Source organism: Pinus tabuliformis, chromosome Q, assembly GCF_031772625.1.
Source record: "Pinus tabuliformis cultivar Carrire ecotype Pingquan chromosome Q, CPIR1, whole genome shotgun sequence".
NCBI classification, from domain to species: domain Eukaryota; kingdom Viridiplantae; phylum Streptophyta; class Pinopsida; order Pinales; family Pinaceae; genus Pinus; species Pinus tabuliformis.
The window spans coordinates 16,082,863-16,227,041 of NC_142296.1; the positions used below are offsets into that span (position 1 = coordinate 16,082,863).

A 144,179-nucleotide genomic window follows, 5' to 3' on the forward strand; every position below is an offset into this window, starting at 1 on the left:
ACTTTGGCCTCGACCGGACAGCTAACCATGCGATCTGGCCACAAACCTGAGCAGGAGATCTCAAAGTTAGCCTGGTCCTTGTTAAGATCTGGGGAAAACTCGCACCCTCCAAAGCACAGTCTTGGCTTCAGATCTGGCAAAGATCAGCCAGATCCAGTCACCCAGAGGGAAGAACAACCCACGCTCTGGCCAGATCCAGAGTTCTATTCTCTTCCTGGCCAAGATCTTGCAGATTTGTCCCCATGGATGGGAAAGGGCCATGGCAGATCTGATCAAGGGAGCTCAAAGCCCTCACCTGACATCTTCCAGATCCAGATCTCTCAGCCTACAGGCGACACTATCATGCATTGGGTTAGCCCTTCAGATCTGGTGCAAGATCTCAAACTGAATCTAGAGAGCAGAATAGGGATCCCTTCAGGCAGTCAGCGACTCCTCTTTCAAGGTAAACAACTTGAAGACCCTTTTTCCCTATCTGCATATAGCATTTCTAGGAACAGCTCTGTAGTGGTAGCCCTCCGTTTGAGAGGAGGCGCAGCGGGACAGTCTTCCTCCTCTCGGCCCTTCTCATACAAAGATGTTGTTCACTCTGAGATCCCCAAACCCCCGGAAGCCCCTAAATCTAAGGCCTTCTTGGTTGACAAGACTGAAGAAGTTCCCTTTATTGAACTCAGGCATGATGAATTGGCTTCCCATCTTCAAAATTTTGCAGAAAGAGCCATCATATGCAGATTCAATGGTTTGTGGCCGCGATCCCAGGATCTTTATGCATGGATCCATGCAAACTGGACACATCACTGTAAGATCTTCTTTTGCTCCAAAGGTTATTTCATTGTTTTATTTGATAATAGTAAGCACTATGAAAAGGCCTTAGAAGAAGGCCCTTGGTTCATGGGAACTGCAGGACTATTCTTGACTCCTTGGTTCCCAGATTTTGACCCAGCTTCCGCAGTCATTACTAAGATGCCTGTATGGATCCGGCTTCCAAACTTGCCTGCCCATCTATGGAATACTCGAGTCTTCAGAGCCATAGGAGACACCTTGGGCAGCTTCCTTAATGGTGATCTTTGGCGGGAATCCAAAGGTCTCTACTCGTATGCAAGAATATGTGTAGAATTAGATCTGAGCAAAGGACTTCCAGAACAAATCAATCTCAAGATTAACGACTTCGTATGGACCCAGACACTGGACTACGAGAATACTGCTTTTCGGTGCCGACATTGCCACCAATCTGGGCATTTGCAGAATACATGCCCATCTCGCCCAGCAAGAAAGAACATGGCCAACGTCTCCAAGCCCAAGGCTAAATGATGGGCTCCTTGTTCTCCTCCTCCTGTTGAGAATTCTGACTCCTCTAGCTCTGAAGATGAAGATAGTGATGAAGAGCAGCTTCAATCGCCTCATTTCGAGGCCCCTCCCATAGATGGTCTGGCGCCTTCCACTGACTCAGCCATTGCTCAGAAACGTGTCCATCTGTCCTCCTCCTCCAATTCAGAAAAGGAAGGTTCTCCTGGGGAGATACCCAATCTTCAAGTTATTATTGCTCATCCACCCCAAAATGGTTGGGTTGAAGTCAAAAAAAGGAAAGGTAAAAAGATTCGTGTTGATCCCTCTACCCTTTCATGGTAGGAATCACTGCTCCTTTAGATCACCATTGACTCGTTGTAGCTCCATGCCTGCTTATTTCCTTCTCCGAAACCGAGGTTGATAGTCTTATCATTTCCGGTTGCCGGTTTTTTGCTTCTCTGGAATGTAGCCTCTTGTACAATATTTTTCCTTAATAGAATTAGTCTTAATCGAGAAAAAAAAAACACTATAATAAAGTAAATCGACTAAAGAGAGTATCAATTTAGCATGAGACTCTTATGTTAAACATTTTAATGAAATCATTCTTTAACTTAACTATGAGAATGGGTTATGGTGGATGAATTTATATTTCAATAAATGAAATTAGCGACAAAGTTGTTCATACCTGCAAACAACGCATAATTAAAATTAACAAAATACCTCAATTTACCAATCAGTAAAACCTAAATTGACCAGATTATAAACCTTAACACTAACTTGAATTTAGTATTTTTACTTTACTTTAGTTATATTTAAACAAAGGGGTAGGGACTAGCTACTATGTAGCACTTGTATTTTGTAAACAGGTAGAAAACTTTATATTACCAAAAATACTTTACATAGAGTACATTCTCAGAAGAACTATAAAGGCCAGTGTTCAAACGAGGAGAAGTCTGCAAAGTGTTAAGTCTGGACTGAGAAGAACTAGAGAGGGACCATCTGCCCATGAAGGGGAAACCAGATGGTCCTTTAGTATATGTAAAATCTAGTTGGAAAACATGGGCCATACAAAAATGAACACAGGGCATACAAAAATGGACAGAGGCCTTACAAAAGGGTTGCCTTTTGGTATGACTATAGAGATTTAAAAGATTGTGTAATATGGTGAAATATAGAAGCAAATGAAGCTTAATGAAGGACCTAGTCATGTTACTTACTTGACTTTGAAACTATTTGAGGCTTGCTTGGCTTTGTTGTGGCCTTCTTCTCCTGCTCCAACATTGCTAGGTATGCCTTCTTCTCCATCTTCTTCAATGGTGAGGCAACTGTAGAAACTTTCACCTTGATGAGAGGATTCACCTTTAGAAGTTTAGGTTGTGCTGGTGGGAGGCTTCATCTAAATGTTTGACTTTGTTTCAAGCTTATAATTAGGAGATGAGCCTTGGACCACAAGACCTTTTCCCTTCGCTTTTGCCATTGGAGGACCAAGGAGAGAAAGGGAGGCAGGTTGGGGAGAGGAATTCAAATCAGTAGAGATTTCCATAGAGCTAGTGTTGCAAGAGTTAGGGTAACAAGAGGGAATTCAATGCTTATAGCCCTTGAGAGATTGCGCAATGCTAGACTGGTGTTGTTGAATTGAATTCCAACTTGTTCCATTCTTTGTTCTACTCCGCCTCTAGCTTTTTCCAAGGTCCAGAGGTGGCGAGCTAAGAAATTTCGAACTGCCCAATGTTGATCGCCCAAACGCTTATGCCCCTCAGCCTCTATTGAAGCCTCCAATCTATGGATATGGGCAAGTATATCCGCGTCAAACAATTCTATGTCTTCATTATGCCAAAGAGAGAGGGATGGATGCCCTCATCCTTGGCCTCCCCGTCCAACTCTACCACGTTCTCTAACAATATTTTCTTGTCGAGAGTCGTTGAACCTAGAGTATTGGCTTCCAAGAATTGTCCTAAGAAGAACAGTGCTTCTTCTTTCAAATCCTGCCTCCTATAGAAATAACTCGAAATTTGTAGTTGCTAATGAAATCGGACTGAGATCAATAGACACAAGTTCTTCTACTCTTCTATGGAAAGGAAAACATACAATAGAAACACATGTAGTCATTCAATCACAATGAACACGATTTTTTACTGGGGAACCCAACTGGGAAAATCCCCTCCTTTGTTTGTATTATATCATACGAGAATATAGATCTATTACAATGACAACTTAAATCCTTGAAGCTCAATATGCACGGCAATGTTGATCTCCTCCTCAGTTTTCTTTGGAAATTACTTAACCAAACTAGGCCTCCTGCTCCTCCTATTTCCTTGCCCAACTCAGCTCCTAAAGAATACGAAGAGCTCATGTTTCCTTGAGAAAATCCCAAGAGAATGAGCTCACCTTCTACATGCAAAAATTGTACACTCAATAATATACAATAATAAATACAATTATTCCTTTTCCCTCCACTCAATTAGGAAATTCGACTTGCGTGCATGACTAAGGCTATTTTTAGTAAATTGAATAGTTAGCTAAGAGATCAATGAGTTAACAATAGTTACAACTACTCAACTGAAATCATACTAACTATATTCATGACTAGAGATCAAATAATTGAGTTTCACTAACTATAACTCCACTAGATTGCTAGATCTTAGCAATCAACTCATGCACAACTCTACTTCTTGCCCACAAACTTGAATTGACTAACTTAACTAAGTGACTTGGCCATGTCACTCCTGCTAACTGCAACTCAAGTCATCCTGCTGATGTGGAAATTTGAATTTCTCCATTTGACTAAGGCACAAGTCAAATGAAGTATTTTCTTGCTACAATTTAACACTTCCTCTTCATAAGAAAAGGGTTATGCACAACCCCAAACCTACTCCTCTGTTGGAATGTACTGTAACACAACTAACGCTCCCTCTCACTATTGTTGTTGCTACTGCAACAAATCCAACTGAGAAGCATCAAAAATATTGAATCAACTATGTCTCTGAGTTGTAACTATCTCTTGATTCTCTGACTGATACTAGCCTCTACATTTTCGCTTAAGATCGGGCTGCATCAACTGACATTGATCCTTCTGTTACTGAATATTGTGGACCCTTGTAGCAAAGGTAATGATACATGAGAAGAGTATAATGCAATTGTTGCTGCTATCCTATTGACCCTGCCCAAATCCTTGCAACTCTGGTTTTAAGGCTCTACATCGCCCCACCTCACCCCTGGAGGTATGGTTGCATGCATGGCGAAATCTACCTCTAGCTTGTATAAATTTTTACTCAAACACTAATTTGATTTAGTTGTCCAGTAGTAACATGCTTCAGATATGCCTTCCCTCTCCTAAACACCACATCAGATCCTCTATCTTCAAGTACAACTATAGAAACTAGATTTTTCTTCAGGTCAGGCACATACATTACATTCTTTAGGTGAAAATGAGATCTTGACTCCCTGCAAAACGCGACAATGCCAATCCCTTTAGTACTATATCTCCAATCATCTTCAACCTATATGGGTAATTCCAGGTCCTTCTCCTTTATGATGTTGAAGAATTCCTTATTTCATGTCATATGATATGAAGCACCAGAGTCTAGGTACCACTCACTCCCTCTTACTATGCTTGCCATGAAAGCAATGAGGGTGAAATCCAACTTGAATTTTGATGTGAAAGAATCTCCTGTTGTTGTTGGTGTAGGCTCCTTACTGGATTTCTTATGTGGACACTTCGTTTCATAATGTCCATATTCATGGAAGTGAAAGCATTTAATTTTACTGAGGTCTTTCTTCTTGCCATGGTTCTGGTTGTATTTTACCTCACCTTTGGCCTTCTTGCCTTTGGAATACTTTCTTTTTCCAACTAGAGCACAGTCTTATTCCTCATCAGATATGGATGAGATTCCATCTCTATTATTTCTTCTAATCTCCTCTTGCACCAAGTCAGGCCAAATTCTCTCCCAATTTAGGATGTTCTCTCTTCCATTAATTGAATCCCAATAGTTGTGCCAGGACTTTAGAAGACCATGGAGTGTTAAGCCCACAAGCTTAGATAATGGCACATTCTCTCCAACTCCTCCAAGCTCATCTCTCACCTGAGTGAATTTGGATAGGTATTGAACAACAATTTCATTTTTACACATTCAGATGTTCCTGAGCTTATCTCTCAATGTCAATTTCCTAGCATCATTGTTGCTTTCCAATGCTTTGTGAGGGTTTTCCACATTGCATAAGCAGTTTATTTTCCATCAAAACTCAAAACCACATGATCTCTCACTCCCTCCAAAATAATCCTACTGAATTATGATGTGTCTTTCTTCACTAGTTGTTGTGCATCTGATGTTGTTGGTTTCAGAAGATCAATTTGTTTGTACTCCAATACTCCATTGTCATCCAACACAACTTCCACCCTGTCTTCCCAAGCACAAAAATTTGAAGTTCCATCCAATGCATACTTAAGCCTCAATCCATTGAAAAACATTATTCATGCATTCAAGAAAATACTTGCACCACAAATATGCTATTCAAAAATTCTTCGAAAGATGATTAGGAACCTGGTTTCTATGTAGTTTTCAATAACTCTGATACCATGTAGAAATAACTTGAAATTTGTAGCTGCTAATGAAACCAGATTGATATAAATAGACACAACTTTATTCTACTCAATCTGCAGAAAGGAAAACATACAATAGAAACACATGCAATCATTCAATCACAATGAACACAATTTTTTACTAGGGAACCCAACTAGGAAAAACCCCACCTCTATTTGTATTATATCAAATGAGAATATAGATATATTACAATGACTACTTCAATCCTTGAAGCTTAATCTGCACTGCAATATTGATCTCCTCTTGAGTGTGCTTTGGAAATTACTTAGCCAAACTAGGCCTCTTGTTCCTCCTATTTCCTTGCACAATTCAGCTCTTAAAGAATATGAAGAGATCCTATTTCCTTGCACAAATCCCAAGGGAATGAACTCAACTGCTACATGCAAAAATTGTACACTCAATAATATACAATTATACCTTTTCTTTCCCCTCAACTAGGCAATTTGAATTGTGTGCACGACTAGCGATATTTTTAGTAAATTGACTAGTTAACTGAGAGATAAGTGAGTTAACAATAGTTACAACTACTCAATTGAACTCATACTGAATTTATTCATGCCTACAGCTCAAATAACTAAGTTCACTAACTATAACTCCACTAGATTTCTAGATCTTAGCAATCAACTAATGCACAACTCTACTTCTTGCCCACAAACTCGAATTGACTGACATAACTAAGTGACTTGGCCGTGTCACTCTTGCTAATTGCAACTCAAGTCATTCTGCTGATGTGCGAATTTGAATATTTCCATTTGGCTAAGGCAAAAGTCAATTGAAGCCTTTTCTTGCTACAATTTAACACTCCCTCTTAGCAAGAAAGGGTTCCCCACAACCCCAATCTTGCTCCTTTGTAGGAATGTATTGTAACACAACTAACACTCCCTCTCACTATTGTTGTTGCTACTACAACAATTGCATCTGAGAAGTATCCAAAATACTGAATCAACTATGTCATTGAGCTACAATTATCTCCTAAGGCTTTTACTGCTACTAGCTTCTGCATAGTCGCTCAAGATCTAACTGCATCAACTGACAATGATCCTTCTACTACTGAATACTATGGGAATTTGTAGCAAGGGTAATAATCCATGAGAAAAGTATACTACAATTTTTGTTTCTCTCTTATGGACCCTGCCCAAATCTTTGCAACTCTGGGACTAAGGCTCTGCATCACCCCACCTCACTGCTGGAGGTATAACTACATGCATGGCGAAATATACCTCTATGTAACACCCCCTTTCCGAGGTCCACCCAAGCAATAGGTCAGCCAGGGTAAACATGCGATGAGAGAGGCTAATATAAGGGGTTCAACTTCCTTGGAGACCTTAAGGAAATGGAACCGATTGAACATATCAAACAAACCCATCCACATCAGCAATAACACCCTTAGGAGACATGTCAACCACTCAGACATCCTGTCCCTGAATCCCACTGATGATTTAAGCCTTTTAACCCTGGTCGTTCTCATGATATAGGTAAGACAACGATCAAAAGCCAAACTCATTTTCACAGGCCTATGTGCCAGCATCCCTGGACTTTTTTCAACAGACTTGTCCCAACGTCCCCGATATTTGAACCACTTTTCTAGCCCAGAATCCTGGCCTCTTTCCATAACTTGTTATAACCTTCAGAATCCATCAAAGACATGATGACAATATAAACAAATCAAAAATCAACCTCAGGACTAGGCCTGAGAATCCCCAACCGGGATTGATATTTTGTCAAACACTTGGCATCAATGCAACCTATAGGTCTAGGATACAATACATAGCATAAATGGCTGAAAGAACTTATGAAACATAACAAGGAGAATCACCTCCTTCTCCATTGAACTATTATATCATCAATTAAGTCTTGCATCCATCCATTTAACAATTACAAGTAAATACATGAAATAACCATGACATGAACCAGTCATTTAGCCATGATTATAACCAGAATAAAATGATATAAATATCAGAGATATACCAACAATTAAATCCACATAAAAACCAGTGCAAAAGTAAGAGATCTTAGATTTTATTAATCATAGGAAGATCCGATCAAGTTCGGGACTTCCACGTACCACTCAACTATAGACATGGCTAAGCCAAATCTCTGTTTCATCTAGTCACCCCCGTGCCATATTCCAAGCATGAATGTGGAATCTCATAGAACAACTAATACATGAAAAACCAAGGGAATCCAGAGGTTAAACCACCTCCACCCTCATCAAACTGTGATCACACTAAAACTGGTGCTCTAATCATAATCGAATCGAACTTGGAATGCCATCTGGAATCCATCACTATCCTTGAGGAATTTTCCTTCTCCTTATCTCTCAAGCTTTACTGAAATCCAAACCCATGTCATTAGGCCCTAAACCGAGTCTGGTCTCTCAGGCTTTACCGCAATCCAAACCCGGATCACTAGGCCGTAAAGCAAGACTCCTCCCTCAGGCTTTATCGTGTATCCCGCCAAAACCTGTCAAGGGATTCCTAGGCTTTTGGGAATGAAAATTGAGACCACATCCACCCTGGATTCTGAAATCCATCCGACAAACCAAAGCTCAAAAACTGAAATAAACATCCCAACACCATGGCATCTGGAAAAAGGAAAGGCTAGGCTGAAAACCACTGTCATAACCCAGCAAAACCATGCCACTGACAGCAAGAGAACCATACACCAACATGCAAAGCCATGCATGTCCAAACCAACTAGGAAATCACACATGCAAAAGGTTACCTACAAGTATTGCTGCTGAAGCTGCTTGATCTTGCTTTCCTTTCCTTGATCCTTGCTTTCCTTCCTTTCCTTTGCTTGTTTTTCTTTCCTTGCTCCAAAGCTAGAGTGCTCCAAGAAAACTCTAAGTGACCTAGAGTGAGAGAGAGAATAATGAGAGAGCTCCAAATTTTAACTGAAAAAAACGTTACCAACTAATCCTCAGAAGCCTTTTTATTAATGAGGCCTCTATTTTCTTCATTTTCCATTATTTTCCTTGAATTTCCTCCTCACATGCAACCTGTGACCTTTCACCTTACTTTTCTCCTAATTTCCCGTATTTTTCATATATAATGTGCCAAAAATTCCTTTTTTCCTTTTAATGTGTTTGCCTTATCCTTTCCCAATTTTCCTTAGCCAAAAACATAATTTTAGTGATGCCCACTAGGATAACTTTACCCAACATTCAGCTTGGAATAAGTGTCCCTTAACCATGGTCTTATTTTTCCTTTATTAACATTTATTACATGGAATTTTCACAAGGGTTGTTATAGAACCTTCCCCCTTGGGGAGCACTCTCCTCAGTGTTAAACCACACCAATACCTCAGCAAAACCACTGAAAAGAAAACATACTGCCCATGGAGCTTTATAACTTAGCTCGTTGCAATATTTACAATGAAATAACTACTTAAAAGCAAAACATCATGACAACACGACAATATAACAACCATAATAACATGACACCCATATCAATTATTGGATCTTTATAACTTAGCTCATGGCAATATTTACATCCATATACATATACATACATATACCAAAACATCAGCAAAACATATGCCAAACATATACCAACATCAAACCAAAAAGCTTTGCCTCAACCGGAAAATAATGAAGGATACATGCCCCCCATCTATCCGCCATCTCCCATGTAGTTTCTTCAAGCCCAAAGTGCTTCCACTGCACTTTAATTTGTTCTATGGCTTTGTTCCTGAGCATGAGATGTTTCTGATGCAATATGCATTGAGGCTCTGATTGGAACTCTCCTTCTTGCTCCACCTGTAATACAGACCAATCAATAATATGATCAACATCATTTATGTACTTCTTAAGCAATGAAATATGGAAAACATCATGGAATTTCATTGTTGGAGGCAGGGCAAGTCAATATGCCACCAGTCCAATCCTCTCAAGGATCTCGAAAGGCCCGCAATACCATGGTGCCAACTTGGCGCATGAACCATTCCACAAAGAGATTTTGGGCTTGATGCGCAAATACACATGCTCCCCATCCTGAAACTTGTTGAACACCCTGTGATGATCTGCATAACTCTTCTGTCTATCATGTGTTGGCTTTAGATTCTTCTTTATAACTTGCATTTCTTGCTCTATGTCTGCCAACATATCCGGTCCAATAAGTACCTTGTTCAATGGATCACTCCAGCTGATGGGAGTGTTATAACTTCGTCCATACAATGCCTCGAAAGGACTCATCCTCAATGACTCCTGATAACCATTGTTGTATGTGAACTTAACCAATGGAAGATACTCCTCCCTTTTCCTCTGTTGATGCATCACGTACATTCTCAACATGTCCTCCAATATCCTGTCGACCCTCTCTGTCTGTCCATCTATCTATGGATGATAAGTTGTTCTAAAGGCCAACTCTGTACCCAAGCCTGCAAATAGATCCTTTCAAAACTTGGAAATGAACTTTACATCCATGTCTGACACAATCTTCTTCGGAACACCGTGCAATATCACTATCTCTCTAATGAACACTTGTGCTACCTCAATGGTTGAATTTGTAGTATTTACTGGAATGAAGTGAGCTACCTTGCTCAACATGTCAACCACGACCATAATAGAGTCATGTTGCCTCATTGTCCTCGAAAGACCTATAATGAAATCCATGGAAATTCCATTCTGGAATTGCTATAGGCTGTAGTAAACCACCTAGATGCTTACATTCTGCCTTGGCCTGCTGAAAATCTAAGCATCTAGCCACGAACTCTGCCACTTCCTTCTTCAGATTCGGCCAATAGTAGAACTTCTTCATCGTTGTCAATGTTTTTTGATATCTTGGATGATCATAGTATGGCTTGGCGTGAAATTCCCTCAAGAAAAGCGTCTTGAGCTCATTGCAATTTGGCACATAGAAGTTGTCTCTAAACCTCACCAAACCATCTACCATGAGATGATAGTTTGCATCCTGATCATCTGTACCTGTACTCTATTATAACATGTGCATGATCTCCATGTATTTTTCATCCCGCTGTCCTGCCTGCAAGATCCTATCTTGTAACTCGGTCCCATAAGAGCTCATAACTGGTGTATGATTTACTTATACCTTCCTGCTAAGAGCATCTGCAACCCGGTTCTCCTTCCCTTTGTTGTATTTGATCTCGAATTCGAACTCACTAAGGGTAGCCAACCATCTAGGTTGCCTGGCATTTAGATTCGACTAATCAAACAAATATCTCAACCCATTGTGATCGCTCACCAATGTAAACCTCCTTCCCTAAAGATAGTGCCTCCACATCTTCAATGCATGTATAATCACTACTAGCTCAAGATCATATGTCAGGTAGTTCTGCTCCTGCTCATTCAGTTTCCACAATTTGTTGGACACCTAATCCTCTAAGGGTTGGTGTGGACGCCGAATAGACTAAGGAAGTCCAAGAGACCTTTGAATACGAAACCAAAGGTAATATGAATGTACTATAAATGTATATCATTTGTTAATAATAGATGTACTCTCCTGCTTATCTTTAATGTTCTGTTGCTGCCATGTGTGTGTTTAACATGGTATCAGAGCGGGCGATCTCCTGACCTGGTCAACTATGAGCCACTTGTTTTTGTGGCCCTTCCATGCATGCTTGTCCTGTAGCTTTGCCCATTTTCCTGATATAGAAAAACTGACATCTTTCCCTCATACCCAGGTGCGCAGGTCTCAAATTAATTTTCTGTACTGTAACTCCTATCAGATTTGTCCCTTTGTTGTGCATCTTTTGCAGACTGAAACCTCTCTCAACCAAGCATTATTCCCATGATGGTTTTCTCTGCTTGACTACTACCTTATTAGAATGCTGACACTTAATGTTTCGTTGGTACGGACCCCGAATCTCAAAAGCGTTACTGTGGCCTTTACCTGCGTATCAATTCTGCCCTCCGCCCATTGAAATTGCATTTCCACCAAGGCACTCACAGCAAGCGTTCTTTGGATCCAGATAATCCAAGTGTTGTCTTTAGGATTGGTATTGTGACCAATGGTGAAAGGCTGGCAAGATAAATCGTGTGTTTCAACTTCTCTTCAAAATCAACATACTCTTTTTGCTGTGTAGTGGTTGAAGACTGTTCTTTGTTAGTATGTCAGATCTTATCTTGGCGACTTCTGAAACACCTCTTGGTGGCAACTGGCAAATCATTGGTGGGAGATAGATTGTCTACCAAGCCCACAGATGTCTATTGATGATAAGGATAATCCTCATTTGAAGTAACCAGAGTAGTGTTTGACACCAGACATCATCAGTTTCTTCCATAGAAGTTGTTGCTAGTGTAGGACTGAGCTCTCTTGTTGGATTTCAAACTTCAAGGCATTTGTCACTTCATTCGACAGGCACTCTTGGGCTATCGGTATCTCTAAAAGATGGTTTCGTCAATCTGTCAAACACATGAACTATTCTCTGAAGCAAGCATGCTCATACCCATTTTACCACTTGCCATGACTCCTTCTAGATAGCCATTTTCAGGAATTTGTTTTCCATCAGAATTCATCCGAGACAAAACTCCTGTAGGGGAGCTACTGTGACGAACAAGGCTACTCTTGGTCGCTGACAGTGGTAGGCTATTTTCTCTTTCACCCGGCGAATCAATAGCGTTATAGAGAACTGGATTCTGTTTGAACGTGTTGTTAATAAGTTGTTCACCAGACTGCGGGCCTTGTGCCTAGCACATCTTTGACATCTGAGAGCTGCAAAAGTTGTTTTGGGACGTCTCCATTCCATTTTCAAGAACTAAAGCAACATGATTTCGTTGTTCATAGCTCTTCCCATCGAAAGAGAAGCTCAGCTAGCATTATAGAGGAGGATGACGGGATAAGATGTGTATCCAAAAGACGTAGAATGCCATCACAAATATTACTGAGCTCAGACTCAAAGTAATATTCAATCGCAGCAAGCCTTGCCACTTTCAAAAGCCATACCATCGTTGTGGAAGATTATTCGTGGGTCAATGGCGTAAATTCCTTAGCTTCCCACTATTATTGTTGACGAATGGTGATGTATTTCAGCCAGCTTGGAGGGATTATGTATTTCTAAAGGCTTCGATAATGCCAAAGTCAGGGCCGAATTTGGGAGCGTGGATTCTCCTTCAACTGGTTTGGATATAGTCACGTCAGAATCTGGAGGTATAAAAATTTGGTGAGTTTGTTCTTGCTGAGAGACCCATCGTTGAAACCTCAGGCCAACGGTTTGAGTCTCCTCAAGTGAACTGTGTGTGCATCCTTTAGGAGTTTTGATGGGTTTTGAGTTTTGAAAATTATGTGAGCAGTGAATTCCTTTGTTCCATATTTTTTCTCTGTTTCAGTGCCTGTTGCATTCCAGAGGCTCCCAGCGTTAAAAGTGCATATGTGCTAGCGTCGTTGATTGAAATGAAGTCCAAAGTCGAATGATTTAAGTTGATTTTGGTTGTTTTGCATCTGCAATTTTCCGCCATAGTTCTGGTCGCTAAAACTAGTAGCCAACTTTATTGTTTCCTGGAGAAGTAACTACCACAGCTCGCAACTGCTCTTTGCATAGGGAATTTCTAGTTTTCTGAACAAGGACAACCAACCACTGTTTTGTTAATTTCTAGTGCCAACACTAACATTGTAGGAATTTACAGGGTAAGTTCCTCAGAAAGAATACCAAAAGGACACCGCTCACAACCAGATCTCAAATCAATACACCAGTATTTTTGACGTGGTTAAAACCCTCAAAGTGCAAGGAGGGAAACAGTCCACGGCCTGTCCCAACGTGGGTACTACAGGCAATTTATTAATCAAAGAATGAAAATTTACATAAGCTTCTCTCATGCACGGATTACCCGAACAATGACCCTCCATGCGCTTTAAATAGAACTCATGGACCAATCGGGTGTCAAGCCACGGATCAAGTGTCGGTAATACCGAGGTGAGAGTGAACCGTCGGATCACTACATATCGTGACCGTCGGATTGTAAGTTACAAAATGTACAACGGTAAAGAAACACACTTTACCTAACTCTATACTAGACCAAGTTGAACTTAACTATATCCTATGTGTCGGAATATCCTAACATCCCCCCTTAAGAACAACTTGGGATAGGATTGAAGGATTTACAAATATGACACAATAGGAGAAGGAAGGAGGCACTAGAGCCTATCCCCCCTTAGTGACAACTTCCTGAACTCCAAGCATATATCGAAGTTTAGTGAACTTCGCCTCTGTGAGAGCCTTTGTGAAGATGTCTGCAACCTGATCATCTGTTGGACAATATTGCACTTCAAGAACATGGTCATGAATGAGCTTTCTGATGAAGTGCATGTGTAGTTCAATGTGTTTGCTGCGCTGATGCTGGACTGGATCTTTGCATAGCTGAATGGCACTTTGATTATCACACCAAAGTGTGGTTGGATGCTGCTGCTCAAAGCCAAACTCTGATAGGATCTGACGAAGCCACAAGGCTTCCTTACTAGCTTCCACGGCACCACGATACTCTGCTTCTGCTGACGAAAGAGAAATGGCAGCCTGTTTCTTACAAGCCCATGTAATAGGTCCTGAACCAAGAGTGAAGACATAACCGGCAGTAGACTTCCGATCATCATGGTCACCAGCCCAATCAGAATCAGTGAAACCAACTAACAGAGGAGCTGCTTTGGCACTGTAATGAATCCCAAACTGTACTGTACCTCGAACATAACGAAGTATTCTTTTAGCTGCTTTCCAATGACTTTCACGGGGGTTTTGCATAAAACGAGCAACAAGGCCAACAGCAAAGGAAAGATCAGGACGAGTATGGGTTAAATACAAGAGTTTTCCGACAAGTTGACGGTATAAGGTAGCATCAACTTCAGGAGAAGTACAAGAGACTGAAAGTTTGACTCCAGACTGAAAGGGAGAAGGGGCTGGCTTACAGTCTTCCATGTGAAAATGACGAAGAATATCACAAGCATACTTGGACTGGGAAAGGAAAATACCCTCCTGGGATTGCAAGACTTGAAGACCGAGAAAATAGTGTAAGTGTCCTAAGTCTGTCATTTCAAATTTCCTTTTAAGGCTGGACTTCACATGGTTTATAAGGTTGGGATCACTACCAGTAAGAATAATATCATCAACATAAAGAACAAGGATGATAAGAGAGTTGCCCACTTTCTTGGTGTAGACAGTATTGTCAGAATGACACCTAGAAAAGCCAGATTCTAAAAGAAAGCTATCCATTTTGGCATACCAAGCCCGAGGAGCTTGCTTGAGGCCATAAAGGGATTTCTTAAGTCGACAAACAAGGCTGGAGTCTGTTTGTATGAAGCCAATGGGTTGTTCCATATAGATTTCTTCCTGCAAGTCCCCATGCAAGAAGGCAGATTTAACATCCATCTGATGGACTTCCCATTTTAAAGAGGCAGCAAGGGAAAGAACAAGGCGGATAGAGTTCATTTTGGCAACAGGGGAGAAGGTTTCAGTGTAGTCAATGCCTTCAACCTGTGAAAAGCCCTTAGCAACGAGACGAGCTTTATGTTTATCAACTTTCCCATCTGGTCCATACTTGGTTCTGTAAACCCATTTACATCTAACAAGTTTGTGTCCCTTTGGTAGAGGAACAAGATCCCATGTATCATTTGTCATCAATGAATGATATTCTTCATTCATAGCTGCTTCCCAATGTGGATGGCCTGAAGCTTCTGCAAAAGTGTCAGGATCATGATTTACTGGAGCTTGAGCAAGTAAAGAAGAGGCTCTTTCAAACTGAGAACGTGTACGTCGCTGATCTGTAGGATCACCGGCAAGATCACCTGCTGCATCCCGAGTAGCATGGACCCATCTTGGAAGTTGAGGATCCTGAGAAGGTGGGGGAGGATTATCATCCTCGCTTTCATCATCTGAAGAAGAAATGTTTTCAAAGGTGGAAGAGATAGGAAGAGGTGGCACATCCGCCGGACTAGGCTCGCAGGCCGATTTATTTTCATCAAATTTTACATCTCTTCTAATGATAACATTTTTGGACTTAAATGGAATAAGTCTATAACCTTTTACATCTTCAGAATATCCAACAAAAGTACATTTATCACTCTTAGGTTCTAAAGCTTTATGCTTTTCATCTGGAATATGGGCCCATGCTTCACTTCCAAACACACGAAAGTGACTTACATCTGGTTTAATGGAACTCCAAGCTTCTTCTGGAGTGATATTCTCTAGAACCTTAGTAGGAGTGCGATTGATTATATAATTTGCACAATTAATTGCTTCGGCCCAAAAACTAAGACTGAGTCCTTTAGATTGCAGCATACAATTAGCCATTTCCTTTAATGTGCGATTTTTCCTTTCAGCTACACCATTTTGTTGTGGAGTGTATGGAACAGTATGTTGCATTTGAATTCCATTTTCGGTGCAAAAGTTGATGAATGTGTTTTTAACATATTCTCCACCATTATCAATTCTTAGCTTAAGAATTTGATGTCCAGATTGTTTTTCAACAAAGGCTTTGAAGGCCAAAAAAGTGTTAAATACTTCGCTCTTGAGTTTTAAGAAGTATACCCAAGTGCGTCTGGAGAAATCATCAATGAAAGTTAAGAAGTACTTGCAGCCAGAGAATGAAGCAACAGGAAGAGGACCACATAAATCACTGTGCACAAGCTGTAAAGGGGCTGAGGCGTGCCAAGAGGCACGTTTGTCAAAACTGTCCCGATGATGTTTTCCGAGTACACATCCGGAACAAACACCATCTCTGCAAGATACCATAGGAAGACCTGTCACCATATTTTCTTTACATAGATGCTGAAGGGAGCGATAGTTTAAGTGACCAAATCGCTCATGCCAAAGTTTGCTCACTTCATCATTATGAGCAACAAATACTGAGGGAAGATTTGATGACCCAAAGTTGTGAAACTTATACAACCTTTTGGAATCATCAGCAAGACCAGTAGCTAGAATCTGTTTAGGATCTTTTAGATCCTTGATTACAACATCATGAGGTGAAAATTCAACAATTTTACCTTCACCTGAATGAGTTATCTGATAGACAGATAGAAGGTTGCAGGATAAGGTTGGAACACATAATACATCATTAAACTTACCATTGTCTAGATGAACAGTTCCAGTCCCTACAACATTAAGAGATCTATCATCACCAATATATATATTTTTGGTGTTACAATCATTTAAAGAAGAAAACATGGCTTGGTTTTTGGCCATGTGACAAGAGGCTCCAGAATCAATGAGCCACTCATGAGAATGAGAAGAAGAAGAAGATACATTTAATGCATAACCAGACTGAGATGATTCATAATGACATGCAGAAAGTGCCATTCCGGAAGTTGAAGTTGAAGTAGGCTCCACATGGATGTTATGTTTCTTCATTGCGGCTTCCAAGGCTTCCATCTTCTTAAAGCATTTAGATTCTAAGTGGCCATCTCGATTACAAAAGTTACAATGTCTATCAGTCTTCTTCCATTTGTTTTTATTGGTCTTATCATTTTGCTGAAATGATCTTTCATTTTGAGGCTGAGATGGTTTAGGACCATTCTTTTGAGGATATGACTTCTTAGGATTCTTTGAATTTGGTTGCTGCTGGGCGGCTAATGCTTTCGTGGAAGAGTTTCCAAGATTAAGAAGACCAAGGTGTAAGAGTTTTTCTTGTTCTCTTATTAAGGAATCACAAAAGGAGTCAAAGGAAGGGGCCTTGTATTCTTGTCCTTGACAAATGAAAGCTTCCCTTGTAGAATGGAAAGTGGAAACAAATACAGAGTAGGCTGGTCCCAACTTAGTAAGGATGGAATAAATAAGGTTACCATCTTCTTTCTTAACTTTAACACCTTCCAAGAGATATCTAAGGGTCTTGAATTTGGACAAGAAATTTTCAATGCAAGAAAAATTATTAGGATCCAAAGTAAGCAGCTCATTTTCAAGTTGATGGGCTCTAATTTCATTTTTAATCCCAAAAACATTAGCAAGTTTTTCTAATGCTTCATGAGGAGTCTCAAGTTCTGCAATGTGGAATCTAAGATCAGGAGAAATAGACATCCCTATCAAACCACGTGTTTGATCTTGTCTATTTTCCCATTTTTCCGCCTTGTCTTCATCTTTTGGTTTCTTCTCTTGGTCTGTGGCTATTCTGTAGAGACCTTTACTTCTAAGTAAATCTTCCATGTAGGCTACCCATTGGAAGTAGTTAGTGCTGTCAATAATGACTTGGCATGGACTTTCCATTTTTTTTAAAAAACTGAAGTTGAAGATGCTGAAAGTAAGTGTTCCAATGGATAGATCTCAAAAAAATAGGCGGTTTTAAAAAAAAACGGCTCTGAAAAAGGCTTCCGGATGAAGAAGTTATGGCTTTTTGAAAAAAAATTGTTGACGTTGCCGGCAAAGTGCGCGAATGTGCGGGAATGAAAAAATCCGCCCCCACAAAATGGAGACTTGAACCCAAGACCTCTATTATCTTAAAATAGCTTTGAACCAATTGATCTATACAAAAAAATTGAGAGAGAGAGAGAGAGAGGGGGGGGGCCTTGGTTTGCGTGCTTGCCTTGAGAAAGCTCTTTTTCCCTACAAAACACAAAACACAAAACCCAACACGAATATGCAAAGAAAAACGAACCTTGCGGCTCGAAGTTAGCTTTAGCCAAAAAACTAGAAATTTTAAAAAAAAATCTCAAGGTTAGCTTTAGCCGAAAAACTAAATATTTTTCTCAATGTTTCTGATTTTCCGAGATCACACTAAGGTGCAGGGAAAAGAGCATACGCATGAGAAAAATCCTTCCTTTCTGTTTCTGATTTGCCCAGATCGCACAGAGTCGCAGGGCAAAGAGCATACTCAGAAATGAAAGGTATAGATCCGGTTAAAAAAAAGGCTAAATAAACTGAGACCGAAATAAGCAGAGAGAAAATAACAGTAAACTGCAAAAAAAACACCGTATACCTCCCAATCTGAAAAATGACGCAGCTAGGGCTACCGGAAACCTTTTCGCGTGAAACGAAAGGGGTTCCTCACTGGAACAGATGCTCCGAACGCAACAGAGCAGTCCTCTCGACCCGAAAGCAGTCAGAAACAGCAGATCTAGGAAACGACAGCCGCATGCAGTTCTACCGGCTTCAGATTTGGATCACCAACGGACGCGGCCCTCAAATAGCTCTGAAACCATGTAGGAATTTACAGGGTAAGTTCCTCAGAAAGAATACCAAAAGGACACCGCTCACAACCAGATCTCAAATCAATACACCAGTATTTTTGACGTGGTTAAAACCCTCAAAGTGCAAGGAGGGAAACAGTCCACGGCCTGTCCCAACGTGGGTACTACAGGCAATTTATTAATCAAAGAATGAAAATTTACATAAGCTTCTCTCATGCACGGATTACCCGAACAATGACCCTCTATGCGCTTTAAATAGAACTCATGGACCAATCGGGTGTCAAGCCACGGATCAAGTGTCGGTAATACCGAGGTGAGAGTGAACCGTCGGATCACTACATATCGTGACCGTCGGATTGTAAGTTACAAAATGTACAACGGTAAAGAAACACACTTTACCTAACTCTAACCTAACTCTATACTAGACCAAGTTGAACTTAACTATATCCTATGTGTCGGAATATCCTAACAAACATCAATTGAAGACTCTGAACGCCTGAGGAAATTTGTTGAAGATGTTTCATTATGCTAATCAATGTGGTTAATTTTTCAAATGGCGAGGCATGAATGAGAATTCAATCATACAAATATTAGGACATAGAACTGCAACACAACACAAATTTATCTGGCAAAGTTATTTTCGAACTATATGAAGAGGATCTCTTGAAGCGACTAGAATCTGAGCTTTCAAGTCACTTTGAGAAAGTTGTATTCTGTTGGGTATTGGTGCATTAGCATCAACATTTGAATGTTGAGCGTTGAGCATTGAATAAGGCAATCTCTTTGGCATTGTATTGTTCAAAATTGAATGGGGGCGGTTGAAATTCCACGACCTGGAACTACTGTATGCTACTTTAAATACATTGAAGGCTTGCATATTTCATATGTTCAATCATATTCAATTGTGATTTTGAACTGATTATATATCTTTACGACTTGGCTTATTTATATATGGCTTGAGATCAAGAATCTGTATTTGTGAAATTCACCTTATTTTTCAATGAAAATGGCCAGAATCAATGAAGTATTAGAGTTCCTCAAAACTTTGATATTGTCTACTACTCATGATACATTAAAAGTCAGCAAAGTTTCTCTCACAGACATTCAGGTCTATCTACAAAATGCACAAGAGAAAATTGACTTTTTGCAGCTTGAATCTCAGCTACAGCGAGCAGAATTACAACAATGGAGTCATCATTCTGAACCTATTTCTGTTCAGAACAATGAAACAGACTCCCATAAGCAGCAAGTCAATATTGTTGAAATTGATTTAGATCCAATGCCCAATAAAGCAGCAAAGTTACATGCAGATGCAGAAGTTCAGTTTGCACTTCCCAAGCCCATCATCAGACCTTGGGAAGAGCTTGTCCACAACAAGCACAGAACTGGTCTTGGATATGACAAGGATGTGTCCTTTCATATTCCATATTACTCAAAGCCCATCCAATTTTAGAGTGCTGGATTACTTCATGACAGTTCACCTTCAGCTGTTCCAGATTCTGCCCCTCCTCCACAGCAACAGCAACAACAACAAATTGTGAAATGCCAACACTATGACCGAGTTGGCCATATGAAAGATCATTGTTTTGATCTTCATCCATGTAAGCACTGTCATAAAACCAGTCATTCTTCAAACAGATGCTTCAGAAACAAACCTCCTGCAAGAACAGAGATTCATCTTGGATGGATCGCTTCTTGGCAATGGGCATCAACAGCCAAGAAGATATTCCAATCATATGTCAAAACTTGTTCTAGAGTATTGAATAGTCTTGCAGATGAGTTTTCTCCATCATCTCACCTTGTATTTGACAGGGGGGAAATGATGGTCATCTACAAGCTCCAAAGCCACATCAAGCAAGCCTGGGCCACAACCTGCCATACCAGATTCAAAGTTGTAGCCAGAGACAAAGATTCCCTTGAACATGCCTTCAGCCGGTGATACCTCTTCAAAGAATTGGGGACACTTCCTCTAGTAGAAGACTTCAGCTTCTTGCCAATTTTGGAAGAGTTCCAGGAACTGCATTAAGCATTCCAGAGTTGTTGGTCATCCTTAAACCATCATAGGTTGAGAATTCCCTTTTCAGGTTGAGGTTCTCCCTTTTATGCGGGGTGAGACCTACCTTTCATGGTTGAAGGTTCCCCTCTTCATAACAATAGGAGCACTTCCTCTAGTAGAAGACCTTGACTTCATGCCAGAATTGGAAGAGTTCCGGGAACTACACTAAGCGTTCCAGTGTTGGTGGTCATCCTTAAACCATCGTCCTTTATACCAACATTTCATAGAGCACATTTAGCCTACTGCTGCCATGTTTTTTGCACATTTTGTATTACAACTCTCTTCTTGGACTCATACATACCCCTTCGAATTAAGGAGGGTAATGTTGGACACCTAATCCTCTAAGGGTTGGTGTGGAAGCCGAATAGACTAAGGAAGTCCAAGAGACCTTGGAATACGAAACCAAAGGTCATATGAATGTACTATAAATGTATATCATTTGTTAATAATAGATGTACTCTCCTGCTTATCTTTAATATTTTGTTGCTGCCATGTGTGTGTTTAACACAATTCATAGCATACTACATGTCCTTCTTGCATGAGAACTCCACCAAGTCCTCTCTTGCAAGCATATATACACACTACAAACTCCTTGTCCAAATCACAATCTTAAACATTGGTGCATGTGTCAACAACTACTTAAGCTACTCAAAACTAGCCTCACATTCTTCTGTCCATTTGAGCTTCTTACCTTTTCGCTGCAATGATGTGATAGGATATGCAATGCGTGAGAATTTGTTGATGAACCTCCTGTAGTAACCTTCCAATCCCATAAATGATCTCACCTCATCCACATTCTTAGGAGCTGCACACTCCAGGATGGCCCTTATATTTTTTGGATCAACTGTTATGTCATCCTTGGAGACAACATGCCCCAAGTAATGTACCTCATTCTAAAAGAAACTGCACTCGCGAAGTTTAACATACAACTGATGCTCTCTTATAAATCTCAACATTGCTGCTAAATGCTCAGCATGTTCTTCCTCATTCTTAGAATATACCAGTATGTCATCAATTAATACAATAACAAACTTGTCCAGATAAGGACGCAACACACTATTCATCAAACACATGAATGTAGATGGAGCATTAGTCAAACCGAATGTAACAACAACAAACTCATAATTCCCATACATGGTTCTGAATGCAGTCTTGAAGATACCCTCTTTCTTGATGTGTACCTGATGGTATCTCGATCTCAAGTAGATCTTAGAGAACATTGTTGCTCCCTTCAACTGATCAAACAAATGATCAATCATCGGCAATGAGTACTTGTTCTTGATCATTACTTTGTTCAACTGCCTGTAGTCAATGCACAATCTGAGAGTACCATCTTTCTTCTTCACGAACAACATCGATGCACCCCAAGGTGATACACTCGGCCTAATGTACCCCTTGTCCAACATTTCCTCCAGCTGCAATTTTAACTCAACCAACTCAAGTGTTCTCATCATGTAAGGTGATTTTGATGCTCGATTTGTCCTTGGCACCAACTCAATAGAAAAGTCTACCTCCCTGTGAGGTGGCAACTCTGTAATGTCCTCAGGAAATATATCCTGAAACTGTAGCAAAACTAGGTACCTACTTAACACATCAACATCCTCCACCTCCTTACCCTTGTCATTAGAAAGGTCTATTGCAAACATCACACAACCTTTTCTACAACTACGCTTAGACTGTTGTTGGCTTAAGGGGACCTGACCTAGGTTCAGAGTTGTTCACGCCAACCAACAAAACCTAATTGATGGCCCTTCGGCAACAACATGCATAGTGCAGGCTGCAATCTCACCCAAAGCAGTATTGTGGGATGCTAGAACCAGGTTTTTATATCCAGGGACATGTGATAAGTGGTTCTTAAGCTTTGACAGTTCAGATCTGCCTTCGCGCAAATCAGTATCCTTCTAGGGCTTGCTACTATAACTCGAGTAAAATGGCTTCTAGACCTTCGCGAAGGTCTATGATCAATGTTTGCGGACCCTAAACAAGCAAATTATCCACTTTCACGCATTGATCAATAACCCTAGATCTCCCTTCGTGCAGATCTATCTGATTCAATAGAAAACATAGCAGAATTAACCCTTAAATTCGCGAACACAGATAATTACTTCATTCATGCGTAAATAAGATAGATTCAGTAGTTTCTCACAACGTTTATTCATTATTCCATAGAAAACATATTGTAAAGCGATAGATCATAACATAACCAGAATCAACAATAATGCTCACATTGCAAGATAATTCTTCAAAATCAGTCTTTATTCATTCTCAACATTCAGATTCCAGACTCCTTCACCTTGCGCACTAAATTTCAGGGGTCTGCGCACTCAACTGCGGACTTACTAAGGCCTCTTGCGCACTCAGTTGCGGGAGCCTACCCCTTTCGCCTAAGTACAGAAAGCAAAGCCTTCCTGCCTTACCACTCGCCAAAAATAGTTTCTATCTTGACATCACTACTATTCATTACTCTTACTTACCTCTTAAACTCGTTATGACTCAACTATATATAGCTTTCTTCAATACAATACCATGGTTCGTGGACCATGGGTGAGTCTCAAAACCAACCTATTTACTTATCCAAACAAGGGGCTAAACCCCTTTGACTCCTATCTACCTGCACGCTCTGCGTCAACATTTCGCGGAGACTTTACATCTTTTAAAAAAACTTATGCAAAGTTTGGGTTAACTAACCCCAAAACTAACCCTAGGGACCCCATCCCAACAGGCGCCCAACACAAAGATCGTGACTCACCGTCGAGTCACTCAGCTGGCGTCTCGATCTTGCTGCGGAGACCACCTAGCTCAACCTGTAATACTACAACTTCAGCAGCGCTCTGCGCCGCGGCCTGCTATACTTCTTCTACTAACTTCTCTATTGTCGGGCCTTCCACTATTAGGCGCATTGTCCTTTGTGTCTGCTGCAGCATCTTTAGCTTATCCTGGAATGATAGAGTAAGCTGGCAGGCTTCCTCTATCCACGGATGTAATCTGGCCTTTAGAAGGGCCTCTTTCCTCTGTAATTCTTCCATGTGTGCTTGCAGCTGCTTGCCTTCCTGTAACTTCGCAAGGCGCTGTGTTGGTGCCAAAGTGCGCGCAGTCGCTTGGACTTCATCATACTAGCTTTGTGCCTCCCTAACATCTGTGTTCATCTTCTGCAAGTTTAGGTCCTCTTGTAAGTTTGTCCACAACTCCATGGCTTGGTTAAACAACATTTCACAGTCTGTGACTGTGATATCCAATGTGTTCATATTCTTTGTGATCGTTGCTCCGCGTTGTTCCCGAACCTCTGGCAGAGTACTTGGCTGTAACTCCAACTTCCACTTTGATATCTTCAATTGGAAGTCAAAAGTAACCCTGTCGACTTCATCCTTTGATGCGCGTACTGCAGCAACCAATTTCCTTCTTTTGTCAAAGCTTCAGCATCCTCCGGGATGTTCAATTCTGACACTGTCTTGCAGGCCTACTCTATCATTGTCTTTAGGCTCTGAGTTTGTGTCTGCATCTCCTCCTTTGCCTTCAGCGCTTGACTTTTCTCCATGAAAAACTGTTCATTGTTGACCTTAATCTCACATATAAATGTGAGGGCATGTTGCTCTCTGATCCTTAGCTCATCTGAAACCCCCTGATGCAGCGCATGGAAAGTCTAGAGCGGCACCAAATTTAGTCCCATTTCCTTCACTGTACTGATCACATCACGATCCTCATCTGAATCTACATGAATGGACCCTTCTGGCAATGGTATGACTCTGAGGTCTAGAGTCTGTTCCAACTCGGCGACTGTTCCACTTCCTTGTGTCAGGCTCGCTTGCCCCCCACTTGCTTGCTCGACGCTCGCCTCAATCCTACTAATCTGGATCTACAACTCATTCAGATCCTTTTGGATGCTCCCTAACATCTGCATATATTGTTGCTTGAATTGCTGCAACAACTCAGTTTTCGTGTCTCTAACCTTCTCACCAATCTCATCGAGATCACCTTCTATAAGCACCATCAGATCAATGAACGTCTGCTTATCAGACTTATGTTTTTTTTCATTGTCCACTAGTCTGCTCCTTTCCGCACCTCTTCAAGGTGAAGGAAGTGCTCTGCTCCTCTCCACCACCTCCTTCCTGCCCTAAAAGTTGCTGCTCATCTATGTGTTTCAAAGTCGATCTTTCGACTTCCTCTGTGTCCTGGCATTCTTTCTCAGCATGTGCTTTTGCAACGCACTCTTTCTCAGCGTGTTCCTTCTCTGCATGCTCTTTCTCAACATCTACCTTAGCAACAACTTCCTTCTTCTTCTTCTTCTCAGTCAGAGTGTGCACGACCTTCTGAGCTGCCTCCTTATGCTTCTGCGCAATAGAACTTTCCGCACCTTTGCTAGTGCCTACATCGAGCTTCCTGGGTTTGCACCAATCCGTTGGACAACTCCCCACTATCTCTTGCACGTCCGTCTCATATACCAAATATGGCAGCTTGTTCCATAGGTGCTTTGGGTCCTTCCGCACTCTGATTGACACATTGTGGAAATTGGCCTTGAACTAAAACAATAGACAGCAAAAGCCACGCGTAGTGGAACGGATTGCTTTCTTCCTGAGCTTCCCGGTAGTTCGCGAGGAACTCCTTGCATAGATATTTTTCCCAGTTGTATTAAACACCCTTCATGCACTAGGTTGCAAGTGATACTACTGGCGTCGGAACTTTGTTTGCGCGATATTTCCTCATGATTTTTCCCGCAAGAATCTGCGCGTCGAACTACGCTGCCTGGTCCTGAATAGAGTGGATAAAATATCCGCGTGACTTCTTAACAAGCCCATATTCGGCCTTCATCTTATCTTCTAATTCTTTTTCCCCACTTTTCTCTCCGAGCTCCTCGCAAGGTCTGCGCCTTTGTAAGGCAGCTTCCTTATCTGATGGATTACCATGTCTATAATCGGAATGGGCTCCGCAAGCCATAGATACCCATCGTGCACCAGTGCGAAGAGTTGGCGCACACATGCCGTGTTGATAGTCGATCTATGAAAATGTGGTACGTAGAGCATGTGCAACAATCCCACCTGCTCGACACCTCTGACCCATTTCATGGGTTCCAACCGCGTAACCCTAGTCTCTTCATAGTATATCTTTGTCATATACTTGCTCATTGCCAAATGTGGGAACCTCTCATGGTGCGTGAGGTCGCAATCCTCCATTTTCAACACAGGAATGTGTGCTAATGGTGTGCCTTCAAATTCCACTTGTTCAGGCAACGGGGGGTCGAAACTGAGAATTTTCTAGAATCGAGGTCTTTGGTAACCTTGGTTTTTCCCTTCCGCGAGGGGATATATGCTGGGAGTCGTGAGACATGCTCGACTTATTCGGAATCCAATTCCTCTATACCTTGGCATTCCTCCTCCTCCAAATCAACCACTTTCTCTGACTATTTGTCTTTTTTCTCCTTTTGTCACACCTCCGTATTCTTCCTTAGTGATTGTCTCACTGGAATCAAATTCTTCTACTTTTCTTTGGCGACATATTATTTCGACCTAGACGACCTCGACGTGGTAGGCACAGGGGTTGATGCTTCGATACTTGAACTCTCAGGGCCCGATGCATCATAAACAATAGCTTTAGAACTTACGGCTCCATCGAATTTTGTAGAAGTCATACGTTCTATGAGCAACTCTCAGGCTTCTGCGGTGTATTTTGCGAACGACAGGTGCGTCACGAACTCCTCCCAAAATTGATGATTCATAAGCTTCAAATAGAAAAGCACCCAAACAACTCTCAAAATGCAAATTGTTCTTCAGTGAGCCAACACATGTAATTTATAGGAAGTTTTGAATTCAAATCCAACTGTTCCCCCCATATTTTGATAATAAATGCATCTTTGGCTGTAGATCTCCAAAGATGTTTGCCATAAATAGCACCTACCTACTCCTCTTAACTAATTTTTGGCCATCAAATCATGAATAGTAACCCCAACGTCTACTTTTGGACCCATGATCTGTGCGGCACCATCCTCCATAACACAGTTCATCCAGCACAACTTCATGTGTCGTACCCGTGTCATCCGTCACGTAACCTCCCTACCATGTTCTTCACTTAGTCGGGTAGTGTAGTTTATAGTCCTGCAATCCCCTGCAACTACCTAGATTACTAAGACTGTCCAGCTTCCATATAGTCATTGTGCAGGGGTAGGATCCCCTATATACAACTTCAGCCTATTTCTGTTCACTTTTCCAGGGAATGGCTCCCCATTCAGCTTCGCAAGCTGAACTGCACCACCATCTGTGATCTTCTTAATAACGTATGGCCCCAACCAATGCATTTGAAACTTTCCTGGGAATTTCATGAACTTATTGTCATACAATAGCACTAAATCATCCAACTTGAACGTGCGCAACTTAATATGTCGATCATGCCATGCCTTCTCCCGCTCTTTTTGCACTTGCTGGTGAAATCCTGCAAGGAAGCAGTCTTCTTCTAACTCCATGATCTACGTGAGTCGTTCCTCCAAGGTCTCACGATCCATCATCCCCGTCAATGCTGCAATATGTAAGCTTGGCACAATATACTTCATAGGCATGACTGCTTTAATCCCATAGACCAACCTAAACGATGTTTGGCCTGTCAACTTCTTGCAAGTTGTCCGGTAAGCCCATAAAAAAACAGGTACATGCATGTCCCAGTCATTCATCTGCATGTTGTAGACCTTTATCAATGCATGCTCCAAAATCTTGTTAAAAGCTTCCACCATGTCATTCGCCTGTGGTTGGTAGGGCGTGCTCTTTTGATGGTACACTTGAAATTATTTAAGCATCGTGTTGATCATTTCATTCAATAAATGTTTACCTTGATCACTCATCAATATCCTAGGACACCCAAACCTTGTTAAGACATATTCAAATAGAAACTTTGCAACGCACCCATCTTCTTTCCTGGTGGTTGTAGTGGACCAATAAAATCAACGGCCCATTTGTCAAATACCTGCGACGAGACTTGAGGATGTAAAGGCAATTCATCCCTCTGCGAAGGATTCCCCATCCTTTGTCAAGCATCGCACGCCTTGCAATATGCCTCAGAATCCTTGTGTAATGTTGGCCACCATAACCCAGTGCGCAAAATCTTATGTGCAGTCGATTTCCCTGCATAGTGACCTCCTGCCACTCCTCCATGGGCTTTAGCTAGGATACTAGCGCATTCAAACTCCGGAACATACCTGCGCAATATCTCATTCATTCCCATATTATACAAATGACCCACAATTATTGAAAGATCCGCAACGCGAACTACTAACTCCTTCTTCTATTGAGTGGAATAGCCTTCCGGAGCTGTTCCCATTGTTAAAAATTGAATGATATCAACAAAATGATCATCCGCGACGCGCACTACAAAGAGCTGCGTGTTCGGAAGTCCTTCCTTCAAACTACTTGGTTCCTCACTTGTTTCAATCCTCTATAGATGGTCTGGACCTACAATCAGTCTTCCAAGCTTCACAATCACTTCAAAGTCATACTCTTGGAACAATAGTAACCATCGGCATATCTTCACCCCCAACACAGGCTTATTGACCTGGTACTTTAGCGCAGAGTGATCTATATACATTTTAAAGTGTCCACCCAATAAATAATGCCTGAACTTCTGCAGCGCGTAGACCATCGCTAACCCTTCACGCTCTATAGTGGAGTAGTTCTTCTCGGCTTTGGAAACTTTCTGATTGCGAAAGCTATAGCATGATCAATCTCTCCTTCACCTGCTTGTGTCAATACAACTCCTAGGGCAATACAAGATGCATCTAAATGCACATGGAACTCCTTATTCTAGTGGAAACACAAAAATAGGCGTTGTCACCATTTTCTCCTTCAAGACATCCAAGTTGCATTGACAGTCTTCATCCCAGCAAAACATCGCATCTTTCTTTAACAATTTCTCCATCGGCGCGATTATCTGGGCATATGCCTTGATAAACTTCCTGTAATACCCAGTGTGCCCCAATGTCGCGCGCAGTTGTTTTACATTTCTAGGAGCTTCCAAATTCACAATTACGACGATCTTCGCAGGGTCCAGCATCAATCCCTGCTTACATATGACATGGCCAAGAAAAATCCAAAAGGGCACACAAAATATGCGTTTCTTCAAGTTCAGCGCGATCTGATACCTTTGATAGGTATCCAGCGTTAGGCGTAGACTCACAACATGGTGCTTCACCAACCCAAATGCAGCCCAATCATCAAAATATACCTCCAGGAACTTATGAATAAATTCCTTGAACGTCGCGATCACTACTCGGGAAAAGATTGTAGGCGTGTTCTTCAATTCGAATGGAATCACCGTATATTGAAAGCAACCCCACTCAGTCGTGAAGGTTGTTTGATTTGACCTTCCTGCGCGATGTTTATTTGATGATAGCTCGAAAATCCATCAGTAAACGAATATGCCTCCTATCCGCCAACATTCTCTAATACTTCCTCAGTAAATGTTGTTGGAAACGGATCATGTACACATGCATCATTCAACTTCTACAAATCTACACATATGTAGATCTCGCCCTTCTATTTCTTTTCTTGGACCACCATTGGGCTTACCCAATTTGATTCTTCTACTGGCTCAATAATACTAGCTTACATCATTTTATCTCGTTATTGGCGCACCTTCTCCTAATATTTTGGATTCAATTGATAGGGTCGTTGCTTAACAGGCTTCACATCTGGCTTCAACGTAATCTTCATAACGCCTAAATGATCCCTTTCAAATCTAAAAACTTCGTTGAGAACAAATCTTGGTATTCGCGCAGCAGCTTAGCCACCTTATCAACCATATCTTCGTCCCAATAATCTCCTATCTTTGTGAACTTAGGTTCTTCTTTAGATCCAATGTTTACTTGTCAAGTTTTCAGAGACTCTGATATATTTGGGTTCGCCACCTTCGGTCATTCGACCTCGTGTTTTCCTTCTGTATCTGGAATGGTAATATTCCGTAGATCATCCTCTTCTTCTGCAGCAGTCACATTATAACATTCCAGTACATGGCGCAACTGTGTACTCCAATCTGGTTGAGTCCACTCTACCGGTTCCTTTGGCGTTCTGAATATAGCTACTTTTATTTCTTGTAGCGCCTCATCAATGCTCTCAAAACCATCCTCGAAGCTGAAGGTTAATAGAAAACTCTCCCTTAAAATGTCCCATTCAGTAGTCCCATGGAAAAGCTCCGTCTCCAAATACCATTTCATTGGGATTGTATCTAACGTATGACAGAAGATGTGCACCCATTTTGGTTGTGGTTATGTTCCCCATGCCATGGTCCATCGTGCCAAATGATTGTGTGGATCATCCTTCCCACTGTATTTTTCTGTCATTCTAGTATTAACATACCCAAACCTTAACTTCATCATTCTCCTGTATTCTTTCCATCCAACAAAGTTCTCCTTGTGCGTACCCCACCAACGGGCAGGTGTAGCACGAAATACCAATTATAGTGCCTAGAATCGATGTTCTTCCGGTACTTCCCTTTAAAATTCATCCAAAAACAACTCCACGTCACTCAAGCCATCATAATGCAGAAGATTTCTTACCTCAATCGAGACACATCTCAACGATTTGGTCATCATATTGTAGCGGAGCGTAGATACTTCATGCAGCCTATTCTGATAGTCTTCAAGCTCTTCATCTGAATATGAGGCACAAGAGTTATTCATATCCCACGCAATTCGTCCATCGGCTGTGGGATTGACCCAATCTTCATCTCACACTGTTATCTTGTATATTTGATCCAGATCATCGTCACTTTCTACATAATCGTGGACATGTTCGGTATAACGCGCTCCTTCTACAGGATCTAGTGGCACTACAACCCTCAGCGAATTCTTCTCAAATGTCATCTTCTGCTTCTTCAAGTTGATTACCTCATTCATATCAATATCCCAGTCAACTCCTAGCAGCACAGGGTATGGGTTACTATCATCCACTATTTCAATGACCTCAAAATCAACCAGTGCACTCGCACCTTCAATGTCCACAGTTACACCATATACGTGCCCCATTAGAATAATCTTTTGCTGATTTTCCATGCGCAACTGAATAGGGGACCATTGTAGCGCAGGTCTCCCCATCCTTTCCCATGTTTGCTTAGGCAACACATTCGCATTTGACCCAAATCCAAGATGACCTGGCCCATTTCGTATTCTCCTATTTGTGCGGTTAGCCTCATCTCATGCCCCATTCACGTTTTATGCTTACCAATATTTCTTACCATGTGTTGTTCAACAGAAGTCTTTTCTTTATTAGCGCACTTGTCTATTAGCTCTTGCAACCCATCTATTGCTTTCTAGTTGCACAGTAACTTCATACATGTCTTCAAGAAAGTAGCTAGTATTGAAGGATCTACTTCTTGTATCGCACTAGTCTCTGGTGTTTTCTCATAACTTGCTGAGGTGGAGGCCTCAACGAAGTTCTTGTTTGCTTCCATGAAGGTCTCCTTGGCGCGATTAAGATCAAAATCTACTTCCTTCTCAGCGTCCTTGCGCCCATCTGTCTTCCTCAGGATGCTTACCTTTATCTGCACCAATTGTCATACCACTTCTCAACACGTTAATTATGCTTTGATCTTCTTTGCAGGGCTCAGCCCTCATCATCTAGATGTTCTGCATAGGCTGCTGGGGTTGTGCCTTCTTTTCTTGCATATTTTCCATAAGGACTGGACACTCCTCTATGACATGGTCAAACTGTCAACAATACTGACATGAGGGATGCGTGGGGTTTGTACAATCTTGTGTGAAGTGCCCTGCTTCGCCACAGTTATAGCAGATTACCTACCCACACCCCCGTCCTGGTCCAACACCTCTTCCTCGTCCTCGACCTTGGAATCCTTCGCACGCTGTTCCTACGCCTAGATCCTGAGGTCAGTTCTCTGCGTGCATTCGGTAGGTAGGGATTTTATCCATCATCAACTCATAACTCCTATAGTGGCATTCATCGTGTCCTACAGACTTACAAAAATAGCAAAATAACTATTAAGGGGTTTGTACAAACTTCTACAATAGATGGTAGTTATCAGAAGCATGTTGTCCTATAACCTGACAGATAGCGCACCACAATGTAGCTCCCATGCTCGTCCCAACATTATTCTCTGGTTTCAGGGGAACAGGCCCTCCCACTATAATGTAGTTCTTAAAGACCGGGCAATGGTCCTTAACGTGTCCATGGCTATTACACTTCAAACACCAGACCTCAGCGCGCACCTCCAGCTGAGCCTCCTTTCCTTTTTAGGCTCTGCAACTCCAAGTGCAGGCTTTCCAGCTGTGAATGAATATGTTGCACTCCCAGGTTCGTATCCTGGATAGGCGAGGCATCCAACCTCATCGCGATCTCCAAGGCTTACACTTGCGTTGCTATCTTCTGTTGTGACAAAGGTATTCTTAAATGTGGCAAGAGCGATGCTATAAACCAGTCGCAGTGCTGGTAACTTAAGAATATCATATTGGCTTGCCTGATCGGGAACTTCAACCTCTGATCAAAATCCTAAGGTGTCTCATCTATCTTCTATCGAATTTCCTGAAATTCAATTATAGACTGCACCTCTAACTTAGGCTTACTGAACTCCTTGTTCAAAGCTAGTTGGGTATCTGCCAACGTCGCGTTCGGTTTATCAGTGCAATACTTGATATACCATGTTAATGAGCGATCCTGTAAGGCTGTAACCACCTGCGCTTTCCTAATATTATCATCTGTAATTTGTTGCGTTGTCCAAATAGCTCTTGTGACAAACCAAAACTGTTCGGGATCTTCGGTCCCTGTTCCTTTAAAAATCAGCATCTTCATTGCATTCGCCATGTTTAATGGTGGAAATGGAGGTGGAGTGGATGGATGAGGTGTCCTCAGAATACCCTACGTAATTAACTGAACTGCACTTTGCGGTGTAGTCAGCACTGTCCCTTCGTCGTCGCTTGAAGGGGGTTTAAAGAGCGGACTATATTCTGGGATGGATCCTTCGTTTCTTCTAAAGAATCTCCCTATTCGTGTAGCCCCAAACATCAAGGTAACTGCATAACCCTCTTTTCTCATAACAACATTTTAATCCAAGTCTTTAATGATTTAAAATAATTACCTCACGGTCCTTTAAAGATCCTTGGCTCTGCTTCACTATAGTTGATATTCCTATCGACCGCGAAATAAGTCACAAAACTTCCTAAGGTGCAATCAATCTAGTGGTCCACATCCCACGCGATATTTCTTTTTGATGCTTCTAGACGTCGCACCAGTTCAAGATTCCACATTACAGGGCCTTCAAGCCTCCACGTCCCTTGACTATCGGCCAATTTAGACAACCACTCGTATAGTTCTTCAGGGAAGACACATAAGAAAGTGTCTGTCTCGTTTGTGTACAAAAATCTCTACAACAACTGCTCCTTGGATCATTTAGGACTCCTTTTTTCTCGAGCTGCGGATGCGTGCAATTTTCGATCAATCCACTTATCAAGCTCTTTCTTCGTAGGAAACCATTTATCACACATCTCTCAGATAGATCCCAGTCCTGGAAATGGAACCATTTGTTGGCTTAAGGGGGCCTAACCCAGGTTCAGAGTTGTTCACGCCAACCAACAAAACCCTAACTATTGGCCCTTTCGGCAACAACCTGCGTAGCGCAGGCTGCAGTCTCACCTGAAGCAGTATTGGGGGATGCTAGAACCAGGTTTCTGCATCCAGGGACATGTGATAAGTGGTTCTTAGGCTATGATAGTTCAGATCTGCCTTCACGCAGATCGATATCCTTCTAGGGCTCGCTACTATAACTCGGGTAAAATGGCTTCTAGACCTTCGCGAAGGTCTACGATCAATCTTTGCAGACCCTAAACAAGCAAATTATCCACTTTCGCGCATTAATCAATAACCCTAGATCTGCCTTCGCACAAATCTATCCGATTCAGCAGAAAACATAGCAGAATTAACCCTTGACTTTGCGAACACAACTAATTACTCCATTCATGCATAAATAAGATAGATTTAGTAGTTTCGCGCAACATTTATTCATTATTCCATAGAAAACATATTATAAAGCAACAAATCATAACATAACCAGAATCAAGAATAATGCTCAGATTGCAAGATAATTCTTCAAAATCAGTGTTTATTCATTTTCAATGTTTAGCTTACAGACTCTTTCACCCTGCGCACTCAGCTGCAGACTTACCAAGGCCTCCTGCGCACTCAGCTGCAGGAGCCTTCCCCTTTCGCCTAAGTACAGGAAGCAGAGCCTTCCTGCCTTAGCACTCACCAAAAGAAGTTTCTATCTTGACTTCACTACTATTCGTTACTCTTACTTACCTATTAGAATTGTTATGACTCAACTATATATACTTTTCTTCAATAAAATAGCATGGTCCGCGAACCATGGGTGAGTCTCAAAACTGACCTATTTACTTATCCAAACAAGGGTCTAAACCCCTTTGAATCCTATTTACCTACGCACTCTACATCCACATTTCGCGAAGACTTTACATTTTTTACAAAAATTTATACAAAATTTGGGTTAACTAACCCTAGGGACCCCATCCCAACACCTGCATAATGGTAACCATCCTCACTGATGTAGGCTTTTTCTTTCCCTGCAAAGTCTTCTTTTCCCCACTATCATCCCACACTCAATGGCCTTGTCAAAGAAATCCACTTTGGTTTTGTGAACGTATATCCAATCCATACCCAAAAGAATTCTATACAATCCTAATGGAAATACATTCAAATGTCTTGTTGTAGGCATACCATTTAACTCAAATTCACAAGCTCTCACCCAATGGTGAACTCTCTTCTTCGTACTTGTAGCCAACTGTACCAACCAAGATTCTGCATGCACTTCTTTTCTCAAACCACACTTATCCACCACGTCAGGATTAATATAGATATAGTTAGATCCAGGATCAATCAAAATAGAAACAACTTGATCACAAAGCCTACCATCCATCTCAATGATCAATTCCTGATGATCCGTCTGCCTGTTGTCCACAATTGCATAGATCCGAGGAATGTTATGACCAACATCATCAATTTTATGCACCTCCTGAGTACTATAGATATGTGGTCTATCGCCACTTTGATACTGTAGACAATCCCTCTTACGATGATCCTTACAACATATCCAACACTGTAATGGTTCCCTACCGCTGCCTCTAGCCTGTTGCTCTACATGTCCCTTCTCAGCTGTATTGAATCTCTTGTAAGGAACTGAATTTTGTTTCTCACTTGTATCTTGAGGTCTTCCTCTCTTTGGTGGCCATTTTCCTTTAGCTTTCTCATTTATTTTCAAGTCATGCTTAGGCTCAACTTTGCGCTTCGACTGCTCATAACAATGCTTCAACTTTCAAATGGCCTCCTCCAACGATCTAGGCTCATCGAACTCAATCTGATCTTTGTATGCAACTGGCAGTCCACTGATGAATATCTGAACTTTGACCTTCTCCTCCTTGAGGTAAGGCACATATCTCAAAAGCTCCAAAAATATGCTAGTATACTCATCATCTATCATAGAACCCACCCGCAACTCATAAAACTCCTTAGCTCTGTCATCATAGTACCTCTAAGACAAGTAGTTCTTCTTGAAGAGACTTTCAAATGCATGCTAAGTCAAATCCTCCTCATGTATACCTTTGACATTCTTCACGTCTTCCCACCAAATATCCGCTTTACCTTTGAGACTAAATGTGGCTATCTTTGCTTTCATGTTTTCTAAATAATCATGCAATCGGAAGAATTTCTTCATACCAAGCAACCATGCCTCTACATCCTACGATTTCTTCATCTCTCCATCAAAGGTAAGTGGATTTGATTTCTTAAACTCATATGGAAAGTATCCCCTTTCACTCCTCCTGTAAGGATGATAATGATGACGATCGTGATGCCTATCAAATCCAGAACTGGAATAGTATCTGTGTCTATCACCTCTCTTATCCAGAGTGTCCAACAACCTACCATCTCTCACCGTGTCAGATCTATTCGACCCATGTCTACTAGGAGACCTACTTCCATATGCCCCATTAGTTTTGTCCTCGTGTCCATGGTTGATCCGAAGTGGTCCCTATCACTGCAAATCTAACAAACTCTTAAGTAGTATCACATTGACCTTTGCTTGTTTCTCTTGTGCTTGCATGATTTTGTCATTGTCTGCTTTGCAACTCCTTATTCCTTCCTTCATGCTTCTCAATGTGTCTGCCAAGTCATAAGAGTGCCCCATGCCATGCTTCCCATCTGATGCATATGGAGATTCTATTTAGTCTACAACCTTGTTAGCCATCTTATCTATTTCCTGCAAGGCATATTATGTTAGCTAAACCAAATCACAATAAACCAACGTACCTTAGCATAATTCGGGGAGGATACCTTGTCTGCAAGGTCATGAAATCAGCGTGATACATGTATGACATAAACATAACACATATAGACATATATTGAATAAATGTATCAACACATAAACATCATTCTAGCTAGGGTCCAATCATCAATGCAAGGTCATATCAATAATGCATGTTATGACCTCAATCATGACAAAAACCATTTCTCCATTGCACACATTGCCACATGCAACTATCAACATGCATAAGCAATGCCTAATCAACTACACATATGTATGAATGCATGTAGTCGAGCATAAGTGATCAATTTATGTAACCAACCTACAAGACTAGTACATGTAATCAAAACATTCAAGAATGCACCTGATATACAAGGATGTAGTCAAGCGACATATAATCAACATGTAAGCAACATATAACCATATGCAACTAGTCATATACTTCCAAAGATGCATCCCACGAAATCACATCAAGTTCCTCATGACAACCTTACTACCATCATGATTAACATGATGCAATGCAACAAGCACATGGAATGCAAGTGTAAGAGACACACATGCAACTGAATTGCATGCATGACCAAAAATTTCACCCAAGAAGATCGCAACCAAACTCTAATACCAATCTGTAACAACCCCTCCTCCTAGGTCTACCCAGGCAACTGGCCAGCCGGGGTAAACATGCGATGAGAGAGGCTACTATAAGGGATTCAACTTCCTTGGTGACCTTAAGGAAATGGAACCGAAGGAACATTTCAAACAAACCCATCTACATCAACAACAACACCCTCAGAAGGCATGTCAGCCACTCAGACATTTTGTCCCTAGGTCCCACTGATGATTTAAGCCTTTTAACCCCTGGTCGCTCTCATGTTATAAGAAAGATAGCAACCAGAAGCCAAAGTCACTCTCACAGGCCTATGTGTCCGCATCCCTAGACTTTTTTCAGCAGACCTGTGCTAGCGTCCCCGAGATTTGAGCCACTTTTCTAGCTCATAATCCCGACCTCTGCCCAAAACTTGTTATAACCTTCAAAATCCATCAAAGACATGATGATAATATAAACAAATAAAAAATCAACCTCAGGACTAGGCCTGAGCATCCCCAATCGGGACTGACATTATGTCAAACACTTGGCATCAATGCAACCTTCAGGTCTAGGATACAAGACAGAGCATAAATGACTGAAATAACTTATGAAACAAAACTAGAAGGATCACCTCCTTCTCCATTGAACTATTACATCACCAATTAGGTATTGCATCCACCCATTTAACAATTACAAGTAAATACATGAAATAACCATGACATGAACCAGTCATTTAACCATGCTTATAACCAGTATAAAACCATATAAATATAAGAGATATACCAACCATTAATCCACATATAAACCAATGTAAAAGTAAGAGAACTTAGCTTTTATTAATCATAGGCAAATTTGACCAGGTTCGGGACTTCCATGTACCACCCGACTGTAGACATGGCTGAACCAAATCTCTCTTTCAACCAATCACCCATGTGCCATATTCCAAGCATGAATGTGGGATCTCATATAACAACCAATCCATGAGAAACCAATGGAATCCAAAGGTTTAACCACCTCCACCCTCATCAAACCATGATCACACCAAAACGGTGCTCCGATCACAATCAAACTAAACCTAGAATGCCATTCGGAATCCATTAATATCCTTGAGGAATTTTCCGTCTTCTTGTCTCTCAAGCTTTATCACAATCCAAACCCGAATCACTAAGACCTAAACCGAGACCAGTCTCTTAGGCTTTAGCGCAATCCAAACCTGGATCACTAGGCCCTAAACTGAAACTCCTCCCTTGGGCTTTATCGTGTATCCTGCCAAAACTAGTAAAGGGATTCCCAAGGCTTTGGGAATGAAACTTGCTTCCACCTCCGCCCCGGATTCTGAAATCCATCTGGCAAACCAAAGCACAAAAACCGAAATAAACATCCCAACACCATGGCATCTAGAAAAAGGCAAGGCTAGGCCAAGAACCATTGTCATAACCCGGCAAAACCATGCCACCGACATCAATAAAACCATACACCAACATGCAAAGCCATGCATGTCCAAACCAGATATGAAATCACACATGCAAAAGGTTACCTGCAAGTATTCTTGCTGAAGCTGCTTGATCCTGCTTTCCTTTCCTTGATCCTTACTTTCCTTCCTTTCCTTTTCTTACATTTCCTTCCTTGCTCCAAAGCTAGAGTGCTCCAAGAAAACTCTAAGTGACCCAGAGTGAGAGCGAGAGAGAATAATGAGAGAGCTCCAAACTTGAACTGAAAAAAGGTTACCAACTGATCCTCATAAGCCTTTTTATTAATGAGGCCTCTATTTTCTTCATTTTCCATTATTTTCCTTCAATTTCCTCCTCACATGCAACCTGTGACCTTTCACCTTACTTTTCTCCCAATTTCATTTATTTCATAAATAATGTGCCAAAAATTCCTTTTTTCCTCTTAATGCCTTTGCCAATTTTCCTTAGCCAAAAACACGCATCTAGTGATGCCCACTAAGATATTTTTGCCCAACATTCATCTTGGAATAAGTGTCCCTTAACCGTGTTCTTATTTTTCCTTTATTAACTTTTATTACATGGAATTTTCACCAGGGATGTTACACTGTAGCTTATATAATTTTTTAACTCGGACACCAATATGTTTTACTTGTACGATAGCAACATGCTTCATATATGCCTTCCCTTTACTAAACACCACATCATATCCTCTGTCTTCATGTAAAACTACAGAAACTAGATTTTTCTTCGAGCTAGGCACATACATTACATTCTTTAGGTGAAGATGAGAGCCTGAATCTCTCTTAAAAGTGATAGTGCTAATCCCTTTGGTACTATATCTCCCATCATCTCCAAAATCTATGGGTAATTGTAGGTCCTTCTCCTCTAGGCTACTGGAGAACTTCTTATTTACTGTCATATGACATGAAGCACCAGAGTCTATGCACCGCTCACTCCCTCTTTCTGTGCTTTCCATGCACGCAATGAGGGTGAAATCCAACTCGAATTGTGATGTGAGAGCATCTCCTGTTGTTGTTGTTGCAAGCTCCTTACTGTATTTCTTATGTGGACACTTGGTTGCATAGTGTCCATACTCATGGAAGTGAAAGCATTTAATTTTACCAAGGTCTTTCTTCTTGCCATGGTTCTGCCTAGATTCTACCTTGCCTTAGGCCTTCTTGCCTTTGGAATTCGTTCCTTTTCCAAATAGAGCACCATTTTGTTCCTCAACAGATTTGAATGAGACTCCAGCTCTAGTGTTTCTTCTAATATCCGCCTACACGAAGTCAAGCCAAAGTCTCTCCCAGGTTGGGAGCTTGTCTCTTCCATTAACTAAATCCTGATAGCTATGCCAGGACTTCGAAAGACCAACGAGTGCTAAGCTCACAAGCTCAGATGATGGCATTTTTTCTCCAACTCCTCCAAGTTCATTTCTCACCTGAGTGAATCTGGATAGGTATTGAACAATAATTTCATTTTCACCCATTCAAATGTTCCTGAGCTTATCTCTTAATGCCAGTTTCCTGGCATCAATGCTACTTTCAAATAGCTCTGTGAGGGTTTTCCACATTTCATAATCAATCTATTTTCCATGCAAACTCGAAACCACATGATCTCTGACTCCCTCCAGGATAAGCCTCTTGTATTTTGTTGTGTCTTTCTTCCACTAAGTGAGCTACTGTGCATGCTACTAGTTTTGGAATATTAGTTTGTGTGTACTCCAATACTCCATTGTCATCCAACATAGCTTCCATCTTGTCTTTCCAAGCACAGAAATTCGAATTGCCCTCCAATGCATACTTAAGCCACAATCCATTGAAAGGCATTGTTCATGCACCAAAGAAAATACCTGCACCACAAATCTGCTATTCAGAATTTCTTTGAGAGATGATTAGGAACTTGGTTTATATGTAGTTTTCAATAGCTTCGATACGATGTAGAAATAACTTGAAATTTGCAATTACTAATGAAATTAGACTGAGATCAATAGACACAAATTTCTTCTACTCAATCTGTGGAAAGGAAAACACACAATAGAAACACAAACAATCATTCAATCACAATGAACACATTATTTTACTTAGGAACCTAACTAGGAAAAACCCCACCTCTGTTTGAACTTTGTATTATATCAGCTGAAAATATAGAAATATTACAATGACTACTTCAATCTTTTGAGCTCAATCTGCACTGCAATACTGATCTCCTCTTGAGTCTGCTTTGGAAATTACTTGGCCAAACTAGGCCTCCTTTTCCTCCTATTTCTTTGCGCAATTCAACTCCTAAATAACAGGAAGAGCTCCAATTTCCTTACGCAAATCCAAGAGAATAAGCTCACTTGCTACATGCAAAAATTGTACACTCAACAATATACAATAATAAATACAATACTAGGCAATTTGAATTACATGCATGACTAGGGATATTTTTAGTAAATTGACTAGTTAACTGAGATATCAATGAGTTAACAACAGTTACAAGTACTAAACTGAACTCATATTCACTCTATTCATGACTATAGCTCAAATAATTGAGTTTCACTAATTATAACTCCACTAGATTACTAGATCTTATCAATCAACTAATGCACAACTCTACTTCTTGCCTACAAACTCGAATTGTCTGCCTTAACTAAGTGATTTGGCCATGTCACTCCTACTAACTGCAACTCAATTCATTCTGCCGATGTGGAAATTCAAATTTCTCCATTTGACTAAGGCACAAGACAAATGAAGCCTTTTCTTGCTACAATTTAACAATCCCTCTTAGCAAGAAAAGGGTTATGCACAACCCCAATCCTGCTCCTCTGTAGGAATGTATTGTAACACAACTAATGCTCCCTCTCACTATCGTTGTTACTACAACAGCAATTGCCTCTGAGAAGCATCCAAAATACTGAATCAACCGTGTCTCTGAGCTGCAACTGTCTCTTGAGTCTCTTACTGCTACTAGCCTCTACACTGTTGCTCAAGATCTGACTACATCAACTGACACTAATCCTTCTGTTACTGAATTTTGTGGGCCCTTGTAGCAAGGGTAATGATCCATGAGAAGAGTATACTGCAACTATTGCTGCTCTCCTACAAACCCTGCCCAAATCTTTGCAACTTTGGGACTAAGGCTCTACATTGCCCCACCTCACTCCTGGAGGTATAACTGCATGCATGGCGAATTCTACCTCTAGCTTGTAGAGAATTTTAACTCGAACACCAACCTGTTTTACTTGTCCAGTAGCAACATGCTTCAAATATGCCTTCCCTCTACTGAACACCACATCATATCCTATGTCTTCAAGTACAACTACAGAAACTAGATTTTTCTTCAGGCCAGGCATATACATTACATTCTTTAGGTGAAGATGAGAGCTTGACTCCCTCCTAAAAGTGTCAGTTCCAATACCTTTGGTACTCTATCTCCCATCATCTCCAAGCTCTATGGGTAATTGTAGGTCCTTCTCCTCTAGGTTGTTGAAGAACTCCTTATTTCCTGTCATATGATATAAAGCACTAGAGTTTAGGTACCGCTCGCTCCCTCTTATTGTGCTTGCCATGCAAGCAACGAGGGTGAAATCTAACATGAATTGTGATGTGAGAGCATTTCCTCCTGCTGTTGTTGGAGGCTCCTTATTGGATTTCTTATGTGGAGACTTGGTTGCATAATGTCCATACTCATGGAAGTGAAAACATTTAATTTTATTGAGATCTTTCTTCTTGCCATGGTTCTGGCTAGATTTTGTCTCGCCTTAGGCCTTCTTTCCTTTGGAATCCAATTAGAGCACAATCTTCTTCATCAAGATGAGACTCCATCTCTAGTGTTTCTTCTAATCTCCTCCTACCCCAAGTCAGGCCAAAGACTCTCACAATTTGGGAGTTTATCTCTTCCATTAACTGAATCCTTATAGTTGTGTTAGGACTTCAGAAGACCAAGGAGTGCTAAGCTCACAAACTCAGATGATGGCACATTTTCTCCAACTCCTACAAGTTCATCTCTCACTTGAGTGAAACTAGATAGGTATTGAACAAAAATTTCATTTTTACCCATTCGAATGTTCCTGAGCTTATCTCTCAATGCCAATTTCCTTGCAACACTGCGACTTTCAAATAGCTCTGTGAGGGTTTTCCACATTGCATAAGTAGTCTGCTTTCCATGAAAAATCGAAACCACACAATCTTTCACTCCCTTCAGGATAATCCTCTTGGATTTTGCTATGTCTTTCTTCCACTGAGCCAACTGTTGTGCATTTGATGTTGTTGGTTTTGGAATATCAGTTTGTGTGTGCTCTAATACTCCATTATCATCGAGCACACCTTCCATCTTGTCTTTCCAAGCAAAGAAATTCGAAGTTCCTTCCAATGCATACTCAAGCCTCAATCCATTGAAAGACATTGTTCCTACACTGAAGAAAATACCTACACCACAAATCTACTATTTGAAATTTCTTTGAGAGATGATCAGGAACCTGGTTTCTATGTAGTTTTCAATAGCTCTGATACCATGTAGAAATAACTCGAAATTTACAGCTGCTAATGAAATTAGACTGAGATTAATTGACACAATTTATTCTACTCAATTTGTGAAAAAGAAAACATACAATAGAAACACATGCAATTATTCAATCACAATGAACACAAATTTTTCTGGAGAACCCAACTGGGAAAACCCCTCCTTTGTTTGTATTATATCAGATGAGAATATAGATCTATTACAATGAATTCTTCAATCCTTGAAGCTCAATCTGCACCGCAATACTGATCTCCTCCTCAGTCTGCTATAGAAATTACTTAGCTAAACTAGGCCTCCTACTCCTCCTATTTCCTTGGGCAATTCAGCTCCTATTTCCTTCCGCAAATCCCATGATAATGAGCTCACCTGCTACATGTAAAAATTGTACACTCAACAATATACAATAATAAATACAACTATGCCTTTTCCCTCCACTCAACCAGGCAATTCGAATTGCATAAATGACTACGACTATTTTTAGTAAATTGACTAGTTAATTGAGGGATCAGTGAGTTATCAACAGTTACAACTACTCAACTGAACTCATATTGACTCTATTCATGACTAGAGCTTAGATAATTGAGTTTCAATACCTATAACTCCACTAGATTGCTAGATATTAGCAATCAACTTATGCACAACTCTACTTATTGCCCAAAAACTTGAATTGATTGACTTAACTAAGTGACTTGGCCTTGTCACTCCTGCTAACTACAACTCAAGTCAACTGCTGATGTGGAATTTCGAATTTCTTCATTTGACTAAGGCACAAGTCAAATGAAGCCTTTTCTTGCTACAATTTAACACTCCATCTTGTTGGAATGTAGGAGTACGTGAAGGGACTAAGACATACATATGAACTGAAGCATGAGAGCCAATGTAAGGTCGATCATGCAGAGGATTTAGAGGGAATGTTCCAAACATCTTGAATTAACTAAGACAAATCTCACTTGAATGAATTCTGTGATGCATGACCAGCACCCGGACAGGGTGCGTTATTCAGAGGAACACCCAGACCTGGGAGAAAAAACCTCAAAGCATATTAAATCTTTACTCATATTTAATTTTTTATAATTTTTTTAAGAATATTATTTCGAAATTTTTTTTTTTAAGAGGAATTGATAAATGAGATGTTCACGTAATACATGGTCAATTTCAACCGCTACCATTATAACTCCTAGGTGAATTACCCTCCCACATGACTCACTCACTAATTAGGATTTGAACCTTAAACTTCATACTTTACATAATACTCCATATCACAATCATTACTAATTAAACTACTTGTTGAAGACTTCAAAAATAAAAATCTTAAATAATATTTTTGTGTGTGTAAAGGTTCAATTGTTCATTATATCAATAAAGTATTACATCAGATGTTGCTTTGTGTCACTGGTCTACTCGATGGGAAACCAGACCAGTAACACAAATATAGAGTCTTGAGATTGGTGAGGTTTTTTCCGATCATAACATCAGTCATTACAAAAATTTTGCTAACGATTTTCTCTGACTAATATGCATGCAGGCCTTCATTAACCAATTGCCTATACAAAATATGCATTTATACCAATTTTTTTTTGACACAAAAATGAAATATGAGCATTAGACTAGGTGAGGACAGGCCGCCAAAAAGGGCATGGGTTACCTAGCGCCATTGAGTCATTGTCCAGAAACCAACCCTCTGACCTGGAGCCTCCACTGACCCTTTGCAAATTATGCAATGCCCTCCACGTTTCTTGCTCTGCGAACTTGCTCCAGTGAAAAGCTTTGAGCCCCAACCATCTTGCTCCATTGTTATGACCGTAGGATCCGTGGCCCAATCATCACATTGGAGCTTGACACCCAACCACGACATGCTGGAAAGGTTGACCAACTGCATGTTTCCCTTAGACCGAGACTTCCCTTTGTCCACCAACTCCATATAGGCAAAGGACCAAAATGCCTTACCGAAGGACTGCAGATAAGCCACCAAATTTACGCCTTCCCCTTCCATAGAATTTCCACCGTGCTCTCAAGACCCAGGGTGGAGCTGAAAACAGTTCCCTGCATAGAAAGCGGAGGCTGCACTCAGATGTTAATCGAACCCGCTTCGTTTCTTGAGAGTGGAGTGTTAATATCTATTAGATCCTACTTGAGAATTATACTCATGATGCCTGTCAAATCAAAAGTATGAGAGAGAGCCACGGTGTGAGCCAATATACTAGCCATAATCACGCGGGTTGGAGAGAGCTTTAGAATGTCCATGAGCGAGAGAGTGACAAAGCAGAATCTCTGGAGAACCTTAGTGCTACCCCAAAACACCATGTCTGAGTAACCCATTCTATTCTTAGTGCCAACCCAAATTACGCGAAAACTACCACCGAAACCACAACTGACATGGAGAATTACACCTGTCATTCCCAAATTCAAGACCAGGGTGATGGAATTGAATCGAAATTGAGGCATTACTATAAAGGGTCGAGCACTGACGCAAGGTGATGAGCCCTGTCATTCGTGCAAATGGCCATTCCAGAGAATTATACCGGTGCATCATTTGGAGATAAAACCACACATACCGGTGCATCATTTGGAGATAAAACCACACATGCTTCAGTTTGATAGCCTTTGGGGTTCACATCACTTGGGAATTAAATGCCATGTCTTACCGACTTTGGGAGGGAAGATGGGAAGCCAAATGGCATTTCCTTCCAACAGTTGTCATGATAACCCTTGTGTCACACAACATAATCAGCGCGGTAGGGGAAAATCTTAAATTATTTAATTAAACAAAGTCTTTTAGTAGAAATCACATGAGAGAATTTTTGGCCAACGTTTCAACCCAACAAGTGTGGTTCATCATGAGGACCAGAGACCATGGCAAAGGCTTAAATAAAGAGCAATGTAGAGACATAATTACAAGTAGCAACTATATTTGAATAATAATGTTTAAATTATAATATTAATTTATTAATATATTAAAAACAAACATTATTAAGTAACGACTATATTAAACGGTTAGTTTTTGAAAAAAATATTTAAATAATGATATTATTTCATTAATTTATTAACAATATTAATAGGTAACGGCTATATTAAACAACTAGTCTTTGAAAAATAATATTTAAATTAATTTATTAAAACCAAATATTATTGGTTTTTGAAAAATAATATTTAAATACTGATATTTGTTTATTAATTTATTAAAATATAATATGTAACGGCTATATTAAACGACTAGTTTTTGAAAAAAAATATTTAAATTAATTTACTAAAACCAAATATTACTAGTTTTTGAAAAATAATATTTAAATTGTGATATTAGTTTATTAATTTATTAAAAACAAATATTAATAAGTAACCACTATATTAAACAGCTAGTTTTTGAGAAATAATATTTAAAATAAATAAATAAATAATCAAAGTCAAACTTTAAAGGGAAGGAGTCAAAAATTATAAAAATGAGCAAAGACCTTAATGGAGACAAGATCATTTGATAAATAAAATAACTAATGAAAATAAAATAAAAAATAATCAATGGAAAAATAAAACAAAAATATACACAAGTCAAAATAAATATATAAATAAATAAATAAAAACAGGAACAAACATATATATATATATATATATCCAAAGAAAAAAAATCAATAAATAAAACGAGATCTACAATAAAGTAGGGGCTCGGGCCCATTAAACAATTAACAAAAATACTAGAAGGAGTTAAGAACGAATTAGATGATAAAATACGTAAAAAACACGAAGGATCAAGAAAATAAACTCTAATGAATAATAAATCAACAACAAATACTATAAAAATGATACTAATACCTACATAGATAAACAAACAAACAAAATAAATCCCAAAAAGAAACCTTAAAAAATAGGAGGACAAGACATGGACCCAACTTCTACTAATATTCCAACCATCATCTCTTCAAATTATTGGGTCTTTCTTCAATTTCTAGGACCTCCCTCAATTTACGATGATGGAAATGGCTAACCTTAGCAACGACTTGGGCCTCCTCAATGCAGATGTGATGCTTAGATTTATCTGCATGCTCTGCCAAAGCAGAGGAGCGAGTCCTACCATGCCTCTTCGTCTGGTCCTGATGATGAACCACACTTGTTGGTTCGAAACGCGTCAGCCAAAAAATTCTCTCATGTGATTTCTACCGAAAGACTTTGATACGTCGTAAGGCGTTCCCTCTGAAATTAACTCCCCTCTTTGCCCACCTGTCATCTTTATGGGCCATAGGATGATATGTTAGACGATTGCCAAAATTTCAGCCGTTCGATCAAAGTGGTTACAATTCATTGCTAAAACGGTTTGCCGACTTCTTTTTGAATGGTTTTAGATCCCTCTGTCTCATCATGATTCCGGGTCCAACTGCAATAAGCACAAAAGCTTAACTAGTCATCTTGATTCCGGGTCCATCTGCGCATTAATACAAGATGGTATCCTTTTCATTTTTCAGGTTCATTTTAAACGAAGAAGCTGTCGGTTGCCAAAGGTCGAATTAGTGTGAAGTGGATGTGGCAACTTTTACTACTCAGTTTCCTCGGCCTTTGGCCAATAGTGATAGGAGAAACAGTGCTCGTTTAAGTCGTAGCTTACCCACTACTATCTCGCTTATATCTGGTCAAATAATCACCGGCTTTCCGATTATTATTCACCTGATATTATTAGTAACTGCCTATATCCATAGGTCTTGTGCAAGCCTAGAAATCTGTAGGGATATCACTGCATATCTCTGCTGTTATTCGCATTAGTTAGGGTTTTGATGGTAAGAATTTAACATTTACAGAAGATTTCTCTACTTTTACTTTGAAAAGAAATAGAGTTTCCTCCCGACAGTTTAACATAACATTAAACATGTGCAGCTTCTTGTTTCTCATTTTCATTTTCAGGTGGAAAAGGCGATTTGAAGTGCAGTTTCAGTCGTCGACGTTGACACCAAAGGGGTGTGCAATTTTCAATAGCCATTCCCAAACGCAGAGAGAGATGGCATTTTCAATGTGAGGAACTTTCAGACTCTAAAAGGGCCTTGCTAGCTACCACTTGTTGTTCAAGATTTTGCATAAAACATGGGTTACAATGTTGTGAGGATTAAATATAGAATGAAAGGTTGTGTTTAGAGCCACATGCAGCTTCAGTTTTTTATAAAAAATTACTCCTCTGTTCTTTTTCATATTGTTTGGTCCATCAAGCACTTGGAAGAGGTCGCTCTGACAGATGGTAAAGCAGCAATATATATATCTATATCAACAGATAAAGAAACATATATGCATGATTATGCTCTCATTATGACTAAATTTCATATTTTTTTAATCAACGGAGTAAAGATTGAAGTATCAGTCAAGTCTTCATTTTCATTGCTTTCAGAACAGCCTTCATTCTTTCATTCTTCTCGATTGGGTTTTGGATCCCTCTTGTTTTGAAACAAAGTTATAGCATTCCATAGTTAAAAAATAAATGTTTTCTTTACAATTTTAACAAATTCATGTTATTATTAGTCCCTGCCTGGGACTATTAGCGATTGATCGATCGCTGGCCGAGTAGTTTGACCGTTATATTTTTGGTATATTGGCATTTTAACCTAAGTTTATGCAAAGTTTTGGTGCGGAAAATAATTGGGGTCTTATTATCGGCTTCAAGTTGTTTGATGCAAAGGACGGTTGATATGCCGCGCAAGTTGGTTTTTTGTAGGATTCGTCGTACATGCTCTGGTCTGCTCCACAGTCCACCCGCTTAGCAGTCCTGAATATGGCAGTATCCCCCCACTTAGCCCCAAAATCATAAGCTTGTGGATGAAGCTGAAGAATCTCGATGCTCATTACCGAAGGATCACCGTGGGCGGTGCTGTGAAAGCAAACAGTGGCAGCAGTGTCCAAGACAAAAACTGAAGCTTCGACATATGCCTGGTCGTCGTTCATTCTCCAGCCCGGCTTTAAAGAATAAACCTGTGTTCCTTCAATGGAGACGTCAAAGAGCGGCTCGCGGTCGGCCAAAACGTCCTCGTTGAGGCCAAAGAACATTCTAACGGAATAATGGTCGTTCGGTAGACGAGTGACGTTGTAGCAGTTCTCGGGACCGTCCGAGAGCTTAAAGAAACAGAGTTTCTTGAGCTAAGGAGCGATGTAGCTCGTGGTGGTGGCGTTTGCGGACGAGTCTCCTGTGTAACCGTAGTCTTTTACCCAGAGCATATTCGTTTGGGGGGGATGTGTGTTCTCCCATGAACTGCAGCTGATCCGAATGGCCAACGGCTCTGCAAAACCAAAAATGTTGTTATACTCTTCTTTCGACTACTTTAAGAAGTAGAATTTAATCAAAATATGATTTGAATTGTCAAATTTTGAAGCTATCGGCTTCTGAAGTTGAAATTTGAAAACCTTCAAAATATTCTGGAATTTTAACTTAACTGAGATCATGTGGCTTTGAGCTTACCTGCATTCTGTGAAAATGCTGTGTAAATGCTCGTCCACACACAAATACACGCCACTGCGGTCAATCTAAAGACAACCTTGACTGTTTCCTTCGCCATTTTTCAGTAACGGAACTCGATTGCGAAACCTCTTATGCATGATTAGGATATGGTTCCTTAACAGAGAGCCTAAACTTCATCGGAAATGGAGACATAACGTCAATGAGAACCGTAAAACTCCAAGACGATATCCATGATCTCCACAGGCTCGAACCATGAGGCGTCTTCAGGGGCTCCACAGTAGTCCAAGAACTGTAAGATATTGCAATGATGGCGTTTTCCTGCCTTTTTACAGTCATACAACAGTAATGTTTGTTGGTTCCCGTGGATTGTGTTCCCACGCCGATCACGCGTTCGAATCTCATCGCTCGATGTAGTCAACGCCCAAACATTTATGAGAGCTGAAGTGATCGATCTTTAAATGCGAACAATTCGGACGAGAAAATTATTTAGTAGTCCAAAAAGCCCAAAGAAATCTTCAACTCGATCAATTAAGGGCGAAATCATGGCGGGATGTAAGGGAATTAGATTTAATCGTTACGAGCACGTCTCCATTTCTGTCAACGCTTGGGATTTTAATCTTAAAAGAGAGAACTTAAATCTAGTTTTTAGTTCTGAATCCAAAGAAGAGCTCTTTGCCTCTGACTAAATCTTTAGATCCAGTTCAAGTGCAGATCAAGCAAATGTCAGAGACGACATGCAGCAAAGTCAAAAGTAAATGGTCCTCATGTTGAATAGGACATCTAAGCAAGCATCCAAGTCAACGGTAAATGGTCCTTCCCCTTCTCGGCAGGGACTTCCGCCACTGTTGTGGCTCTTGTTTTAATAAAATTTTCAACACTTGTATTTATTGTTTTAGAAACAAAAAGATTACTTTTTAAATATTTTTAATAATTGTTTTTTTTTTTTTTTAAATTCTTTTCATATTAATTAATAATTTATTAAATATCATTATAATAATTAAGAAAAGTTCAAAAAAAGTTTAAATGATGTTTTATATTAGTAATTTTACTGTTTTTAAATTTTTTTATATTTATATAATTAATAATTTTATGATTTTAAATTTTTTCTCTTTTAATTTTGAAGAAGTCAAAGTGTTTAAAGGTTTTATTTTTTCCATTGAAATTTAGTGAGATCATTATGTTTTAGTAATTTTGTTAGTACTTAAAATATAATTTTTATTTAAAAAATTAATAGGAAGTTTTGAAAAACTCGCTAGACGCTTCATTTTAGAGATTCAACAACTCAAATCTTTTGTTCCAATATTTTTAGATTGTATTATTTGGGATAAAATTTATCCAAAAATATGTTTACTAAAAAAGGGAAGTCTAAACATTTTAAACTACATTATTAATCTTTTTTAGTGTTATCTAACTATTATAAGTTTTGGAGTTCCCATCGCAGTCATAAACACAATATGTGCTTCTACCTTTTCGGCTCACTTCTTCTTCTACTTTGATTAACTTTTTCTTTCTTGTATTTTGATTAACTTTTGGTATTTTGATTATTATTAATCCCCTTTGAATTCTCTTCAATTGTTAGGATAAAGATGATTAATGTCCACCATGAATGTGTGTGTTAATTATTTTGATTATGGTGTTTCCATACTTTCTCTACGTTATTAGATTAATTTTGTCTCTTAAATTTTATAGTATATTATAGGTTAGCTACAAATAACATGAAAAGTTATTGTGTCCTATGTTGTTTAGGGTTGGTGGTGAATGTATTAAATATTCAATGAGGGGATTTCCTTTTTCAAGTGCAAAGTGATTTTCGTATAGGAAAATAGGTGGAAAATAGGATGGCCCTTCCTTGAATTCTTCAAGTAGTGTATGAATTTTTTTTTTTTAGAAAATGTTAGATCTATTCCATGTGTGGTGTCATGAGAAACATGGATGATGGAAACCATCTTCTCGACGCTGGTTTGGAAGGTTTATGGAGAATACAAAAGAGAGATCAATACAAATTTCATCACCAATAACCAAATCAGAGGACTTTATTTGACTTTATTTTGCAATAGTTCATTCCTATCCTGTCATATGGTAAGTCTCTATCTTTTCTTCCTATGTTTATATTGTATAGGAGTGATTAAAAGCTTGAGATTGATAGGTTCTTACAAACTTAGATCTATTCTCCAGACTTCAATCTATATTCGAGATGTTGGGTTTTTACAGAAATTGATTGAGTCACAACAGTTGTTGCATTAATTCATGTAATCTTATAGGCATGCAATTCATTATTCTAGTAACAAGTGTTCATTGCTTGGTCATAATGTTTGAGTTTTCACTAATATATTGAACTGTGATTTTAACTTTTAAAGGCTTGCTGGGGTAGATGAGGAGACCCAACTTTCATTTTTGCAGAGTTGGATAAAGAGCCACCTTGAAGATGGAAGCATGATATTGAAAAAACTAGTTTTGTTAGTATGGGAAATCTGACAAAGACCCATGATTTCACACGAGCGAGAGAGACAATTTACTTGATGTGGTTTATGAACATGTATATGCATCTCCTAAATGTGGAGGAGTAGGTGGAGGAGCCATGTTTTGGCAGATGATGGCAGAAGGAACGAGTTCATATGGAGATGCGTATGAGATTGTTTTGTGTGAGAATCCATCCACAACAGCTCTGGTTTCTGCAAAGTCTCATAAGTTGGTCATTTATTTACCAGGATGTATGAGTATAAGAATAAGAGGCAGGTATCACCCATGAAATCTATTAGAGGTTGATATTGATGGCCAAATTGTATAAATATTTGTTTGAATGGCATACTGTTTACTAATTTTTATATTGAGTGATTTTCTATATGTCACGATTCTTCTAGAATTTATGCCTTACGACGTTTCTTTTGCAACATTTGGTGCAAACGCTAGTTTAATTCATTATGGATCACAAAAGCTTGAAGAAAAAAAAATCCTAAATCATATTAAAACTTTATTTATATTTATATCTTTTAATAATTTTTTGTTTAATACATGAACTTTTGCACTAAAGGCTATCTAGTTGAGTGTGGTAAAGATGTTGTAATGTAATGTCATGTCATGTAAAAATATTGACTTAGTCAAAAAAAAATAAAAATAACCGTATATTAAAATAAAAATAACTTTAAATTCCAATAATAAAAATAAAAATTGTATGTTATTATTATGATTTTTATTAAATAAAAGTAACTTTAAACTAAAATAATACAACTAAAAATTGTATTATTATTATTATGTAGTTAACGTAAATTAGTCAATGGTTTTTAGCTTCAGGTTTAAAATTTATGGTATTCATGTAGAATATAGCAATTTGACTTAGTCAATGGTTTTTAGCTTTAGGTTTATGAAAATTCATGGTATTTATGTAGAATTTAGCTTATTTCGAAATGAAAAATTAAATTATTAATATTTTTTTTTACACCTACAAATTATCTAAGCCAATATAGTAGAAATATTGTAATGTAATATAATATACCATTGATCCAATATGGTAGAAATATTGTAATGTAGTATAATATACAGTTGAGTTAGTCAAAATAAAATAAAAAATAATCTTATTTTAAAATAAAAATAATTTTAAACTAAAATAATTAAAAATATTTATATTATTATTATTTTAAATTTTAGGCAATTTAATTGAGACTTTTGACCTGCACCCAGGTACGGGTAGTAAGTTAAACCATTTAAAAGCTTTGTATTTCTATCCCCCTCTCAAAACCCATGGTAAACCGCTTCCCAAAACTAAAAACAGCTTTATGCTGGTCTTATTTTCAACCTTGTATGAAAATAACGCAGGCATGTAAATTTTGAAGGAAACCTCCCACCTAGTACGTCTCTTGTATTCGGCTGCATATTCAGTTAGCTACAGAGCAAGCATATCCACTATCAGTTAGATCAAGGACAGAACCAGTAGCATGAACGCAGGTAGTTTTCTATCCTGAACCTTCTCTAATAATTTAACAAATAGGTTATATGGACTCCTACACATATTACACTATTGAAGCAAGATTCATAAATTGACACTCTTGAAGATTGCAAGTAATCCCTTAATACATTTTTCCCTCCAGTCACGTGCAAAGAAAATCGTGTCTTTTGTTCCCTCCCGACGAGTTAGTATTCACCATTTCTCCTTCCACTGCCCAAAATTTCCACATTTCGTGAATGTTTAGCTCTCAGAATAAATATCCATGAAAGTTAAAATATTAACATTCTCTCCTTGCTCAGTGGATCCAATGTATGGTTGCAAATCATTCTAGACCATCCCATCAAGCATTATGCTAGAATTTCTATAGAGAAAATACTCCTTTCTACATATGCAATGTTTTACTTTTCCTATGAAATTTAATTGAATGACAAAATAGGAACATTACATGGAGATAGCTAACCCTTTTCTCAAGTTTATTTTACTATAGATATCACGGACCATATTTTGAACAGCCCTCGATTTCATCTCAGAGACATTTAAATTGCAGGTTAGAAACCAATGTTGTTCGACTTAGGGTTCCTTAGCACTCCACAATTGTCAAATATGCCGTGTTAGATTTTTTTTCCCAGGTTTGCATTGGTGTCTGTCGAAGCAAATTTGCTAGGTTCATCCTGACTATTTTTTGCTAAAATTTAGGTGCTTCTTTACTTGAAGCAATTGCTAATAGTCCTCGCTTTTATATAAGTTCCAAGGAAGTAACATATCTCTTCTTTCGAAAGAAATCTGCCAGTTATAAGCGGTCCTTACTTTTGTTTCTCGTTCTATTTTGAAAATCTTGTATTGTTGACCTCTACATTCAGACATTTAGTGACTATTTATGTTTCTTAGCATTGTGACAGGGGGTGCTTTTGGTGGGAACCGAGGCTTGAAACCTATTCCACCAGAAAAGGGTGTTTTCCCTTTAGATCATTTTCATGAATGCGACTCTGTAAGATCTCCAGAGGCCAGATCCTGTCTCGTCCAATTCATGGTGTCAAATTTTGAAATTTTAAAATTGGAATTTTTAGTATGGGATTTCTAAAGATGCTTTGTCACATGTAAATGTTTAGTGTTAAATCGTGCCACAACAATGTACAGTCACCAAATTACTCTGTTTTCAACTGACAATCATTTGGCTTTCGTCTATTTTGTCATCAGGAAAAGAAGGCTTACATGGAATGCCTCAAATCCAATAACTACAAATCTGAGAAATGTAGGCCTCTTTCGAAAAAGTATTTGGAGTGTCGTATGGAAAGGTATACACCCAATTGTTTGTTTGTGTGCATTTTTAACACGGTTGAATTATTCCATAGAATTTATTGAAAATTATTTCCCTATGAAGCATTTTTGTTGACACACACAGGTCTTACTTCTTGTAAGAAGCATTCAAATTTCAAATGCAATATAGTAAATAATTGGAAGGTAACATGTTCAAAAGGGAAACGTATTGAGTTTTAGTGGTAACAACGATGTTACTCCATTATTGTAATGACTCTAAATACATATGACCTAAATATAAAATCAACATATTTCAAGGTCCAGTGCACATCCATTTCAGAAGATGTTTTAAAATATTCAACTGGGTATCTGTGCTCACAAAAAAATGGCTGCACTCGTATCATGATTTTGGATAATAACTGATTCAGTGCTTACGATTAGTTCACAAATTTGAATAGTAATTGGTTTAAGCTTTTAAGGTTAAGTCGATGACTCAGTCTGTAAAACGACAAACCTACTACTCCTGCCTTCAGCTGGTATATTCCAATTAATTCGCTTTATAGTGGCAAATTGGTAATTAACATAAAATGTCTGTAAACTACAACCTAAAATTGAATGTCATACACATCTTTGAGTGCTATGATATATAGATCTAGAGGCTCTTGCAGAATAGAACCATTGTTTTACAATTGGTGTGCTTAGCTGGTTGTGTCAATGGCATGTGGTGTATATTAACCAAGGGTAGTGTGCTGGCATGCATTCTGCAGGCACAGAGGTTCAACACTCATTAGTAGGTTTATCATATGGAGGTGAACTTAATGACAGTTTGATGTTTTTGTTTGTTTTAGTGAGTGGAAGGAGAGGCCATTTTTATGGGTCTGCCACAGAAATTGATGGTCCGGCCAATGGTCTGGATGATGTATTAGTGGTACATTGCTGCAATGCTTTAATCCAGAAATTCATTGCTAAAGGATATCTAGATACATGTGGAATGATTATTAGATTTTGTTAGATTGCATTGGTTGTTCTGCTGTGTGGTTTGAGACTTTGCGATGCAAATCAAGTTTTATAATATTCTTAGTTATATAGAAATCGTTCTAACTTACTTCCTTGATATACTTTGGATTATCTGATAATTGCAATGTTGTGAGTGAGATGTAGAAAGTAACATAGATACAGTTATTTTAGAGACAAACATATCTGTGGGTGGGAATGCTCATCATGATGTTGTCAGCTTATCGAACAAAGGACACATCACAACCTATTTGATTAGTATAACCATCCTTCCATACCTCAAGAGGAGGAGCAAGAAGAGAAGCTACACCCCAGATTTATAAGCAGTTGTCAGACCAGGAAGTAACTCCTCAAAATTTAATTGATTTATTCATTTAGGTTGTTCATTATTATATACAAGAGGGAGTGACTGTTCAGTTCATCTCCCGATGACTCTCCATTTCTTCTATTATTTGTTTACACTAATTACAGCTGTTCACCCAATCCCTATGATTAGGTGTCAACATTCCCCCCCTTAATCTGAAGGGATGTTGGTGAGTCCAAGCATCGTTCTGAATCTTTGAAGCTTTTCTTTTCCAAGCGCTTTCGTGAAGATGTCTGCGATCTGTTCATTAGTGGAACAATGACGAAGATGGATTGTTTTGGCCTCAACATGATGTCGAATTAGATGATATTTTGTATTGATGTGCTTTGTTCGATCATGGAACTTTGGGTTCTTGGCCAACTTTATTGCTGAGGTATTGTCAATCATGAGTGGAGTCGATTGTACTTGTTTTACCTGCATCTTCAAGAATTTTCCTGAGCCACACAATTTCTTTTGTTGCCTTTGTTGCTGCCACATATTCTGCCTCTGTTGTGGAGTCTGTTGGAATTGATTGTTTGCATGATCTCCAAGAGACAACTCCTGATCCAAGACTCATAGCATAACCTAAAGTAGATACCCCAGTTTCTTTGTCTCCATCGAAGTCTGAATCAGAATATCCAATCAAGCTGAAGTCGCCCACCTGTGTATACTTGATTCCAAAGTCTTGAGTTCCCTTCAAGTACTTTAGAACTCTTGTTGCAACAGACCAATGTTCCTCACAAGGCTTTTTCATAAACCTGGAGAGGATTCTAATAGCAAACGAAATGTCTGGTTTGGTAGTAGTTAGGTAGTTGAGACTTCCTACAAGTTGTCTATACTTTGTTGCATCCTCAAATTCTTTTCCTTCAATGGATGTGAGCTTTAAGTTTTGTTCCATTGGAGTAGTTAGAGGATTGCATTCAGTCATCATGCCAAACTTGTTCAACAGATCTCCAATGCACTTCTTTTGAGAAAGGAATATGGACTTCGGATGTTGAGTTACTTCAATGCCAAGATAGTAATGAACATAGCCCAAATCAGTCATTTCAAAACCTTTCTTCAATTCCTTCTTTATGGATGCAATGTAGCTCTCATTGTTTCCTGTCATCAAAAGATCAACTACATATACCACAAGATATACAACTGTTTTGCCAACCTTCTTGACAAACAAAGTTGCATCATCAAGATCATAATGTTTCAAATTGAGTTTCAGAAGATGCTTAGTTAGTTTTTCATATCAGGCTCACGGTGCTTGTTTGAGGCCATACAAGGATTTCACAAGTTTGCATACTTTATGTTCATGTCCTTTCACAACAAATCCTTTAGGCTGAGACATAAAAACATTCTCTTTTAGATATCCATTCAAGAAAGCAGTTTTTACATCCATTTGATGGACTTTCCAACTGTTCTGAGCTGCTAGGGCAAAGAGTGTCCAAATGGTAGCCCATTTTGCTGTGGGGGCAAACGTCTCCTCATAATCGACCCCTTCCTTCTGTGCAAAACCTTTTGCCACAAGCCTGGCTTTGTGCTTGTCAAGTGAGCCATCAGCTTTATACTTGTTCTTGTAGACCCACTTGCAGCCAATTGGTTTGGTTCCCAATGGAGGATCAACTAGCTTCCAAGTGCCATTCTTTATCAGGGCATCATACTCCTTTTGCATTGCTTCTTTCCATTCATCATGAGAAGCAACTTCTTTGAAGGAAGTTGGTTCAAAATCTTTAGATAAATTCAATTCACAATCATAAGAAACATCCATATCAACAGGTGAATCAGAGTCATCTACATCACCTCCATTTTATCGGTTTGAATTTCTAGTTCCTGTCTTTCCAACCTCTTCAGGATGAACACTTTCAAGTGTCTTTGTCAGCCACTTTGGGGAACCTTTCTCAGATGGTCCAGGCTGCTCCATTGATTGAGTTGGAACTGAATCAAGATTGAGTCTCCCAATTCTGTCAATCACATCACTCAAAGTATCATCTGTTGTTGGAGTTTCATGCGGGGGAGAGAGTGCTTCGGAAGAAGATTCCACAGATTGGTCTAGTATAGGAATCTCCCCTTCAAGATGTGGAATCTAATTATCAAATTCTTGAAATGATTTTGCATTTGCGAATCTATCCAAGTGATCAAGTTGCCGTTCAACAACATTGTCAGTTTTGGATGATTCAAGAAAGATTACATCTCTAGATACAACAAACTTTTTATTGCTTCATCCTAGAGACAGTATGCTTTGGAGGTGTTTGAATACCCTAGGAAGATACACTTACGACTTCTTGCACCAAGTTTGTTTCCATGTACCTTTGGTATCAAGGCATAACATGTGGAACCAAAGACCCTGAGATGCTTTACTGAAGGAATGTGCCCATACCACATTTCATAAGGAGTCTTGTTTCTAATAGCATTAGATGTACATCTATTATTTACATATACAACACATAGAACTGCATCAGCCCAAAACATCAATTTCATATTTTTAAAAAACATCATGGAGCGTACCATATTTAAGATTGTCCTATTCATTCTTTCAGCTACTTCGTTCTGTTGGGGATTATAAGGCACAGTTGTTTGATGTTTGATCCCATGTTGGCGAAGATAGTTTTCAAATTGATTTGAAGTGTATTCTTTTCCATTATCAGTGCGAATAGAGCCAATATGAGATTGTGCATCATTTTCAATCCATGTATGAAAGTTCTTGAATGTTTGAAAAGCATAAGATTTGTTTTTCAATAAATAAACCCAACACATTTGGTGCAGTCATCAATAAATGTCATCATATATTTATTTCCATTTGCAGAAGGAACAGGCATTGGACCACATAAATCTGAATGAACGAGTTCAAGTTTTCTATGTGCTTTAGAATGTGAATCATGAAAAGACTGTTTGCTATGCTTTCCTAGAATGCAAGCATCACATTGCTTAAGTTTCCTAGGAATTGTAGGCAAACCAGTAACACCATTTTTCTTCAACAAGCGGAGGTTGTCATAGTTCAAGTGTCCAAATCTAGCATGCCATAATAAACTTGATGGAAATGTACCTTCTTCATAATGAGAATTGTATGAGAAATTTTGTGTACGAGCAGAGGTACCCTGTAGCTTGAGAAGCCTTTCTTCTTCTATCCCCGTCATGACAAGTGAGTGGTCTGATGCTTTTCTCACATCAAGCTTGTCATTAAACATATGAATGGAGTGTCCTTGCTAGCGGATGTGGACCAAGGACAACAAGTTTATCCTCAACTGTGGGAGATATAGAACATGATGCAAAAGAAAGTTTGGAAGACCAGACAATTTAAGCCTGATTGTGCCAAGCCTTGATGGCTTGAGTTTTGATTTGTCTGCAAAGTATACTGCTTCGTCAACATTGTCAGTAAATTCTTCAAAAAAATCTCTTCTAAAAGTCATGTGGCAAGTTTCTCCTGAATCAAGCAACCAATCATTTTTCCAAGAAGCAAGTGAAGCATTAAATAAGCCTTCATTTACTCCAATATTACAGTGTGCCACAACATACTGAGCGGATTCAGGTGCTTTACCTTTCTCTCGGTCATTAGTTTTACCTTTGGGTTGGTTTCTTTCCTGCTCAATTCTGTACCAAGGCAGCTTGCATGTGGATGCATCATGTGATCCATCTCTTTGCAGTGTATGCAGTGCAAATCTGACTTTTCTCCTTGAAAGTGTCTGCCCCCCCTGCCTCTGAAATTTCTTCCTCTTCCTCTTCGACCACCTCTTCCTCTGGAAGAATCTCGAGCAAGATTCTTTTCTATATAAGCAAGGCACACAGCCTCTTCAGAAGGCTCGGGAGCTGTCTTCTTACCAAAAGCTTTCTCTCTTTCAGCAAATTTTTTCACAAGGGAGTCAAAGGTAATATCTTTGAGGTTTTCGTTTGCTTGCAATGACTCAAGATAATTTGAGTAAGTGGGATAAAGTGCCTTGAGAAAAGCTATCAGAGGAATATCCAGTTCAACATTAGTGACTTTGATGTCATGCATTATAGATTTTACTTTTGATGCAAGAGCAAGAGAATCATTGTTTTGTAATTCAAGGGTGAAGAGTTTAATCATGAGTTGAACAACTTCAAGTGTAGAGTGTGAGTTATAGAGTTACTTCAGTTTTTGTAAGGCTTCGAAAGCATTTGAAAATGGCGAAATATGGCGACTCACCTCTTCATTTATTGATGCTGCAATTAATGCATAGGCCTTGTTGTTCTTATTTTCCCAAATGACGAATTCCTTGTCTGAGGTAGGCTGTTCTGGCTCTTTGTCTCCGTCTCCAACACACACTCCTTTCCACAGCTCATTAAAAATGAGAGTGTGTTTGATTTTCTGCGACCATTCAGGATAATTCTCCTTCCCATTGAGAACCACTCCCACAATAGATATTATTGAATGCATTGTAAAATCTGTGTACTGTGGAAAAAAATACTTCTGCTGCAAAATTTTACTCCTAAAAAAAAACTGATTCTGATATATGAAGACAGAGGTATTATTGGAGAAGGTGGTAATGAAGGAAGGACAACGTTCAACGTATATAACCGGACAATGTTAATGTATATAACCTGGAGCAACCTTCTTTGCAGCTGGCTTCTTTGCTGGGGCAACTGGTTTAGCAGCCTTGGCTGGCTTGGTAGCAGCGGTCTTGCTTGCAGTAGGAGCCTTTGCAACCTTCTTAGCTGTCTTAGGCTTCGATACAGGTTAGGCCTTTTTGGCCTTCTTTGCCGCGGGAGCCTTCGCTGCGGGCTTTGCTTTTGCGGGAGCCTTAGTAGACTTGATGGACGGAGCAACGATACCATGGAGCAGCGTAGGAGCAGAGCGATATATGTAAGGGAGAGGACCGAGATCTGTGGAAGCGTTATATATTATGACAGAAGAGTATGTGGACCATTCAACACCGACGTGGTATATGGACTGACCTTCAAACAACAGAGATGTGTCGTTCAACCGAGAGTATACCAACAGTCTAATACGAAAAATGAATTAGAATTCGGTGTATCTTACCAAACTGCAGCAACAGTGTTTTGAGTTGGGAGGATGGGATACGATGGGAGTGAAAAACCGAGAGCGATGAGCGCATATGTGCACAGGGGAGTTGACGGTGGTGGAGAGAACAGAGGCAACGTATGGCAAGTCGTGGAGTGACTATTCAAAAATTGACTATGGTAATAACCAGTGTTGATAATATCACCGAGATATCGACGATATTCGGAAATATCGCGATATTTTCGGTGAGCTGATATATCGCTGACAAAATATCGCGATATTTTTCGGCTTTTGAAATTATCGCGCGATTTCCGAAATATTGTCGATATTTCGGAAAATATCGCGCGGCGATCGAAAATATCGCTCGGTGACTGTAAAAAATTTCTGCATGGCCTATAAAAATCTGATTTTGGTTTTTTTTCATATCATTTTCATTTCTGATTGCTGGAGAAGGAAGGGGAGAGCTATGTGGTTGCTGCCAAGGAGGGTTTGAGCGTTCTAGGCCCTAGTATTGATATGCTATTCATGGTAATGTTAAATTCTTCAAGTAAAAGTGACATTCTCCTTAATCTTCATTTTCATCCTTTTACTTAAATTTCTAACATTACCATGAAATGACTCAGGATGTTTGAGAGTGTTTCTGGCCTCATTGGATTTCATATGGAGAAAGTAGAATTTTAGATTTCATTCAAAATGCAGCAGACTTATAAGTTTTTTAGGATTTCAGGATTGGGAGATTGTAATGTTTCCAGGTGACACCACCTGCCCGGGCTGCCCCTGCCACCAGTAGAGGGCGTGGTCTACCTCCTATAGCTCCTACTTCTAGTTCTTCAGCTTCTAGAGCATAGCAAACTCCACTGCCAACTCCACCAGCACCAGCACCGGCATCTACATCTAGAGGGAAAGGGAAAGCTGTGGCATTTTCTCGCAAGAGGGGCAGAGGAAATCAATAGGATTAGACTTTAGTTATTTTCTTATGTGCTTGTAAGTTGTACATGAACAATGAACATTGAATATTCAAGAATCAAGACCAAGCATATCACATTCTAATTTCTAAATAGTAAATTTTGATTCTATTTATTTTTTTAAAGTGAACTATGAACTTTGAGAAGTAATTATATTTTAATTTGATTAGATAAGCTGCAACGTGCAACACTGCGGGAGCATCAGCATCAACACCATCTGCTATAGATATAGGAGAGCATAGCCCCATACCTAGCACTCATTATTTGACATTAGGTGCAGAGGCAGGGTCAGGGCCTCCTACTACTAGGGGCATGCCTGACAAACAACCCATCATGTTTTCTCGTAAAAAGGGGAGAGGGCAGTGATTTCAGATAGATAGCTGCTAGTTTTATTTGTTATGCTCCATATAACTCATGATGATGAGATACTTTTATATATGTGATGTTATTTTGTATTGGTTCTCCACATTTGAGTCCTTGAATGGACAATTATTAGGGATCAGCAGGATTTGGTATCGCCTTTGATGTATCATTTCTATTTGACATCATATATATCAGTGTTTTCTTCATATTTATGTGCCAATGTGTTTATTTCATGTTGTTATTGCTTTATATGTTTAAAAATCTTAAAAAAATGAATATATTATGCATTTTTTATGCTTGCCGATATTTGCCGATATTTTGCCAATATTTTCGCCGATATTGCCGATAAGATATTTTTTGGACCCTCGCCGATATTTTCCCGATACCGATATTATCAACACTGGTAATAGCATAGTGCATTCAGGCCTCAATATTGCTTTGTCATAATACATAGCATTTAATACTAACACAAATCAGAGAATATGAAAAACTGCATAAATGGCATAACGCGGGACAAAGAATATGGAAGAATGCATAAATGGGGAAGACTGTAGAAATGAGAGACTGCAAAAAATGGCAGAAGGGAGTTACAAGGCAGAGACGGAAGCCAAAAATGGCGCTGGCTCTGATACCATGTCAGACCAGGAAGTAACTCCTCAAAATGTAATTGATTTATTCATTCAGGTTGTTCATTATTATATACAAGAGGGAGTGACTGTTCAGTTCATCTTCCGATGACTCTCCATTTCTTCTATTATTTATTTACACTAATTACAGCTGTTCACCTAATCCCTATGATTATGTGTCAACAATAGTGTTGGTGATTGGGAAGATTATAGATGAAGATAAGCAAATGGATTAAATCCTAGATAGAAAGGTTTGCAATTAGAGTCTTATTATTGTCATTGTTAGCTGGTTTTTGTGTTTAGGGTACACCGAGAATAGAGGTCTTGTAGCCATTCAGAGGACATGGGTCTCTGCATAAGACAACCAAACGTTCAAGCCTTAGAGCTAGCCAACATACCATCCTCACATGCCTGCTGAAGAATAGTGAACATAGAGGTTTATAGTGTTGAGAATTCAATAGGGCAATGGATATGTTGATTCTCTTCAACTTGATAACTGTTTGTGTTAGCTTTTTACTTATTAGCTTTGATCTTGATTATTATAATGTGAGAAACATCAAATAGCTACCAGAACAGTAAGAATAGTGACACAGTGTATAGGCTGCAAGCCAGGGCCAAAACCCCTCCTCTTGAGGGGAAAACCTTAAATCTCTTTTCTTCTTATAGATCTTTCAATTGACGAATACGATGACCTAATGACTCAGACCAATACCCTCCAAGATCAAGATCAACTTCTTGAGATAATGTGCAAATTTTGTACTTGCCAAACCAAGGTAAATCTCTTCCAATTGCACCAATTTGGCCTCCTGCTACAAGAACTTCGATCTCCTACTGCAAGAAATTCGATCTCCTACCGCAGATTTGAAATTTTGACTCCCCAGCAACTGCAACTGCCACTCGTGGGAACTTCGATCTTCCTCCTAGAGCCTTCTTCTGTCCTTCACTTTCCTTTCCTTGTGACTTAGGGCTAGAGAGATACCCTTAGTAGCCTTCACTTGCCTTCTTCCCTTCCTTTGTTCCAAGATCGAACTAGATGAGACCCTTGCACAGAAACCCTAGCTTTTTCTAGCCCATGAGAGAGAGAGAACTAGCCCAAAACACTTCGCCCTTCTTCTTCGACCTCTTCTTTGTCCTCTTCTTCGCATAGAATGAGAGATGAGTGAGTGAGTCTTTGGAGGACGAGTTCCTCTCCTTATATAGGCTTCTTCAAGGGGTAGACATGGCTCTTCAATTAGGCCAACTTGACAACTTCTAGGCCGACTTGATCTTGGAGGGTATTCCGACACTTTAAAGACAAAAATATTTTTCTTTACAAGTTACAATGTGCCCATTGGGGTCTTCAATATATGACAATGACTCTTTTGACTTCTAGACCTAGGACAAACCCTAGAAGCACTCAATGGGTGCTTGACCTATAAAATAAAAGAACTTGAGCATGAAACCCATGCTCCAATAATAATAATAATTTCTTTTCATTTTATAATTTACAAAAGATACATTTCATACTTATGAAGACCGAACCTAGTTACACATTTTTCAACACTCCCTCTTAACTAGGGAGGTATTCATAAGAGGTCAATGGTCATTCTCAATCTGAAGAGATCTCACAAAAAGAGTCGAATTGGTAACCCATCTGTCTAGCATCATGTTAACCAACATTGTCACATAGCAAGGCCTTGACTAACAACTCTATCTCTCCACATGATTAGAGCACAATGCTGGCGAGACCAATGATTTATAGACACCATCATCATTGCCTCTCAAGGTACATACTCTACCTGGGTGTTCACCGAGTATGACCTTCTTTGAACTATTCTTATCTTGGATAGCCAGTCCTCAAAGAATATCGGTCCACGACTACTCTTTTCTTGGATGCCCTACCACATCCTCAAAGAGTATCGAATCCTAGATGGTTACCCAATCCTCCATTTTTTCTTCCCAATTGAAGACAAGAATGTAGTGTTTATCTCTCCCTCTCAATTAGGGATGATACATCAACCAAGCCAAGCTTGTCCCTCAAGTACACAAGTGTCTTGTTCGGAAGAGATTTTGTCAATATGTCAGCTACCTGCTCATTAGTGGAGATATACTGTAGTTGCAACACACCATTTTGTACTAGCTCTCGAATATAGTGATACTTGTTGTTTATATGCTTTGTCTTTCCATGAAATACTGGGTCTTTAGACAAACGTATACAACTAGTGTTATCACAAAGTATCACTGTAGGGTTCATCGGTCCTTCAAATAGATCAAATATAGTGATACTTGTTGTTTATATGCTTTGTCTTTCCATGAAACACTGGGTCTTCAGACAAACGTATACAACTGGTGTTATCACAAAGTATGAGTGTAGGGTTCATCGGTCCTTCAAACAGGTTGGATAACAGCTTCCTCAACCAGACTGCTTCTCTGCTTACTTCATAGGCTGCAATACATTCGTCAACATTACTCAACGCAACTATGTCTTGCTTCCTGCTCATCCATGAGATCATGGAGTACCCTAAACTGAAACATCCTCCAGTAGTGCTCCATCCATTTTGTTCACTGCCTGCCTAGTCAGAATTTGTATATCCTATCAAGTGGACATTATTTCTTTTGTCATACTTCAGGTAGTAATGAATGGTTCCTCGTAGATATCTCAGAATATGCTTTGCTGCTATCCAATGATCATGCCTTGGCTCCACTTGGAATTGACTAAGAATATTCATTGCAAAACATATGTCTGGTCGAGTATTCACCAAGTACACCAGAGAGCCAATTAGTTGTCTATACTTGGAAGGATCCACAGGGCTTGATTCAAAATCCTTAGTCTCTAGAAGTTTACGATCATCAAAGTGGTCATAGGTTTGCAGTCCATCATGTCAAACCTCTTCAGCATCTTGATCACGTACTTTCCTTGACCCAAATAAACTTCATCAGGTCCTTGCCAGACTTCTAGTCCCAAATAGTAATGCATCAGCCCAAGATCCTTCATGTCAAATTCTGCTGCTAGTTGCTTCTTATATTTTTCAATTCGACCTTCTACACCTGTCAAGAGAAGATCATCTACATATAGAAGAATGATTATAGGTTCTCTATCTATAACCTTGATATAAAGGTTCAGATCAACAAAACTTTTTGTGAAGCCTATTCTTTGTAGGTATGCATCCATTCTAGCATACCATGCCCTTGGTGCTTGCTTGAGGCCATATAATGCTTTCTTCAATCTGCAAACATATACCTTCCTGTCTTTAACTTCAAATCCCAAGGGTTGCTCTATATAGACTTCTTCATCTATTGTGCCATTCAGAAATGCAGTGTTGACATCCATCTGATGGATGTTCCATCCCATCGATTCTGCCAGAGAGACAAATGAACGAATTGTTGTGTATCTTGCTATTGGAGTAAATGTCTCTTCGTAGTCAATGCCTTCTTGTTGAGAGAAACCCCTAGCCACAAATATTGCCTTATACTTATCTATACTTCCATCTGCCGCATGTTTGATCTTATAGATCCACTTGGAAGTAACCACAAATTTGTCTTCGGGCCTAGGTATGACCTCCCACACTCCATTCTTCATTATAGATTAATACTCTTCATTCATGGCATCTTTCCATTCCTGATGATTGACAACCTCTTCAAAAGTGGATGGTTCTGCTTCTATTAGTTTTGTCATGTATGCAACATACGCAGAGTATCTTTTGGGTTTCTTGCTTTCTCTAAATGAGCCTTTCGCTGCCCCATGACCTTCTGCATCAACTAGTGTAGATTTCAACCAATTAGGTATTTTCCTTGTTTCTGGGATGACCATGGGTTGAATATGTTCACCAGGACCTTCTTCTTCATGGTGAGATTCTTCTTCTTCCCTGTCAACTTCTTCCTCAAATACCAAAAGTTCTTCATCATCAGAGTCTACGGGAAGTTCTTTTGATTTCTTGAATGCTATACTTCCATCAAATATGACTTCTATGTGATGTCCTTCTTTTATGTAGATCCTATAGGCCTTAGATGAGTTGTTGTACCCAACAAATGTTCCCTTCACATCCAACTTCTTTCTTTTTTCCTCTAGTATATGGATATATACAGAACACCCAAAGATCCGAAGATGATCTACAGATGGCTTCTTTCCAGTGAACACATCCTCTAGAGTTTTGTTGTCTAGGGACCTGTGGGGACTTCGATTCTGAATGTAAACAGCTGTCTTCGTGGCTTCTCCACCCAAAAACTTAGGTAGATCTTGATCGTGTAACATTGCTTTTACACTTTCTTCAATGGATCTATTCTTCCGTTCTGCAACTCCATTTTGCTCAGGATTATATGGGGCTATTAGCTCCCTCTTAATCCCAGACTCCTTATAGAATGCTATAATATCCTTGGATGTATATTCTCCTCCATTTTCAGATCTTAATATCTTGATTCTTCTTTTTGTAAGGTTCTCCACTTCAACTTTGTATTCTTGAATTTTTGTAAATACTTCATCCTTGTTTTTCATTAAGTAAACCTAGGTCTTTCATGAATGATAATCTATAAATGTGACATAATTTAGATGACCTCCAAGTGATTTAGGAGTCATAGGGCCACATACATTGGAGTGAATGAGATCCAAGATCTCTTTTGACCATGAAGCATTGCTTCCAAATGGTCTCTTGGTATTCTTACCCAATGCACATCCCTTACATACTCTTTCACGATCTTCTTTTAGTTCATGTATTCCATCTACTATGGAACTTAGAGTTGGAAGGATTTTGAAATGTAGATGACCAAATATTCTATGCCAGAGTTGACATGGGCTAATTTCAATGTGAACTGGGGCTTGGGCTAAAGGAGATATCATTCTGTAAAGTCTTCCTTCTCGAATGCCAATGACTTTAGCTTTTTCTATACTTGAGTCTTTACTCCATACAACAACCTTTCCATCAATGAAAGCTACTCTATCACCCTTATCTTCTAAGCTTGAAATGGAAAGTAAGTTCTTATGCAAACCTGGAACAAATAGAATGTTGTTGAGGTGGATGTTGCTTCCATTCTCCAGCTTTATAGAGGTCGATCCAATACCCCTTACGGGATAGCTCTTGTTATCTCCAAGTTCCATTGAATAAGTGGATTTACCTTTTGATAAGGTCTTCAATTGTTTGGGATGGCCAGTCATGTGTCTTGATGCACCGCTATCAATTACCCAAATGTTTTCATCTTGGAATGTGCTAGAGAGAGTTGAGAAGAGACCTTCATCCTTTTCCTTGATTGATACCTTCTTTGAAGAAAATAAGAGACTCCATGCTTTCTTGATACCTTTCTTGAGATGGCTTGCTATCTTGGAACACTTCTTGATGAACTTCTTCACTATAGAGGAGATCTTCATGATGCCCTTAGCTAACCTTAGCTGTGATACCATGTTGAGAATTCAATAGGGCAATGAATATGTTAATTCTCTTCAACTTGATAACTGTTTGTGTTATCTTTTTACTTATTAGCTTTGATCTTGATTATTATAATGTGAAAAACATCAAACAACTACCAGAAAAATAAGAATAGTGACACAGTGTATAGGCTACAAGCCAGGGCCAAAACCCCTCCTCTTGAGGGGAAAACCCTTAAATCTCTTCTCTTCTTATATATCTTTTAATTGACGAATACCATGACATAATGACTCAGACCAATACCCTCCAAGGTCAAGATCAACTTCCTGAGATAATGTGCAAACTTTGTACTTGCCAAACCAAGGTAAATATCTTCCAATTGCACCAATTCAGCCTCCAGCTGCAAGAACTTTGACCTCCTACTGCAAATCTGAAATTTTGACTCCCCAACAATTGTTGCAACTGCTGCTGCCACACGTGGGAACTTCAATCTTCTTCCTAGAGCCTTCTTCTATCCTTCGCTTGCCTTTCCTTGTGACTTAGGGCTAGAGAGATACCCTTAGTAGCCTTCACTTGCCTTCTTTCCTTCCTTTGTTCCAACATCGAACTAGATGAGACCCTTGCGCAAAAACCCTAGCTTTTTCTAGCACATGAGAGAGAGAGAACTAGGCCCAAAACACTTCGTCCTTCTTCTTCGACATCTTCTTCGCATAGAATGAGATATGAGTGAGTGAGTCTTTGGAGGACGAGTTCCTCTCCTTATACAGGCTTCTTTAAGGGATAGACATGGCTCTTCAATTAGGTCGACTTGATCTTGGAGGGTATTATGACACTTTAAAGACAAAAATAATTCTTCTTTAAAAGCTACAATGTGCCCACTGGGGTCTTCAATATATGACAATGACTTTTTGACTTCTAGACCTAGGACAAACCCTAGAAGCACTCAATGGGTGCTTGACCTATAAAATAATAGAACTTGAGCATGAAACCCATGCTCCAATAATAATAATAATTTCTTTTCATTTTTTAATTTGCAAAAGATACATTTCATACTTATGAAGACCGAACCTAGTTACACATTTTTCAACATATAGTTGGTTGCTTGTGTACATGTTACACCCAAGAACAAGCCATTCTGAAGAGTGAAATCATTGTACAAGACTAGGAACAGAGATTATAAGCTATTTTCACATAATATTCATGTTGGTCTGGCAAATGGGCTATAAATCCCTTGTTTTGAATCAAGTTAGGGTGCTAATCTTTAGGAGGATTCATGCTTGCAGGCTTCAGCTCATCTCTAGGAGAGGCACACTTCACTTAGGCTCATCTATCCATGCAAGGAAGGCACTTTAAGATTAGGGTTTAATAGGATGTTGCATAAGTTTTTGGAACGTGGGAACGTTGGGAACTTGGGTACGGGTGTCTGGAACGGCTAAAGGTTTCTGCAAAATTTATAGGAAACGGCATAATCGGGAGTGGTAATATAATAAAAAAATTAAAAATAAAAAAATAAAAAAAGTTTTTTTTTTAATTATATAGTTTATATAATAATCAAAATTAATAATGAATCAACAGATTTAAATATTAAAATCAATTTAAAATTTTAATTCATTATATGAATATCAAATTCAAAACTGAAAATTTGAAAATGTAAATGATTCAAGGGACACTTTTGAATTTAAGAAACATAGTGAAAATCAAAGAACTCATCATATTAATATTCATATTGCTAGCATGCCCAATGTAGTACATAGTAAAAAATGGGCAAATGCCCAAAGTGGCAAAGAAACACATGGTCCAAAAATGCTCAAAGGCCAAAACATAAAGTGCATCTTCAGCATCAAGAGTCAAGACTATCCATATAACCTTGAGCCTCGCTAGGCATTCCAATTCCTCCATCACCATCATCAATATCAAGATCACCTGCAATGCTACCTAAAGGTATGCCAACTAAACCTGCATTTGGTGAAGGATTATCCTCATCATCATCAATCTGAGAAGCATCCTCAACATCAACATCCCATCTTGCTGCAGGGCCCTCTAAATACTTAGGTAGCTTCCTTGAGCGAAGTCGAAGACTACTATGCATATAAACCAATTTCTCTGCTCTCTTAGAGGTAAGCCTATTCCTCTTAACAGAGTGAATGAAACTATAAGTGGACCAATTCCTTTCAACTGTCGATGAACTAGAAACCTGAGATAGCAAGTGTGAGGCAAGATTTCAAAGCTCTTGGGCTTTCCCCCCATACATTCTCCACCATCCAATGGGATTCTTTTGTGCATAAATGTTGATGTCCACCCTTGCATCTTGAGAGAATGTGGAAGGGTTTAAGGTAGCAAAATCAATAAATTGTTCCTGCATTACATTTGCTTCATTAGGTGTATAGATTTTGCATATGGCATCAAGAAAGCCTTGTTTCACTTCTTCATCATCAATGGGTAGAACTTTGTTTGGTCTCTCCATATATCACTTTGGATTAAGGGCATAAGCAGCCATGTGAAGAGAGGTATTGAGTTTGATCCATCTCTTCCCTCCAAAGAGGGGTTTTTGTCTCGAATGATGTGCCTTATCTTGCCTACCATGCTATCAATACATTCATAAACTTCTCCAATGGTGGGGGAATCAGAATCTGCATACCTAATCAATTCCACAATTGGACTTGTGAAAGAAACAACATATTTACAATCAGACCACCATTCATCATTGAAAAGCTGCTCTCTTATCTTCTTTCCCTGCACTGATTTAGATTCAGACCATGCATTCCACTCTTGGGAAACAACAGTGGCTTGTAAGGATGCATGCACCTCAACCATACGTTGAAGAATAATGAAGTATGTAGCATATCTTGTTTCTGCAGGTTTCAAAAACCTCTTCCTTGAATTCATCCTATAGATTGCTAGAGAGGCATGGTGGTTGCAAATGTACATTTGTGCATCTCTTGCATCTAAAATGATGAGTTTTGCAATTTAAAATATTTTGCCAATGTCTTTGAGGACATTGTTCAAGCCATGTACACAACAAGGAGTCTAAAAGATATCTCTATATCGACTTTGAACCATTGAACCCGCTACTTTGAAAACAGGGGTTACATCTGTGATTGCATGTACTACATTTGAAGGACCAAGCTCATCAATTGCTTCTTTCAATACTTCAAACATGAAGGTAGCATCCTTTAGTTTCCCACTACAATCAATTGCTCTTAAAAAATAGGGCCCAACTAGAGATGTAACAATAATATTCAACAATGGCCTTTGTTGAATGTCTGTCCAACCATCCATAACTATTGAACATCCTGAATAAATCCAAGATTGTTTAAAGGGGTCCATAAGCCCTTGCATTCTTGTCACCCCCTTATCTAACAATGATGTCTTCATTTTGTTGTAATTTGGAGGTGCATATCCTGGACCAACAACTATGATTTTTCGCACCATTTCTTTGTAATGTGGAGAACGGGTAGCATTAAACAAAATTCCATTTGCCATAAAAAAATCAGCAATAGCATCATCAGCCTCATCCCTATGTAATACATCGTATATTTTAGAAATTTGTTCTTGAACAAAACTAGCAGGCCTCTTACTCCTCCCAGAAGTAGACCCCCCCACAGACTCAAATTGGTTTGATGCATTTTGATTAACTGAATCTTCCATATCATGGGAAGAAGATCTAGGTACTTTAAAATTACAATCATTGTCCAAGTTCATTACATTGGATCCTAGGGCAGCCATATGAAGCTTTGTCAACTCCATCCTTTTCTCAATAGTACATGTACAACCATTTACCCCATCACCAGATAGGGATAGAAGATGATGCCACACCCTAGTGTAGCTTCCTTTAAACACATGGTTACACAATGTGCACATCCATTCTTCACAACCATCACTATTCTTTTTCTTGTTTTTAGTAATTTTCTTCACAAACTTTAACAAGGGTTTCTTAGGGTTTGTGCTTTGTTGGACTTGACCACTTGAAATTGGAGGAAGAAAAGAATTTTCATATCCACTTGTTGGTATTGAACTACCACTTGTCCTTGATTTCCCTGATTAATACGAGAGACAAAAAAACACATTATAAACAAAATGTACAATGAAAAATAAAAAAATAACATGTACTTGTATACCCCTGTTAGAGTTTAATTTCCCTAAACGCTGTTTTTGCTTAGATTTTCAATGAGGACAACAGTCTACCGGTAAAGGTAGACTTTCTACCTTAACATTCCTTGTGCAATTATTTCAGAAACACAACATTAATCTAAGCTACTTAATAACACACTTTTCAACAATCTATGTAATTACTAATTACTAATAACATTTTTGCATCAGGCAGCAGGCTACTTTCTGGCAACAACTAAATATACCATTGATGGGACATTAAGATAAAGCCCCTCACCAATTTCGATTCCACTAAAGGCTGTTCTTACTTGGATGTTCAATTTGGACAACAGTCTACCAGCAGCCTGAGAATTGAGAGAGACTTGCTATCTTAACAATCACCCTATGTACAAAAAGATTGTCCTACAACGATGGTTTGCGTAACGGGAGCGACAGGCTTCATAGCCTCCTGGTGGGTCAAGCGTCTACTCGAGAAGGGCTACACTGTCCATGCTACAGTGCGCGATCCGGAGAACAAGACAAAGGTGAAGCATCTCCTGGAAATTTCAGAAGGTGGGGAGAAGCTCAAGCTCTTCAGAGCAGATCTAATCGAAGAAGGCAGTTTCGACGCTGCCATCAATGGCTGTGGTGCCGTTTTTCATGCGGCCAGTCCCGTCCACTTTGCTCCCAAAGATCCCGAGTTGGAGACGAGGGTTTCAATAGCTTTCGGCACTCTGGTACTCTTTGCGTTGGATGATTTCTTTGTGGCAGAGAATCCGGCGTTCCCAGAAGGCATAGATTGGCCTCAGGCATCTTGCATGGAACCTAAATCCTGGCGCATCTTGCATGGAACCCAAATCCTGGTACTCAATGTTCTAAATCTGCTCAATGGGGTCACAGATCTGCCTTTATTACAGATCTGCGGCCTTCGAATCCTCAAGATCCGATGCCAAGGGTCATGGATCTGCTCTGAATCGGGAGTACAGACTATGCATGGTAGTCAGATGATCAGATCTGCAGGTAAACCATCAAAGCAGGAGCCCAGAAGATCTTGGGGCCTTAAAAAAACCCAGATCGATGGACAAGCAGCTTGCAGGAGGCAAGTTCAGACGAGATCAACTCTGAAGCAGCTTTCGATCGTGAACCAGCTGGATCTGCCGGAAGAACCTCATGCATTCCAGATCCAAGTTAATCTTTCCGGCAAAACGACAATGTTATGGGTTTGCGCAACAGATCTTGTGCAGGATCTTCTGCAAAAACTTGAATGCCGGTTGGGGATTCCCTCCTCCTGCCTCAGATTGCTGTATAAGGGTAAGCAGCTTATGCATTCCCTTCCTCTTTCTTATTACAACATTCAAAAGGACGCGTATATTGGGGTTTCTTTCCGTCTAAGAGGTGGTTCATTTGGGCAAACCTCCTCTGCCCCATCTTTCTCTTACAAAGATGCAGCACGCAAAAACGCTGCCCAACCTCAGTTCTCTTCAAAGGCATCCCAGCTACATGAAGCTCCAAAGCCGTTTCTGGTAGACAAATCAGAGGAAATTCCCTCCATCGACTTCTCTAATCTTAGGGTTGAAAGCCGCTACCAGAGCTTTGCAGAATCCGCACTCATTTGCAGATTTAATGGCCTATGGCCTCGCATAGCAGATCTTTATCAATGGGTCCATTCCTCTTGGACTAAAAAGTGTAAAATCTTCTTATGTTCAAAAGGTTTTTTCCTGGTGCTTTTTGAATCAAGCGAAGACTATCAGAAAGCCTTAAGGGAGGCCCTTGGTTCTGGGGTTCAGCTGGGCTTTTTCTAACCCCCTGGTTTCCTGACTTCGACCCCTCTACAGCAGTCATCTCCAAGCTCCCCATTTGGGTCAGGCTCCCAAATCTTCTGGCACATTTTTGGGATTTCTCGGTCTTCCTAGCTATTGGAAACACTTTGGGACGTTACCTGGCTACAGATACCTCAAGAAAGGAAAATGGTCTTTACACTTATGGCAGACTATGTGCAGAAATAGATATCAGCAAAGGACTGCCGGATCAGATCAACCTCAAGTTTGGAGATTTCCATTGGACTCAACCACTGGATTACGAGAACACAGCCTTTCGCTGTCGCCACTGTCATCAAACAGGGCACCTTCAGAGTACATGTTCACAGCTCAAAGATAAAAAGAAGAATCTGAATCGTAAGCCCAAATCCAAGAGATGGAATCCTTTTGAACCACCCCGTTCGCTGGACGATTCAGACTTCTCGAGTTCGGAGGAGGAGGAATCTGAGGCAGATGTGCAGGTTGATGAGGAAATTGAAGCTGATCTACAGAATGAGGAAATTCCGAAGGATGCCCCCTTGGCTCACCAGGAGGCTCCCTCTAACCAGCAGATTTCTCAGAAACGTACCCATCTCTCTTCGTCCTCAGACTCTGACAAGGATGATCAGCCATCAGGACAAAATAATCTACAACTTGTCATGACACAGCCAAACTCCACTGGGTGGATAAAAGTGAACAAGAAAAAAGGCAAAAAATGTCGATTTGCAGGAAACAACCCTTCGGGGTAGCCTTTTGATCAGTACTTTCCTTTGTAATCCTCTGCTTCTATGACCTGTCCCTTGTCTGTCTATTTGGAGCAAGGTTGATTCCCTATCACCTTCGGCTCCATAGCTTCTCTGCTAAGCCTGTTTCCAGGCTTGATTGTACTATATTTTCCATCACTTAATAGAATTAGTCTTTACTCAGAAAAAAAAAAAAAACAATCACCCTATGTACCTATTTCAAAAACTCAACATTAATCCTTCAAAGAATCTGAGATGAGGAGATTGCGGCATACTTAAAGACTATTTCCCTGAGGAATCCCTCTTATATTTAAATATATTCTCTGGGTGTCTCTCTCCCTGAGTCCCTCCCTTTTATATGTATAAAATGTCAAGTTCATTATCAGTTCTCTGACACATGACCAGTCTTTGCAACAATCTGTCTTAAAAATACAAAGGAACAGTTTTACATATGGTTCTCTAGTTATTCTTAAGAGAAAAAACACTCTAATGTTTAAGCATTGACTGCCACATACAATATGCATACACAGTCTTCTGTGATAGATATGCATAAGTAACAAAAGAAATACTCATCATTGATCAACACTTTACAGAGAAATCAAACTATATTAATGTCCAATGATGATCAAGGAAAAATCAATAGAATTCAATACAGTTTGTAAGCGAATCAACCCTTTACAAAGAAATAAAATTATATTTATATCCACTGATGATCAAAGAAAAATCATTGAAATTCAAGATTACAGTTTGTGTAAGTAGCAAAATAAAGACGACTTAACTCATTCTGTAAAATCTAAACCAATTTAGACTAACAAAAATGCAAAATGATAATAAAGAGGAAATGTGGTAGGATTTAATCAATGAAGAAAAACCTATAAATGTATCAGAGGATAGTCAGGAAGACATGCTTGATGTCTATTGAACGATTTAATTCAAAAGTTTTGTAGGGGAGATATTGGTAGAATCTTGATTTCTGGGTAAGAAATGAGTACAGGGCAAGAAGCAGAGAATGAATAGAGATTGCTGATGATGGTATTGAAGTCAGAATATTTATCTCACTTGCAAACACCTAACTGCATGCAATTTTATTCTCATATTTGCAACAATGATGCTAACTGAAAAAATTCAGTAATCAAAGCACAGCAAAACATAAGTCCCCAATATGTGTTTACCGAATCTTGAAACTTTAAAAGCCAAAGCTTCTGTGCTCTCTTGTCACTTCCTTTGTTGGGAATTTCGTTCCACATTAACACGACTACTACATTTTGAGATTAGCAACCAGATACACTTCTGTCACTAGGGCATTGTAGCATAGCAACTCCACTTTTCCTCTGTCCCCTCAGAGAAATGTCAATAGGATCCATACTTGTCAAAGAACAATCTGAACATCCAGAGACTCCCATGGAACCATGAACATTAACTAAGCTTGCAAACTCTGGCACAATAAAGAACTTACTGAGACGATGAGGTTATAGACGTAGAGGTTACACTGGATGGTGGAACCGCTCCCTCAGCCACTCTTTGCAAACGAATAAACAACAAACAACTGTGTGCTCTCCCACTCTAAACAACAAACTACAGTGATGGAGTGAAAAGGAGGTCCGAAGAACAACATTTATGGAGGATTGTGAGTCGGTTTGGCAGGAATTGGAGTTTTTTGACGCCAATTTGTGGGAAGTCAGCTGTGGGAATGCTGGAACTCCAAAAAACAGTCTTCAACGCTCCCGGAACTGTCCCCAGCTCCCTTTGCTGCTCCCGCTGAAAATGGAATGCTCCCATATAGTTCCAAATCTCCCGGGAGCACGGGAACCATTAGAACGGGTTTCCCACCTCTCGGGAGCGGTTCCAGTGCAATAGAGGTTTAATACTTCCAGTGAAGGTGCATGTGTCCAGATTCATTGTATTTTCTACTCTATAAAGGAGAAGGTAGGGGTATGGGTTTTATTATTCCAACTGTGCAGAGTAGGAAGCAGTGGGTGAAAATTAGATTTTGAAGCTTCCAGTGTAATTCCCATATTGAAGAGTGATAATAGTAATGTGATTTAAGTTTGAGATTTGTATATTTGCTGCTACTTTTTACAACTTGATGTGATTTAGTTCCTAATATAAAACAGATTGCAGTTTTGATAGAGATTTTAGTTTATCTGTTTTTCTAAGTGGGTAGGTTAGAAATCAGACTAGGACTGTCGCCATGTGCTGTGGATAAGTTCTTTTGTCTCAAGGTACTTGAGCATGTTAGTTTTTGTAGCATCGAAGGTCTTCTAGTTTCGAAACTTTGTGGAGAGGCTAAAACACGAGTTCTCCATAACCCATAAATCTTTTTTGGAAATTCCACTTAGAAGTGTCTCAATTAGATTATTAGCCTATTTTTAAATATTTTCTATGTCTAAACTTAGGAAAATGGGTTAATTAATCAGAGTTAATTGAGAAAGGTGAGAATTATCTAGAAACTCACACAGATGCACTGAGAAATAATCTTAGCCCTTGATTAAGTTTTAATCTTGGCCGTTGGAAGTCTATGTTAAAATTGACAACTAGGGCCAAACTCCATGTGGGTCACCTTATTTATGGCAGCGGATATTTTTTCTAGATTTCTCTTGTCGAGAGTTGTAGGATTGATCTAAAGATCATCCGATTCCAACAAGTATTTATGGAGATATGAATTTATTTGTATTTACTTAACAAATTGTCAAGGTCGGCTAGCAGCTAAATGTGTGGCACATATGCCCAATAAATCATATAAGTACAAGTGAGGTTGATTCATTATAAACTCATCTCATCTCAACTCATCTTCTCTCTCCTCATCTTATTGGGCCAGCGAAGGAGCAGCTTCTCTCACATGTGCAAGAAGAAGGCTGAATTAGGGCAGCGTTGACTGATTTAGGACAACATTGGCTTTTTGGGCAATGTTGACTTTTCTAGGGCTGCGTTGACAAGTACTAGGCTGTTTTATGGAGCATTGACCAAGCGTTGACCTGCGTTGACTTTTTTGGGGGTTGCGTTGACCAGCGTTGACTAGTTAGGGCTGACTGTAGATCGTTGAACTTTGACTGCTGTTTGACTGAGCATTGCAGACTGTTTTGGGCTGCTGAAGATAGCTGTTGAAGATCGAGTTCTTCGAGTTGACTAGAAGTCAATCCGGGGCTGTTTTGACCAAGTTTGACTTTGCTGATTTAGGGTTTGCTGCTGTTGTTATAAAATTACAGAATTCTGAATTGTACTATTTCTCTCCGCTGAACTATTGAAGATTAAAGAAGAATTGATCAAAGGGTTTCCCCGCATTGGGGTTTGTCCCTGGCTAGTCGCCACGTCTTGTGTCTCTTGTCTTGGCTTGTTTTCTGTCGATCATTTAATGTTCTATCTGCAATTTACTTTATGTTTATGTGATTGCTAAATTGTGGCTAATAAAAAGATTTGAAGTAAACCGATCTAAGCATAGAACATACCATAATTTAACATGGTATTGGAGCTGAGGTGAAGACAAAGTCCAAGCAAGACCAAGAGCTAGAGCAATCACCGAAGGTTGTTGAAGCAATCTCAAAGAAGTCATGGGGTCCTCACCACACTTCCCCGCTGAAGACAAACTTCGTGAGAAGTTTGACTATTACGGATGGAAGATGTCTCTTGATCTAACATTAGAAGAGCAGGAAGTGTTGGACCATGTGAGAGGCAAATTTTTTGAGCCTCCGTCAAATGCATCCGCTGCTGCAAGGAACAAGTGGACCAGGGGAGAAGTCAAAGCAAAGAAGATCATCCGGGACTCTATCGACAAGCGCCTGGTGGCCTATGTTTCTGAGCTGACCACCTCTAAGGAAATCTACTATAGACTGGTGAGTTTATTTAAAGTTAATGATGCAAATCAAGTTTTGTTCCTTAGAAATAAGTTGAAGGAAATTAAGAAGGGCAAATATGAGAGTATGCAAGCATATTTCTTAAGGATCACCGAGATCAAAAATGATCTCCTATCTATTGGGGAAGTAGTTCCTGACAGGGAAATGATTATCAGAACTCTTGGAGGGCTATCACCTGAATGGTATATATTCAGGACTACTCTTCTCAACAATAATGTAATTCCTGGATTTGAGGAATTGATGGCAAGATGCATTCAAGAAGAAACAAGGATGGAAGAGCAAGAAATGCCCGCACTTAAAGGCAATCCCTCTGCCTTTTCTTCTCATGCTAAAAGAAGAAACCATTCTGGGGCTAAATCCAAAGGAAAGGTCAGACCGAAAGGTGGAAGAAAAGGACGATGTTACAATTGCAACAAAATGGGCCACTATGCGAGGGAGTGCCCTGATAAAAGGGACTCACACCATGACGATGATCAAAATCACTTTCAAGGCAATCAAAGGAATGGTAGGTCCAATGGCAGAGGTAAAAGGAATGCTGGAAATCAAGGAAGAGGTCAACCCTTCAAGAAGGCAAGAAACTCCAGGTATGAATCTAACGTTGTTAACAATAAGCAAGATGAATATTATCTACCAGCGACCCTCTCTACTACTGCTCCCCTGGACTCGCTGGGAAATTGGCTTATTGATAGTGGTGCCTCAAGGCACTTCACTGGTTACAAAGAAGCTCTCTCTAATCTGATAGAGAAGGAGACCAACCTGGAAATTATTCTTGGGGACAACTCAAAATATCTCGTGAAAGGCGTAGGGAATGTCACTCTTCAATTGAATCAGGGAAATACAATTCATTTACAAGAAGTCCTATATGTACCTGATCTCAAAAAGAACCTGGTGTCCATTTCGACAATGGAAGACAAAGGCTACAAGGTGGCCTTCATCGATGGCAAGGTACGTGTATGGAAAAATAACTTTAAAGATGCTTTCACTCTTGGGTTTCGAGTTGATTCATTATATCAGGTTGGAGGAAGTCTGCTGGGTGTCATGTCTTGTGACACATCTCTTCAGTCCGAACTATGGCATCAGAGGTTTGCTCACCTTCATTATAAAGCTCTACCCGATGTGAGAAAAATGGTGACTGAGATGCCCGAGTTCAAATTAGAGCAAGAAGTTGTATATCTGGGATGTGCTGAAGGAATGCTCAAAAGGGGACCATTCCCCTCAAGCCAAAGCAAGACCTCCAATATATTGCAGTTGGTTCACTCAGACATATCTGGTATGATCCCTGTGAACTCCTTGGGAGGATATTTATATTACCTCACTTTTACAGATGATTATTCTCACAAGACTTGGATATACTTCTTGAAAAAGAAGGATGAAGTGTTCTCTTGGTTTCGTCACTTCAAAGCCTTGATAGAGAATCAAACTGAAAAGAAGATCAAGACCTTAAGGACTGATAATGGGATTGAGTATGAATCCAATGAGTTCCATGCCTTTTGCAAAGAGGCTGACATTAAGAGGGAGACTACAACACCATATACTCCTGAGAAAAATGGTGTGGCGGAAAGGAAGAATCGTACGATCGTGGAAGCTGTCCGTGCTATGCTCCATGACTAAAGACTTCTGAAGTTTCTATGGGCCGAAGCTGCAAATACCGCTGTATATGTGCAAAACCGATGCCCTCATCAAGCATTGGGTTCCAAGACTCCTGAAGAGATGTTCACTGGTAAGAAACCTGACGTATCTCATTATAGAAATTTGGAAGTCCTGTATATTTTCATGTGCCAAAAGAGAAAATGAATAAATTGGGTGCACCTGGAAAGAAAGGAATCTTCGTGGGCTATAGTGAAAATACTAAGGGTTGGTCAAAGGGAAGTCGAGATTAGCCATGATGTCACCTTTGACGAGGATACGACTCTTAGCAAAGTTGATAATCTGCCTACTCTAAGGGAATCTAAAGAAGACGACACCAGGAAACCGGAGGAAAAGGAAGATGAGATGATGCCCGATGTGGAAGAACCTATGGATCCTATTGATCCCCCTCCGCAAGAGCCTTCCTATTCTAGGAAGAGGCCTTCATGGCTTAGGGGGACACTTGATGATGCTAAAGGACACATTGCACCCAGAGGGACTTTCTGGGAAAGTAAGAAGCCGTCCAGGTGTCAGGGATACTTGACCATCATGAGCACGATCATCCAAAATGAGCCTTCATCATTTGTAGAAGCTGTCAAGCATCAAGTCTGGAAGGATGCTATGACTGAGGAATATGAGTCCATCATGAAAAAAATGTTTGGGATGTGGTCCCCACCCTAGGACAAAGCTGTTGTCACTTCGAAATGGCTTTACAAGATAAAGCATGGAGCTGATGGAAGTGCTGAAAAGTACAAGGCTCGTTTTGTCGCTCGTGGCTTCTCTCAGAAGGAAGGTATAGACTATGACGAGATATTTGCACCTGTTGCCCGATATACCACCATTCACTCGATCGTAGCCATTGCTGCTTCGCAAGGATGGAACCTACATTAGATGGATGTCAAAACTGCATTCTTGCATGGTTCAATCAAAGAGGAAGTCTATGTGGAGCAACCCGAAGGATTTGAGATTCATGATTGGGAATCTCATGTGTGCAGGTTGAAGAAAGCCCTCTATGGGCTGAAGCAAGCACCCCGAGCGTGGTATGAGAGGATCGATAGCTACTTGATGAAGCTGGGATTCACTAGGAGTGAAGCTGACCCTAACCTTTACTTTAAGGTTGAAGATGACAAACCTCTCATACTGGTGTTGTACGTTGACGACCTCTTTCTGACAAGTGCAGACCCTCTCATTCACAAATGTAAGAGGGAGTTGGCTTTTGAGTTCGAGATGAAGGACCTAGGACTGATGCACTATTTCCTAGGACTGGAAGTCTGGCAGAAACCAGGGGAAATTTTCCTATCTCAAGGAAAATATGTGGTGAAGATATTGGAGAGATTCGGTATGGTAGACTGCAAGCCCGTGACTACCCCGATGGAGCTTGACTTCAAGAAATTAAGCAATAGTGCTGCCTGACTTGTTTTACAAAATGCTACCGAGTATCGTCAACTCATCGGAGCATTGATGTTCTTGGTGAACTTCCGTCTGGATATATGTTTTGCAGTCAACACATTGAGTCAACATATGGCTGAGCCTCACCTCACACATTGGATTTGTGCCAAGAATTTGTTGAGATATCTTCGTGGCACAATCACTCATGGGTTGAGATACACTGCTGGAGATGTGAGACTACATGGATATACCGATGTTGATTGGGTAGACAGTGTGTTGGACCGAAAGAGCACTTTCGCGTGCTGTTTCTCTTTGGGATCTGCCTCGATATCTTGGATGAGCAGGAAGTAGAAGTCGGTGGCTTTGAGCACCGCCGAGGCAGAGTACATTGCTGCTAGTATGGCCTCTTGTGAGGCGGTCTGGTTACGAAAGCTCTTCAGTGCTCTGTTTGGATTTACATTGGATACTACCGTGATCCTGTGTGACAACCAGAGCGGGATTCGTTTATCAGAGAATCTTGTATTTCATGATCGCTCCAAGCATATCGATATCAGGTACCACTATATCTAGGATATGGTGCAGCGGGGAGCAATAAGGCTCCAACATATCGATACAAATGAGTAGGTTGCCGACATTTTGATGGAGCCCTTGGGAAAGGTCAAATTCTTGACTTTTTGAGAACGACTTGATGTCGTTGAGAGACCCTGTTATGAGGGTCGTGTATGATGCATAGATTGAGCTCTGGGAGCTCCAGGGGGGCACGGGGTACTTCTTGGAGCGACATGCGACCATAGGGCAATTCACCCTCCCCTGGTGGTGCGCTATGTACAAGGTGAAAGGTTCAACCTTCCCCTGTGACACCTCGTGGTGACTGTGGGAGAGGATGATTAGTTCTCCTGTGGGCCAGGATGATTAGTTCTCCTGTGGCGATTGTTGGACAGGATGATTTGTTCTCCTGTGGACAGGATGATTAGTTCTCCTGTCGAGGCATCCTACCGATGCAGTCTGGGACTCATCGGAAGTACCTCTCATCTGAGTAGGGAAATGGGTTTAGGGACCATTAGTAGTACTATCGATGGACGCATTGTTGTATCTACCGCACTCCCTATGCTAGGATGACCTCCATTGATCTGGGATCAGTGAGAGTGGTATGACACACTCTGAGACTAACTTCGGGTCAGTGGAAGATGGTATGATACATCCTTGATCATTTCTTCTTCTTCATAGTTCAGCATAGCAGAGCAGAGCTAAGCAGTGCATTTGATGGCAGGGATAGTACCGACGGTCAGATGGATTAGCAGATGGAGTTCTCCCTAGTTGAGAGGGAGTGTTAAAATTGGCAACTAGGGCCAAACTCCATGTGGGTCACCTTATTTATGGCAGCTGATATTTTTCCTAGATTCCTCTTGTCGAGAGGTGTAGGATTGATCTAAAGATCATCCGATTCCGACAAGTATTTATGGAGATATGAATTTATTTGTATTTACTTGACAAATTGTCAAGGTCGGCCAACAGCTAAATGTGTGGCACACATGCCCAACAAATCATATAAGTACAAGTGAGGTTGATTCATTATCAACTCATCTTCTCTCTCCTCATCTTATTGGGCCAGCAAAGGCGCAGCTTCTCTCACACGTGAAAGAAGGTTGAATTAGGGCAGCGTTGACTGATTTAGGGCAGCATTGACTTTTTGGGCAGTGTTGACTTTTCTAGGGCTGCATTGACCAAGTACTGGGTTGTTTTATGGAGCATTGACCAAGCGTTGACCAAGGGTTGACCTGCGTTGAATTTTTGGGGGCTGCATTTACGTTAAAGTTGACTAGCATTGACTGGTTAGGGCTGACCGCAAATTGCTGAACTTTGACTGCTGTTTGACTGAGCATTGCAGATTGTTTTGGGTTGCTGAAGATAGCTGTTGAAGACCGAGTTCTTCAAGTTGACTAGAAGTCAATCCAGGGCAACCAAGTTTGACTTCGCTGATTTAGGGTTTGCTGCTGCTTTTATAAAATTACAGAATTGTACTATCTCTCTGCCGAACTATTGAAGATTAAAGAAGAATTGATCAAAGGGTTTCCCCGCATTGGGGTTTGTCCCTGGCTAGCCGCCACATCTTGTGCCTCTTGTCTTGGCTTGTTTTCTGTCGATCATTTAATGTTCTATCTGCAATTTACTTTATGTTTATGTGATTGCTAAACAATGGCTAATAAAAAGATTTGAAGTAAACTGCTCTAAGCATAGAACATACCATAATTTAACAATCCTGTTGATGCCGCCTAGCACACTCACCTAAGTTAGTGTGAGAAAAACCCTTAACCCCACAAGGTGTGGCTTGGTGGAAAACCTAAGAGATGGGGATGTCACCTATTCCCAACTCTCTTTGTTAAAGCTCTCTCCTAGGTAAGCTAAGGGGGGTGGTCCCTAACGAAAAGATAGATGAAGTGATATGAGTTTCTAGGAGATCCTATGTCAATGGGACTACTTCAAAATTATGAGCAAGCTTAGTGAATATGATGAGAAATACAAGATATGGATTCAATAATCAAATAAATATATTCTTAGTGATCATCAACACATCATTAACATGTAAAACCAATGACTTAATAATTGCTTCAAAAAAAAATAGTAAAGGCTTGCTCAAAATGTAAATACTCAAATTGAGATAACAAGTAGTCCTGCAAAACAAATCAATGTTAGATAAAAAGATATCAATTTGCAAGATATAAATTGCACTTTAAAGAAATGCTTTAAACAAAGATATTATCATTCATGATCATAAGCATGTAAAGTAGCAATTTAAAATACAATGACTTGCAAAATGAAATTTAATGAACCAAAGCTTTACTTGCAAAAGAAAAATGTAGCACTTGCTAGATGAGATAGTTCAACAACAAAATGACAACTTCAATGAGGCTATTCACCGCAACAAGTACATGAGATAAATTGACAAGTAAAATGCTTTAGAAATAAAATGAGTTAAAATGATATGCACTTAGCTAAGCTGAAGCCCGAGATGCAATTATCTTGGTAAGTTGTCAAACTAAATGCCTCTTCTAGGTGAGAGATTCTCCTTTCAACCTCTGACCAAAGGGTAAAGATAGGGGTGACTGCAAGGAGGAGGCGCTAAGGAAGCTCTTGTATTCGTTAATGATACCCTTTCCCTAATCCTTACAAGCCATGTGTGCCTTCGTTCCTACAAGGGGACAATGCCTCATTTATAACTGCAGGGTCACACACTTTACCTTACTCCGTACCAGTTGGAAGACATTTCAAAGAAACTCTTGGCCCTATTATTTCTATTCAACCAAGCTTATGCTTGAAGGTAAAATCAATTAGAAATGCAAGTTATGCTAATATGCCTAAATGAGATGCATGTAAGTCTTTCCCAAAAGAAATGTTGATTGCAATGTTTCAAAATAAGAACAATGAGATAGTGCTCAACATAAAATTGCAATAATGATTTCAATTGGAGAAATAAAGTGGAAATTAGCTCACAAGTGTTGCATGTACTTAACCAATTTATTGAAAGTAGACAAGCTAAATGAAATCAGATAAATAAATTGCTTAAGGTAAAATTGCTTCAAGTGGAATGTAATAATCCAATAATTGCAAAACGTGTAGCATAAGTTGACACAATAGTGAAGCATATATCCAAATAGTTATGAAACAATTAAACAAGTTGAGTGCAAATGGAATAAATCAAAGTCTGTCAACAAGAGTAAAGTGCTTGCACATAAATGAAATTCCTCAAGAAGCAAATTGTCAATTTTGAAACTTAGGCATGCAAGAATTTAAATAGCAAAATTAGCAAATGAAATGTGATGTGAGGTTGTGTAATCCACCCAAAAGGAGTCCTCCCTCTAAATGAGGAGGAAGGATGCCATTGGGTAAATTCCCAAGATCCCACATGAAAATAAGAATTTTATTAGATATTACAATGAAGAGAAGACCCTTTTAGAAGGCTGTGCAAAAGATGAAAGAGGAACTTTTACAAAATAGGGACTATAAGAGCTAGAGTCTCCTTCCAAACTTGGCAACCATAATGGCCAATGGGATTTTCCCAAAATCTAAAAATTACAAGGAATAAACCAACCGTGGTTCTAGGACAGGAGAAGGGAGCCACGCACATCTCGACAGAACAACACCCATATGTATGGCCAGTCTGGTTGTCCTACCTTGCCTCATTTTCTGGATGAACCGGAGAGGGAGAGAAAGCCAGACACCCTTGCAGATTTGATGAGGTCCTTTGTAGATGGTATTAATGAGTATGATGCGTTGGACCCCAGGATTAGGAGGGCTCTATCGTTTGAGGAGTTTTTACAATTGAAGGAGAAACATAGATTAGGAGTGGGATCATCACATTGGTGCACCAAGGGCAAGGCTCACTGCATGGAGGTCATTCCTGACATTGAGCATGAGGAGGAGATTGCGCATGAGGTAGATAACCTCTATGGTTGTGAAGAGGATATAGATCGGCCTAGTGTGACTCTAGATTCACCATTATCGGAGAGCACATTGAGGTCATGGGTTGAGACATTGGTAGAGAGAGTGGAACACACACCCATAAGACCATCCATTGATGAGATGCTATTTGGCACAGAGGCATTTAAGACCATGACAAAGTTTCTGGACGGCAGCCACCCACAAATGATTGGTGAGGATGATTTGCATGATGGGTTGTCAATGGAGGAGCAGTTGGAGGCTCAAGTTAAGCCCATGATGGAGGAGGATGAGCAACCATCTTTAGTGCTAGCCATTGATTAGGGACAAAGAAGCAATGTTTTAAAACTCCGACTCCGACTTCGACTCGGCTGGGGGTCAACTCCGACTCCGACTCTGACTCGGTATCGACTCGGCCGACTCGATTTCAGTGACTCGGTCGTTGTAAAAAATACATTAAATATTTATTTTTTATAAAAACACGATTTTAAAGATTTTCATTCATGTTTCCAAACACACAGCATTAGAATATAGATAGAAGACAACATATGATCAAAGTAGGCTCATGAATATATCCATTATATCAAAATGGCACCCAGTGCACTGTCCAATACATACACGATGATGATATAGAGATCAAAACAAAAACACATACCAAGGAGGCTATAAATGGCCTCTACAACAAAAGTTTGTGACTAGTACCTCTGGCTACTGCTAGAGTTGCCAACATCATCTGGCTTAGTGTTACTTGGGAGTGGGAGCGAAAGTGGGGAGCGAGAGCGAAAACGGGAACGGGAGCGACATTTTCAGAAGCTCCTGGTTTGGGAGCGAATCCCGGAGGAGTTCGACAACCAATATCACTAACATCAAGGTACATAGAGGGATTGGTGCTCTTGATTAAATGCGAGTTCCATACCCTAATACATGACAAAATTCAATGGAAACATTGCAATCCTCCAATCTTGAAATCCTGAAAAACTGATAAGTTTGCTAGATTTTGAATGAAATCTAAAATTCTACTTTCTCCATATGAAATCCAATGAGGCCGGAACCACTCTCAAACATCCTGAGTCATTTCATGGTAATGTTAAAAATTTAAGCAAAAGGATGAAAATAAAGATTAAGGAGAATGTCACTTTTACTTTAAGAATTTAACATTACCATGAAATTTGAATAGCATATCAATACTGGGAGAGGGGAATGGACCCCAAATAGCACTTAACCAATTTAAAAAACACCTTGGAGTCTCCAACAATCAACTATAATTTTTTTTAGAAAAATCGTTGTTTTTTGGGTGATTGGCCGGATTTAATGACTCGGCCGAGTAGATGCGGAAACGGCCGGGTTGATCGAGTCATGACTGACTCGGCCGAGTCATGCAATAACTCGACCGAGTCAGTCATGACTCGGCCTCCCGAACTGGTTTTTCTGCCGGGTCATAAAATTCCTTAATGACTAGGATCAACTCGGCTGTTTCGGATTCGATTTGGCCGAATTTTAAAACAGTGCAAAGAAGAGAGCACATGTTGGGACTTCAACACAATTCATTGCAGAGTCACGCTGACAGGGCTTTCAACATTTTTAACTCATCTCTATGCACTAGATAAAGAGGGGCAAAGTTGTCTAGACCATTGTTTTAAAAAATGGCCGAGTCGACTCCGACTCGGTCGAGTCAAACTGAGCCAATGCTTGGCCGGGTCGGCTCAGTGGCCGAAACAGAATGGCTGGTCGGGTTGTTACCGACCCAGTCATTGACTTGGTAACAACTCGGTCGGCTCGGTAATGACTCGGCAGGCTCGGTAACAACTCGGCTGGTTGGGATCTTTGACAAAAATCCTGAAGCACATTTGCCAAAAGTTGTTTTGCCTCCTACATATCAATGGTTGGGTTGTTGTTTATTGCATATTTATAGCCCTAAAGTAATCTATCACTGTGAGAAAGTTTTGAAAATTACAAGGCCGAAGTATGGTTATCCTAGTGGCATGAATTAGAAAACTGAAACAATGCATTGAGCCATACAATGTTTTTAAAAAGGCAAACGTTCTGGCAATGGACTAATAAATACATATTTACCTCTGATTGTTCTGGAGCTTGACCATAATTAAATCAAGGGTTTTGAGACTTCATTAGGGGCAGAGAATTGGTATTATTGTTGTTGTAGTCTAGTGATTGTCCTTAGGTTGAGGCAGAAAAGAATCCTGGCATTGGTGGCTAAGTATGAACTTTGTATTGGACAGTGCACTGGGTGCCATTTTGATATAATGGATATATTCATGAGCCTACTTTGATCATATGTTGTCTTCTCTCTATATTCTAAAGCTTTTTGTTTCGAAATATGAATGAAAATCTTTAAAATTATGTTTTTTATAAAAATAATTTATTTAATGTATTTTTTACAACGACCGAGTCATTGAAATCAAACCGGCCGAGTTGATACCAAGTTAGAGTCGGAGTCGACCCTCGGCCGTTTCCGAGTTAGAGTTGAGAGTTTTACAACATTGGTCTAGACTGATTGTAGGGGATGTCCAGGTCATCAGGAGTGAGTGACTTGCGTTGAGTATGGCACAACTTTAGCATGGAGGGCTTGTTCCGTACATGGGAGATTGTAGATTCGATCCTTCCTTTGGTATTGGATGGCGAGAGGTACAGAGCTGGTACCCGATGGAACAGGCTAGGTGGTTGGATACATCCATGGCCACAATTCAACAAATGCCTTAGATTATCAAAAGGGCTTGAGGGCTAGATTGTTGTTGGGATCTAGGTAGGATTCCCCATCACATCCTAGAGTTGGTAGGGGATGGTAGTAGTTGTGTGATGGATCCAGTGGTTGGGAGCACACACATTTTCAAATCTCCATCAGAGCCCGGACAACACTAGTGACAAGATGGTTTGATAGGGAGCAAGCAAATTTCATGAGTTGTCTTGGCATATTGACTATGTGCAGGGTCATAGGGTGATTAGCCTACTCTAGTAGGAGCTGGTAGGAGGAGGTGGCAACGACAAGCCACCAGATAGGGCATTGCATGGAGACGGTGCTCTGTCATTGGTATATTGGACACTAGAGCTACTCAAGATAGGCACAATAGTGTCATTCTCGTTAGCATGTGAGGAGTCAGGTCGCTCAGGTCTTTTAGGGCAGATGAGGAGATGTAGCTCACATCAAGGAGGAGGGTTTACTAGCAGAGTGGTGGATGCGTTGGTGCATGTGGGATGCCAGAGGGCAAAAGGTGGTACGACAGTGATCGTTGGTATCCAGTGGTGCACAGAGTTGTGCCACAGAATTCAGGGCTATGCAAAGGAGTGCAGGGGTACGTGTTTTTGTACAATAGAGTATGATGATGCACGACTGGTTGTTGGAGCGTTGCCTCCGAAGAGACCTCTTGAGAGGGACAACTAACATACCCTTGGGTTTGGCACTCCCAAGTTTGGAGAGCAGGTTGGTCACAGGGCTACTGTGAGCTTCCATATGAGTACTTGGATATACCCATTGGATCCCACACATTTATCACTCCTCAACATTGTGCAATGATACAGGGGACTTGGATATTGTCTCTAGATGCTCTCATCACGAGCAACAGGACCTGGGAGGTTCATCAGAGATAGTTGGATGAGACATAGTGCATTAGGTGGCATATGGTTAGGGCGCGAGTTTGCAGGTGTAGGCTTGGGGATGGTCTGATATTTTGCAAAGGTAGCACGTGCTCCACCCTTGAGCCCACACTTAGAGAGATGCATGACATCTTTTGGGCGAGACACTCCAAGGTGTCTTAGGAGCATATATAGTGGTCGGTGGACCTTTCTCGCAGGTGGATGTTTAGACTCTAGGAAATATTGGGGAGTGCCTTCAGGAGGCAGGATCGCTGATCCCATTATGTGGTATGGTAGGTGCATGGCAGTTTTGCACACACCAAATTGATCCTTGATGTATGGAATCCATATATTGATTGCATGCAGGGACCCGAGACATGGTACAGGTTGGTGCCAACAATTGTCGAGATTATGCCGCAGTCAATTTGGCTAAGGGATCTAGGGATTCGATTGGTTGATTGGTCACTCTATTTTGTGATGAGCAGGCTCAGGGCAAAGGGTGACCCAACTCACTCCCAGTTTGACATGTGAGGAAGCGCTGAGGCCTTCGTCGCATGGCAATGCTGGGTTTCCTTGTTACTACTCCAGATCAGGTTTAGTGTTGGATGTGAAGGCCTTGACAAACTGGAGATGCCTGGGTCAAATGTGTTGGGACTCTATAGATATTTTGCCATTAGGTTCTAGGAGAGGAGGGTACAACTTGCACACAATGGGTAGACAACCATGGTCAGAGTGGCATAGTGACAACATGGTGGCACCCTTTTGAGATTAGCATGGGATTCGTGTTGAGAAATCTATAGGGCAATAGTTACAATAATTTCTCTTTTGTTGATAATTACTTGTGATCTCTTTTTACTTTTTCTTACTTATTAACTTCTTCACTTATTATTATGTTTGTATATCATCAAACAACTACCAAAACAAGAAGAACAACAATACACAAGAACATCGAGAGGAAAACCCGCAAATCTCTTCTCTTCTTATAGATTCTTCAATTGACAAATTCCAAGACCTCTAGACCAAGACAATACCCTCGAAGACCAAGTCCAACCCTTCCGGATGATGTGCTTCCTTTCTCCAAGTCAAATCCAGTCAAATCTCTTCCAACATCACAACTTCGACTCCCCAGCTTTAGAATTTCGGCCTCTACTGCAGGTCTGAAATTTTCGGCCCCCTGCACACGTGTGAGCAAAATTAGCTTTCCAAGGCCTCTTCAGACCTTTGCTTGCCTTTCTCCTTCTTCTGGTGCTTGAGGATGACTTAATGTGACCTTTGTTGACCTTATTTATCTTCTTTTTGAAGATCGAACTTGCAGAAGAAAAACCCTAGTCTTGCAGTAGAAACCCTAGCCTTCCTTCGCATGTGTGAGAGAGAAATAGCCCAGAAACAAGTCTTATTTGTCCTCTTCCTTCTTTGCTAGCCTTCTTGCTCCTCTCCTTCGCTTGAATGTGTGAGTGAATGAATGTCTTCCAAGGAGGTCAAGTTCCCTCTTTTATATAGGCTTCTCAAGCTGGACGTGGCTCCTCAAAATAGGCCGACTTCCTAGCTGCCAGGCCGACTTGGTCTTGAAGGGTATTTTGACACTTTAATTTACAAAAATAATTTTCTTTACAAGTTACAATGTGCCCGATGGGGTCTTCAACTTATGACAATGACTCTTTTGACTTCTTGACATAGGAGAAACCCTAGAGGCACTCAATGGGTGCTTGACTTCTAAAATAAAAGACCTTGACCATGAAAACCATACTCCAAAAATAATTTTTCTTTCATTTTACAAAATACAAGAATCAAAAGTATATTTCATATTTATGAAGACCGAACCTAGTTACAAAATTTTCAACACTCCCTCTTAACTAGGGAGGTATTCATAAATGGTACATGGACATTCTCAATTTGAAGAGATCTCATAAGAAGAGTCAGATTGGTAACCCATTTGTCTAGCATCATACCAACCAACAATTTCATATAGCAAGGCCTTGACTAACAACTCTATCTCTCCACAAGATCAGAGCACGATGCTTAGTGTGACCAATGATTTATAGACACCATCATCATTGTCTCTCAAGGTACATACCCCACCCAGGGGTTCACAGAGAATGTCCTTCCTTGGACTATTCTGATTTTGGATAGCTAGTCCTCAAAGAATATCGGTTTTCGACTACTCTTATCTTGGATGCCCTACCTCATCCTCAAAGAGTATTGGATGCCAGAGGCTTACCCAATCCTCCATTTTGTCTTCCCAAGTGAAGACAAGAATAATATGCCTATCTCTCCCTCTCAAATAGGGAGGATATATCAACCAAACCAAGCTTGTTCCTCAAATACACAAGCTTCTTATTAGGAAGAGATTTTGTCAATACGTCAGCTACCTGATCATCTGTGGAGATATATTGTAGCTACAACACACCATCTTGTACCAACTTTCGATTGTGGTGATACTTTTGTTTATATGCTTTGTCTTTCCATGAAACACTAGGTCTTCAAACAATCTTACACAATTGGTGTTATCACAATGTATCACTATAGGGTCCATTGGTCCTTCAAATAAGTCAGACAACAAATTCCTCAACCAGATAACTTCTCTACTTACTTCACAAGCTGCAATATATTTGGCCTTAGCACTACTCAAAGCAACTGATTCTTACTTTCTTCTCATCCATGAGATCGTGGAGGATCCCAAACTGAAACATCCTCCTGTAGTGCTTCCATCTTGTTCACTGCCTCCCCAGTCAGAATCTGTATATCCAATCAAGTGGACATCATTCCTTTTTTCATAATTCAGGCAGTAGTGCATTGTACCTTGTAGATATCTCATAATGTGCTTGGATGCTATCCAATGATCATGCTTAGGCTCCACTTGGAATTGAATGAGAACATATACTACAAAACATATGTCTGGTCGAGTATTCACCAAGTAAATCCGTGAGCCAATCAATTGCCTATACTTAGTCGGATCAATTGGGCTTGATTCGAAACTCCTTAGTCTTTTCAAGTTTGTGATCATCGGGGTTGTCCGTGGTTTGCAATCCATCATGTCAAACCTCTTCAATATCCCGATCACATACTTTCCTTGACCTAGATAGATCTCATCAGGTCCCTGCTAGACTTTTAGTCCTAGGTAGTAGTGCATCAACTCAAGATCCTTCATATCGAATTCTGCTGCTAGTTGCTTCTTGCATTCTTGGATTCGACCTTCTACACCTGTCAGGAGAAGATCATCCACATATAGAAGAATAATCACAGGTTCACCTTTTACAACCTTGATGTAGAGATTCGGATCAACAAAATTCTTTGTGAAGCCCAATCTTTGTAGGTATGCATCCATCCTTGCATACCATGCCCTTGGTGTCTGCTTAAGGCCATATAATGCTTTCTTCAATCAACAGACATATGACTCTCTATTTTTGACTTCAAATCCCAAGGGTTGCTCTATATAGACTTCCTCATCAATTGTGCCATTCGGGGATGCAATGTTGACATCCATTTGATGTATATTTCATCCCATCGATGTTGCTAAAGAGACCAATGATCGTATAGTAGTATACCTTTTTGTTGGAGCAGATGTCTCTTCATAATCAATGCCTTCTTGTTGAGAGAAGTCCCTAGCCACAAATCTTGCCTTATACTTGTCAATGCTTCCATTTGCTGCATGCTTTATCTTGTAAAGCCATTTGGAAGTTACCACAAACTTGTCTTCAGGCCTAGGTACGATCTCCCATACCCCATTCTTCATTATTGATTGATATTCTTCATTCATGGGATCTTTCCATTCTTGATGATTGACAACTTCTTCAAAGGCAGATGGTTCTGCTTCTATTAGTTTTGTTATAAATGTTGCATACCTAGATGATCCGAATTGGATCCATAAAGAACTGTCAAAGGAACCATGACTGTATCAGGTTGGGACGAACTTCTAAAACTTCCAAAATAGCGATCAAAAACACCCTGATCTAGTGGCAATGGCAGCCAGCGTGGAACGACGAGGACCTTGGTCAAAGAGCGCTGATCGAGGCCCATGGAGACTGCGTGGGAGACCGAATTAGCCCCTGGTAGCCCCGGATCGGGAAACAAAGGTGGATTTTGATGCGCTTAGCGCTAACCGCGCATCAAGGGGCGAAAAGGGCCGAAATGGAGAAGCCTCTAGCACTCGGTCGCATGGGGAGCCGGAGAACCGCAAGGCGAAAAGTGAAAAAAGTGCTAAAGGACAAGGCGGGACCCGCGCTCCGAAAAATCGATGGTATTGATCGGGGCGCCCTCAAACGATAAGCAGTTTCGGAGAAATTGGAGCGATCCCATTCAACGATTGACGCGTGGCGAGCGAAGGAGAGAGAAAACCAGCGTTCATCGTGCACTAACGGTCGAGCAAGTCAACTGCGCGAAATGTGCGTATGGCGTTGGATCTGGGGGACCCAGATCGGACGACTGAGATCGCGCTTGATGGGGGGAAGCGGAATCGACGAAGGATTAAGCCGCAGTTTGTAAAGATTTGAGGTCTGTTTGACCGCCACGGTGGAGGAAGACTTCATCCACAACGTAACTGAAGAATTCAATCGACGAAGCAGGCTGGCGCGTTACAGGAGGACATGTGGCCACTCCCTGCGAGCCGATGATGACGCCGAGCCAGGGAACTCCAAGCGCAGCTGCAGAAGGTGATTCGACGAAGGCGGAAGAGGAACTGACAGTCTTGGGCTCGGATGTCCTTAAAGCCATGAACAGAGACAGAATACACAGTTAGAGAGAGAGGGACAGAGAACCCCGAGAGATAGAGAGACCAGAACCTCGAGAGGAGGACGGTACACAGAGAGACAGAGAAGAGTGAAGCAAAAGCAGAAGAGGACAGAGGGCCGAGCTGACCAAAGGCCGCATCGAGCACCAGAGAGCTTGAGAGATTCAAGCCATCCCAGAGAGGATCTATCCGGGCTGAGCACCACATTGGGCTCTCGCCATTGTAGACCAGAAGGTCTATGAGCTGGTAGGCAAACAAGTCTGTGCACTCCAGTGGCTTGGGGAATCCAAGAACCACCCTGCCAAGCAAAATCTGATTCAGGTGACTCATATTGAGCTCCTGCATGTAATTCTCTGCTTAAGACACAATAAAACAAGGCCACCATTGAAAGCTGGACCGGAGATGTAGCCTTGGAGGATAGGGTGAACTCTTTATTAATTTCTTGTGTTCTTGTATTTGCTTATTGTATTTCTCTGCTGTCTTTCCATTTCAAATGTCTTTGTATTGGCAATCTGATCGATCCGTTGCTTAAATAACATAGACACACACACCAGCATATGAGTTTGTAATACCTTTATTTAATAAATCTTTAACTGAGGTCACTCATAGGGTGATTATCAGATCAAGTGGTATCAGAGCTTTAGGCTATAAGGTTAGACAAGCTTGTGTTGGTTTAGCTGTTGAATGCTCACTAGATCAAAGCTCAAATTAGGAGAAGGAGAGTTGGTGGAAACTAATCCTGAAATTGGGAGAGTCTATCCTCGGAAGACAATGTCAGAGGAAGGTTCTGTGGGGCCAGACCCTCAATTCATAGAAAGTTTCCTAGCTATAAAGTCTATGGTAGAAGAAATGTATAGGGACTTTAGAAAGCATAAGGTTGAAGACTCCTCAGGTTCTAAACAAGATAAAGAAGAAGATGAGTCTCACTTCCATGACCACTCCAAAGGAAAAGGGAAAGAGGAAAGCTTTCTCACACCTCCTAATAGCCCTGTGCATAACAAGAAAGCATCTTTGATCAAGCTAGATGTTAAATTTGATTTGCCTATATATGACGGAGAGCTAAATGCTGAGAAGTTGGACAATTGGATTAGAAAAATTGATGTGTATTGCAGGGTACAGAACATAGACTCAGACAAGAGTAAGATTCAGCTGGCAAGCCTACGCCTAGGAGGCACTGCCTTGGTTTGGTGGGAAGGCAGAACCCAAGCTGATATGAAAAGACATGGTAAGACTATCTCTGTCTGGAGTGAATTTGTTGCTGCAATAAAAAAGCAGTTCTATCCATTGGCCTACATGCAACAAGCCGTGATGCGTTGGCAAACTCTTTGACAGTTGAAAGGGCAAAGTGTGCAAGGGTACACTCAAGAATTTAGAAAGAGAGCATTGACGTTGGGTATCTCGTTAGACTCACTAGAGACTCTTTTGAAGTACATTGGTGGTCTACACAACTATATGAAGCATACCATCCTCATGTTTAATCCCACTAGTATAGATGAGGTATCTGTACAAGTTACTTATCTAGAAGCTAGAGGAAAGAATGGAAATCCAAAAGTTGGGGGACCATCCCAACCCATTGCAAGCAAGAGCAAGGAGAAAAGACAGCAGAAATGGAAAGCAAGGAAGGCTAACACTGCACAAAAAAGCAACGCTTCATGCACTCACTGTAAAAAGGATGGGCATGATGATGAGCATTGTTGGATTCTGCATCCAGAGCTGAGACCTAAGAAGTCCGAGGGTAAGAAGAAGATTGCTGCAGCTATTCAGAAAGATTTGGGGTCAGACTCAGGTGATGAAACAACTATAGCAGCCACAAGTATAAAAGGTAAGAATTCTAAAGCATCTACTAATAATTCTGCTCAATCTGTTATTGATGAAGAAAATGAGAGAAAAAGACATGAGCTTTTCCATATTCGAGTTATTTCCAAAAATCAAAAGATTGATACTTTGTTCGATAGTGGCTCAAAAGTAAATTTGATTTCTGAAGCAATTGTAAAGAAATTGGGATTAGCAACTACACCTCATAAAAAACCATACCCATTAGGATGGTTGAATGATAAAACACAACTACAAGTGACTAGACAGTGCAAACTCAAGTTTTCTTTTGGGTCAGCATTTGTAGATGAGGTTGAGTTAGACATAATTCCTTTGGATATATGTGGAATTGTTTTAGGAAGTCCTTACTTGTATGATAGAAAGGCTATTTTCTATAGAGCTGAGAACAAGTATCTACTTGTTAAAGATGGAATCGAATACTTTGTAAGAGCTCATAAGCTCAAGAATAATTATACTCTCATAAACTCAAGGCAGATGAAAAGAATGATAAATTCATGCAAACAATTCTTACTGATGGTTGTAAAGGAAAAGAAACCTGATAAAACCAATGTATTTGAGGGCTGTAATGCTGAACAACAAGCTGATATAGAAAAAGTTGTTTCAGAGTATGATGTCTTGTTTCAAGAACCTAAAGGTTTGCCACCCAAAAAGGGAATAGTACATGATATTATTTTGCAGCAAGATGTTCCATTGCCTAACATTGGAATGTACAGGTTGTCTGCTTTAGAGAATGCTGAAATCAAGAAGCAGGTGTAGGAGTTGCTCAAGAAAGGGTTCATCAGGCCTAGCACATCACCATGTGGATCACCAATTGTTTTGGTGAGAAAGAAAGATGGCTCGTGGAGAATGTGCATTGATTACCGAGCACTGAATAAGATAACAATCAAAAATCGTTATCCCCTTCCTCACATAGATGATCTTTTAGATCAATTGAAGGAAGCTGTTTATTTCACCAAGCTGGATTTGCACAGTGGATACCATCAGGTCAGGGTTGCAGAGCAAGATGCATGGAAAACTGCTTTCAAAACAAAGCAGGGATTGTATGAATGGTTGGTTATGCCTTTTGGCTTAACTAATGGTCTTGCTACTTTCATGAGATTAATGAATGATGTACTCAGACCTTTTCTTGATGATTTTGTTATTGTGTATCTGGATGACATTCTGATTTTTAGTAAAACGTGGGAAGAACATTTAAAGCATGTTAAGCAGACACTAGATGTTTTGAAAAGAGAAAAACTTTATGTTAAACTCTCAAAATGTGAATTTGGCAAAACATTTCTAAACTACTTGGGTCATATAGTGGGGGGAGGTGAATTGAAAAGAGATCCCTCTAAAGTGGCAATCATTGTGAACTGGCCTAAACCCAGGTCTGGTACAGAAGTGAGAAGCTTCTTAAGAGCAACACAATATTGGAGGAAGTTCATTTCTAACTTTTCCTCAATTGCAGCTCCCTTACATGCTTTAACAGGATTGAATAAGGTGTTTCAGTGGGGAGGCAAACATTAGAAAGTCTTTGACACCTTGAAAGAAAAGATTAGTACAACACCTGTACTAGCACTGCCAAATCTACAAAGACCATTTGAGATCCAAACTGATGCCAGTGACTATGCCATGGGAGCAGTGTTGACACAACACGGTAAACCCATATGTTATCATTTTGAGACTTTTAATCCTGCAGTAATTAACTATCCTACATATGATAAAGAATTGTATGCATTAGTTTAGAGTGTGAAAAAGTGGAAACATTACTTAATGGGCAAAGAGACAGTAATACATACTGATCATCAACCACTTCAATATCTACATTCCCAAACTAAGTTGCAGCAATCAAGACATTACAGATGGATGGGTTTTCTACAACAGTTTCATTTAGTCATCAGATATAAAAAAGGCATACATAACAAGGTTGTAGACATGTTATTTAGACCCATTATAAATGCATCTACCATACTTGAGCATAATTCTGTGTTACATGAAAGCTACATTGAACAATATGCTCAAGACATGGACTTTAAAGATGTATATGCAACTTTGAGTCAAGGCAAAAGAGTAGAAGAATTGGACTATCATATGAAGGACCCACTCTTATACCATTGTGGGAAACTCTGCATTCCACAAACTGAGAGAATAAAGATAATTAGGGAAGCACACACTTCTCTGATATCAGGTCACTTTGGGGTAAGTAAAACAGTTGCACAGCTGCAAAGATTTTGTTATTGGCCGAAAATGAATGAGACAGTTTCTAGATATGTAAGAGGGTGTGCTATGTGTGCTAAAAGCAAGCCCAACAATAGAAAACTAGGCTTGTACACTCCATTGCCAGTTCCTTCTCACCCCTGGGAAAGTGTTTCCGTGGATTTTGTTGGAGGACTGCCTAAATCTAGGAAAGGTCATGATTATCTATATGTTGTTGTGGATAGGTTCAGCAAAATGTGTATTTTGATACCTTGTAATAAGCAGATTACAGCTGAACAGACTGCAAAATTGTTCTTTGAACATGTATGGGTTCATTTTGGATTACCCACTTCCATTGTATCTGATCGAGACACCCGATTTGTGGGGCAGTTTTGGTCGAGTCTGTGGGAACTGATGGACACCAAATTGAAGAAAAGCACAGCTTTACATCCACAAATAGATGGCCAGACAGAAGTAGTTAACAGGACAGTGATCCAGTTACTGAGAGGATATTGCAGTAAACATCCTAAGCTTTGGGATGAACACTTGTGTTATGTGCAGAGCAAAACACTCTTCTACACAGAGATCTCCTTTTGAGACCTGTTTTGGTTTCACACCAAGGTCTACTTTGGATTTTGTCTTTGGTAAAGATACCATGGTTGATGGACACAGTGATGTGGACAGGGCAACTAGGTTCATTGAACAGATCCAGGAGATCCACCAGGCAATACAGGAACAGCTGGAAAGGAGCCAAGCCAAGTACAAGGCTAGGCATGACAAGCATCGGATGGAGCATAGTTTTCAAGCTAGAGACTAGGTCTGGCTGTATATCAGCAAGGACAGGATGCAAGGTGAAGGTAAAAAGCTAAAGCCTGTCAGGTATGGACCTTTTAGGATACTTGAGAAGATTGGTGAAAATGCTTTTTGCCTTGATCTACCAGCTTACATGCACATCTACTCAGTCGTAAATGCAGATTGCTTGAGATTCTTCGAACTTCAATGATTGAGGACCCTGAAGAGCAAAGTCAGTTGCCTTCTATAGATGACCTGCTACTTGAATATCTTAATGAGTTGCAGGAAGACACAATGATGGACAGGAAGGTGAGGACAACGCGCAGGGGAGATGTTGAGTACCTCAGGATTGGGCTCAAAGGTTCGAAGCCAAGTAGTGCAAAGTGGATTGAGATTGGACAAGTGAGAACACAATACCCTCACTTGGTCGATGCTTGAAAACCAACTTTTGGTGGTCCAAAAGTTTTTTTAGTGGAAAGGCCGTGATCCGAATTGGATCCATTAAGAACTGTCAAAGGAACCATGACTATATCAGGTCGGGACGAACTTCTAAAAATTCCAAAACAATGATCAAAAACACCCTGAACCAGTGGCAATGGCAGCTAGCGTGGAACGACAAGGACCTCGGTCAAAGCGCGCTGACCGAGGCCCATGGAGACTGTGCGAGAGGCCGAATTAGCCTCTGGGAGCCCCGGATCGGGAAACAGAGGTGGATTTTGATGCGCGATTAGTGCTTAGATTCGCTGGGCGAAAAGGGTCTAAATGGAGAGTCACATGGGGAGTTGGAGAACTGTAGGGCGAAAAGCGAAAAAAAGCGCTAAAGGACAAGGCGGGACCCGCGCTCCGAAAAACTGACGGTATTGATCGGGGTGCCCTTAAATGGTAAGCAGTTTTGGAGAAATTGGAGCGATCCCATTTATCGATTGACGCGTGGCGAGCGGAGGAGAGAGAAAACTGCCGTTCATCGCGTGTTAACGGTCGAGCAATTCAACTGCACGAAACGTGTGTATGGCGTTGGATCTAGGGGACCCAGATCGGACGGTTGAGATTGCGTCCGATGGGGGGAAGCGGAATCGACGAAGGATTAAGCCACAATTTGTAAAGATTTGAGGTTCGTTGGACCGCCACGGTGGAGGAAGACTTCATCCACGACGTAACTGAAGAATTCAACCGATGAAGCAGGCTAGCGCGTTAGAGGAGGACATGTGGCCACTCTCTGCGAGCCGATGATGACGTCGAGCTAGGGAACTCCAAGCGCAGCTGCAGAAGGTGATTCGACGGAGGCGGAAGAGGAACTGAACAGTCTTGGGCTTGGATGGCCTTAAAGCCAACATAGATAAAATACACAGTCAGAGAGAGAGAGGGATAGAGAACCACGAGAGATAGAGAGACCAGAACCCCGAGAGGAGGACGGTACACAGAGAGACAAAGAACAGTGAAGCAAAAGCAGAAGAGGACAGAGGGCCAAGCTGACCAAAGGCTACATCGAGCACCAGAGAGCTTGAGAGATTCAAGCCATCCCAGAGAGGATTTGTCCGGGCTGAGCACCACATTGGGCTCTCGCCATTGTAGACCAAAAGGTCACAGAGCTGGTAGGCAAATGAGTCTGTGCACTCCAGTGGCTTGGGGAATCCAAGAATCACCCTGCCAAGCAAAATCTGTTTCAGGTGACTCATATTGAGTTCCTGCATTGTAATTCTCTGCTTAAGACACAATAAAACAAGGCCACCACTGAAAGCTGGACTGGAGATGTAGCCCTGGAGGATAGGGTGAACTCCTTATTAATTTCTTGTGTTCTTGTATTTGCTTACTGTATTTCTCTGCTGTCTTTCCATTTCAAATGTCTGTGTATTGGCAATCTGATCAATCTGTTGCTTAAATAACATAGACACACACACCAGCATATGAGTCTGTAATACCTTTATTTAATAAATCTTTAACTGAGGTCACTCATAGGGTGATTAACAGATCACTAGAATACCTTTTGGGCTTCTTGCTTTCCCTAAATGTGCCTTTAGTCTCTCCATGTCTCTCTGCATTTAATAGAGTAGATTTCAACAAATTAGGTCTCTTTCTAGTCTCGGGAATCACCATAGGTTGTATAGGTTCACTGGGACCTTCATCTTCATGATTTGATTCTTCTTTCGTTTTCATGATTTGATTCTTCTTCCTCCCTAGTAACTTCCTCTTCAAATACCAGAAGTTCTTCATCATAGGAGTCCATAGGGAGATCCTTTGATTTCTTGAATGCAATACTTTAGTCAAATATCACATCTTGACTAACTTCTATTTGGTGTCCTTCTTTTATGTAGATCCTATAGCCTTTAGAAGAATTACTGTAGCCAACAAATGTTCCCTTCATGCCCGATGGATCCAACTTCTTTCTCTTGTCCTTCAGTACATGAATATAGATAGGACCTGTGGGGACTTGATTTTGTATGTATACAACTATCTTTATTGCTTCACCCCTCAAAAATTTCGGCAAATCTTAATCATGTAGCATATCTTTTACACTTTCTTCAATGGACCGATTCTTTCGTTTTTCAACTCCATTTTGTTCGGAATTATATGGAACTATCAAATCCCCCGTAATCGCAGAATCCTTATAGAAGGCTATAATTTCCTTGGAGGTGTATTCTCCTCCATTATCAGACCTTAATATCTTAATTCTACTCTATGTAAGGTTCTTTGCTTCAACTTTGAATTCTTGAAATTTGGTAAATACTTCGTCCTTGGATTTCATTAAGCAAACCCAAGTTTTTCTTGAATGGTCATTTGTGAAAGTGACATAATATAGATGACCTCCAAGTGACTTTGGATTCATAGGACCACAAACATTTGAATGAATAAGATCCAAGATTTCTTTTGACCTTGAAGCACTGCTTCCAAATGGTCTCTTGGTGTTTTTACCCAATGCATATCCCTTGCATACTCCTTCATGATCTTCTTTCAGTGCGGGGATGTCATTCACTATGGAATTTAGGGTTGGTAATATTTTGTAGTGAAGATGATCAAATATTCTATGCCAAAGTTCACATGGGCTAACTTCAATGTGAACCAAAGCTTGAGCGAGGGGAGTTAACAATCTGCAAATTCTTCCTTCACAAATCCCTATCGTTCTTGCATCTTCTATGCTTGATTTTTTACCCCATACTACAACCTTTCCATCAATGAAAGCAACACTATCACCCTTTTCTTCTAGACATGGAATGGAAAGTAAGTTTTTGTGCAAACCTGAAACAAATGAGCTATTGTTGAGATGGATGTTTCCTCCATTCTCCAGCTCAAGTGACGTTGATCCAATTCCTCTTACAAGGTAACTGTTATTGTCACCAAGTTCTACGGAGTAAGGAGACTTCCCTTTTGATAATGTCTTCAACTGCTTGTTTTGGCCCGTCATATGTCTGGATGCTCCATTGTCGATTACCCAAATATTCTCATCTTGAAATGTGCAGTGAGTGCGGAGAATAGTCCTTCATCCTTTGTAGTTGTCTTGGTCACTTCCTTCTTAGAAAATAAGAGATCCCATACTTCTTTGATGCCCTTCTTGAGATGACTTGCTACCTTCGTACACTTCCTTAGGAACTTCTTCAATGAAGTAGAGATCTTCATTATGCCCTCAGCCAACCTTAGCTCCGATTCCATGTTGAGAAATTTATAGGGCAATAGTTACAATAATTTCTCTTTTCTTCATAACTGCTTGTGATTTGTTTTTACTTTTTCTTACTTATTAACTTCTTCACTTATTATTATGTTTGTATATCATCAAACAACTACCAAAACAAGAAGAACAACAATACACAAGAACATAGAATGTAGGTTGCAAGTTAGGGCCAAAACCTCTCCACTCGAGTGGAAAACCCACAAATCTCTTCTCTTCTTTTTGATTCTTCAATTGACGAATTCCAAGACCTCTAGACCAAGTCCAACCCTTTCGGATGACGTGCTTCCTTTGTCCAAGTCAAACCTAGTGAAATCTCTTCTAGGCTCCAGCAACAAAACTTCGACCCCTCAGCTTCAGAATTTCAGCCTCTACTGCGGGTCTGAAATTTTCGGCCCCTGGCAATTACTTCTGCCACCACACGTGTGAGTGAAATTAGCCTTCCAAGGCCTCTTCAAACCTTCACTTGCCTTTCTCCTTCTAGTGCTTGAGGATGACTTAATGTGACTTTCATTGACCTTCTTTCTCTTCTTTCTTCAAGATCGAACTTGCAAAAAAAAAACCCTAGTCCTGCAACAGAAACCCTAGCCTTTTTTCGCATGTGTGAGAGAGAAATAGATCAGAAACAAGTCTTCTTCGTCCTCTTCCTTCTTCGCTAGCCTTCTTGCTCCTCTCCTTCGCTTGAATGAGTGATTGAATGAATGTCTTCCAAGCAGGTCGAGTTACCTCCTTTATATAGGATTCTCAAGGTGGACGTGGCTCCTCAAAATAGGCTGACTTCCTAGCTGCGAGGCCAACTTGGTCTTGAAGGGTATTTTGACACTTTAATTTACAAAAATAATTTTCTTTACAAGTTACAATGTGCCTGATGGGGTTTTCAACTTATGACAATGACTCTTTTGACTTCTTGAACTAGGACAAACCCTAGAAGCACTCAATGGGTGCTTGAATTCTAAATAAAAGACCTTGAACATGAAACCCATGCTCCAAAAATATTTTTTCTTTCATTTTACAAAATACAAGAATCAAAAGTACATTTCATATTTATGAAGACCGAACCTAGTTACACATTTTTCAACAATCCAAACATCATAGGATTTGACAGTTCAACTACCCTTAGGGATGAGCTGGTTTCTACAGGGGAAGATCACTCAGATCTTCCATTGGGTCTTAGTGAGATGTTGATGACATGGGGGACTTCACCAGTATGGCAAGATGTTCAGCAAGAGGAGATTAGGGGGAGCACATGCAGATGGGGGTTCATCTCCATAGGGATTGGACTGCATCTTCAGGAATCTACTCTTGAAGTGCACGAGATCGATTACTTAGGAGGGTAGCTTCTCGAGGGTCTGCTTAGGATTTCACATTGCCAAGGTGCTCTACTTATTGTCGATATACAAAGGAATTTTGGCGACTTTTACTGTATGGGACAGTTAATGGAGCGAAGGAGTCTTCACAAGGGTCAGGATGGTTTGGGACCTTGTTGTCATGGGATTTATTTGTGTGATGGCGGTGCTGCGTCGAGGAGTGGTTCAATGGCGCATTTCGGACCCTGGAGCAGTAGCATAGGATGATATTGCTTGAGGACAAACAATTTTTGGCGGGGAGGACTGTGATGTTCCCAATTTTGTGCATGCAAAAATCACTTAGGAGTTTTGCAAATTTTTGGATAATATTAAAAAGGGGAAAATATTATTTTGTGAGAGAAGGGAGAAATTATTATTTTAATGGGATGGCAGAAAAATAATATTTTATTGGAGGAAGACAAATCATTATTTTAATGGAATGGTGGCAAATTAATATTTTATTGGAGAAGGGAGGTAAATTATTATTTTATTTAAATGGCGGAAAAAGGTGGAAAATGGCCCCCACCAATAAAATAATAAGGAAAAAGGGAGAATCTAGAAGCTAGAGGGAGGCTCCATGAGAATTATAAAAAGAGGAGGAACTCAATGGCAATTCATTCTATTCCTATCATTTCTATTTGATGTTAAGAAGAAGCTCAAGTGAGTTTCAAGCGTTTCAAGCGAAACTCAATCGCTAATTTCGGTGGATTTCGTGTGCTACCCTAGTTAGCTCTTGGCCCTTGGGAAAGATGATCTCAGATCTTCCAATTGTGCCTATTGCAGGGAGTCTTCATCGTTGAATGAATTCGTTTGCAGATGTCTTCAACTGGTGTTTGTGCAGGGTTTAGTAAACTCCCAAGAGGGCCGAGCACAAGATTGGAAAGACAGTTCTGAAGATTGTTTTTTTGTTCCCAAGTATCCATTCCACAAGTCCGAGTTTCATCTTCAAGGAGGGATAAATTACAAGCAGTTTAGAGGGCTGAAGTATTGGTATCAGCAGTGGTCACAAGGCTGAATTATTTGGTGTTCCAGCAGAGGTTTCAAAGTGCCGAATTATTTTGTGTACCAGCTGAGGCTCCAAGGCTGAATTGTTGCAAAATATAGGGAGGCCAAATACTATTGTGAAGAAAAAAGTTGTCCTCAGAATTAACATCTTATTGAGCCATATTATTGTAGCAGAAGTGGACCAAGCTGCCCCTCATTATCCATCTCTGTCTATGAAAGAGGAAGGGACCGAACCCTTGAAATATCTAGCAATTTTTGGTACCAGCCACAAGTTAAGAGGGGATCGAGGTGCTGAACCAAGGAGCCACTGTTTCAGATCTGAAACATTAGTCCCTAGACCTGTAGCAGCTCAAGTACATGAGGCTGAAATATATATTCCAGATTTGGAACGTCATCCCATATGCCTGAAGCAGCTCAAGGAATAAGAGGCTGCACCTGTAGCAGCTTATTTAGAGAAGGCTGAGTGGTATTGTGGTTGTAGTGGCTGATTTAGAGTGGTCAAATCTCCCTTATACAGCTGGGACATATCTCTTAAGTGTATATTGCTGGAGCTGATTGTATATATACATTAGTTGCAGTCATCCTTGTGGACTGATATTCTGTAAGCTGCCTTGTTTAAGAAATTTCCCCAGGTTCTTATTTCTGCATTCTCCTGTGTTTATAGATGTCAATTAATTAGGGAGCTTCCCAAGCTCAGATTTATCATCACCTATAATTGTATCAGTTTAAATGCAATTTCTGAGTATAATAAATAGATCAGTCATGATGTTTGAAGCTCCTCCGTGCCATGAAATAGTCTGTGTATTATTTGAACTAAAATTGTGAAAGGAGCACCTACAGTAGTGTGACTGAGTATTTGACAAAAGCTCTCACCGAGTGAAAAACAACAAAACTAGAAAACACAGGACAATTTGGGAAAATTTAAGAGGGTACTTACAAAGTTACAAACCATTTGACCAAATATCTCATTGGGAAACATCATTAACTTCGAGAAATTTGTGGTGTTTGAGGACATTTTCAATTTTCCAGAAGGGATATTACATCATTTTTTCCTTTATCTGGACATTGTTGGAAATATTGAGAGGGGGTTGAATCAGTGTTTCTTAGTGATTAGCACTTTTTAATATTTTTCAGTGCATTAGTTAATCTTCAGTTATTATTATTGTTCTTCTTCAAATGATAATAAACAATAATCAATAGTAGACAACACCATACAACAATGCAGAAAGATAAAACAGAGGACACAAAGATTTTTAGGTGGAAAACCCCCTCCGGGTCAAAAACCACTGAATGCTTCTTTAGTAATTGTCTTCTCCCTGTTAAAAGAAAATTGATTACATCAAGATTTCAGCTACAACTGAGGGAGGTGTCAACCCCCTAATTCACAAGCTACAACTTGTAGGACGCTACTAGACCCTAATATCCTGTTGCAACTAGAAGGATGCCCCAACGCCTTGTAGATCAGGCCACAACCTGATGAGTGCCCCAACACTCTGTTTACCAGCTGCTATCGGAAAGGATGCTTCGCTGCCCTGTTAGTTTATCAACCACAACTGAATGGACGCCACAACGCCCTGTGCAAGCCACAACTTGCCCTAGCACCACCCTGCTGCCCTGAAGTGTTTTCAGGCCACAACCTGAAGGTGACTCCAATCACTTGCCTTGACGAGCCAGAAGACCACGTTTCACAATTTTCAGACTGGATCCCCTGTACTCTGAATCAATGTAGAATAGCTGTAAGAAAGATGTAGAATAAATCTTGAATCCAAGTAGCCACTGATAACTGTTCCCACAAACTAATCACTGCACAAAGCTGCACATTACGCTGTCACTGATCAACTGCACACCACTGTCACTACACACTGAAAAACTGTTGGCTACCACTGAATGTCATTGATCATGAATGAATAGTCATCAATGCACAACCACTGTTACTGCACACATAGATCACTGCACATCTGCTGGCTGCCACTGCACGTCACTGCACTGAGCTTTTCACGAATGAATAAGCACCAAGACTCAATATATCATGCTGCCACAATGTATCAAGTTGCACGCGATGCTGCAACCATCTAGCATTGCTATCAAATGATGGCACAAACCAAGGTGCCTCAGCGCATCCCTATGACCCGCCTTTAATGCTTTCAAATTCTGCCGTCTGAGAGCTACCAACATACGTGTAAAGTTTAAACACTGTTGTTTTGCTGATCAAACCCTGCTGTCCATCTTTACGTCAGTTTGTACAACTGAATGATATTGCCTTCAACACTTGCTGCCCTGCAGGATTGCAGTTGTGTCACTTGTACACTCTCTCTAGGTCATCACTGTCATACGTGTAATTGGTCAAGTCAAAGTCAAGGTGTCAACTCAATAGTAATGCAACATTGTCATATAACGTCTTAGTCAAGTATAGTCAAAGACACTTGTCAACTAGATGTAAACTCACTGTTCCAAACCATGTGTCATAGTTAAGTCTTATTCAAAAGAATTCAAGGTTAAGGTCTCAAGCAACTGTCAAAGTCAAGATGGGTCACATGCTGTAGATCACCTTATCACTGGATAATGTCAACTGTCATGTTGCCAGTCAAGTTCATTAGGTACTTAGCTGTTGCATTCAATATTCTAGTTGTCACATCAATGCATGCTGGCATAAGTTAATGGACCAATGCCAATAAAACACTACCTGTACATTAGTCAAGGTCATTGTACAAAACTGTCAAGTAGATAGTCATGTCAAAAATATGTAATAGTTTCATTGATGTGTCACGTCATGGTCTAGATATTATATCAACATCAATATGTCACTTGCTGTAGATTACCTTCTCACTGTATAAGAGATTATAATCTCACTGTTGAGACAATCATAATAACTGTTCACAACTACCTTGCTGTCCATATATTGCTGTCACTGTCAAAGTTAAGTCAAGACAAATTGTTGTCATATAGAATGGTCAGTTGTCTTCAAGTCACAGTTTCTTATGTCAAGTTCAAGATGTATGTTGCTCTTATTACTTGTTAAAACAGTCAAGATGTCAGGTCAATGATTTGGATCGGTTGCATTCCCATAATTACATCATTTGTCAATTTTGTAGCAGTCAAAGTCAAACTAGTTTGTCATGGTAAGGCATCAATTCAATCAATCATATTTGCATAGCTCAATATCCTATACTGCAATACAGTCCAAAGGTGATGTTGCTTCATGCATTATAGTTGTCACATTAACACAAAACCATGTCAAGGTATGGTACTACTAGCAATGATCCAAATACGAGGTCATTATGCTAATAGACCTAGAAACTGCTCAATAAAAAGGTGAATTCTTTAGGCCTGTTTCTTGAGGAAACCCTTGGCCGAGCAAACTATAGGATTAGAATCCTTAATCTGCAAGGAAGATTGTGTCTATACAGGCCTGTGGCCTATCCCTACATCTGTACTCAATGAAAGACTAAAAAAAATCATCACAGTCAACGGAAACACATACCTTGAAAGCCGGGTGGAGGTGAGATACTTGGATTCCAAGCTTTTGCTGCCCTAGAGATTCTTCGCTGTTCTTATTTCAGGAGGCCGAAAAAAAAAATTCAGAGCATTCGCACAAGAACAGTTCGCTGAGATTTGATGTGATGAGAGTTAGATGAGGTGACCTTTTATAGTGTAAGGTAGAGCTAATTAGGGGCTCCATGAAATTAGACGTTAGAATAGATAAGGGTTTAATAATACTTTTAAAAAATTATTCCTTAAAGAATTATTAATTAATTTATTATAAAATTGCTTGTCTATGTTTTAAGGAAAGCACTAGTGTATATGCGTGGGTATAATAGGGGCTCCTATTAAGATTCCAATTTTCTTTTACAAGACCACAAACTCACTTTTCTTTTGATGATATACATTATGTATATGTCGGAGTGACGTGTTCATGAAGTTGATTGACTTCGATGGTTTTGAAGTCTTGGGGGCTTTGTTAGGTAGGTCTTTTTAGGATATTTCAAAAACAATTTTATTTTTAATAAAATTAATTTAATATAATAATTATTAATAAATTGTTTGTTTAAGTTCTAAGGAATTTGTATACTAACCCTCTTTGGTGTGTTTTTGTAAGTGACACTAAGTGTTTTAAGTCAATAATTGATTTATTGTCTTTGGTTTTTTAGGTTATGTAACTTATATGGGGTGAGATTACAGTGATAAACAATGTCATATGTTGAGAACTGTAGGAGGAGGTGTCATGTCACTACCCCTTGGGGTTTTAGCCCAGAAACTGGGGTCACTAACTTCAATTGTGAGTATCTCTCAAACCAAGAGGCCTCTTGGGGCGTACCACATATCAACATAAACATCTTTTCGAGGAGAATCTAATGACGTAGATCTCTGACCCAAACTCAATGATTTGACCTACCAAAAAAACTCGACAAAGTTGGGGTACATCCTTAGTCCAGGGAACCCAAACCCTAAAAGTTGGGTTTTCAACCATCCAACAGTATAACTGCTATCTTGATGTAATCCGACAATTACTAAGAAGCGTTCATTAACCATTTGACATCAATGACTGGTGTTTTTGGTCAAAGTCAAACCCAGTCAACTCTATGGGTTGACATCAATGACAACACCATCCAATAGACATTTCCTGTATCTTTTCTTTTATTTAATTTTTTAACATTACCATTAATTGTTTCAGGATGTTTGAGAGTGGTTCCAACCTTATCAGAATTCATATGGAGAAAGTAGAATTTCATATTCTCTTCAAAATTTAGTAGACTTAACAATTTTCAGGATATTAGGATTGGTAGGATTGCGACATTTTCATTGAATTCTATCATGTACGAGTGGGATTGGTATTGATTGTTGAACTCCTTTGCCATGGCCTTAACAAAAATGTACCCTTCGCTCAAACCAAAATAATTGTTTAGGCATGTTAATCTTTTTCTACCATATTATAAGGTTGAGGATATGAGTCATTCACTCAAACCAAAATCATTGGTTAGGCATGTTGATGTTTTTCAATTTCTACCATATTACAAGGTTGAGGAATTTTAGTCTAAAGACTTTGAGCCAGTTGATGTTTATGTAGCTCTTGTTTCCATTTCTAGTAGTGGTGTATTAGTGATGCGTTTGATGAGTGATTATGTTGATTAGTGATTTGTAGTAAGCCAGTGGCCCAGTAGCTTGTAGCATCGTTATTTTACTCTTAGAGGCCATTTAGAGCATCATTGATTATGTATTTATTCTTGATATATATTGCACTTGGTTCCATTATGATATATTCACCATTACATGATAAATAGATGAACAAACTATGGATATTTTGTCTCTAATACTTTGGAATCATGGTTTGAAATCTTAAAAATAAACTTTTTCATTAAAAAATAATTAATTTATGTATTTTTTTCAAATCTGGTTCATTGAATCCAGTTCGATCTGGTTCCAGTTCAAACCTCTGATAGATAGATAGGTGGGCCGATTCAAAACCCAGTTCAGTTTTTAAAACTATGATCAAGAATATGTTGGCTGGGTGTCTGATTGTGTTATATAATGGGTAGTATGGTCCTATTTTCGAATGGGTAGTATGGTCCTATTTTTGCTTCCAGGTTTTGGGGTTGTTCATGAACCTGGAGTATAAATGGCATAGTCCACTTAAGAGTTATGCCAAGGCTATTGATATGGTTGGTTTGACTTTTACGACAACCTGCATCATGGCTTCCAATCAAATACAGCACTGTGTATTATGGAGATGGCTAAGTGCACAACGTTGAAATATTTTGTAGTTTTCAAGGCGTTGATGTCTTGGGTAGTTGTATTCTTGTCTTAGCAGTATGGTAATACTGTTGGATAAAATTTATAAAAATATTCAAGGTTATCGATATCTGCAAAGTCTGACTGTTTTATTCTGTAATTTCCTTAAATTAACACTTCGTTTCTATGCTTGCTTCTTTCAGAAATTTGATGGCCAAGCAAAATATATCAGAGCTTGGGTTTAAGGAAGCAGATGACAAAGTAAAGGCAGGAGTTACACACGTTGATAATAAAGTATACCAGGAGGGAAATAGTGAACCTGTTGCCGTTTTAAAAATTAAGTTAAACTAACCCTTTTTATGTTGTTACTGTAGAGGAAGTGCTTAACTTTGACATGTTTTAACCTTTGGAAGGTCAAAGTGCGGTCCCTTCTAAAATTGCTGTTGTCCGCCTTAGTTCTGTATGGTACACCAGGAATGCCTTTGCTGGGTATTGATTTGTTGAATGTATTATGCCTTGATATCTATGTGAACAATTATGGTGCAAGCTGTGGGGTAATGGTACAAAATGCTATGAATAAGATTATGAAAAATGCCATTGTTTTTATTAGCTAATTGATGCGGCAGGAAATCTATACATACATGGTTATGGCAATATATCCACTCTCCAGACACAAGAAGGTGCCTTTTTGTTTTTATTAGCTAATTGATGTTGCGGGAAATCTCTATGTTCATGGTTATTGCAATATATACACACTCTCCAGACACAAGAAGATTGCTGTTATTCAAAGAGTGTAGCAGGATATCAATCTCACATTTTTTATTTTTATTTTTTTTGTTATTTCTGAAAAATGCCTTATCGTCAAATAATCCGTTGTTCGCGAATGCAGAAAACAATATGTCCTCAAAGGAAAATGGCACATCTTAAGGTTTTCTTTAATCTTTTATTGGTGTTCTCTTTAATATAGAATATGATATAAAATATTGAAAACCTCAAAATTTCAGGTACTAGTGGCGAATGTTTGTGTATTCTGCAATGCTGATTAATGTCAACAGTAGAGTAGAGATTATTAATGTGGAGCAAAATCAGATTATAGAGATATGCCACTATAGTAATAGCTTGTAATGGATGACATAGTAACAACACAATAAGAGTAGAATAATTGTTGATGTGGAATGAAATCACATCGTGTGAATATGCCACTAAAGTAATAGCTTGCGATACATCACATAGAGAACAATCAAAAGCCTAAGAGGGCCCATAAAGTACCAAAATGAGGAGGATACTATAACATCAACTTTGGGATTTGTACCCTAAAAAATTAGCACTGTGAGACAGTCAAAGCTTTTGGTTTGGTAACATATCATAAGCCCCTTTTGTCTCACAATTGTTTTGCGTGTGGGATTATTCACAACAGACACACATATGGGAAGAGTAGAGTAGGTATTAAGATGGAACAAAATCATACCACAGAGATATGCCATTTAGTAATGGCTTGTAATACATCAAATAGTTTACAAACCACAACACATAACATCAATAGTAATACTATTAGAGATGTTAGTTCAGGAGTGAGGGAGGACATTATTACATCAATAACAAGGTAGTTAAATGATAGTCATGCAACTAATTTTATTTTCAAATTCATATTCACATCCAATGTAGTTAAATGATAGTCATGCAACTAATTTTAGTTTCAAATTCATATTCACATCCAATGTGTTTATTTCTCAAGATAGAAGAAACAAAAATCTTATGCATTCCTCTTGTTGATTTTTCAAGTATCCTCTAAACTGATAATTACTTCTTATGATTTTGCTTAAGTTAATCTTTTCTTGCATTCATATTCATCATAAAAGCAATTACACAGAGGATCTCAACAGTAAACAAAATGCCAGTAGGATTATAAAGAGGCAGACAAACAAGAACACAAACGTTTATCCTAGGAAAACGCACATGGGGAAAAAACCCATCAACCCTTTCCTTAGAGAAATTCTTTAGATCAATGGGAGACACCTAGATCTTCTAGTCATTCATAAGGTCAAATTGGCCACCTTAGGCTTGGTCAAACTTGGTCCAACTCCTTCCTAATCAAGTCATAAGTCTACCCACTGAACTCGGTCTGCTGTTGCCTTGGTATGCCTAAAAAAATCGAGCTTGTTAGAGATAAGAATTTCGGTCTGCCTCAGCTTGATCTACCTCAACATCACTTTAGTTTGTCTCAGTTGCGATTCAACTTGCCTTAGAACAACTAGGTCTTCCTCAGATCAGTTCGGCATGCCCCTGAATAATTCGTCCAACACTTTGCCTTGGATTTGATTGCTATAGATTCATCTTTTCTTCTTGCCTCAGAGTTGACTTGGTCTCTGCCTCAGTGATCCAGACTTATACAGGAACACAAAAAAATACAGATACAAACATAAACATCGAGATGCAACAGAAATAAAACTTCATTTTATTGATATCAAAGAACTGAAATATGTTTACATACAGAATGGAAATAAACTAGCTCGGGGGATGGTAGCTTATATTTGAGAAGAGATGTAGCGGCTACATGCTTCTGAACTGTGTTACAATGAGGCTCGGTGGCCTTTTCGTCATTGAGAAACAATGAGAAACCCTAAACATCCAAAAACCTAACCCTAGGAGATGAAACGCTAAAAGATTTTGGGCCTCACTGGGGTAAGTTGGAACATCAACTTCCTGGGGTTGTAACTTTGGCATACGATCTATGTTTGGCTATCATAATACCTCGTTTCGAAGATCTTTAAGAGGAGTCTGGAAAGACACTAGTAAATCAATTTGGCACTTTTCCGGTCTCTCTATTTTTCTTAAAAAATCTTTTAGTCCCTCAAAACGACTACGAAAGTTTAGGACCTGAAAATTTGCCAAAAATAGTAAGTTGTGCTACAATTAAGGAACTGAAAAGAAACAACGGTGGGGTCCAAGTGGAATAGGCGGGTGGCCACCAATATCCACTTGGATTAGTCCTCTCCCCTTAGGAAGCAATGGTCCCCATTGTGTTGAGTTCCTTCATGAGATGGATGAACTTCTTCTGAACTTGGTCCTTGGGGAGCCACTTGCCATGGTGCAGGAGTTGGCCAGCTTGACAACCTGATATAATTGGATCTTCTGTTGGCGAGTGTTCTTGATCTGCGTGTCCATGATCCGATCAATTAGGTCCTGTTCCCTGCAGTCTGGGTTTAGCTCTGTTGGTGTGAGCTGTTCTGCAATGTCTGATGTGTCCAGTAATGGTGGAAAGTATGGCCGGAGGCGGTCCACATTGAACATTGGGTGCAAGCCAAGGAATGGGGGAATGTTGAGCTCAAAAGAATTGTCTCCCACAACCTTAGTGATGGTGTAAGGCCCATATCGGAGCGGGCGAAGTTTGCGGTGGGCTCCAATGAGATGCTCCTTCTGGAAATGTAACCAAACTTTTTCGCCCACTTGGAAACCTGTGTGGCACACAATGCTGGTCATGATGCTTTTACTTAGCAATTGGCTCTGTCCAATATGTCATGGACCTACTGCCAGATGTGATGAATGCGTTTAATGAAGTTGTTAGCCCTGTCAGCTTCAGCTTGGACATGAGCCAAATCTACCTGAGTAGCTACAAATGGTATGGCCACATTAATGGGACATAGTGGCTGGAATCCCAATCCCACCTGAAAGGGGTTGTGGCCAGTTGAGCTATGGAGAGCTTTGTTGTAACTGTGTTGGAAATAAGGGAGGCTTTCATCCCATGTGTGTGGATGCTTCAAGTTGTACATTCGCAGAATGTGCACGATCATCTTATTGACGACCTCTGTTTGGCCATCAATTTAGGGGTGGAAGGCCATGGACTTAGTGAGCTTGGTATCCAACATCGACCAAAGGCTTGACCAAAATGTACTCAGGAACATGCTGTCCTGATCTGAGATAATGGATTGTGGGACCCCAAAGTGTACCCATACTTGTTCAAAGAAGAGCTTAGCAGTGGTTTCTGCTGTGATACTTTTCTTGCAGGCCGCTAGAATGGCCATCTTAGAGAATCTGTTGACGACCATGAAAACACAGTCGTTTCCAAGCTTAGTAGAAGGAAGACCTGACATGTAATCCATGGAGATGGATCTCCAAGGCCGACTAGGAATAGGCAGAGGAGTATATAGGCCTTGCTTCTTGATGGCCGGTTTGGCAATGGCACAGGTAGTGTAGGATCCGATGTAGTTCCCAACACCCTGTTGAAGGTTTGATTAATAAAAATACTTCTGCAACACTACCAATGTTTTCTCTACTTCGAAATGTCTAGCGACCCGACTGTAGTGCGCCTCCTAAATCATCTTGGCACGCTTGCTTGAAGGAACACTTAGGTGTTCCAGGTGGCACACGCTCGCTTGAAGGAACACTTAGGTGTCCCAGGTGGCATAATAGTGCGACCAATAAAAATACTTATGCAACACTACCACTTTTTTCTCTACTTTGAAATGTCCAACGACCTGACTGTAGTGCGCCTCCCAAATCATCTTGGCACGCTCGCTTGAAGGAACGCTTAGGTGTCCCAGGTGGCATAATAGTGCACCCTGGAGGTGGAAATCAGGAACTTGCTTGCCTTCCAGGAGCATCTGGTATGTGTTGCCGAATTTTGGGTTACTCTTGTAAAGATGCAGCCACACCGAGCTCTCGTGTCCACAAGAGTCTAGCACAATGATCGACGCCATAACCGGTGGTTGGTTGAGGCAGTCTGCAACATTATTGGTGCTGCCCTTCTTGTACTTAATGTTCAAATGGAACTGTTGCAGATATGTGGACCATTTTTTATGGTGATTGTTTAGCAACTTTCCTTGTGTTTGTACGAACTGCAGGGGCCGATGGTCTGTGTGGATGACCGTTTCCTTCCCTAGAATGTAATGCTTCCATTGCTAGCATGCCTGCACAATGGAATACATCTCTTTGTCATAGGTGGGATACTTTCAGACCGTGTTTGAAAGTGTCTGACTATGATATGCCATTGAATGCCCTTGCTAAGTAAGAACTGCACCAATAACATATTCAGAGGCATCTGTCTCAATCTCAAACGGTTGCTGTAGGTCTGGTAATGTGAGCATTGGTGCATAGTAGAGATGATGCTTTAACTCGACAAATGCCTTTGTTGGGATTCATACCAAAATAATTTTGATTTCGCTCCACCCTTGGTGACCTGACTCAAAGACCAAGTGATATGAGAGAATCCCAACACGAACCTGCGGTAGAAATTGACAAGACCTAGAAAGCTACAAAGCTCTGTTAGAGTGGTTGGGGCTGACCAATCCTGAATTAACTTGTATCTTGGCAGGCTCCACATGCACACCCTACTCATCAATGATGTACCCCAAATAGTGAATCTAGGTCATACCAAAAGTGCATTTCTCCAGATTGGCACACAATTTGTGTTGTCACAGGGTTTGGAGGACTTGTCGAGTATGGCGTCGCTCTTCCCAACTCTGGTTGAAGATCAGGATGTTGTCCAAATACACTATCACGAATGAGTTGGTGAAGGGCCGCAAGATGTCATCCATCAACCTCATGAATGTTACGGGGAATTCTCCAAACTGAAAGGCATGACCAACCATTCGAAAAAACCCTCTTTGGATTTGAAGGCAGTTTTCCACACATTGGAGGGTTCGATTGGTACCTGGTGAGAACCAGACTTCAAGTTAATCTTGCTGAAATATTTGGTCCCCATGAGCTTGTCTAGAAGGCCATCAATCCATGGGATTGGATACCTATTCTGGACAATGATCTTATTCAACGCCCGATAGTCGATACAGAGTCCCCAGGTCCCGTCCTTCTGTACCAAATATGATCGGGCTCCCATAGGGTGATGGAGTCGGCCTGATGTACCATTTCTACAACAACTCATGAATTTTCCTCTTGATTTCATCGTTCTCCAGAACAGAGCATTGATATATCAGCCCGTTGGGTAGCGGCCCGAGGTCAGATCAATAGAGTGCTTGACCTGACAGTGTGGGGGTACCCCTCTGAGTGAGGTGAAGATATCCCTGTACTCTTCCATGACCTTGTCCATCTGCTGTTGCCGTGCAAAGGAGCCATGTCTGGAGGTTGCGGATGTGGTTACAACCTTCTTCCTTCCCTGAGGGTGAATCATAAGGAAGACCAATTTCCCTGTCTAGGAAATGATCTTACTACATTGCTTCACAAAGATCAAGGAGATGGTGGTAGGCGGTGCTACCTTTGGTATCTTGTATAACTTATTGCCCAAAGAAATAATAACAATGGGAGGCCTAGACACATACTTAACATGACGCTTCCACAAGTATGGGCCTAATAATACATCACAAACTTCAAGAGGAGCAACATCACATAATACCTCATCTGTGAAGGGCTTGATGCTGTAGGGAAGGCAACACTGTTGGCTGATGCGAAGATCTCCTCCTTGATGAAGCCACCCGATGGTATACGACTACGGCTGTGGTGTGGTTGGTAGGCCCAACTGCTTCACGACCTCTGCTGAAATGAGGTTCTTTTAGCTTCTGTTGTCGACAATGAACTGCAACGGAGAACTCTTAACCCACATCTGTGAGTGGAAGAGCCGCTCCCCCTCCTCTGGATCTTCAGGCTCAATCTTCTGGAGCTTGGTGGTGGCAAGAGTGGTACTGGGCTCCACATCAATAATCTGCTTCCCTTTGTCGTTTCCCTTGTTGGGTTCTGACTCAGAGTCGGAACATGCATCTGATTCAGAAGCTTTCAGCTTGGCCACTAGTGACAACTTGGCTTGACACTCACTTGTGTTATGAGTGGGGCTCTTATGGAACTCACACCATTTTCCGTGTCCTTTGCCTTCGTGGTGTTGTTATTTTCTTGCTGCTTTAGTGGGTTGTCTTGGGTCGCCCCGCCTTGGCTTTGTCCTTTGTTCTGTGGCTTGGGGGCACCTTTCCCTCGCTTTGGATTCACAGATCCAAAGTCTCGCTTCTTCTGTTTAAATTTCTGCTCTATCTTAATAGCGTATTGATATGTGGTCCCAAGCGAGGAGATGTCCAGAACTCCATCTTGTCTTGGATGCACTTGTGTAGACAAACGCGGTACTTGAGTGCCAAATGCCGATCAAAATCCTTGATGCCCAACTTCGTGCAAAGGGTATGAAAAATATTTGTGAACTGCGACACGTCTTGATCCCTTCCTTGCCACAACGTGGTCTACTTTATGTATTTATCTTCATAGCTCCTGACAGGGTAATATTGTTTCTTGATGGCGTGTCAGAAAAAATTCTAAGTGGGTGCGGCTGAAAACAATGAGGATTCTCTCTCATCCTTTTGTTTGCAGTAGGTTTCCCACCAGTCCTTGACATGCGGGGCAAATTTGAGGAGGTGTTGAGGGAATAAGTCCCCTAGGGCTTTGGGTCAGAACCCTAGCATAGCAGGAGTAATCTACAGCAAGAAACAAGCATTCAACTCAGGCAACATGCTTAAACAAACTAACTATGCGAGGATGAACATACCTGGATGTCCTTCGTTTGGGTAGTTCCAGCTAGGGTTCAAACCCTCTGCAACTCTTGATCAATGTTGCACGAAGTGGAAGCGTTTTTTGGAAGCGGGGACGCCGAAGCGTCATTTTCCAAAAATCTAGGAAGCGAAGCGTCCGCGGAAGCGTCTGCTATATATATATATATATTTTTATATTTTTTTGCATTTATACTCAAAACAAACATCCCAAATACCAAATTAATTGTAGAAGACATGAAAACATGCATATTTTTGCATAAATCAAGATAGATATAACATCCATTGTACATTAATGATCTAGAATCTAGATTCTTCTCCTCTTGTCTAGCCTTTGCCTCTACCTCGATTGTCTAGGGATATTAGTCAACATTGCCCAATTTTGATCAAACTACCTAATTCAAGACTTAAAATATGGTAGAAAAAGCTTAACATGTTTGATCGATGATTTTGACTTGATTGAAAGGTAATTTTTTGCTAAGGGCGTGCCGCGTGACAAAGGAGTTCAACAATTAACACCACCAACACCAGGGTACATATAGGGCTTGGTGCTCTTGATTAAATGCTAATCGCATACCTTCATACTTGATATAATCTAATGAAATGCCACAATCCCATTGATCCTGAATTCCTGAAAACTGTTAAGTCTGCTGAATTTTGAATAGGATATGAAATTCTATTTTCTCCATATGAAGTCCAATGAGGCTGGAACCACTCTCAAACATCCTGAGTCATTTCATGGTAATGTTAAAAATTTAAGTAAAAGGATGAAAATGAAAAATAAAGGAGAATGTCACTTTTACTTTAAGAATTTAACATTACCATGAGGGAGCATCTGCTACATTTATATTTTTTTTTTGCCTTCATTCGTCACCCTAACCCAAGGTGGACCCACCCCCAACAAGCAAACTCACCTAAAATTAAAAAAAAAATTGAAAAAAAACGATTTTCTAAACGCATTTCCGGAAGCTTTTCCGGAAGCGTATGGGAAGCGTACGCTTCCTCCTCCGAAGCGCCACGCTTCTGATGCCCGAAGCGCCGTACGAAGTGTGCTTCGGAAGCGGCGCTTCCGTACAACGCTTCCAAATTTCCAGGAAGCGGCTAAAAAAGCTGAAGCGGCGCTTCCGAATTCGGAAGCTCCGCTTCCGGCCAAGCTTCCTAGGCGCTTCCGTACGGGACGCGCTTCGGGGCTTGGAACCGTGGGGGGGGGGGGGGCGCTTCGTGCAACACTGCTCTTGATGATCTTCGAACCTGCAAATCAGCCAATTCGAATAGACATAGCAGCATATAGATAAAACATTGTAGTGAAATCAACTTTATATCATATAAGTAGATGGTTAGTTATGCATTGAAATAGTCATTCATATATAAACCATAACAATAACATCAGAAGCATAGACAAAGTTGATATCAGGAACAAGACGTTTCTTTTTATTGTAGAAAACTATAATAAAAACATGGAAAGAGTTCACCTGAGTCTTCCTCTTTCGGCTCCAAGCGGAACCGTCCTCCAGGTCCATCCAATCCCATTCTTCAATAGCCTCCTTCCATAACCAATACCATGATATCTGCAAGCATATGAGAGAACATCAAAACTCAAGGAAACAAGGGTTTCCTGAACTTGGGGAAGTGCTTGAAGCACAGGGATTCTTCAGACTTGATTAAGGGATAATCTCAGTATAGTAATTCTATCATTTCTCTCCTCCTTAAGGCCTTCCCATTGAAGTTTTTTTATACTTCTCCCAAATTAGTTTTTTAGTTGGGAAATAGTTGGGCCACGGGCACTAATAGGTAATCAATAGGTAAAACCCATGATCTCCGCCCATAGTTAAGGAAATTTAATTTTTTTAAGTGTTTTAACACACATACGCAGGTTGGGTATAGACTGACCCGTGTGTACACGCTTTTAACACAGGGCAAAGTAGCATACAGGGAGTAAAACATTGTTTTTAAAATATTTGGACTAGTCTGGAAGGAGGGTTTGCCCTAGGCCATAAAGCAAGCATCACAAATACAAGGGTGATATTTGGAGCTATAACAAATGACCCCTAATATATGAGGTTAGAAGGGGTACATGATGGCCGAAATGTATTAAGTATATGGAAAGGAAAGCTGTCAAAAACTGAGAAGGACTTTACCAGATTTTAGCCTGCCAAGCTAGCAAAAGAAGATCAGAAAGAAACAACTATCTGAGGCGGGCATACCCATGCTCAGAGAAAGTAAAGCATGTTCGCATATCAAGTACAAGCGGATCCACTATGTATACAAGTATAAAGAACTGAAAATACTTAACGGATCATCTGATCATGATCGAACAAGTACATGTCTGAATATCACATATAAGATGACCAATGACGTTGAAAGATGAAGTTGATCACTGATGTCAAAAACTGATCCCAATAGTACCAAATGAACATGATGGAATAAGATGATACTACATCGCAACTCGGATGCCAGCATATAGGATGTCGCTGTGAAGGACTGCAACATATAATGTGGAATGGTGTCAACTAGTAGCAACAAGAGCAACTGACAAGTGAACCAAAGAATGCTGATGCAACTTGAGGTCTTCACTGACCGCCGTGGTATATTTCTATACAATGGGAATAAATGATTTGAAGTCGACCATGTGAGAAATCGTTTGATTACCAGTCATTGATGTATATCATTAACAAACGCGAGACTACTCACCGATAATGATAATGAGAGTCAAGGTACCCAGTACAATCTAACAAGTGCGAATAGATGAGCTGAAGTCGAACACCTGGAAGAATCTATCAATCAGGAGACAATGATGGTTTCCCACTGTCGATAGTGAAGGATCTGCCATTGATGACTGCAAATCCCAAGGTACTGCCAAATGGACTCTAGACTTTTACCCCAGAGCAATGAGTCGTAGTCGATAGGGAAAGATCTGCTAGAAGGAAGGAATTAAGGCATCCTTCATCAATCTAGCGCGAGTGTAACTCGTAGGCTAATAATGTGGAAGGAATTGGACGAAAAAAGATGTAGTAACCCGACCAAAGCATGTTTCTGGCGTACACAAGATGTAGCTAACGCACAATAGAAACCCTCTGAACCAACCAATAATGAAAGCTGACACAGAGGCGAGGTATCCACCAATAGGGTCAAATGGAAACCAAGGCACTGCATGAATCCCAATGTGTGATAATGAAAGCTGATGTCGAACACAAGGGAAATCACTCAGTCAAAGACCCATGATATTGATCAATGCTGAGCACAAGGTGACCTATCAATAATGAAAACAGGGCTAGGATACAGCTCTAGGCCTGTCCTCAGAGCAATATGTCGTCGTCGATAAGGACAAGACCTGCCAGCAAGAAGTCAATGGAGACCTTCTCAAACTGGCACGAGTAAAGGACCAATATAACTGATGTGATGATAGACAAGACACTGACAACTAGGGATGGCTGACTGAAAAATAGGTCAAGAGACACCGCAGAGAGGCCGACTCAGGCTTACTTCCCTTGAACAAAAGCACGACTCAATGATGACTATGTGGCAGCATATGATAACTCTGTATAAGTTCGTCATGCAGGAGGCACGAACGAACTCTCCATATGATTGGAAGAGAATCAATCGGAGGAGAACTGACTCAATAACAAGGTTAAGACGTACCTAAGTCAAACTAAATCCCGCCCAAGTGGAAGAGAGATTTTCTTTTGAGTGCTTTGTTCAAGGGCGACACGACTGACTCTAGCAGCCAACAATATATGAAAATGTTGTCCCGTTCCCGCTCTTTGTGGAATATGTAATTTTTTTGTCTTTTTCTTTAAGCTGGAAAAAGAATAAAAGAATGCTATAGTACAGTGGAAAGAACGAGTGTCAGTGAAATAGATGATCTAGTTCCTGGGATGGGAACAATCCTATGCTCAATGCAGGGAGGCGAAGCTGGTCAAGGACACTCAAAGGGATGTTCCTTCCACGAATATGAGGGTGTGTCAAGTTGCAGAAGCTAAGGCATTGCAAGTTTGAGTTTGCAGAAGACATGGTAAAAAATTGGCTTAAACACGAGTCCAAGTGAAGCCGGTTCAAGGCCAAAAGGTGCAAACGGTCAAAATGCAATGCAGTAGTACAACTCAACACAAAGGAGCCTCTAGGGTATAAGGCCAGAACGAAGCGAAGAAGCAAAGAGGAATGAGTCTTCAACGCGCAAGTCATGGCGGGACTAGAGAGGACTCCCGAGCCTACTCAATGAAACAACATGGGCAACCAATGTCAGTGAGGTGCTAACTATGATGCCCATGTAAAGGATGGCTCTACCATTGTGTCATGATTTAAAAATCGGCGAGTGAACATGGCTTACTAACCATAACACGATGGGATCGACCCTATGGCAAGTGTATTGACAAATGGAGGCTAGTATGCAAAATGCAACGGAAAAAATGGTTTCCCTAACCTATATGCCAGTGAGTAAACGATACCTGCCATGATGGGTCAGCAGTCATGGAACCGATGTGAAATTTCCGAAAAAGTGTCCAAAATGTCCCGAAAAACAATCTATTCCCGACAATTCAAGCTCACAAGTTAAAATATTCATGAGACGAAAAAAATCAAGTTTTGAAAAAATTTGACATTTTCAAAGCTTATAAAATGACTTTTTGACTCACCATTTGTACCATTTGTGTTGAGAGCAAAAGTTGTGGAGAAAAAAGAGCAAACTTGCCCCCCAAAGAATTGGACCGTTCAAATTGTATAAAAATCATCAGGTAACCCCCAATCCTAGCTTGCATTACTTTATGATTGTTTTTAGAAATTTTTATTGAGATTTCACCGTAGGAATTTATGTTAAAAATTTCAACGCGGCGTATACGCGGGTTGGATATTATAAACCCGCGTACACGCAGGCCCTACACGTGACTGTGTATGAAAGGGACCCGCGTATACGCAGTTTGAAATTTAAACACAAAAAACTAACGGTTGGAAATCAATTTTCTTTTAGGATGACAATCACCTGGAGAGAGAGGGAGCATACTACCATTGATAATGAAGTTATGAATGATCAGCAGGCCTTAGATGCATTGAGGGGATGCAGTTTATTGAAATTTTTCAAAATGCCAAATATGAAGGCCAACACCCGCTTGCTTGAAATGTTAATCCACTATTGGAGTATTGAAGATGATGCTTTTATGATTGATCAAATGCCTTTGAGGATAGAGGTAGAAGATATTTACTTTATCACTGGTCTCTGCCTGAGAGGAGAAGTTGTACACTCGACTGGCCGAACACGAGGTAGTCTTTCAGTGGAAGACAACGCGCATATATACTGTCCGGGGCATCTTGAGAAAATTGGAAGCCAAATTCCAATAAAACATGTAGAGAGCTTGTCCCTGAGGATCTTACTGTTCACCATAGCCAGGGTAAACGGATCAGCCTCATTGCACTAAGCGTCACGACTATCCATGAGCTTGGTTGTGGAGTGTCTCACTACTGTTTTTGATTGGTGTACACCTCTTCTTACCCATATGAAGAGCCAGTTGTCCTCGATTCAAAAAGGACAGACCAAGAATTTTGGATATGGCACCATTTTGTGCTCCTTCGAGGAGATTCCAGGGCTACGTCCCAGAGTATTAGTTTCTATCAATAGCCCCCGAGATCCTCGGATGGGTAGGTGGGCAGATCTGATGAAACGCCTTGGAGGCGGAGACGTGCCGAGGACTACTTTCGATGATGAGTTCTCTTGGTGGGAACAACAAATCATTGCTGTGAACGACTATCCCTATGTTGGCATGGATTTTAGAGGAGATCCGAATCTGGTGCTGCTACCAATTGCAGCATGGGGAGAGATAGGTAACCAATTTTTAAGTTTTATCAATTTTAAGATTTTTTTTTTTTTGGTTATGTTTTTCAAATATGAAAATGCACTTAAAGATATTTTTGATGGGATTAAAAGACTGATATAATGATCATGTTCCAGATGTGGGTCCGGTACGACCAGACGGATTCCCGCGACACAGACGTCACGGAAGAGGTGCCGAAGAGGCAGCTGCAGAGACAGAGAAGGTTTTATATGCAGTCCAACGAAACTTGGTGAGATTATCTCACCGGGTACCGATGGAGGCCATAGAAGACCTACTTGAGGATATGCAGCGCCGCGTGGTGTGAGTGCCATGCGACTGGGTTCGCCCTTTTCGGCGTGTGGCCAAAGCAGTAGTAACATACTTAGCCGCTCATCCTGAGCCGGTTTATTAGATATACTGGACATGATTATGGACATTTAGTCCTGATTTTGTATATTATTTTTGAAACACTTTATGTACACGGACGATTTTATGATATATATATATATATACAGTTCCAAATTTTTGATGTTTTCTTTTTATCTTGATGAGTGAATGATATGCCAATGTAAAGCTTGATTAGCGATAGAATCCGCTAATGAATTGTCAGAACGTGGAATGTGCAAGTAATAAAAACAAATGATCTTTGCAACACCCTCACTCTAAAAAATTGGCGATATAAATAAGGATTCTAAACCCAATAAATGTTATTCAATTGTGACACTACCAGCTGTGAGTCAAGATACACTACCAACGAATCAATTCGAATCAATTCCATAAGAAATAGCTTCGGATAGTAAATTAATGACAGCAATATATTCAGCAATATTATTTGACGCAGAACCAATACATACTCCCCTTGATACCATCAACTGACCAGATGGATAATAAATCACCCAAGCTGCGAAAGCAAGATTTCAAGTGTGCCGACTAGCACCATCGGAGAATCCGAAATAGACCAAGTCATCCATCAACACCTGCCAAAGCAGATAAAAAAAGTGTCGATATCACAAAAACTCCCGATAGAATATGTACAAAAATACAAAATATACAAAGAAGCCATTTGCTCGGCTGTAACCTAAGCAAAATACTTCTTGAAGTAGAGCCCATTTCGGGGCTCCGCCAACTTGTTCCCTTCAAAATCGACGAATTCATAAGCCCCTTTTCCTAAGACTCGTTTCACTACAAAGGGACCATACCACATAGACTTGAATTTGCCTGCCCCCAAGGCGTCTTTATCTTGGTCATAGACGAAGATAAGGTCGCCTTCAGAAAAGACTTGAGGACGGACAGCTTTATCGTACTGAGTTTTAATCCTTTTCTTATGAGCCTCATTGATTATGACAGCATCTTGACGCTACTCATCGAGATGTTCCAAATGAAGGAGGTGCTCTTCGAGACTAGAGGTCTCGGGAAGGAGCTCAACAGCTAGCTTAAGGGATGAAATTTCGCACTCAACTGGAAAAATAGATTCCAACCCATAAACTAACTGAAAAGGTGTAAAACCGGTGGCAGTCTTTATCGAGGTTTGGTAAGCCTAGAGAGACAGATACAACATGAGATGTCAATTGGAGCGATTTTTGTCAATTGTCCTTTGCAGGATCGTCTTGAGGGACTTATTCACAGCTTCGACTTGCCCATTGGCCTGAGGATAATACGGAGACGAATGCTCTTGCCGGAAGCCCAATTTAAGAGCCAATTCGGACATTAATTGGTTCTGGAAATGATTGCCATGATCAGTGACAATCTCTCTCGGGATACCGAAACGAGAAATACTCTGATTGAAGAGGAACAATGCCGCTTTTTCACTATCGTTTTTATAAGTGGGCATGGCCTCAACCCACTTCGTAAAGTAGTATATGGCCACTATAATGTACTTGTGATTTGCTGCTGAGAGTGGATTACAAGTAGTAAAGTCAATACCCCACTTTGTAAAAGGACCGACAGTGATAACAGGGAAAAGAGGCGCTGGATACGCGCACATTTTTTGAGTATAGACTTGACAAGGGTGGCAACGTTTGACCGCTTTAATACAAGCTTTGAAAAGCGAAGGCCAAAAGTAGCTGGCATGCAAGATTTTTTGGGCTGTTGCAAGCCCAGATAGATGACCACCACAAGCTCCATTGTGGCAATCATTAAGCACTGACTTTGATTCTTCTAAGGTTAAACAATGCCTAAGGATTGAATCAACCCCTCAGCGATATAATGTATCACCAATGATGACATAGTTCTTTGCTAGGTTACGTAATTTTCGACGTTCATCCTTGGAGAAAGCAGGAGGGAACTTCGAAGTCTGGAGATAGATTATGATATCTCCATACCAGGGATCTTGTGAAGAGATGAGGAATAGATGTTCGTCGGGAAACTTTCCTCATAAGCAGTATCTTCTCCACAAGGCAGCTCGGAAATGAATTCCACAAAAACCAATGATTTATTAGACTTGGCCGACAAGAACTTGAGATCGGATTCTTGTAAAATAACAATCCATCGATTGTATTTGCCCCCAATCACTCGCCTACTGAGGATAAATTGGAAAGGATTGACTGCCGCTAAGACAAATGTTTTGCGTAGCAGAATATAATGACGAAGCCGCTGGACAACATGGACGATTGCCAAGGGCCTACCAAGCCTCGACTCAAGTAGTAAATCACATGCTCTGTGAGAGCATCATCTTCCTGAACTAGAACCATACCTATGGTTGATTTTGCAGCTGTAAGATATAAAAGGAAATCTCTACCATAATCCGGTGGACTTAAAAGCGGGGCAAAGATTAACGCCTGTTTCAAGGCATCAAAAGATCGTTGTGCAAAGTCGTCCCATAAAAATGGAACTCCTTTCCTGAGCAAACGCATAAATCCTTTAGTTATCTCAGCATAATTCGCTATAAACTGTCTCAAGAAATTTGCCTTCCCTTGAAGACTTTGAAGTTGTCAGATGGAAGACGGGGGAGGCAACTGAACTATTGCCTCTACCTTGAAGGGATCAACTCGAATCCCTTCAGTTGACACAATGAACCCTAACAACTGACCAGATGTAACCGCAAAAACGCACTTATTTGGATTCAACCGTATTTTGTAAAAACGACATCTCTCAAAACCAACCGAAGGTGACTAGGATGATCGATTCTATTTCGAGAACGAGCAGCTAAATCATCCAAGTATGCTTCGATGACATGCTTGATGTCGTGGAAAGCGTATGACATGGCCCACTGGAACGTGGCTCCAACATTTCTAAGACCGAAAGGCATCTTTTTGTATGCAAAGGTACCCTAGGGACATATGAAAGCTGTCTTATGTTGGTCTTCTGGACGGATAGATATTTGATTATAATCGGAGAATCCGTCCATGAAGGAGAAAATCTCATTACCCGCACATTCATCAACTATCTGATCAATAAATGGTGTGGGGTAATTATCTTTCGGACAAGCTTTGTTCAAATCCCTAAAGTCAATGCACACTCGGATCGTTCCTTGTTTTTTATCAACCAGGACTGGATTAGAAACCCAATCCGTTAGAGGAACGGGGTATATGAAACCCGCCTTGAGCAACTTTTCTACTTTAGCTTTAATAGCTGCTGCTTTCCTAAGATTGACCGGCCGAAGCTTCTGATGAATCGACTTAGCGTTTTCATACGTCTTGATCTCATGCTGAACGATGGATGGATCAATACTAGGCATTTCTTCATAAGACCAAGTAAATACATCCCGAAACTCTTTAAAGAGGTCGGTGTAAATTTGAATCTCTTCAGGGGAACACTCGGCTCCGATGAAGACATTTTCTATCACATTAGGGTTCCTAGAGATGTTTATTGGTACAGTTTTTGAAATGACCGACATATTACCTTCGACACAGATGTGTGCTGGAGCCAAAGGGTTTGAAACCGTACAAACATCACTAGTAAGCAGATTGGAGAACCTGGATTTGACTTCTTGCAATGGAGGAAGAAAATATGAATGATGGTGTAAATATTCCCAAGGTCAATCTACACCTGTCATTGCTTCTAAGATTGCTTCCTCAGAGGGTAAAACCATATCTAAGCAATCCATAGCAGAAGTAGAGTCAAGGGTCCAAACTGGGGCCACATTACCATCTAACTCTTCCTCTAAAAAAGGAGTAGGATGGTCATCTGCAGAGTTAACGATAGACTGATATCTAAGCTCCGTTGCAGACATAGGGAATGCCATTCCACCTACTTGTCCTTCATCTAATGTGGTTGTAGGCGAAGGCAAGGTCCAAGGGTCTGAAAAATAACGAGTCCGTAAGAACTCTTCCCGTGAAGACTCTTTGGAGGATGAAATGGCATTGATTCTAGTTATAGGAGTGGGAAGATCAAATGTACCCATCAATGAAGAATACATCCCAACTCCTAGATTCTCGATAGGTTGACGGGGGTTATCCACTAATGGAACATTAGAATCCGAAGTTGCACGAGGATCAACTGGAGAATAATCTAATTGATCAACCTTAACAATTTTCCCCTCATGAGGAAAACAAAGGACTCGAAACAGAGTCGAAACGACGACATCCATTTCATAAATCCAATTCCGTCCTAAGAGGAGATTGTAATCTAGGTTGGCATCAACGATTTCTACTTCAATATTAATGACCTTTCCTCCAACACATATAGGAAAGGCCGGGATAATTCCGTGTGGCCTATGAGAATGTTCGTTAAATGCTGTCAAGAGTGTGGGTGAAGGAACAGCCGAAGGCGATCCAATGGCCTTCCAACATGACATAGACATTACACATGTGGAAGCTCCCTCATCTATAACTGTTCGAAAAATATTAGTTTTTCGGTAAGTAGACTTTATTTGAAAAGCCATATGATGAGGAAGTCTCTTTTTGACATTGAGCATGTCAAAAGTGAGCACTAAAGAATTATTTGGATCAACTGCCCCGATTGTTGAAAGCAAATCACTTTGTTGAGCTGGACACGACTGGAGTACCTCTAAAGTAGACATAGCGCATGGACTTTGAGCTAGATCTTCTACAATGGAGTAGTTCTGGGTTGCCCTAGCATTCGGGTTGATAGTCGCGCGTTTGGGGAAACCTTTCGGTATCCGAGGTATAGACTTGACAGAGGGTCGCTCAATACGAAGTGGATCCGTAGTTCCGGGGACAGATTTATCCTTGGATGTTTTTGCTTCACCATAATCCCGTGACCATGTAGCTGCATTGACAATAGAACTCATCATGAAAACATTTGAGGAATTATCCCCCTCCTGGTTGCCCCCTGCAGAGGTACCAAGGTTTGAGTTCACGCTAGCAAGCAACTGCTACCCTTGGGGGAAAGGGTTAGTTAAGACAACTTAGGAGCTAGAAGACCCTTGCTGCACTAACAAACGTTGAGCATCTTGAATTTTTGGGCAAAGATGAGTCAAATGGTCTCCACTCCATAACTTGCATGGAAACTTAACTTTCTTCTTAGACTCTTTTCCACCCTCACCAGCATTATTGTCGGGTTTGTTCGCATTACCCTTCCCATCCTGATTCTTCTTTTTATTTCGTCCCTTTTTCTTCCCATCGGAATTTTGATTTCCTTTGGGGTTAGAAGCTTGAACGATGTTTACAAAAGAAGGTTGAGAAGGTGTAGGAGTAGACGGTGCAGCCTGATTGGAAGCAGTTTGTAAAGACAACTACTGCGATTGGCTTAGAAGGTTCACGGCATTTGCATCAATCGATCCAAAAATACCGTCAGCATGCGAACTTGGCTTCGGTTTGGCTATATCAACCGTGGATCTAGGAGCATCAGGCAAGATTTTCTGAAGAGTCCCAGACTGAGAATATATTAGTTCTAACTGCTGGTCGCAAAAGATAGCTTGCTCTTTCGAATAAGCGTTGGACATAGAAACATCCTTGGAGATCTCGGGTTGTAATGATTTTAAAAATCATTCGAGATGGAATTCAGGTGGAATTTCGGCTTTAATGAGCCTCTTTCTCTGTCTCCATTCTTGGATATGATTCGAAATGTGAGTAGCCGTGTCCTGATGAAAACTGGCCAGAAGTTCAGTTCTGGCTTCATAACGGACAGGCAACTGGAAATGGTTTAAGAAAATGTTAGCCAAATTGGCGAAAGACGTAAAGGTGCCCCCTGGCAACTCTATATACCACTCGTTCCCAATTAAAGTGTGCTAAAATAGTCTCAACCTGATCGAATCATCGATCAGGGAGTTAGATGAACACCATAAATGGAACGTGGTTACATGGTCGCCGGGTCTTCACCACTCTTCCCTTCGAATTTTGGGATATCCAATGGAAGTTTGGTTGGGACCAGAGGCCAAGCCAGATTGTATCTGATCGGATTGTTCGTCAACTTAGTCAAGTCTGGCAGATTGAGCGTGGCTAGAAATGGAAGTCGTGGAGGACCTTGGGGATTCCACCTAGATTGGGCGGGGTTCCCAAAAGTCTGAAAAGAATGACCTAGATTTTAAAAGGCACTAGGTTGCCCGAAGTAACTGGTAGAGCCTGCTGAACCAAAAGGTGACCCTTGTGGTCCAGCAAAACTCGGAGTTTGACCAACTCCAGCCAAAAAACCTCCGTAATCGGCAAAGTTTCCCCTTAATGAATTATTATAAGGAGTGGACAGCTCCTGGTAGGGGTTCCAAGCATTAGCTAAGGGTGGAAAACTTTGAAATGAATTCATTGAGGAATACGACACATTCCATTGTTGGTCGAAAAACTGATTCCCCGTTCCTATCCCGCTAACCACAGGGTTTGTCCAACTCTGGAAGGGATTACTACCTTGACCTGTGAAAGGAAAAGGCATAGATCCCACTGTCGGATTGGAATGTGGTATATGACCACTTCCAAATGGGAAACCCTGAAAAGAGGCCGATCCACTCATCATGGACATGGAGGCGGTTAATGGTACACTTAATGGAATTGAAGGAATAGCTTGAGAGGGCATTCCAAAAGGGAAGAACCCAAAAGTGGATGCATTAGCCTGGGAACTTCCACTCGTCGATGGGATGGAAGTAGACCCAAACAAGGATGTGCTGGCAGTAGACCCAAATAAAGATGTAGAAGGGATGGAAATAGTTCCTCCCCCTTGTACTGATATAGGAGTCTGCATACTCGTAGCACTCGTGGTGGATGCCATGCTTCCAGCAGTGGTCATCGAAGGGATGTATGTGTGTGGACTTGGGCTTGAAGGCCTGTGTGTCGGAGTTCCGACATATAACAATACGTCCGGATGATCAGAAGGGAGAGGAGAATTCGGAGCCGCAATTGACTCTGAGAGCTCTTCTACCTCAATATTATCTTCCGACTGGAAGAGTACTCGAGAAAGAACTGGTGTGTTCCTCTCTAACTCTGTGGTAGTACCAGGTCTACCTTGTACACTGATGCCCCCAAGTGGAGGATCAATCTTTGATGCGCTAGCTGCCACTGGTTGAAAACCACTGGCAGAATCGCTCCTACGCCTTCTAGGAGAAGGCTCTGGACTCGCAGGTGAAAGCCCACGAAGTCTACAGGACCGTCTAAGTGATCGGTCAGCCACTTTGAATTATTTTAATAAGATCTACTTAAAGACTCAAGAAAATTGAAATCTAGGCCGACTAGGAGTACAAAATGCACACTAAAAATGTCCCTAAAGAATTCAACAGTCAAACAACTTTCAAGTATTTTCGCTCTGGGTGATTAGGACCGGACACCAAAATACAAGAAAGTGAATAATAAGGGCCTTCCGAAAATAGATTGGGGTAATTACACCCCAGGTCTACTAGCGAAGGTATTAGAGGTAGTTACGCTGACCTCCAGACAACAACATTTGCCGGTGCAAGCCCCCAAACTTCGCAAGGGTGCCCTCCAGAAGTATCGCTGAACGTGATGCAACGTCAACCTCAGGTACCACGGGATTCCCCTCCATGGCCACCTGTGTAGATCCCTAGGATTGGCAACTAAAGACACCAACTCGTATCAGAAGCCGGGCAGAACAGTGGTGAGGTAAGATCCGACAAGTAACAGAGGGGGTATCTCTTGTGCTTATCTTCACAAACCCTTGTGCTTAACTCCCAGTCACGGAGCTTTCCCGGTCTCTCTAACGCTATTGGATTTCACTCTATTCAGATTTCTATGTTTCACAATTTAGAGTGGCCTTGGAGAGTTTACTCTCCTCTCGCCTAATCCAAGGCCCTAAATAACCTAAAACTTGTTGGTGTATCTGATTGACAATATAAAAAGTTCTAGTTTATTTTATTAAGCGCTTGATTTTAAGTGGCTGTTCTTTTTAAGTCAAAGGGACAATACGGAAGTGAAACTGATGGTGTTCTTATGACGCAAAAGAAATTAATGAAAAACTAACTTATATGCAATGCACTTGTTTGTTCTTCGATGAAAAGCAACTTCTACTTGGGTTCTAAGAAACTTCTATAAAGCAAAAACTTTTTCCTTTTCTTTTCTTGTAGCAGACTTCACACTCACAAAAACTAAAAGACTATCGATGCTTTAATAATGCAAAACTACCCTAATGCAAAGTGTACATGATAATGCAAAAAATCCTAGATTACTCTAAAAAGAAATGAAAGCAATTTGTTTATAAGCCAACTTAAGTGTTTGAAAGGAATAAGAATTTTGAACACAAAATCTTTCCCAAAACAAGAAGGACTAATCAAAAAGATCACAAATCACTCTCAAAAACCAAAAGAAACCAAACTCAAATTCGGCAAAGAAAGCAAAAACAATGTTTTTGAAGGACTTTTCTTTTTCAAGAAACAATAAAAACAACTTTTCAAAAGCACTCAAAATGCCACCAAAGACTCAAAGACCGAAAGCAAATCACAAGGAAACCTTGCAAGTTATCAATTCAACACGAATGAAAACTTGAACAAAATAGGTGTTTCAACTTGCACTAAACGATCCAAAAGCAACAAAAAGAGTTTTGAGAAAACTGATCAAGAAATTAGGAAAGACACACTTTCAAATTCATCAACAAGAAACTTTCGAAAAGCAAGAAAAAGTGAATGGCCACAAAATTGACGGGAAGCAAAGCAAGCAAACCATAAAAATGAAGTTTGACACTAAGATTGCAGACAATCTTCTGTTTCGGAAGACCAGAACGATCAAGAACCTCTATAAGAAGCCTTGTGTGTTCAAACACAAATCATAAAACTCACTGTAAAGCAAACTGAGGCCAAAAAATTTTCAAAGCAGGAGAGAATTTGTAACAGTAAGCTCACTGAAAAATTAAATTCTAAAAACAGAAACTGACCACTCAGAAACCACACAGACCAAGAAACAAATCTTTCCAGAAAGAAAGATTTGAAAAAATCATGCAAAAAATTGTATATGCGACTGTGTCTCTACACAGCTGCGTGTACACGCACTTCTGCCAAAAGAAACTCGCGTATACGCGGTTTCAGTTCACAGAAACAAGCGTGTGTACGCTTCTGTAAACAGACAAAGATGCGTATATGAAATTTTACAAGAAAAATAAAAAATGAGGCTTGATGAAAAAGATCAGACTTGAAGTCTGAGTTCCTACAGGAGCAGACAATACAGTCACAGTAAGCAAACTAAGAACTGAGCCCTGATTGGCACTAAATAACCCAAACTAGGAATAACAAGATTGTTATCCCTTGTGGAGTCGCCAATTCTGTTGAGGGAATAAGTCCCCTAGGGCTTTGGGTCAGAACCCTAGCAGAGCAGGAGTAATCTACAACAAGAAACAAGCATTCAACTCAGGCAACATGCTTAAACAAACTAACTATGCGAGGATGAACATCCCCGGATGTCCTGCATTTGGATAGTTCCAGGCAGGGTTCAAACCCTCTGCAACTCCTGATGATTTTCGAACCTGCAAATCAACCAATTTGAATACACATAGCAGCATATAGATATAGCATTGTAGTGAAATCAACTTTATATCATATAAGTAGATGGTTAGTTATGCATTGAAATAGTCATTCATATATAAACCATAACAATAACATCGGACGCATAGACAAAGTTGATATCAGGAACAAGACAACGTTTCTTTTTATTGTAAACAACTATAATAAACACATGGAAAGAGTTCACCTGAGTCTTCCTCTTCCGGATCCAAGCGGAATCGTCGTCCAGGTCCGTTCAGTCCCAATCTTCAACAACCTCCTTCCATAACCAATACCATGATATCTCCAAGCATATGAGAGAACATCAAAATTCAAGGAAACAAGGGTTTCCTGAACTTGGGGAAGTGCTTGAAGCACAGGGATTCTTCAAACTTGATCAGGGGATAATCTCAGTATAGTAATTCTATCATTTTTTTCCTCCTTAAGGCCTTCCCATTGAAGTCTTTTTATATTTCTCCCAAATTAGTTTTTTAGTTGGGAAACAATTGGGAACAGTTGGGCCATGGGCACTAATAGGTAATCAACAGGTATAACCCGTGATCTCCGCCTATAGTTAAGGAAATTTATTTTTTTTAAAGTGTTTTAACACATATACGCAGGTTGGGTATAGACTGACCTGCGTGTACACGCTTTTAACACAGGGCAAAGTAGCGTACAGGGAGTAAAACACTATTTTTAAAATATTTGGACCAAGTTTGGGAGGAGGGGTTGCCCTAGGCCATAAAGCAAGCATCACAAATACAAAGGGTGATATCTGGAGCTATAATAGGAGGGCAAAAGTAATATTTTCTCGATTGGAAAAGTCATGAACCGAAAACTATCCTTCCAACAAATTTAACCATCTATCTACATCATCTGCATCTATCTGGCCTTCAAATATGGGAATGTCAAAGTTGACTGGTACCTTAAAAGGAGTGGCTGTTGGATTAAGATGTGTCGCCTGTGGGTAGTTGCCGAAGGATCTAGGAAAAATTATCCATCATCACGTTCCTCTCTCTTTCGAGCGCTTCCTCGAGCAATATTCAATATTTTGAAAGGATCTCCTGCTCCCTCATCTTTCTTTTCTTCCGCCATGGGAGGTTGTCGAGGTTTGCGAGGCTGATCTTGCAAAGGTTCAACCAGTTCGAGCCCTAACTCCTTATACCTTGACCTCATTAGGGACATACAAATAAAAACAAAGAAAGCGCAGACCGCTCTGATACCGCTGATCTAGGCTTATACAAGAACACAACATAATACATATACAAACATAAACACCGAGATGGAACATAAATAAAACTTCATTTCATTAATATCAAAGAACTGAAATATGCTTACATACATAATGGAAATAAACTAGCTTGGGCTACGGTAGCTTATCTTTGAGAAGAGATGTAACGGCTACATGCCTTTGAACTGTGTTACAATGAGGCTCGATGGCTTTTTGTATCATTGAGAAACAATGAGAAACCTTAAACATCCTAAAACTTAACCCTAGGAGATGAAGCGCCAAAAGCTTGTGGGCCCTGTTGGGGTATGTTGGAATGTCAACTTCCTAGGGCCGTAACTTTGGCATATGATCTCTATTTGGTTATCATAATACCTCGTTTTGAATATATTTAAGAGGAGGTCGAAAATAAACCAGTAAACTAGTTTGACACTTTTCCAGTCTCTCAGTTTTCCCTACAAACGCCTTTTAGTCCCTCAAAACGACTCCTAAAGTTTAGGACCCAAAAAACTGCCAAAAATAGTAAATTGTGCTATAATTAAGGAAACTGAAAAGAAACAACGGTGGGGGTCCAAGTGGAATAGGTGGGTGGCCACAAATATCCACCTGGATCACTCAGAAGGTCCAAATTTTCTTTGAACATAAGATTTGAATTGGTGTGTTTAAGAGGAGGTCGAGTGCCTTATAAATATCCTTGTTGGCTTAATGGGTGCCATCTTGTCTGGGATGACTTGACTAGGGAGAGGGTCGACTTGGCTATTTTGGAGCTAAAAATTCATTTTCAAAAATTCAATTTTTCTCTTTTAGAAGGTCATGAAGAACATGACTTAGAAACTTTCTTTTGACATTAACATGAAGAACATGCTTTATATTTATCATTATAAATACAACAAAGGCTAAAATATTAATTACGAAGACTGACCATAGCTACAAAATTCAACACTCCCTCTTAGTTAGGGAGGTATTCGTAATGACTATCTAGATGCTCTCATGTTAACAAATTTTTGTAAGAAAATGTTATAACAAATCAAATTACCATAATCTGGTCAACAATTGTGACACATGGTAAATCAAGTTATCATAATCTGGTCAACAAATGTGACACATGGTAAATCAGTGGCATCAATAGGTTTCCATAATTTGGTCAACAACTGTGACACATGGTAAACCAACCACATCGACAAGTTACCATAATTCTGGTCGGTACCTTTGACCTATGGTATATCCTCACCATAATCCTGGTCGGTACTCTTGACACATGGTGCATCATTTAGCATCAACTAGTCACAATGTACATAGACTAGTCTTGGTTCACCATCACTTGGGTCAATATCTTTGACATATGGTGAACCTTTAGAGGCCACACTCTATTTGAGTAATTCAAGGCTTGATGCTAAGTGATCCTAATGCTTTGGGACCATTCTTCCCAATTTGGGTCAACATACTTGACACAGGAAGAATGTCTGTCCTTTGTCGGACCATTCTCCCTAATTCAGGTCAATATACTAGACATAGGGAGAATATCAGTCTGTGATGATATCTCATCAGCACTCCCTCTCACTAAGAGAGGCATTCTCAACAAGTCTAAGCTTGTCCTTTAAGTATACAAATTTTGTTTGGGGATCAATCTGTTTGACTAGAATTGGAGCCATACTTCTCTCTTTTGTACCATGTCTTGGTACTACATCTCAATGTGCCTCAATCTGTCATCATGCTATCACCTGCACTTGATCAGTATAATTCTACGAGTAACTTCCAAATCCACACTGCTTCACAACTTGCTAAACTAGTTTCAATATACTAAACTTTGGTAGCACTGAGTGCAACAGATTTCTGCTCCTGCTCATCCACAAAATCATAGCAGAGCCCAAACTAAAGCAAACTCTGGATGTACTCTTTATGTCTTCGAGACATCTTGCCCAATTTGCATGTATATATCCCCGCAACTGTATATCATTGTTTAAGACATACCTCGAACCATAGTCAATTGTCTCGTGACCAACTGTATCATGTTGAGCTTCATGCCTTACCTCAACCATAAGCTTATGCTATGGAAATTGTAGCTACTCCCTCTGCCACCGCTACTTCCTATCATATTAGCTATCTAGCTTGACAATGTCAATGATAGTCCATCATCTCGAACTCAGAGGTCAACTCCCTCTGAAGCTAAAAACAAGGCTTCTTGACTGCTCCCTCTGTTATGGAAGCAAATCTTTCTGTCAATGTTGTTCCTTCTGACACAAAAACCCTTCTGCTTTCATTAGAAACAAATCATATTGGATCAACCTTGATCCATCTATCCAAGAGTATCAAGTCTGAGGAGTTGTACAAAGCCTTCTTTTGCGTGCAAGTAGAAGACTTCTTCATGTACCTCAAAAGCTTGAGGTAACTTTTATGTACACATCTTCTCTCATCGAGGGAAGACTATCTCTGCATCCATCTGATGTAACTTTTAACAGAAATCATAAAGATACTAATAAAATTTTAACAAAAGTGTACCTAACCTTAATCTTCTCCCTCTTATTAGGATAATCCTTCGCTTTGTGCTTCTTTAAGTTGCCATCTACTGCATACCTCATCTTGGAAGTCACTTTTTTTAGGCACGGTTTTCTCCATCAAAGCATATTCCAGACTTGTTGCTCTGTCAGCTCCCTCTGAGCTCAAATCCCATATAGTACAATATCTCTCAACACAAATTACCGATTCTGGGAGAGTCCTCTTGTCACAAGCTTTACTTTGTTCTTCCATTCCTTCCATCTGCTATTAGTGCCTTGGCAACCTTTACTATGTCCCTGCAATTCTCACTAGGAGGCCATGGAAGAACAATTATAACTAAACAAAGAGGTATAAAGACAAGAGACTATCAATAATAGTGAAGAAAATAACAATGATAATCAAAGAAGAGATATAGGTTACTCATCTTTTGAGGATTTTATGAAAGTTGTCAGCTCCCTCTTGATCTTTGCCTTCGTGCAATTTATCAACCTTGTCCACATCATTAGTATAATGCCATTCTTCATGAGCTAGGGTTTCTTCTTTCAATGGAAACATTGATCTAGGTCCAACCTTAGGGCTTTCATAATCAAGCCCTTTTTTAGTCTACTAGGGTTTAGAAGCCCTAGATTGCCAATTATGCGAGTTTCTTTTCATATCCAAATGACAAAAACCTAGAATTTCTATGCCCTTTATGCATATGATGAAATCCATCATTGTCATCAATTAATCAAGGATGTTTCATCCAATGATTATCCTTGGTCTCTCCAAACCAAGTAATTTGGCTTCCTTAAAATCAATGTAGAAACAACAACATTTTGTCCTTAGAGACTTGGTCTTCATTTCAATGTGCATGGAATAAACTTCATTTTTTGGACTGAGCATTATGTCAACACCCAATTATGATTGCAAGATTTTCCACGACATCAATACTTTCTAGTTCGATCAAAAACTTCAATCCAATATGTCTTTAGTCATTTATAACCTTGGACAATACTAGATCTGCAAATGGCTTTACCAAGAGAGCCTTTGATCTCTAAGCTTCAAGAGGGGCTCAAACTCCTTTCCACTGTAAGCACATTTTCTTCAGAGTGCGCTTTCTTCAAAGGCATACTAGTGACAACGATCCCTTTTTCCCTTCTTGCCTTGATGTGAAAAATATATTTCAAGAATGAGAATCCGTAATACATGAAGTAGATAATGTTCTTCAAAATAACCTATCAACAATCATATGCAGTGCAAAGTTCATGACATATCTTGCTTCTGAACATGTAATGCAACATTTCCAAAGAAGAGCACAAATTCAATATATCATACTTCAACCTTTTAGTACAGGAGTAAAGGTCACATGTTTTTCCTATGTGGCTATGCCTTGCCTTAAGCCACAATTTGAATTGTAGTGTTGCCATTTCTTCTTGGCATATCAATATTTCCTTGAACCTGATCGAAGATTATTCATCAATGAATTAGTAGGGTGAAGGGACTCCCTTACTCATAGTTGTCCTTAAGCATTTCTTCAGCGATACCTTATAGTTCCATGATTAATTCAGTGAGTTTTCAATCTACTGATATTTATCCTTTATTTCATGGAACTGGAGATCAATAGTTCCAAGGATAAAATTTGATACAAGTCTTACTATAGACTTTTAACTAGACCTATACTTGGTCCTTGATGACAGAGATAGTCTTCAAGAATGTGCGAAAGGAACTTGATCTAAAAAAAAAATCACTGTTAGAAAATTTAATGATTGATACATGCCTTTTATTTTGCAGACTCATAGCTTCGATGATCTCTTGTATATCAAGCTTCATATTCATGATAGAACATCTTATCATTGTGCTTTGCTTGAAATAGAGTCATGCTTGCTAGGTGGTCAAAACAACTCTTCAATACTTCATTCTTGTCGTAGATGCTAAAACGTCAAGCCTTCTTAGACAATGTGTATTGTATTGGTACTAATGTGCATATCAATATTGTATCTTCCAGAATACTCATGATTATGTATTAGTCCTCCATAGATAAGGTAAACTCCAATAATTCTTCTTTCTAGTTGGCATGGTCTTATGAAGCATTAGTCAAATCACCAAAACAACTTGTTGACTGTGATATTTCAGATATTCTTGAGGTCATTTTACTCAACCCTCTATCATTAGTCTTGAGACCTTTTTGGCCTTATGCAACCAGACTGAAGTATCCTTTTTGGCGTTCATGTATTAATAGGGTTCAAACTTCTTTGTAGCCATGAATAAAGTAATATCTTTGGTATATATATATTCTTCTTTTAAACTGTGACATTTAACCAGGACAACGGACTTTCGGCCTGCTGTAATTGTGGCCTTGAGGTAACTTTGGCCTCACTGCAACACTTGTCCGAGGCTATTTCGTCTACAGAGTAAGGTATCTAAGACTTTGACCTTCTTAAAGTGTGTTTCGACCCTTTACTAAATATTATCACAATCTTAAAAACATATCACATGTTGGAAATACTAGGAGGGGGGTGAATCAATATTTCTTATCAATTAGTATTTTTTTCTTCACAGAGCATTAATTGTTATTAGCATCAGATAAATATAAACATTCATGAACACCAATCAACAATGCACAATAATAAAGACAATAGACAGATATTTTTAGGTGGAAACCCCTTCGAGAGAAAAATCACTGAACACTTCTTAATATTTGTCTTTAAAAGGATTTACATCAAGTTTTCAGCTCCAACTAAAGGAAGCTCCAACCCCATGATTTACAAGCTCCAACTTGTAGGACGCTCCTACGCCTTGTCTACTAACTACAATCGGAAGGACGCTCTAATGCCCTAGATTTCAGGCTCCAAGCTAACAGATGCTCCAACACCCTGTTTACCAACTGCTGCTGGACAAACGTTCCAACGCCCTGTAAACGCTACAACCTGCCCTAGCACCACCCTGTCACCTTGAAGTGTTCTCAGGCTCCAACCTAAAGGAGACTACACTCCTTGCACCATCCTTCCAGCCTGATCAACCAATGAACCACGTTTCACAATTTTCAGACTGGATCCACCTGCGCTCAAATCAATATAAAGAAATTACAATACAAGAGAACTGCAACACGAACTCTATCAATCTAATCTGCCTCTATTTTTGTCCAACATCAAACCCTAGTTGTCAATATCGATTGTCATAAGCAATTTTTTTCTGCCTAATTCACACATCAAACCTTAATAGTAGTACGTCCAATCCACAAACACAATGATCTTCACTGTAGCTGCTATGGCATCACGATCTTATAATATTGCAACTGCTATCATTATTTAATTGTATCCACTAGCACAAACCTAGATGCCACCAATTCGACCTATGCCCAACTGTAAGTTGTATTCTTGACGAACTTGGGATCATAAGGTGCTGAAACAATATGCTACAACAAAACCATAGCTGCTAAATGTCATCAACTACTGCAATGGATCAATAATGCTTTCAAAACCCATAAAAGGATAATAATCTTAGATGCTAACTATACGACAACCTGCTCATTGACATATGACACTTTAATTTAAACCTAAATTGTCGTCTTCATATGATACATACCTTTTAACTATTCCATGATTGCTTGTAACAACCTTTCACTTGCATTCATTTATTGAAAAATAAATCGAATACGTGGACAATACTTCTGGTCAACGTGTAATGACAATTGCCATCAGTTTCCACGTGTTCAATATTTGTCAACTTTAACATGCTCTCAAATAAAATTGAGCTTTACCTAGTGTATTGTGAAAATGTGAACCCTTTATGCTACACATCACATAGGTTCATATCTCTATTTATTCCATCCAAACGACAGTTCTGTCTTAAAGCGAGAATTTCAACCAAATATGAATAGGCTCTGTGATTCCATCTGCTACTTCAAAGCTTCAAAACAGAGTCCACATGTTTGCCTCACAAATCTGAAGTTGCGTTGCCAAATTTATTATTTTTCATCAATGATCTCCCCCAGAATTACAGAATTACACTGTCCCAAACAAGTGCTACTGGAATTTTACACTGCTGCTTCACGTCTTTAAGTTTCAGGATTTCAGACTTCAGAGAGAGCTGCAATGTCTCTACAATCAAAAGGACAATACTCCTTACTGATGTTCCTTGATATCCTCGACTAAAATTTCAAAGATATTATATGCTGTACTGGAGAAAAGCCTTCCAAGATACACTTCTGAAATTTGAAGAGATTTAGAAGGTAGCGATATCCTTAATAAAACACTTCTTCGATGATCAAAATTATGCTCAAGTTGTTTGCTTGTTTAAATCATGAACAATAAGATGATATTGTAATTTTGTTAAATTGGCAACTAGGGCCAAACTCCATGTGGATCAGCTTATTTATGACAGCTGATATTTTTATTGGATCCCTCTCGTCGAGAGGTGTAGGATTGATCCAAAGATCATCCGATTCCGATAAGTATTTATGGAGATATGAATTTATTTTGTTTATATAATTATTACCAAGCCGACCAGCAACTTGAGTAGGCTCAGAAGCCCAATAGACGTGTCTATTCATCATCTACGTTCTAGTATAAATTGGTGAGGATTTGAAGTCATTTGAACACACATTCTTGGTGTGTTCTCCTCCTCTCCACGTCTTGGGTTTTTGGAGAAAGAGGGACACCTAAAATATGCATTTGCTGATGCCCTAGCCGCAGTAGCTGATGCCCTAGCCGCAGTGCAGATGATGCCCTAGCCGCAGGCTTATAAGAAGATCTAAATGCAGATAAGAGGAGACTTATGTGCAGCATGAATAAGCCCCTATACGCTGTCTCAAGAGGCTCAATCCGCAGATGAGAGGAGGGCTAATATAGGCCCTAAATGAAGGTCTGAATCCATTGTCTATTGACCCTATATGCAGCAAGAAAGAGACTCCTTATCCACAGTCATAATCTGCCTTAGCCGCAGTCAAAGAAGGAGGTTCCAGCCACAGCAAATGGAGGTCTTAAGCAGCTGTATAGTAGTGCCCTTAGCCGCAGTAAGGGGAGCCCTTATACGCAGCTCAAAGAGACCCAGTTGCTGTCACCTAAGCTGCTGACATAATGCTACATTGCTGTAGGTAACAGCGTGGCCTATTTCAGGATTGTTTGGGCATAATCAAGCTGTTCTTGATCTTGGTGTGCTGAGCAAAAGAATCCGCAAAAAGGAGGAGCTAGGGACAGTAGTTTAAGGAGCTGTTTGGATCACTGTTTGAAGGGACTAAAGTTACAGTCCACTGATGGGCTAGGCCGCAGGCCATAGCCAGCAGTTGGAGGCCTTTATTTAGTAGCTGCGTTCAGAAGGTAAGCAGCCCTATAAGGCAGCGTATCATTGGAGGATTGTATGAAAGCTAGCTGCAGTAATCAGGTGAACTGTGGGGCATGGTTAAGGTGTTGTGGCTCTCAGAGGGTGCCCTAACAAATGACCAGGTCTGCCATGCACCAGTCCTTATGAAAGGTACCAGATTAGCAGCCTTGACATGATCAGTGAATCGGCAAAGGAAGGAGAATCTTATGGAAGGAAAACTTCAGTAATATGGGTAACTGACTGAGCTGTTCATCTGCTACATATCTTCAGTCCTTGGGATCAGATCTGCAACCTCATTGTGTCATCGTCAAGGTGAAGATCTCTGATGTCTGATCTCCTATTTGGCAAGTCAAGTATTGACTTTAAATCATTGTACTCTATCTCTCTCTCTCTCTGCTGAACTTTGAAGATAAAAGAAGATTTGATCAAAGGGTTTCCCCACACATTGTGGGGTTTGTCCCTGGCTTGCGCCATATCTTGTGTCCTCTTGTCTTGGCTTGTCTTCTGCGTTTTATATTTATGTTCTATCTGCAGTTTATCATAATGCTGATGTGATTGCCAATTGTGAAAATTTAAATAAATTGCTCTAGCATAGAACATACCAAAAATTAACATGGTATCAGAGCTGAGGTGAAGACAATGCCCAAGCAAGAGTGAAAGAGCAATCACCAAAGGCAGTTGGGACAAGACAGAAGGATCAATGGGTTCCCCATAATTCACCTAGGGTGAAGTCAAAGCAGAGAATGTTATCAGAATGGCGCAGCAGAAGTTTCTGATGGCCCATCTAATGACCCCTTCATTGGGAAGTTCGGTTCTAAGGGTGAAAGGAAAGGCAGATGCCTTGTTGAAATAAGTTCGGCCGTTATGCGAAGGAGTGTCCGAATGGCAGGGACACATCTCTTGATGAAGATAACAATCATTCCTGGGACATCTTCAATAATCAAAGGAATGACTGGTAATGCAGGTCATCAAGGAAGTGGTCGACTCCTCCACGAAAGCAAGAAACCCCTGAATCTCTTTTATGTACCTGATCGCAAGAAGAACCCGATGACCATCTCGGAAATGGAAATCAAAGGTTACAAGATGGCACTTATCAATGGAAAGGTACGTGTTTGAAAATATATCTTGTTAAGATGTTTTGAGTTCTGGGTTGTATCAAGTTGCTGGAAGTCCACTGGGGACCATGTCCGTTGACTCAGCACTGGAGGTC

At 40.2% G+C, this 144,179-nt stretch overlaps 1 protein-coding gene and 1 pseudogene across 2 annotated transcripts; one reads left to right on the forward strand and one right to left on the reverse strand.

The window, feature by feature from the left end:
* Positions 1 to 48,410: 48,410 nt before the first annotated feature.
* Positions 48,411 to 48,854, reverse strand: LOC149218040 (receptor-like protein 4 pseudogene; annotated as a pseudogene).
* Positions 48,855 to 52,975: 4,121 nt separating this feature from the next.
* On the forward strand, positions 52,976 to 111,474 carry LOC149218041 (uncharacterized). Of its 2 annotated transcripts, none has more exons than XM_089382337.1 (4): positions 52,976 to 53,205; positions 54,106 to 54,194; positions 54,404 to 54,501; positions 111,064 to 111,474. In XM_089382337.1, exons 1-4 carry the CDS (start codon positions 53,196 to 53,198, stop codon positions 111,209 to 111,211), a joined length of 345 nt encoding a protein of 114 aa, XP_089238463.1. In that variant the 5' UTR covers positions 52,976 to 53,195; the 3' UTR covers positions 111,212 to 111,474. The 2 variants fall into 2 exon arrangements, with proteins under 2 accessions (XP_089238463.1, XP_089238462.1); XM_089382336.1 differs by lacking the exon at positions 52,976 to 53,205 and adding an exon at positions 53,454 to 53,515 and having other exon boundaries at positions 54,095 to 54,194.
* Positions 111,475 to 144,179: the final 32,705 nt, after the last annotated feature.

Bases quoted from the DNA above. Each gene is read 5' to 3' on its own strand.
- LOC149218041 (XM_089382336.1), top strand. From the start codon at position 53,469: ATGAAAGTTAAAATATTAACATTCTCTCCTTGCTCAGTGGATCCAAT. The intron at 53,516-54,094 runs GTATGGTTGCAA...TATGTTTCTTAG, and splicing joins CCTTGCTCAGTGGATCCAAT to CATTGTGACAGGGGGTGCTT. The intron at 54,502-111,063 runs GTATACACCCAA...TGCTTCTTTCAG, and splicing joins TTGGAGTGTCGTATGGAAAG to AAATTTGATGGCCAAGCAAA.